General features: G+C 41.4%; 2 protein-coding genes across 6 annotated transcripts; both read left to right on the plus strand.

Annotated features, from left to right (window-relative positions):
• Positions 1 to 1,973: 1,973 nt before the first annotated feature.
• Positions 1,974 to 103,366, plus strand: TRERF1 (transcriptional regulating factor 1). Of its 3 annotated transcripts, none has more exons than XM_074897137.1 (17): positions 1,974 to 2,022; positions 31,783 to 31,838; positions 74,689 to 74,786; positions 82,829 to 84,489; positions 85,100 to 85,149; positions 85,922 to 86,072; positions 87,022 to 87,270; positions 90,666 to 91,035; positions 91,620 to 91,680; positions 92,489 to 92,628; positions 93,352 to 93,455; positions 94,642 to 94,717; positions 99,523 to 99,611; positions 100,370 to 100,483; positions 101,257 to 101,445; positions 101,975 to 102,183; positions 102,833 to 103,366. In XM_074897137.1, exons 4-17 carry the CDS (start codon positions 83,113 to 83,115, stop codon positions 103,152 to 103,154), a joined length of 3,501 nt encoding a protein of 1,166 aa, XP_074753238.1. In that variant the 5' UTR covers positions 1,974 to 2,022; positions 31,783 to 31,838; positions 74,689 to 74,786; positions 82,829 to 83,112; the 3' UTR covers positions 103,155 to 103,366. The 3 variants fall into 3 exon arrangements, with proteins under 3 accessions (XP_074753238.1, XP_074753240.1, XP_074753239.1); XM_074897139.1 differs by having other exon boundaries at positions 85,103 to 85,149; XM_074897138.1 differs by lacking the exon at positions 1,974 to 2,022 and adding an exon at positions 2,119 to 2,354.
• Positions 103,367 to 106,884: 3,518 nt separating this feature from the next.
• On the plus strand, positions 106,885 to 113,708 carry MRPS10 (mitochondrial ribosomal protein S10). 3 transcript variants are annotated; one of them, XM_074926020.1, is made up of 7 exons: positions 106,902 to 107,097; positions 109,946 to 110,004; positions 110,113 to 110,185; positions 111,358 to 111,497; positions 111,971 to 112,079; positions 113,159 to 113,248; positions 113,517 to 113,708. In XM_074926020.1, exons 1-7 carry the CDS (start codon positions 107,008 to 107,010, stop codon positions 113,601 to 113,603), a joined length of 648 nt encoding a protein of 215 aa, XP_074782121.1. In that variant the 5' UTR covers positions 106,902 to 107,007; the 3' UTR covers positions 113,604 to 113,708. The 3 variants fall into 3 exon arrangements, with proteins under 3 accessions (XP_074782136.1, XP_074782121.1, XP_074782128.1); XM_074926027.1 differs by having other exon boundaries at positions 106,945 to 107,092; XM_074926035.1 differs by lacking the exon at positions 109,946 to 110,004 and having other exon boundaries at positions 106,885 to 107,092.
• Positions 113,709 to 124,765: the final 11,057 nt, after the last annotated feature.

Genomic DNA, 124,765 nt, shown 5'->3' on the forward strand with positions numbered 1-124,765 from the left:
AGTAACACCTAGCTGATTCAACTAAGATTTGTTTGAATTGATTAGTTGGACAAGTTAGGATGCTGAGACAAACCTAGAAAGACTGTGTTAAATTCCATTGCTTATTTTCAAAGGTCATTTTGGAAATCTCAAGTAATACGGGCTATTCTGGGTTTCAGACTAGACACAAAAAACAAACAGAGGCAAGGGACATGTTGAGCTGTGGTTTTAATTCTATTTTCAACATAGTTTATATGACTTCGGACTCCATCAAGCAAACAAGCCAACCATTGAATCCAAAACTCAGCATAGATTTTGCATAGCTCAGCATGGAGAAGTTACAGTATCTGAATGGTATTTTTCACTTAAGTAAAAATAAAATTAGAAAATGACTAGCTGGCTTGGTTAAAAAAAAGAAAAAAGAATCTTTCTCTCGACATTTTAAACAACTGAGACCTTTGCGTTTAGTACAAAGGAGTTCAATAGCCAATGGGCGCACCATACTTTTTCACGCTTGCTCTAATCTACACCGTAAATCAAAACAATCTCATAAAAGGTTAAATTATTAAGAACAGTGGCCCAATGGAAGTGTCATACGACCAGGAAACCAGGATGACCATAAAAAGAAAATGAGGCTGCTGGTAACCATTATAATGTAAGGCTGAATCACAAACTCTAACTAACACCAAAGAGCTTTTTCTGTTCCAGTTATAACCCCTGAGAGTTTTGTCTGTTGTTTTTTTTTCCCCTCTCTGAAGGCAGAAGTAGGCCCTATAACCACCCCCCTTTCAGTTTCTCTCTTCCCAGCGACAGTTTCTTACAGTAACTTGTCTGTCACTGTCGGTGAGCTTAAACAGAGCACCGCATAAACTGTACGCATCGCATCTCTGTCCCCAAGATGCAAAATCCTTCCCTGCAAGGGAGCATTTTGGTGCAATCCAATGCAAATTCTGAGCTCAAGGGAGGCAGGACCGATGAGGTATTTCACCAAAACATACATGTAGAATTAAAAAAGAAAAAAACCCGATAATTTAAGACTACCAGTGGCAAAGATCAGTGACCACAGGAGCAAGTTCCTACAGGGCTCGCTGCATTAGAGAATTAACTTCCAAATTAACCCAGAGCTCAGGAGCCTCCCCGGAGCCGGCGGCGGCCCCGTCAGGTCAGGGCCCTCCCCGGTGAGAGACCGCCTTTACCGCGGGCACTTTCCTCCCCCGGCGCCCCGGGGCGGGGGGAGGCGCGGGGGGAGGCCCGGCCGCAGCCCCCACCGCCCCCGGCCCCGATCGCTCCCCCCCGGCGCCAGGGGAGACCCCCCCCTCCCCCGCGGCGGGGAGACTCACCCTCCCCCAGCCCCTCGGCGGCGGGACCCCCCCTCCCCAGCCCCAGGGCTGGCGCGGTGTCGGCCCGCGGCGCCGCTGTCACCCCCCGGCGCCGCCGCCCGGGCGAGAGCGGGAGCCGTCCCCGGCCCGACCGCCCTGCGGCATGCGGCGGCGCCGGGAGCCCGCGGCACCCCCTCGCCCGCTGAGCAGCGGCCCCGGCCCCGGCCCCGGCCCCGGCCGCGCCGCGCCGGCGGGAGCCGCTGACAGGTCGCCGGCGGTGGCCCCGGCACCTGCGCTGCGCTCGCCGCCCTGAGAGGAGGGGCTGCCGGCGAGACCGCGGCGCGGCGGAGCGGGAGGCGGCGGCGGCGCAGGGCCGGCGGCGGGCCCCCGGGGGCGGCGGGCGCCCCTCGCCCTCGCCCCGCCGCGGGGCCGGGCGGCCGCGGCCGCGGCGCCGCCGACACCTTACTTCCTGCTTCGCTACCCGGGGCCAGACCCATCGCGGCGGAGGGATCCCGCCGCCTCCCGCAGCCTCCTCCCCTTTCTGCTTCTGCTTTTCCCCCCCCGTTCCCTCTCCCCTCTCTCTTCTGCAAGAAAATTATTTGACAGCGATTTGCTGACACCGGGATTTTTTTTCTTTCTTTTTTTTTCCTTTTTTTTTTTTTTTTTTTTTTGCATCACGGACTCGGCACAGGCAGCGCGGCGGGAGGGGGAGGCCGTGCCGGAGGTAAGTGCCGGTGCCCGGAGACTCCCCCGGCGCGGGGCGGGGGGGGTGCGGCGGGCCCCCGCCCCGCTCCGCTCCATGTGCCGCCGCCGGGGTGGGTGCTGCCGCCGGGGCCGGGGCCGGGCCGGGGGGAGTATGTTTCCTGGCGGAGCGATATTTGTTTACAGGATGAGCGCCGTACTGTAAGTGAAGTAGGACCCAGCCCGGGCAGCGCTGTAATAAATTAATATCGCAATTGTTCCCTCCTCGCCGACAGCGACATAAGCCCCGCGCCCGGCCCCGCCGCTCCCCGCGCCCGGCCCCCGCGCCTGCACTTGTTGCAGACTCCACGCCAGGTAGGCGAATGCTTCGCAAGTTTCATTTTTGCAAGAGCTGGGGCTGCGCTGGAAGGAGGGGAAAAAAAAAAAAAAAAAAAAGGGGGAGAAAAAAAAAAGTTTGCAGTTCACTTTCGGTCTGCAGCGCCGAGTAGGCGAGGCCCTGCCTGCTGCCTCCTCCTCCTCAGCGCCCGCCGCTCCCCGGCGGCCGGCCGCGGGCAGGGCGGGGGGCGCCCGGGGCGGCGGGAGCGGGCTGGGGGCGGGCGCGGCGGCCGCGGGGCGCTGCCCCGTACCTGCCCGGGGGGTGGGGGGGCCGGTCCCGGGGCGCCCCGCCGTGCCGCGGAGGCGGGGAAGGCCGTCGCGGCGGGGCTTGCCGCGGAAGTTGTGCGAGCGGCGGTCCCGCGGTCCCCGTCACGGCCCCCGACACGAGTGGCCGGCCCACGCCCCCCCCGCCCCCCTTTTCCCCCGCGGTGTCGGTCGGTGTTAGCAGCGAGGCGGTGCGGGACTGGGCTCTGCAGCCCTTCCCTGCGGCCGGGGGGCACCGCTGGGTGCGAACTTATTTTGGGGAAACGTGCGTTTCTCCTTCTTTTCCGCGGGAGAGGAATGTGCGGCGGGCTGGGCGCTGGCGGGGCGCAGAGGCGCTTCCTTCTTCTGGCCCGTCAAGATATTGGGGGGTAACGAACAAGAACTCTTATCCAGGTCTTTAAATACCAGAGAGGTGATTTGCAAGTAAAATTAATTGGCAGTTAACCAGTTAATAAATGGGTAATGCCTACTCATCCTTCTGCTGACTTTACAGAGTGGTTTTCACGTCTGCCAGTCAACTAGCCAGGCTTGACTAGTCGAGGTGTAAACTTAGCGGGGTTAACACCTTCGTCCAGTAAAATCTGACCCGTACTGGCAGTCCCAGTGCATCAACACAGGTCGTGATTCAGGTAATTACTGGGGAGGTTCATGATTTTTACAGGCTTAATAGGATAGCAGCAAAATAAATACGATGACCCATAACTAAACTATTTATGGAAAACGTCGCAAAGTGCTTAACTGCTCGATTAACGTTTTAAGCAGGTAATACTGCGGGGGGTGAAGTTTTATGTCCGTGACAGCTATAATTTTACTGTAAGTAGTGGAAGAGGGGAGAGTTCACCTGGCAAGCTTGGGCCTGGGCTGGTCGGCGAGGCCACCCTGCTGCCTGTACCCGTCCTGCCTCGCACGGCCCCCCCGGGGACCTGCACCCGCCCGTGTCAGGGTGCAGGGTCACGATGAAGTGACCCGTCCTTGTGGTGTTAGTGTGTGCGTGAGCCATTCCTGCATGTGGTGTAGGCAGCAGTTTGCTGTGATTGCTCATCTACTTGGTGGTCTAGTTTGGGTGCTAAATCAGATCAGAATGGAGCCATTTCCTTAATAAGATGCATCTATCTCGAAATAACCCATTTTGCTTTGTTACCCACTGAAGTGAGGGGGTGTGATATGCCCTGGTTGGTAGGTTACCTTTTTTTTTTCCCTAAGGCTTGTCCAAGGCAGATATTAAACATCAAAATTGCTGCTTCATCAATGCTCTGTGATTGCATATGCAGCATGGAAGTTACACTATGCAGCTTTGCTTAAAACAAATAAATATGTTTGTTTAGTATTTAGATAGGTGATTTTTCATATGAAGAAAATGTGTTGTATGCATTTTTCTTCTATAACCGGTGGTCTCATATACTTTCCAAAGTATTTAAGGCTTAAATATACGCTACTCAAAAGTTTTGGCACAAATAAATGCTGCTAGGGTCTGTTCCGCTACCATTGATAAGCAGCTTGTGTTTCTGAAGTTGGGAGACTCCAACGGGGAGCTGAGCAGCGTTGTCGGCGTGGGTAGTCAAACCAATGTATCTCAAAATGCCAAAAAAGCTCAAATGCAAGTAATGCACTTCGCTGTGGAAGCTGGCCTGAGTGAAGAGTGGAGAATCGGCCTCTTGGTGAAATGGTAAGGCCAGAGCTTAATCACGCTGCTATCAACGTATGTCCTGCCATTGGCATCCCTGCTGTATTTGGATAGATTGAAAAAACCCCATATTTTACCCACTTAATTTTCTCAACCTTTATGTTATTGCTGATGACCGGTCTCTGATAATTCTCCGGTATGTGTATTTGAGACCATAAGTTGAGTTCTCCTTTCAGGTTTGTTTTGCCTTTGGGTAGTGCTCAACTACCCTAGGTAGGAAAAAGAAATACCTAGATTTTAAACTCAAAACTCTGTTACTTCTCTTCTTCTGGCCACTTTCATTCTTCCAGAAATATAGTGAGGCTTGCTGTTATAAATTGAGCTTGTAACTTGGCATCTGGCAGGGGGTATGAGAAAAGTCTAAGAGCAGCAGTCCTGTAATGTACTATAGATTTCCTAAAGCAGTAAAATAATGTTCTTTTTGTTTTTTGTCTTATTGTCTTATTGTTATTTTGCCTTATTTTATTTTTTTGTTTGTTCTGGTCAAGTGGGGAATATGTCGCTTAAAAACTTACTCAGCGAAGTGCTAAACAAGGCTCTTCTCTGCCTTTCCCAATACTATAATGGGACAGTAGTTAACTAAAGAAGAAAAGTCTTGGGATCCATAATGTCATCATGAGATTCTTTTGCTGAAGGGTGTCTCCTGTGGTGTCTCATAATAACTTGCAAGATAAGGCAGTTTAATTTAATCTTCTTTAGAAATAAGTTTGGGGGTTTTTTTAAAGCAGTGTTTGATAAATACAAATTAATCGTTGATATGGAAACAATTTGTTTCCTCACATTGCTTTTTTTTTTTTTGAGGCTGCATAGCTTCCAATGAAAAATTAGAATTATAATTTTTCTGTCCCTGAAATTAACAGATCCTTTTACCTCTCCTCCATCTGTAATATGTAGGCAGAAGCACCTTTAAGTGCATGTATTAATTCTGCCTGGCATGGCTGACATACACTTGGTTATTTATGTAAGGTGAGCAGCACCAGTGGTCACACTGACTTCCATGGCACTGCTTAGAAGAGTGCTGTGAAGTTGCTGTGCGTGTGAGTATTTGTAGGGTGAGGAGTGATGGGGCTGCACTAAAAAAAAAATGAAGGCAGCAAATATGTTTTGCTGCATATGAAGTCATAAAACCTCTTAACTTGTCCAGCTCTGAGAAACCTATTATTGTAATCAGTTGTGGGGCTGTGAGGGGAAATCAGGCCTTCTAAGATAAAGACAAAAATAGTGCATTCAAATATGCTTTAAGAAAGGCATCTCTTCCTTCAAAGAGTAGGTCTGAGCGTGATTCAAATGAAGGTAGCAACAGTTTTGTCAGTTCTGGTTTGTCCTTTAGCTCTTTGCTTGAAACTAAACAGATTTAAGAGATCTATTGAATTTGCTTTTGAGCAGCATGCATTTATGTGCCAAGTTATCTGTAGAGCTTGGGGGAATATTTCCCCTTGGGTCTGGAGGTGCTGAGGATGGACTCTTGAACCATCACATCCTTGGTGCTGCCATTGCATGTCTGTCTCTAGGTAGCACACGATCCAGCCTGGCCGGGAGGATGAAGAAGATAACGCGGGTGGTCAGTGAGTTGCATTGATGCTGGCTCTTGTTAGATGTTGGTTTCTGTGGGCAGAAGGGAGAATATTTTTGACAGTGGTTTATTTTCTCTCTTTCTGGTTTGGCCATGTTACTCCATGGTGGTGGGAGTGTGGGCTCACCTGGCCCTGCTCAAAACAGCAGCAGAAATTAAAGACATTGATTTGTGTGCGGAAAAAATGGAAAATGTGCTCAGGTTACAATCTGCTGCCGTAGAAACTAGAAGGCAAATACATCATTTATGTTACTTTCTCTCAACAGGAAAATGGTTTGAGGGACGCAGGGCATTACCCTGTAATAGGGATTTTTTTTAAAAAGTTTAAACTCTCCATATTAGAGTGGGGATGTTGCAGGGTTTTGGAGGAGGTGTGTAGCATTGGGTATATTTTGAGGTTCTGCGTGAAGTGAGTCTTGTGGTTTCAGCTTACTGTGTAACAAAGAGTAACGTGTCTCACACAAACAGCCCACCTAAGTTTTCATAGTTCACTGATGATTTGCTCTGGAAAGACCCAAAATGCTGATATGATGCAGACTCAAAAGGTAGGTAGTTGGTTTTTAAAAAAAAAAATTCTTTTTGATTTGTCTTTCTCCAATTCATATTTCAAATTTTGTCAGAATTTCACATGAATTGCTGATCTTCAGATTCCCATCCTCCAGCCAGCTGGGCTGGTGTAGGTCACTTTCCAGCATGGGGCCACAAGTGCTGAGTTTCCCTACCCCACCAATTTGAGCGTTCTAAAGCAGCCATCCTGGGCCTTATCACAAATTTTCTCCTGTCTTTTTAGTTCAGCAAGAAAATGGTTGCTGTTTTTCCCCTCCCTCCCCTCATCAACTGCTCATGCTAAGATTTTTGATAGAGCCTGCATTGTGATATGTCCTTGAAGTGCAGTGCTGCAAGGTTTTGTTTTGCTTTCTTTTTTTTTTTTCCTTCATGTTTAGACTTCATTGCATCTATAGCAAAGCAAGATTGTTGTAGATGGTCTTTTTTTTTTTTTTCATTTGTCAAAAATCTCATGTTCAGTAATGAGGAAAAGCTCACACTCGGATACTAAAACCTTCAGTTAACCCTGGAGTGTAAAGACTGTGAAAATATGGTTTGGCGAAGGATTGCCCCAGCAAAACAGGTATAAGTTAAACGTTAAATTATCAGCAGCTCTTTTTTAAAAGGTCTCTGAAGGTGAGAGGTTTTTGTTCACACTGTCTGGCTAGAACAAGACTTACCAGGGCTTTTAAAGGACAGGGTCCATTGAAGTTGCAGAATTTATATCAGATACCTTCTCTTTAAGTGAATATCAAATCCTAAATAACTTCAGCGTGGGACTGTGGGGGGAAAAAAAAAAGTACCCAACCCTGTGAAGCAAGTGGCTATTGAGATTAAAATTTTATAATGTCTGAAGTTCTCTGTCTTTAAAAAAAAAAAAAAAAAAAAAGTCATTTGACTCTTAGTTGGCCGTAAAAGATGCTGTACAGACCCATTTTTGTCTTTGTTCTCCGCTCCCCCCCACCCCTCCATTTTCATTGATGGGGAAGTTTCATTTCCTTTATTTATATATTTTTAGTATATGCGTGTTTGGGGGTGTGTGAAGGAGGATAGAAGGGAAGTCTGATCTAGTTTTTATATTTAAAAGAAAAAAAAAAGCTAATGCTGGTGTGTTTAGAAATGACCTTAAATACATCCTCCCCTTTAAACCAAAAATTGTGCTGGCAATATAGAGCATATTAGGGGATTGAGGGATTTTGCAACACTTCTGTGTGGGTAAGAGTCCCATCTGAGTTCCAGTTGTACTAGCAGAAAAGTGTTTTTCCCAGTATTGTCATGCTTCACATGCCAAATCAGAACTAGAAATCCCTTTTCCTGGAAGGATCTCTATATACACTTGAAGGGTTATGCTAATTACAGCTATATTAGTAAGGCTTTTTACTTTGTGTGTGGGGTTGTTTTTTTTTTTTTTTTCAGTTTTACACTTGACCTAAATAGTAACTTCTTTCATTTTCTTAACAGAACATACAGTACAGTCCTGACATGTATTTTGGACTGGTCTGTAGGGTAAACCTTGCTGCTCTGTGGCACAAATGCATATGGACACTCTTGCAAGGGCATGATCGTAAGTGGGTTGTTATGAAGCATGTTATTCATGTGTCCCGTGTAATTTAATTTTTAATAGTTTTTAATTCCTGTAGATTAGGAAATACTGCATTCTGAACTTGTGAAAGTTTGGAGGCACAAGATAAGATGCTATTAATACTCATTTTGATCAGACTCAAGATTATTTACTCCTTTGGACAACATAGCGGTGCATGAAGAAGGTAAATGGGGCTTCCTTGGCAAGAGTCTGTAGGTGCTGGGTGTTGGAGTAGGACTGCTGCTGGACTCATGCCGCCAGTGCTTCTTTCCTGCTGCTACCCTGCTGTCTCTTTTTCTGCTGGTGGAGTAGATGTCCTGGTGGAAGATTCTGTTTGTACCAGAAAAAAATCCCTGACTAGTAAATAGTGTCATTGTTATTTCACGATCAAATTTTCTAGTTATTTGCTCTTTTTACAATGTTAAGATTTGCATTGTTAACAGCAATACCAGTGTATTAAATAAAAAATGGATGCTGACCGGTGTTTAAGTGGTTCACATCTGCCACAAGTGTGAATACTTAGAAGACCTTGCATTGCTAGACTGAGCTTTTTTTTTCCCAAAGTGGAGACTGCCAAAGCCCTGAAATATTTATGATATTGACTTAGAGTTCTGTAAATATCTTCCCAGTTGCTTCTTTTTGGCCTGCCTCTTTTATGTTTTGTTTTGTCCTGAGCATCAAAGCTGGGCTTAACTTGCAGAGAGGTGGTGGCCTTTGAGTTGGCAACACTCTTACCTTCAGCAGGGAGAGGGCTGCTGTTGCACTCTCATTGGAAGCTGAAAGCATCACCTTTGCAATGGCTCCTAGGTCACAGTAGGACTTTAAATAGCTATGAGCTCTGTGGCCATTACCAGAGCTGTCTCTGCTGAGTGCAGGAGGCTGTAGTCACCTGAACAGCAAGTTTATGCCATGTGTAGCTCAGTGTTGAGCACAGCAGCTTTGTTCTTGCTTGTGTCCCTAACATATTGGGGGGGGAAATGGGAGGAAGCAGTTAAGAGGCTAACTTGCTGGCTTGCATTTAGTTGTTTTTTTTTGTTGTTGTTGGATTTTGAAAGCTGATATTCAGTGTTGCAAAGAAACCCCTATGTATTTTGATAAAGCAAAAGAATGGTTAATGTTAATCTACATTGAATGGCGCAGCTTTGCAGGAGCGTTGTTACTCTAGCTGTCTCTTTGGCCTGCCATGCAGTTTAAATTCAAGCAAAGGTCTCCCACGTGGTTATTTGCATGTGTCCTCCTATCTCTGTTTTGTATCTGCAATTTCAGTATGTGCTTCCAGAATTATTTTTGTTCATTTCCAATCATTCTTCAAAGTTAACTGCCGAAAACCAAGAGGCTGGTTGTGATTTTACAACAGTAGAAGGTAGACAACTTTGATCTTCTTGTTAAATGAATTTTCTTCATGTGTGGGCTGGGTGTGTAGTGTGTTGATTCAGTTTTTATTGATCAGTGTAAAAACGTGAATTCAGCATCACAGCAATGATAATAAACAAGTACTTGCAGTGATAATATAATGAGTTCCTGGCAAAAATAGGGCAGAACACCATCTTGGAGATTGATGTGCTTTAGTGGTGAGATGCTGAACGAGGATACTTTATGTAAAGGATTGAGTAAAGTTGTTTGAAGTTCTTTCTTTGGCAACACAATTGCCATGAGCAGTAGCATGCCAAGCAGGGCAGGATGGAGTCTTTTCTATAGGCATTTGAGTGTCAGAAATGGCATTCTTGCTTCTGTCTGGAAGGACTTTCACGCTCCTGATCACGCCAAGACAGATTGTAGAAGCCAGGTAACTGCGTTGTTAGAGGGTATAGCTGAACATAAGTAGTAAAGCACTAATTACCTTTCAGTCCTCACCTGTAGGAGTGCTCAGTGAACCATCCCCATTGTGGTAGGTGGACCCTGGTTGGATGCCAGGTGCCCACCAAAGCTGCTCTTATCACTCCCCCTCCTCAGCTGGACATGGGAGAGAAAAATACATAAAAAGGCTCATGGGTCGAGATAGGAAGGAGAAAAAGGAGAGATAGTCAACAATTACTGTCATGGCCAAAGTAGACTTCAGGTTGGGGAAGTCAGTTCAATTTATTACCAATCATATCAGTAGGATAATGAGGAATAAAAACATATCTTAACACACCTTCCCCTCATACCTCCCTTCTTTCCAGGCTCAACTTCACTCTTAATTTCTTTATCTCTTCCCCCCAAGAGGCTGCAGGGGGACAAAGAATGGGGGTTGCAATCAGTTCATCAGCCATCGTCTCTGCTATTCCTTCCTCTTCAGGGGGAGGACTCCTCACACTCTTCCCTTGCTCCAGTGTGGGACAGTCCTCCACGAACTTCTCCAGTGTGAGTCCTTCCCACGGGCTGCAGTTCTTCATGAACTGCTCCAGCGTGGGTCCCTCATGGGGTCACAAGTCCTGCCAGCAAACCTGCTCCATGGGGCCACAACTCCTGCCAGGATCCTGTACCAGTATGGGCCTCCCAGGAGGTCACAGCCTCCTTCGGGCACTCACCTGCTCCAGCGTGGGGTCCTCCCCGGGCTGCAGGTGGAGATCTGCTCCCCTGTTAGCCCCCATGGGCTGCACCACAGGCTGCAGGGGAATCCCTGCTCCAGCACCTGAAGCACCTCCTCCCCCTCCTCCTTCACTGACCTTGAGGTCTGCACAGTTGTTTCTCTCACATGTTCTCACTCTTCTCTCTGACTGCGGTTTTCTTTTTCCCCTTCTTAAATATATTATCCCAGAGGCACTACCACTGTCACCGATAGGCTCGGCCTTGGCCAGTAACAGGTCTGTCTTGGAGCTGGCTGATGTTAGCCCTGTTGGACATGGGGGAAGCAGAGGCTTCTAGTAGCTTCTCACAGAAGTCACCCCTGTAGCCCCCCCCCCCCCCCCCCCCCCCTTGAAACCTTGTGTTTCAATAAGCCTGCATGGCAAAGCATCAGGTACAGAGTGAGAGGAATGGAGGGAGGTTTCTAAATTAGCAGACTATTTATGTCTGGAAAAGTGAGATTCCTATTCATAACTATGTTAAACCCATATTTCTGAGTATGGTAAGGACATGTCTCCATTTAAGGTGGCAATAATTCTTCTAAGCCAAAATGTTTGCAGAAGTGCGAGCAGGCAGCTTGTCTCTCTTTTTGCATCGATGCTGTGTGTTTCCAGGACTGGAAGAGGCTTCTCAGTTGTGGTGATGAGCAGTAATTCTCTATATTTTTTTGTTAGATAAGTTTGTTTTATGCTGTTAGAGTTCAGTAAATTGGTATTTAAGCTGCATGGATCATGATGAAAAAGTATTGCTGCTGCCTGCATGTATTTGGTAAAAGTAGAAAATGAGAAGCAAAATTTTTCTGAAGTGAGGAAAAGTGGGGTTTTTTTAGGACTATGAAATTTTGACAGAGCTGGTTCATAATGAACTTTAATACTTTTAAAAAGTTGCTGCTATTATAATGAAAAAGCATGAATAAGAGAATATGCCTTGCAGGTAAAACGAAAAAAGGCTTTGCCATTTATATGCTTGAAAACCAAAGATGCATTGCAGAAGATGAATTTTACCCTTCATTTTGCTTGTAGTAAAAAATTAGTCTTTGAAGTTAAAAACAGCTTTAGATTTAAAGAAATATATGCCTGAAAAGGGAGGTGCACAGAAAAAAGACATTGGGTTAAGTGCTGTTTTGTTAATGAAAAGAACGTAAGTTAAGCCAAATGTGGCTGCCTGCATGGTAAGGTACTGCTTAACACGAGCAGGAATGATAGAATAAGGTCCTGGTAGACTTTTATTTCAACCATTTCCAACTTTCAGAAGAAATTTTAATTTGGATGTTGAATGCAAATAAATAAACGATAGACTAATACCACAGGATTACAATAACTTATGAAAGAAGTGATACTTTCATGCTGGAAGTCTGTCAGCATACGATCCCTAGGCTAAATACTTGATCGTTAGTTAAAGTAGGGGTTCATTAAAATAACATGGGCTCGTCTGGTTTTAAGTAGGCGATGGTCCAAAAGTAATAAGGTTGCCGCCCAGACGTTGTGGCAGTGGCGCATAGATTACGGCATAAAGCTGGTTGATGGAGAGGCTTCTGTTGAATGAAGTGTGCTCAGTATTGGGCCAGATTTTTCAATTTTTAGTCATCTGTAGCAACACCTGCATATATTGTAGTCAGTTGAACTACCTGTGTGACTGTTTGAAAGAAGGTGCAAGGTTGGATCTGTATATGAATGCAACTCGTTGCTGTAATTACTTTACTCTGTAATAATTGTATTCTTCTAGCTGAAGAATCGTAATTACGAAGTGGATGATAGGCTTCAATTATGTACAGAAAATCCTTACATTTAAGCCCCATACTATCCTTAGCATAAACAGCTGCCTTTTTTTTTTTTTTTCCCCAGGTAGAACTTTTACTTTCAGGTTATTTCTGGAAAATCCGTACTGCTAATTATGTAAATTGCAAGAAACGAAAAAAGAGAACACAAGAGCGGGGCATCTTATTTTAGGTGTCAGCAAATGCAAAGTCATATGTGGCCATTTCAGCTATCTATAGTATGTGACTGTGTTATTCTGCTACTGCTTTTGTTACCAGTAAACCAGATCACTTAAACTGGGCATTTCTCACAGGCTTTGTACGATCAGACTGCCAAATGTTAGAGCTGGGAAGTTTTTCCAGCAGCAGGGTCAGTTTATGCCTCCTAGAGAGTCCCTTCCTTCAGGGCTCCTTCCTTGCATGCACAGAAGTTTCTCACTGAAAGAAAATGTAGGGCTTTTTTTTTTTTTTTTTTTCCTGTTTGTTTGTTTTTATGCTTTTGTGTAGGCAAGTCTGTGTTTTCTAGGTCAATCCCGTAGAATAGTTTTTGTACCTGCACCTATTGCCTATTAAGGCAATAAGAAGCTCCCCTTGAATGAAGGGAAGGCAGATTTCAGATCTGCCTGTAGATCAGAGAGAAAGGAGAATGGAAGAAGCGGTGGTCGAGTGAATGAACAAACTTTCAAGCTGACTCAGTGATATGCATACAGTATGCGCTGTAAAGATTAGTCACCACTTACTGTAAATCTTTCTTTATGGTGCTTGGTAGGCATGTGCCTCTTATCAAGCTACAGTTAGTGAGCTTTGTAGACTGGGAATGCAGGTAAACGTTATTTCCACAGTATTTTCCCACTCAACAACAACTAGACCCATTGAGACCTGAAGACTTGTAAATGACGGAGCTAAAGGCAAAAGAAGTCTTTCAGTTATCTCATGGTGCTGCTATCTTAATCTGTGAAACTCGTAGGAAAGTGAATAAATTATGCAATAAGAGGGGTTTTTTTTATTATTTAGAAACCTGTGCTTACATGTTATTAATGCTGTTCTGCCCTGTCCTGTGCGGGTTGGTTTGATTTTTGTTTTATTTTTTTCGTTTCAAGCTGTATTTGTGTAAAATACCAATTTACATGATGGTAACAGAATACAAGTTACAGGGAAGGATATTCATCTGTTGGAAAAACTTTTTGTTTGCCAAGCAGAAACTTCAGGAAAAGTACCCTCCAGGTTGAATTTTCTCATATACGTTCTCTAGTTCTAAAATTATTTACTGGCATAATAGGTAGGCATAGCACTTAAAGCAAAGTTTGTATTAAGGAGTTACTTTGGGGGGGGTAAAAAGTGTTTGTTTTTTTTTTTTAATTAAAAAAAATATTTTGTATAAATGGTAAAATTATTTTGCAGCCTTTTCTGAGTTACCCAAATTCAGTAGGTTGGTTGTGTGGTTGGTTATTTTTTTTGTACTTTTAGACTCTTCTTTCAGTGGTTTCTTCTCTGTTTGGCCAAAGTATATTTTTTTGTTAATTTAGCAATTTAGTTGGGCATTTTCTATAATTCTTAGATACCCTTTCTCTCTGATCTTCACCTGGCTTGCTTAGTTTGTTTAATCTGTCTTTAGAAAATTGTTAATTTCAGCCATAATCGTACCATCGTACCAAAAGTCCTTTAGAGTTGTTAAGCAAACTGGGTTGGTTGGTTTTTTTTTTTTTTGGTAGTTTGTTTAAAATTACTTCCTCCAAAATAAAAAAAACCCAAACAACTTGTTGAAGAGTGAGAACCAGAATCTCCTGGCACGGTTGGGTGGGACAGCGCTGAGACTGCGTGCCTGTACAAGTGGTTTGACTCGCTGTTCTCCCAGTGATCTGATCCTGTCGTAGGCTTGGAGTCCTCTGGTGAGCAGGAATGAAGGCTGAAAGCATTATTAAGTTTTTGAGTTATCTCACAGTGTTTATTTGAAATGGAGGCCAAGCAGTTTGCATATCTCTGTATCTTGGATCTGAAAAAAAAGATTTTTTTTTTTTTTTTTTTTTTCACTAGCCTTTGTGTGGAAATGACATCACAGCTTATGTCAGCCATGCTAAATTCGGAGGTTTTTCTTCTCACTGTTGGAGAGTTAACTGAGTATTAGCTCTATGCTGTGAGTCTTCCCTTGCTGACTGTGGCACAATAACTTAATCATACAAAATTCAGGGCATTAATGATGAAGAGAACTATAGACCTGGTCTAAAGCCTTTTGAAATTGGTAGGGATATAACTTGTTGCGTTGTTGTGCGTGCAGCCAGACTGGCTGACCTAATGCCATGTTGTTCCTGGGGGCATCAGTGCAGCGTAAACAAGCAAGGGATGGCACGTTGTCTTTCGCCAGATCTATCGGTGACCAGGTCTGAAGTTTGCTATGGTGCATCATCACATGGGTATGTCTCCTAAGCTGTGCATGTTTAAACCCCCTGCCTTTCTGAGACTGAGTAGGTGTTTGAACTAAAGCTCTTAGGTTGTGCCTGAAATGTCCCATATGCAAACCTGAACTCTGTGGCAGGGAATAGAGTACCTCATCTCTACCAGAAACACCAAGGTTTTGGGGTTGACTATAAAGCTGCAGCTGTGGCAAAGTGTAACATGGAGGCATGGGGGTTTCCTGTGAGAACCTGAGGAGCTGGGGGGAGGGAAGCAGAAATCAAATTAAAGTTGACATTTTGAAAAGTTGATTGCTGCCTTTTTTAATCATAAAGCAATTTTTAAAGTAAGTCACTTTCCAGAGGAAAAATAAATACATTAAGAAGAGAAAAGGGGGAAATGTGACGTTGAATTTATGCATTTGAATGTATCAGACTTGGTACTGTGATGATAGTGGTACCAGATGTGCACAGAGACAAAGCAAAAAGATAATAAATGCCCTGACTCTACTCTTGTTAAATTTCCAACCATAATGTCCTATATGCAGAATGTTTTTATTTATGTTTACAATTTTGGGAGGTCTGAGACAGACTGGGACTGATCCCAATTACTTTAAAAAAAAAATAAATACAGCGAAACAAACCCACCCGTGACCGCAGTGGATGTGATTTCCCTTCTTGTCCCGCCTTGCGTCAGACACCCTCTGCCTTGGGAGGAAGGCGAGGAGGCCTCGGGGTGCCTTCAGCAGGAGGGTTGGCAGGAACAGCTTTGAATCGGGCTCTTGGCACATGAAAGCTATGGATACTCATCTGCATGCTTTGTATTTTGTTTTTTATGTCTCTTCTGACTGAGCTCTTCTGTAGCAGTCGAGGAGGAGGGGATGGAGGGGGAAGTGCTGAGGGGTGCCCTGGGAGGGAACGTGTCGGTGTTACCCCATGTGTGTGTATTTGAGTGGTGGGTGCTCACAGAAGCCATGGAGGTGGCCTGCTGGAAAACGCCGGTGAAATTACTTGTCCCTTTTAGAGCTTGAGAGGAGCACTTCGTTGCTGTAGTTATTTGTACAGCCATATGCTATTCTTTTTTCTTACATATGTTCTCTGATAATTGTCAGTAGCAGGTGCCTGTGAGCCGAGGCGGAGCAGTATTTAAAAATCAGACTTAATGGGGATAAAGATTCATGTGAGTTTAGTGCCAGCAAAAAGTCCAGGTTGAAACCGTTGGCCTCTGAAGGTTGTATTTCTTGCAGAGCAACAGCACAGTTCGTAGCACTGCTGGTCCTTCAGCTCCACAGTTCACCTGCAGAGAGGTGTGACCTTTGAGAAGGAGTCAGGAGTCTAGTTTTGGGTCTGTCTATCTGGCTTGGCTGAATTGAGGAAAAAGCACTGTCCCTTCTGATACGTGCACCAGCCCACAGGCACTGTGTTGGACATATGTGGTGCACCTGCTTGGTGACTTAGGGGGTGTGGGCTGGTTGGAGATGTGACATGAAATCTCTAGATTGGATCCTCCCACTGACCCCACCTTTCCCTGTATGTTTGTCGAGACCCCTGAGCTGTTCTAATACTGGTTGCTGTTGCATTGCATGCATGTGTATTGGGTCCCCGTTGTTTACTACTGTGATAATGATTGCTGATCTTGCATCTTCTTTCATCATCTGAAGAACAACCACCAAGATGAAGATGTGGGGAGACTCGTAGTCACTCTGGACTTGAAACGATGTGGCTGTGTATACTGAAAATCATTCCAGGACACTGCATGGCCAGAATCCCCCAGTAGTCCTGGTATTGCTGTCATATCATCTTCACACCCCCACAAATAGCTCTATAAATTGCCATTCCTTCTGCTTATTAGTTGGGGAACTTAGAGCTGGATGTAACAGATTTCTAGGAGACTGACAATTCAGAAGTATCTTACATTTCAGAGTGTCAGGGAAGACATAATGCCCCTAACATTCTTTTTGTGGGGGGTTTGTTAGGTGGTTTTTTTTTTTTTTTCATTTCTGGTAAAGAACTAGTAAAATATAGAGCACATATGGAAATGGCAGACGTTGTTGGGTTTTTGAATATTTTTTGTTGTCCTTGTTTCTAAAATTAAACACACAGGAGTTTGCAAGATCCTGCAAAGAATTCAAACGATATTGCACAGTCATGTGTTCAAGGAGTCTTTTTAATCTAGTCACATATATAGTGAACAGATCCAGATTTAAAAAAAAAAAAATTGCAGTAAGGAGAGATGAACCAAATGGGATAAAGACAAAAGGCTGCTAAATATCTATGATTTTATTTATTAAGTTTAAGGGTTGCTGCTGGCATTCTGTTGTGTTTCCTGTTTATTGGTTGTCCTTCATGTTCTTCCCTGTCTAAGAAAGGAACCTGTGTTATTGGCTGTTTTGCTTATCCCTTACAAAATGTTGGTAACTGAAAACTGAATCACACAACCAGAGTAGGTCCCTCTCTGTGTCAGAAAACAGTGTCTTTTGTGTGGGTGGGTTATGAATCCATTACACTTGTATCCATACACATGGGTAGTAAGCTTTAATTCTGCCACTCTGTGTTTCTGTAGTATGTTCTGAGCTGGGTTGCGGGAGGAGTAGTGATCTCACAGCTTGACCACAAATGCACTTGGTGCTGTTCACACAGGCAGAGCTGGTTACAGAATTTGGGTCAGTGGGACAGTATTCTGATGAGCTGTCTGGCACAGGACCCCATAAGACCAGCTTACTGTATTAACTTGTGCTAGCTCTCGCTATATATACCATAAAATAATAAAATATACTTTCTTGAATGTTTTTATTTCCGCATCTTCAGAACCTAGACCTTGAACTACTGCAGAATTTTGATGGCATGTCCTATACCACTTCAGAGCAAGTGCTACTCAAGTCACACACTGAAGTCAAGTTTATGCTTTTTAACTGAGAAAGATGTACAGAATGTGATATAACTTTTTTTTTAATTGTTTCTGACAATAAATTTAATAAAGAGGTCTTGAGAGAGATACGTATACACACAGAGAGTGCAGATCTGAAAAGCAATGAACACAGGCATATATGCATTATATTGCGATTGTTTTCCTTTGGGGGTTTTGTTATTGTTGTCCCTTTCACAAACTCTGAACCTGTAATTTTTCATGTGCTGTTCTTTGGCCCTTTCTGCTAGAGAGGCTCAATCTGTCATGTTAAAAAAATCAATAAAAAGTCTAGAGGTTTATTTATAAAGTAGAGCATGGAGAGAGGGTGCAAAAATTCCATTAAAATGGTAGTTTAGAGCTAGCTACATCTCTTTGGGACTAAGGTCCAATATTTTAAACTATTAAAATTGTTACAAGAGTGCTTTTAAAGTACCACAAATCACAGTAAAGCTTTCTAGTTGAAACTTGCCTTTATATAGTGCACTAGAATTCAGCTTATATGTGTTTTTGGAATGTCTGATTGCTGCCCTCAAACACCATTTTAGCATCCATTTTAGAGCTTTATTATAGTTAATAATCTTGCAGGTTTACGCTCAAGTGAAAATATGTGGATGTAAGAAGTCAATTTATTTTCCTTCAGAAGCGTGAGTGTATGTATGCCTTTGTGCAGATGCAGCTCTGAGAAGATTAATTATTTCTGAGATGTCTATAGGCCACTGATGTAATTCATCAGGATTGCCTGGCTTGGCACGTGCTACTTCGTTAGAGGAACTTACAAATTCAGATGGCTGTAGGTTATTTTATGACCTAGCAGTTTACAACAGTGACATGATGGTCATCTACTCCATCTTTCCTATGCAAAGAAATAAATGTGTCCTTCCGCTCATAAATGCGATGCTGAAGAGTTTATGGGATAATATCTGTATTAAACCTTTGAAATACCAGAAGCAGTGTACCTGAAGTGTAAGCTTTGCCTCCCCCCAGTATCTTTCTGACCTGTTTTAAATAGTTGAAGAGGATTGATCTTGAAACAAGTTACAAATACAAATGTCATTATATGGTTTTGTGTTGTATCATTTTTTATGCTGTGGTAAGGAGAATTGTTTCTAATGGAAATGCCTTTTATTGGCTTCCAGAAAAATAGTAAACTCTTATTTGGGCAAGAAATGGTCTGTTTGTTGAGGGGTTTGTTTAATGGTCTCTGATGGAAACATGTATAACTTGAAAGATGTGGAAACTGTGTGGAACTGACCCCAAAGCAGGCTTTTCCATCTCTAGGAGACAGCACAGACCGTTGGAGAGTCTGGCTCTTGGTGGAGGCCGTGGGAGCAGGCTACATAAATGAACATGAGAGAAGGCAAACGAGAAACTCCAATTCACCAAACATTTGTGTGTGATATAAATATGGGCCCTGTCACATAGTCATATCCCTTCATGCGACTGAATAACCCAGTCCATCATTCCCATATTATTCATCAATCACTTTTTCAGTTTCTTACTAATTCACAGCCTAGTTCTATCTTACTTCTTGCCATCATTGCTTGTATGTTTTCCCTTTTCCTGGCTGTGTGAAGTTGGAGTAAAGTAAAGATCCCAGAAAGCTTAAAAAAAGCAAAGCTATTAACATGGACCTTTCACTGTTAATTAACATTTGAAGTTTCAGAGAAACGGGCCTGTGTAATTACTGTGTGGTTAAAACTGTGGGAAACTCATACAAGTGCTTGGAAAGTGGAGACTTAGTTGTGTTACAGAGCTCTGAGTAGAAATGATAAAAATAAACAAGTGATGTTAATAAGGATAAAGGAGTAGAACATCAGTCAGGAAGAGGGAGTTTCCCGTGAAGCTTTATAATCTGCAGACACCAGTTCACCAGAAACCCGGGTTGTGGGTGGGTTAATCAGGTTTGGCCAAATTGTGATTGTTGCCAGCTGATGTTGGGATCCCTGCTGGGTTCTTCTGCTTAGGGCCCCTCTTTCTTCCTCCTCCTTCTCCTCCTGGGTTTGCTGTGGCTTGGGAAGGAGCAATTTGGCTCTCTCATCTCTTGGTGCTGTGCAGCATTGCTGTGCCTGGACTTAGGTAAAAAGTCAAAAGGTAGGGAGAGAAGCTGGATGGGAGATGTGGGAAGAGACAAATGAAAGAAAGAAATGTAGGCTAGTGCATTAGGCTGAGGTCTTTGGAAGGAATTGTTTAGGTCAGTGGTGTTGAGGTTGCTCAAGGTAATTTAGGAACTGTGATGTCTTTGAAGGAGATTGAGGGTCTCCTCTCCATCCTGGAGCCCTCAGAGCTGTTGTGGAAGTTACTCCCTGACTATATCTCCATTGGTGGAGCAGCTGTCTGCCAAGCTTTTAACGCTCTGTAACCAGTCTGCTGGTTTCCATTTCTCCTTCTGCTCTCAAGAGACTGGCGTCTCCTTGGCCTAGCAGAAGGCCTTTCTGCATGGTTTTCCCTGTGTTTCTCAGGGGGTCTTTCTTGCTCCTTTGTCATCCTGTGCGAGCGATGGGGAAAAGTGGTGTTTTCTTAAATATTTCCGCTAGGATATGACTGCTGGGCCCCTATGTATGGTAATGTCTGGTGCACTGCTGCTCTGGGAGTGTGCTCAGAGTGGGTCCCTCTTGGTAAGAGACGCTCCTTTGCTCACGTCCTCATCTTTCAGCAGCAAGGGCTAGATTCTGGGTTGCTGTCACTCCTCCTTTTCCTTCTGTGCCCATGTTGGTAGTGTCTCTGTTCTCAGTGATGGGACATGTGGTAGAGGATGTGGGACCCATTGGCTGCAGAGAGTCTCGGCAGCCTCTGAGGCCCAAAAACCCGCCCTCCGTAAGGTGTGGTCATGCTGGAAGGCTGGGCAGGCCTGGCAGGGCTAACCAAGTGGCCTCTGGAGGAAAACTTGATTCTTGTCTCCTTTTGCAGGTAGCGGTAAAATTTTTGTTGTTGCTGTTGAGCACTGGTGCTGTTCTTGAGGACAGCAGACTTGTAAGGTGTGCCAAGGTGGCACTGCAAACAGCCAGCACGTACTGTGTGTAACTGGTAAAATCTGTTGGTTTAGAGCTGAACTGCTCTGATTTGGCTCTGGGTCATCCCCAAGATAAAGCTGCTCAGGTTTGTCAAAGGGGGTAGTTGCTTTAGCTTCTAAAATTTCTCTGGGGAGAGTGCTACCTTTTGCTGGCTGCCTGTGGGGTGAGTCCAGTCAGACACTTAACACTTCTTTGTGCTGGGGTTGGGGCATGGACTAGCTCCTAAAGAAATAGTCTGTTTCACCTAGTGAATTTTTCCTATTATGGTGATGTCCCCCTTTCTTTATGGGGAAGTGGGGGGAAAAAAAAAAAAAAGTTTTTTCTGCGGGTTTGCCATAGGCAGGAGGTGGTGTATTTTAGGCTGCTCTGTTTTTCTATGGGTGTGGATGTTCTGATGACCCTTCTGAGATGAACAGTACCATGTAGGTGCTGGTGACTGGGAAGGACTGTACTGGTGGCCTGATTCCTTACAGGTTTGTGGTCTTATTTTTGTAACAACTTCTTGCTGAGACACTTCAGGGAATCACTGTCTAGCCATACGGGTGAAACCATGTGGTTTTGGCTTTGAGGAATTTCCCACCAAATCTGTTGGTCTTGCCCCTTCTTCGGGCGGTGCATGAACACCAGCATTGGCCCTCTGATATGCCTGGGGCCGAGTGAGAAAGCGAGTAAGAACTCTCTTGCCTCTTCTAATTTTTTTTTTTTTTTTTTTTTTTTTTGGCACAAGGGAGGAAGTGGTAGATACCAATCTTCCCCTCTCACACATCCTTCCACGCGCATCTTGCTGGTGGCCACCCAAACTGTCCCCTAGAGATGCTACTCTACCATGACTAATTTCCTGGCTTTTATTTTGAAAATGCAGCTGTCAAAGTTGCACAGATCAGCTGGGGCAAGTTCCAACCTCTTTTGTACATGAAAACCTAGAAAGCATACTTCTGGGAAAAGGTGTTGGAGATGGGTTGAGTTTTTTGGTTGTTATTTTTTCTGTGATTTGAAGAAAGGGAGGGGAGTAGTCAATGTGAGGATTTTAATTTAATTGCTGTACCTTGATTTCAAAATCAAGGCTAAGTGTGTTGGAAGTAGTAGATGCAAACTCTGCCAGGTATGAAGACTAACCAAGGCTGTAACAGTTAAAAGTGTATACAGATGATCCACCTGTGTGATGAACACTACCACATCTTTCTTCTGCTGTTTATACTGATAATTTTGTTGGTAGTATTTTGTGGACAGCACTATTTATGTGACTATGTGTGTTAGACATAACTCGGTTAAACTTCCTTGGAGAAATATTTTAACTAGCATATGTACAAGCATGTGAACTTAGCCATTTCTTTATGCATTATTTTCCTAGCTATAAAAATGTTCTAGTTAAGGAAAATACTAACTTTTCGTGGCAGGTAAGTACTAGGGAGAACTATTTTGTGTTTTGTTGTGTTGTGTGGTTTTTCTTTGGGATTTGTGTGTGTTTTAAAAAGAATGCCAACTGAATAAAAACCCTTGCTTGAAGTATTGGTGATTTGGTAATATAAGATCAGATATTTATATTACTTATTGTACGCCACTTGTTTGAAAACAAACAAATTCTAATATGCATTTCATGTATATATATGACTGCAGATGTTGTAAAATACAAAGCAGAGGAGAACAAAAGTAAGCTCTAATTGTAGTAGATGCACTGAATTAACTGAGATGCCTGGGGAAGTGAATTTAGAAAGACACGAATTGAGACAGGTCCTTCCTTTATCAGCAGTTCTAAAGTCAGTTATCAGCTGGAAGTAAATTTTTAAGACTAGTACAGTCTCAATACCTGAAAACCATTTTTACCAGGTTTTGCATTTATTGTTGGAGCTGTAAATAAATGTAGAATAATTTTACTGAGCTCCATGGAGTTTCTGCAGATCAGCATCAGCCCAACAGCTCTCTGAGTCTGGCCTCACTTCCTCCTTGGCTGGAAAAGCCAACCCAGTTCTTAAAAACTGGGAAACTGGCGGGGCATTAATCTTAGACAAGTGTGTTCTTGTGTTGTTGGCATTTTTTTTATTTTGTTTTAATTGAAAAAAAAAATCAGACAGATTGTTTCCTAGGAATGCTGGGAAAAATGGTTAACTAAGGAGTTTCCTGTTAACAGTCTTAGTCCCAGTGTTTGACTCCAAAAGAGAGAACTACAGACACCCCCTGCAGCCTCTCTGAAGTCTGCCCGAGTCTCTGCCCTCCTGCGGCCACCCCAGCCTGAGCAACCCTGAGGGGAGTCTGGAGCACAGAAAACTTAGTGGTTTGGTAAATGAAGTAAAGGGGAAAGTAAAGTTCCCACTGTTTCACTGTGGGAACCAAGAGAGAAGCAACAGGGTTGGCTGTATGTTAGTCTAAAAACAGAGTTAGGAACTTCCTCGGTTGGTATGAACCCAGCTTTTTTGCAGGGAACTGCTTTTAGATTGCCTGGCTCTTTAGCCAGGGAGTCAGTTACCTAAAGTAACTTTTTTGTTAAAACCTTGCCCCATTGTAAAATATTTGAAGTTTAAAAAAAACCACCACACCAACAACTAAACCCAAACCACCTTTTTTTTTTTTTTCTTTTTTTTTTTTTTTCCTCCCCTTCCTTCTTTAAACTGGTCTCAAAGATCTGACAGCAGACTGTGAAATGGTTGTGACACTCACTATCTCGACTCAAGCCTGTATCAAGATTGCACTCCAGGGAGTGCAATCATCCGATAAGCAGACTAGTCAAAGAGATCTTAATTGCTGCGTACTCGATTTAGATGCTTTCCGGGGCCGCCTTTTAGCAGGGTTTTGCAGGATTGGGACCATGGAATTAGCTTCTCCATACACTGAGGGTGACGCTTGGTTGAACAGAGTAAAGAAAAAAATAGCATACATGCTCATAGAGACATAGTAAATAAGAGCGCATTTCGCCTTTTATTTTAACTCCTGGCAGTGCAGGTTTTATCGAATTGCTGATAGAAGAAGCTTGGCAAGATGTGAAACAGACTTGTCCCAACTTCCTTGGATGATTCCAGTATCAAAGTGCTGCAGTGCTAGTCCTGTGATTCTTGGGTTAAGAAAAGTAAAGCAGGACAGCAGGAAGCGAGGATGTAAACTGTGTTTACTTCTCAGAGGCAGCAGGAAAATGATGACATCACTGGTTTTTTAGACTTTGAGCAATCTTAAATTTATGTATCTGTTTTCATCATACCTATTTCATGAAGAAAAATGTATACTGTAGTGGTTGATGTGGTTGTATTCTTAACTTTTTACAGTGATGGTTTATACAGACGTGGTAACTGCTTTGAAATGGTGTTTGTTTTATTACAGACCTGATTAGTTAGGAGGAAATGGGAATTACAGATTTTAATAACAAGTACTGGCAGTATTTTTTTTTTCCTCCCCTACCATTTAAATATCTTCTTCCTTTTGTTTCTTTTTATGTGAAGTCTGTGCATGTTATCCACTGAAATAGTAGTATGTAAGACAGTTGTAATTCAGCATTTTGTGTAGTAATCCATTTCAGCAAAAAAAAGGGCTGTGAAACTCTTTATTAAAAGTTTAGAAAAATATTTCTAAAAGTTCCGGCTCTTGAATCCCACTTCTTTCTTACGAAATTTTTACTTGGTGTAATTATTTTCAAGAGGTTCTGCTGCTTTCAGAAAAAAAAGGATGCTCAGTGAATATCATGGGATAATACAGAAGCCTTTGTAGGATGTGCACTGACCTACCTAAGAAACCCAAGAGAGTTAATTACAACCTTTCTTAGTCTACATGTAAATGCACTTTGCAAATGTTTTTCCAGAATGTGAACCAGTTACATTTTGGAATCTATACCTCTATGGAAAATGGACTGTAAAATAGATGCCTATTTCAGGCAATTTTTGACGAGTTCAAGATTAAAAAAAAATATTATAGCATATTAAATTATTAGGCATCTTTACTAGGGTGTAAGGAAGATTTATGCTGTAATGAAATATTGCTGAAACCCAATTTAGAACTTGACAAATCTGATTTTATAGGGCTGAATTATAAGGGACACCTCATTATTTGAGGGGAAAACTTTTTTATTGTTATTTTTGGCACCCTGGTCTCCTCTTTGGTTGGGCTGTACTCTGTAGGAGCTGCTTTGGGCAATATGTCTCAGCAGCTCTTTTTTCAAGGGAGCTGTGCAAGATGAAGTCATAATTAAGGATCACATCCTGGCAAGCCTTTCTTACCACATGTGGTCACTGATTTTAAGTTAAATGAAGTCCTCATTGCTCCTCTGGGTCAAAAATGTAGGTCTTCTTAAAAGCACAGACTTATACTTTATTTTTAGATTTTTGTTACTGATACTGTCTATCAGATACTGTCTACTGAACTTGTATATCAGATATCGTGTATACAGAATCAGTAGCTATACACCAAAATTATGTGTATGCTATACATGCATACTTTTTAAAACTAAGGAGCCTCTATTCCTCCCTTCTGCATACTGACCTCTTGATTTCCTCTTGCTTGAAACTCAAAGCATGGCCTTGAGCAGTGTATTCGGAATATGACCTGGCATTATGGCTTGCAGCAGACAAAGGGAAAATCACAATAAAAACATCATTTGCTCAATTTAGGAAGTCTACCCAAAATTTGGGGTAGAAAGTACGTCTTTGACCAACTTTTGAGATAGTTTGTGGTATTCTTATGTTGCTGTTCACAGGTTCTCAGTTGAAAAAACTGGAAACTAAGTTTGTGCATTTGACCAAACTCAAGAGCAAATTTTAGCTGGAAATAGTATTTCTTCATAGGGTAATGAGTTTCTTGTGTGCAGGGTTTCTGTTTCCCCTGCTGCCCTGGCATGCAAAGTGATTGATCTTAAGCAAATTACATACACTTGTAACTACAACCATATACGTGCACATACATGTGACAAAGGAAAACAGAAACGCATGGTTTGAGCTCCACCAGTAAATCTTTTAGGAACCTTTTGTCCTCATTCCTGGGAGAGACTTCTCCCAGTGCTGCCTGTGTGTTACCTGGCCCTGTAGCTCCACAAGCACTTTCCGGCTTGCTGTGCCTGCCACATCGGAGGAGTAAGGCGTTGCCTCATGGCTTATGTGGTCAGGTATAAGTGACAGATGGAGTGTTTACATTTAGGAGAATCTCATGTTGAATACTTAAAATGACTTGTGGGTAAGCACAGCTTTAAAAGTTTAAGAAGAGTCACGGTTTGGTGTGTTGAATGTGCAGTATGTTAATGTGCTTAGCTTCGACTATAAACCATTTGCTGAATTTTAGTGACTCTGATGTTTAGTCTTTATTCCCCCTGTTTAGACATCAGTAGCCAAGTGTTTTGCCTCTGTATGTAGCCTCAAGTTGCACTTTTTTCTGATGTAGTCATCGGATCAAATTATTTATAAAATGAGGACATCCTTTTGGACTTCATGTGTAAACAGTCTTAAATATGTGCACAGGCAGATTCTTGTGTGTTTATCCACAGTTGAAGCCCAGATACTAATAAATACTAACATTAAATAGGCTTTTTACCCCCTTCAATCTTGATTAAAGTTTTCCCTTTTAAGACTCAGATTTCTTCTCTAGATTACCTGGAGAAAAATTTTCACCTTGGCCTTGATCAAGTTCTGGTAGCAGAGACATACTGCAACTAGTGATTTGCCATGAGTTAGGGTAAACAAGTCACCTCTTTCAGGGGGGGTTCCTACTGGGCAGGTATTACTGCAATTGAAACCATGGCTGCAGTTGCTGGCATGTGCGTTTGAGGGTAGGATTTCCCATCTTCAGGCAATATGATGACTCCAGGTCTGTTAAATTTTGGAATTAATGGTGAAAGCTGGAAGCCTGCTGCCAGCCCACCAAGGTGCCATTTAAAATTTCTTCAGAGTCAGTTTGGTGTTGGACTTTGCTGCTTATTTGTAAGACATCTCAACAGTCAACAAAGTGCTCCTCTTGTAGGGATTCAGGGGGGGTGGTGGTGGGCTCTTGATCTCAAAGGTGGCTGGTGTTGTCAAGAGCCCCTGCAGTGGGGAGATGCTCTTTTCACTCTCTCTGCTGCACGCTTTTGCACATGATGTGATGAAGACCAGGGAGGTGCCCATCAGAGCAGCTGCCTTCAGCTGGAAGGGAAGATGGGAAGGCAAGAAGCAGGATGCTGTAAAACAGGGGCTGAGAAAGGTGCATATTACATAGGTTTTAAAGGTACTGATTGCTGCCAGGGCAACTTTCATTTGTCTGTTAGTTTTAGCTTTCTGGCTTTTTTTAACAAAACTTCAAATATCCTTTTAGCCAATGACAGCAAGGTTTGCAAATCAAAACCAAATCTGAGCATAGCACTGTACTTGAGTGAGCTGCACTAATCTAAGATGAGCTTCTGTTTCCTGCTTAAGAATTTCTCCCTCATGCTCTCGTTTGGCGCATGTACAGTACTGCGTGCTGACGGACACTTTTGAGGCATTAATCAGTTAAAGAAGTGTGTGTGATAGCAACTTCTCCAGGCTTGGTATTTCATGTGTTTACTGGCTACCTACTCATGGTTAGGAAGTAGGTGTTCGGAGTCCTGTGGGCTAGAGAAGAGTCCTACATTTGTGAATTAACATCCATAATGGAGTGGTCTTGTGTAGTTTTTGTGTGCTTCTATGATCAGACAAAAAATGTAATCTGCAAATAAAAGTAGTCCCCATGAGAAGTTCATGTGGTGCAAGCAGAATATTTTAGGTAGTGAATATGTTGAGCTGATACAATCCTGAGTAGTCCAGCTCTGCGGTTTACGTAAAAACAGCCCCTTAAAGATCCTGTGGTCTCATCTTCCATCAGCAATTCAATGACTGACTTTCACTTTTCTTACAGTAAGAGAATCGATAGAGAAGAGAATTTGACATCACTTCTCTCTACATTTTTCCAGACAGTTTGGCCTCCACAAATTGTACAGCCTCCCTTTTCTCTGCGTGGGAGAGTACAAACTGCTGCTGGAGGCAAGGAGGAGAGATTAACATTCATCTGTTCTCTCCCCCCTCTCTTTCCATGCCGTGGGCATGGGTGACTTATGAATGTGCTGCAGCTTTGGGGAACGTTTCTACTCGTTGCCCTGATGAGGAGACCACAGAGACACCAGTAAGGTGTGCCAGTTTCATGTTGCTTATTAAATAGACACATGAAGAAGCTGAGTGCAGTGACTCCCTAGAAGAGATCAGAGAGGAAGATGTAAGGACTGGCCTAAGCCTTAGGTTGCTCACTTGCTAAGAGATTCCTCCTCCATAGTCCATGCACATTGAAGGCTTAATGCAGAGTCTGTCTTCTCACTTGGGTCTTTCATGAAACGTGGTATGAGCTTATTTTGCAAGAGCTCTGTTTTGAGCAGAGATATTTACATCTTTGATTCTTACTCGGTGTTTTAATGTTGTGTATATAGCCAGGAATATGGGGAAATAAATGTTTTTATAAAAGCAAGTCTCTGTTGGTGTGGAAGCTAGAGTTGATATTGTATATGTGTGTACAATCATAGCAGTGCTTGGTAACACTCAAATGCAGGTTCGGGAGATGTAGTTTCACTTTGTGGCATTAGCAGGGACAAGAAAGGTCTTGCAGAGAAATGTTTCCAAATCACCCTACCACATGGTGAGCTCTCAGCTGGTATTGCCCTTTGGAATCCGTTTATCCTTCACAGGAGACAGGTACCAAGGTGGGTGTACGCCATGAGAGGGTGATGTATTTGCTTGCATCCACTTCCTTCTGCATGAGCACCAGCCTCAGGCTGACTGTGCAGAAACAGCAATTGCCTTGTTGTCCCCAGCATTTCCTGCTGCTGCCAAATTAGAGGATCTCTCTCAGTTGACAGCCAGGCCTTCTTTCTCCCCACCACCCCCCATCCTAATGGGGAGTGGTTGATAGTTACCATTTACTAATGTAGGACTGTGGAAGGTTTGTTCTCAATGAGCTTCAATCAGGAGGTCTCACTCTTCCTTCAGTTAGTAGCCCCTGCAAGGAAAGACGGCAGTGGGCCTCTTCCCATCCTTTCCAGTGCTGGCCACTGCTTAACAGGATGTGACGAGCCAGGTGCCACCGCCATGGTTACCAGGAGGTGATGGAGCTGCTGGTGTGGATGGTGGTCACAAGAATTGCAGAATCTGGGAAGTCGTACATGAACACAACCAACATTTTGCATGGCGTGGTGGAAGAGTACATGGTGAGGATTTTACCTGAGGTAGCATGCATATTGCTGACAGCAGCAGGGAATTTTTACAGAGCTGCTTGTTGAACTTCTGGAAGGATGTTGCTAACAGGCATCAAGTGTGGTGAGGTCAGTACAAGAGGAACAAAACCTCCTATTCAGATAAAAGCAGGGGAAGGGAAACACTGCCACGTGTGGGACTGGTTCAGGCTAAACTGGTCTGTGCAGTAGTTTCTGCAGCTCTTCAGAAACACTCTATGGAGTTGAGCTTCCCAGCTCAGACAGGTCTACGTTCACGTTCCAGTCAGGCTTTGGGAAAGCAGGAACAGCACCATCTGTGTCCCACTTCATTTGAAAAAGAAAATGAAAAAAACCTTGAATGCCAGCCATCTGCTGATATTGCATTGAAACTCTATCCCTGTATCTAGGGGCAGAGGAGGGAGATGGTTTCTGCAGGGAGAGGCACCATTCAGAGTGGAAGAGCTGCCTGCACCTGGGGGTGCTGCTGGACCCAGAAACCACCAGAGGAGCAGGATGGCTTGGCATCTCTGTCCAGCCACCTTCTGTAGTACCAAAACAGTCCTGCCCAGAGAGAGCAAATCTGAGTGCCATCCTGCTACAGAGTCCACAACGCTTGGTTTATGGATAATTAAGAAGAGATTTGAGCATATCTGTGAAGTTGATGCAGAGTGATGGGATGGTTAGCAGCCATTGTATTAATGGCTGAGGCAAAAAGGTAGTTGTCACTTTTTCCTTGTAGCCTGGTAATTGGGTGTAATGTTGTTTTGGAAGCAGATTAGGTTGTGGTTTTCTGCAAGTTGGCTATTAAAATAGGCCCACTATCTCGATGGGAACTAACATGAGCCCTCAGCCAGACGCAGGAAATGAGCAGACTCCTTTTTCTTTATTTCTTTTTGTCCCAGATCTCCCCCAGCAAATGTCCAGTGAGTTTTGATTTGCTTATGAAGGTGCATTTTCTGAAGTCATATCACTTTTCTGTGTTGTATTTCTGTCTTCCTCCTTCTTAGAGGAGTTGAGTGCTGCTTCTTCTGATAGCTCTGTGTGAATGTGACCACAAGTAAAGCAGTAGAGAGTTAAAAAAAAAAAAAAAATCTGTTAATTAAAATATTTACATTGGAAGCTGCAAAACATTTACCCTTCGAGTAAAACAAACTTCCCCATTGTTCTTGTATGATTGCTTCAATTTCTCTGAAAATAGCCAGGAAGAGGTTGTGCTCTGAGAAACTTTACTGGGTTGGCAGAGGAGTGGGAGGGTAGGGATACTCAAGTGGGCTCTTGGTCAGTGGCTCTATTCTGTTCAAATCTTTGTCACATAGACAAAACATCTCTTCTTCATAGAAAAAAACAAAAAAAAGTATCCAAAAAAGGAAGGAAGGTGGAAGTATGTTGTCATATTATTCTGATAAAGCCAAAAAATAAATCATCATCAGTAGAAGATAAGAAAATGGTGTTCACTGGATGAAAGTGAATTTATTTTTAGCACTTAAAGTGTACACTATTGTACCCTTAAAGGGGAAAAAGAGAAGTATTCCAGAGCAGGCAGTTTGGACCCTGGCTCCCTGGCAGCCCTCCTGCCTGGAGACCCATGTGCTGCTCGGCCTGCTTTGCTGGCAGGGAAATGGCAGCACAGCATGGTGAAGGATGTCACCTTCCCATGGTGCCGAGCACCTGTGGTTCTAAACACTGGGGTCCCTTGCCATTGGGGCCGCTCAGTGTCCAAGGAAAATGAAGCAAAGGTGCAAATTGGGGACATCGCACCACTAAAACACAAAGTTTTCTCTGCATCTAGTTTTGTACTCTAGACACAGGGATACTCTTACTAGCATCACTACAGGAAAAGTAAACACAAAAATGGTTTGCTTCAAATCCTTCCATTCCTGCCACATCTCCCCTGGATAACTGGATTGAAAAAATAAGGGTTGGTTCTTCTTACTTGTTAAAAAAATTTTTATTAGTATTCTCTCATACAGTGTGCCGTTTCACTCTTATACATTTCTGGCCTTTTCCAGCCTGACACTGGACTAATAGGCTTCTGGGTCTTGTGGGCAGGATGCTGAAAAGGCTAAAAAGGTGTGTGGAGGGGTTAGTTTAGTTTTTTAAATCCTTGATTCACATTTCTCACTTAAGGCAGATTCTTAGGCTTTTCAAAGTTGCGAGACAGGAGGTCTGTCTTCTGCCCTTGTGGCTCACGGACTGGCTAGATTGCAGGTCCCATGTCCTCTTCCTGACAGTGCCGTGGAAAAGTGTTCAAGCCTGAGTATCGTAACTGTAAATTTTATTGACAATCCCAAGGCTGCAGTTTTGTTGTTTAGGTGCTTGGTACTCTTTCCCAGGTATGCCAGACTGCGTCATGTTTACCTATATTATAGAAACAACTTCGTTGCATTGAAAGGTTGGTTTGTAAAGGTGTTAAGAAATTAAATGTACTTGTTCAGGATAGGCGTCACTTAAATTCATGCATGAGAGCTTTGTTCCATCTGTTTCTTGCATGCTTTACTGTATTTAAGAAAGGCTGCATGCTGACAGTTTCTTGGCCTGGAGATAAAAGGTGCTGCCTACCCAGGTTTGATACACTGATGGAAAATTGTCTCCACGATGTATAACACCGCTGTGATTATTTCTAGCCATTACCACTGGTCTCATTTTACAACCATTCACATTATGTAATTTGATGCTCATTTAATTTAATGAGAGGATGCTGCAGACTTATTTATGACTCGGCTGGGCAACCTGTACGCTTTGGCCACCTCTGTTATCCTTGCCGCAGGAGGAAAAGCATGCTTCTTACAGAACATGTTACAACATCTTTAATACCTTTATATCCAGGTTTCCCAGATTGCTGCAGACGGGAGGGCGATTTGCCTGGGGTGTAGATTATACTGGAATGGCAGGACAAGTTTAGCTTTTTTTTAATCTTGAACTGTTTATTAGCCTTTTGTTGTACGGTTATCAGGAGGTATTAATGGACTTTTCCTTTTGTTACAGATGGAATTTTATGACTTTCTGGATTCTGAATAGGACAAGGAGATGTGTCTGATAAGGTAAGAGAGAGGGTAAGATAAACATGTTTGTATGCAAAACAGTCTTACTGGTTAATTGTTTGGGTTGAAGACAATTGTTTGTTTCTGTGACAGAACGCTGCAAATAATTGAGATACTTATTTTTAAGTTACATGGCCCTCTGAGCCTCTAAGCAGAGACCATTGCTGTTCTGTACAACTTCTGTCCCAGTCCTTTCTCCTGATGAACTGATTTACTAAGTCTAGAAGACAAAAATGTATGGCTTTCCAAGAATGAGGGTTAGCAAGATAGGTCGTACTTATTCAGATATTTTAGAGCTTTATATGATATAAAGTAACAGATGAGGTAGAAGAGTTTTTGTTCAGTTTTGAGATACTCCCCCCCCCCCCCCGTTTGAAAGGTAAGAATATCTTTGAGCTCTTTTAACTTCTGTGCTTTAGAACTTGTTTTTCCTGTTGCAGTATTTTATAATTTAGTCTGGTTTTATTAGGACACAGTGTATATGAGTAGAAAACCTCTAGGTTTGAGTTTGAAATTAGTAATAGCTATCACTAGTGTGCTGGAGGAAGCCATAGATTTTTTTTTTAAATTTTTTTTAATAGCAGTGTTTTTAAAAGGCAGCGCTTAGATACTTTATTTTTTTCTTTCGGTTTCTGGTTCAGAGGCTTCCACTGTTAGAGGGGAGTAGATGTCTTTAAAACTCTTAGGTGTTGGGATAACCACATTCAAACAACAAACAGCCAAGTACAGCAGTAGTATTACATAGTGATTGTTGCTGTCTTTCTACCTACGACCCACCCTGCAACTACCCAGCTCTTATCACTTCAGTGTTTCTTTTTGTCTCCTCTGTTTTCCTGAGCTCTGTGCCATTTACAGGTCTCAAAAATCCCTATTGTTCTTTTTGGCCTTTGGTTGTAAAATGAGTGGAAACAGCTAAATGTATGATGTCATTGTGTGAGGACCAGGACTAAATGACTTCTTCCTTGGATTCAGAGATTTACCTCTTGTAGACAATCTTGGGGCTTTTCTGGTGGTTTTGTTTTTTGTTCATTAAAGTTTTATTTGCTAAGAAGAGTTACCCTTTGGAGGGTCGCTGCCCAAGTAAGAACAGAAAACTTTGAATGGCTCTTGGCACTGTGTGGAGTCTGCAAGAATGCTGCTTAGGTTTTTTGCAAGTGTTAGGCATTTTGTCAGTTCAAACCACCTTCTTTCATGCCACTGTTGAATTGTGTTACGAATATTTTAATGGTTTACTCTCTACCCGAAGGTGGTCTTGTATGCCTGTAGTTGGTAAAATCCAGCTCTTCAGGTGAGAGGTCTTGCAGTCTTGCAGTGCTATTATACAAAGCATCTCCTATGCATACCTCATTTGTTATGTAAACGAGCTTCTTCACTTGCACGTGTTGGAACCGGTCTACCTATGCTCCAAGAATGGATAATTAAAATTGCTTTCAGGACTTCTTAGAGCGTGTTCAGCCCGACCTGTGCTGGCATCCCCCCGCACGCAGGCGGTTCAGCTGCCATCCCATCGCACGCCTGCCACCAGCCTGGCTGCGGCTGGAAGCTGTGCAGTGCCCACCGCAGCATTGCCACCGGCTCGTCAAAAAGCAGCATAGGAAGGATAAGTGAAATGCTTGTGTTCAGGCTGCTTTGTTCTAGCACATTCAGTTGACTGAGAAGTGTATTTGTCTTGATGTCAATGCAACGTTGGGGACTTCTTTGGCATGCGTGTGGGGTTGCACTTCAGTTGTACTCATTCAGCTGCTAGTGTTTTCCTAAGACATTACTCGTCATGTATCATTATTATATAGTGTATATGTATTGTTTTATTTCAAGTACTGTTCTTTTTTTGTGAAGTGGATATTGATAAATCTGTGTGCTGTAATGTGGGCAGCTCTTGTGGCACAGCAGCTGGCTGCTCTTGTACCAGCTCTCCTGGGGCAAGCTTGCTTTCCCCTTTTCTCATAAAGCAACCACCAAGGAGGCTCTGTTTCTAGCAAGTTCTGCAGCTTGAGGCCACGACACCTTCTCTCGCCACAGCTTTATTGCCAGCCTCAGGCACGTATGTGAGCCAGATCCCTAGCAACTCTGCTTTAAAATGAGATTCTGGGAGGAAGAAGTAGCATTTTCCACTGGCTCTTGTCTTTTGCCTCCAGAAGAAAATACTCTGTCCTCGTTTTGTGTGTTACTTTCTCAGGGTTGGAATTAATCCTGAGCTGTGAATGTCTGTATCTTATTTTGCTTTCTCTGAGAGGGTTTCTTTTATGCCTTCCCCAGCAGCCTGGACTGGAGAAATGTTACTGTCACACTTGCAGTCCTCCTGTGTCACAAGAAGCAGCTGTCCTGGTCATGTTCCTTCTCAAGGCTGCAGTTGTCAGGTGTCCCTCATTCTTTCAACTACTACTATGGCATCAGTGTTGTTTGATTTATTTTATTTTTTGACCTTCTGTTCCCTTTATGCATTCCCTCTCTCCATTTACATTTGGGTTTCCATTCTTCCAGACAGGCATCTGGCTCTTGCCCCGAATGTACCCTCAGGTCCTGTCTGTGCCTCCTGTCCATGTTTTGTTTTTTGGTTTTTGTTTTTGTTTTTTTTTTTTACCTTGATTGCTTGCAGTTTTCATGGAAATTTCCTGACTGGTTCCCTGCTGTTTCTTCTTCTGGGGGAGTACTTCTGAAGCACTTGTGTGTCTTTTGCTGCCATTGCAATTAAAAGGGTTGCTATCTTTTAGTCCCATTTAAAGCAACGAGGGATAGTCCAGTCTGTGCAGGGAGTAATCTCGTTTTAATCCTAGTCATGGTGACTTCCTTGTAATGGCTGGCTTTTGGCATCCATCCTATTGATTACGTGATGGGGTCGAATAAAAACAATGAATAATAGCTCTTTTAATATGCCTGAAGCCTAACAATGAAATTATGAGGCTTGGCGAACTTGCAGCGATGTTGATAGGTGCCAGACCTCTCACCCAATATTTTCATTTCCTTCCCCATATTTCCCTGTGCCTTTATCTTGCTTCCTTCCAAGGAACCCAGGGCCCTTGTGAACTGCAAGTCAAGTTTCACGTGAGGTCTGCCCAATAGCTTGGATCATAAATATAAAATCGTTCTACAAGGCCTAATCTATTTTCAGAGGTACATTTATGAGATAAAAATTACTTTAATCGCTGAAACGGCATTGTGTCATTTTTGGAAGGAAATGACAAGGAAGTAACTGTTATCAGGCCTATTTTCACCCACCGTTAGCTTAGACTTAGCTCCAAGGTCGCTTGTCTTAACAGTTCCAGATTAGGTTGCCAATTAATATTGATTATTTGAAAAGCAGTAGGTTGATGTATATTCTGTTATTAATAGCTGTTAATGCACTTTATAATAGCAATCTGTTTTGCAGACATTTTCTGGTTGTTCTTTTTTAATGAGTCTTGGCAGTGAAAACCCTGGTTTAACACATGCAGAACTACAGTAACTAGATGAAGTATTTGTGGTTTTTTGCATTTTGGGTGTTTTTGTTGTTGTCTTTTACTGGGAGTAGCACTTGATTTTGATGAGACCAAACTGAGGCAAAGTCCAGGAATGATTTCTGTCTAAACTGGTACATTGTGGTTTCTCCTTGTGATAGTGCACATCAGTGCAGAACTCTTGCATCACTGTTAGATGAGTTTTAATAACTTGCTTTGACATTGCCAATGAATATTTTTGTCTCCACAGAAGCCATCTTAGAAAAACTTTCAAAATAAGACTGCTAATTTGAATAGAACTGTAACAAGTAATTTGAGTTCCTTTTCTTGTGATATTTAGCTGTTTTGTCACAATATGTGGAAAGTACCTGGAAAGCACAGGGAGAAACATGGGAAATCTCTCATGCATAAGGAAAAGACTAGATAACAAAGTTTGGGGTGGGGGAGAAAATATCTACGTAAATGTAGACATCAAGGTAAATGCTTTTTCCTTTTCTTTTTCTTCCAGAAAATTTGAATATTTTCACAATCTGATGTTGCAAGTTGTAAATGCTTAACACTTCTAAAAGAATAAATTACTTCAGTGCCTGAATGTGTAGATAACTGTCAGCTTCAAAGGATCAAGTGAGTTGGAAGGAATGTCTGGAGAACTCAGTATAGGCAGGTACCAGGCTGAATATAGAAAGTAGGGGAATACATTCATCTAATATAACAGAGGCCTGGTTGTAAGTTTATATATAAATTAAAACTAATCATGTTATGAAAAGTGAATTTCTGTGGTTCTGCTTTTAATGTAAAAGTGGGATACTCGCTTTCCCTTCTCCATCTCTGTCACACGGTGTTTCCCAAGCTGCTTGTTTTAAGACTTTTGCTGCTCCCATAAATCCTGAGATGGAAAATTAACCAATTTTTTTCAAACTACCCTTACAAAAAAGGCCATCTCTTGCTGTGGAATATCCTTACTGTGAGCTGGCTGGTTCTGTAAAATGTAAGTAACTTTATGCTCTTGACTAAGCAATTAAGAGAAACTGAAATCACTACTGTTAAATGCACATTAAAGCTATAGGGCTAAGATGGTAAGAGCCATTTTAGCTTTTGCTTGTGAAGTGATCTGATCTGAAGTTCCTCTCGCAGTACATAAAGCACAAGCAAGATGAGGTGTAGTTTAGTGTTGCAGTCTCTGGGATGCATGTTGCCTATCTTTTACCCCACCCCACTCAGTGAGCCAATGCAGGGTCCTAAACCTGGCAAAACTACTAGTTCTGACTTCTCCTCAGGGTTGTTTTTCTGACTCGAGTTCTCTGGGCTCCAATGGGCACACAAGCACAAGAGGAGCATCAGGGCACACCCTGGGGGTTGCAGCTGCCCCTTTGGCCTGGGTGTCTGCCAGAGCAGGTCAGCAGGTTAACATGGGCATCACTGCTGCTGCTCATCACTGAGCCTACCACCATGACTGGATGCACCATTCTCTCGTCCCTCTCTGGTGTTGGTGGTGTGACTGGAGCTCAGAGACATGGTGTGGGGAGCAGGTGACCCTCTACCTGCTGAGTGTGCAGGATACCAGTTCTGCGGCTGTGGTGTGGCCACCGATTTCAGTGCTTGAAAATAGTGCTGGCAGCCAGGAACTTCTAACTGCAGCTCTGCTAATGACTACTGTTGTGGTTTTGGGCAACTCCCTTGGTTGTCTTTGAGTCAGCTCCCCTGTCAGTAAAAAGGGGGATGATACTCCTTTGTAACTTACTGTTGAAATGATTAATTATTGTGCTTCAGATGTCAGGGGCCTGCTATGTATTGTTACCATGGGTATGGAGAGGCCTCTCAACTTTTGTTAAGAAACCCTGCCTCCAAGAACAAAACAGGTTGTGGGGGCTGTTTTGGTTTAGGTTTTTTTCCTGTTTACTTATGAAACAGATCAGATTGACTCTCAGTACTGAACTGCTAACCACCATTACTGACCATTTGAATCTTGGACCCCTCTCCTCCCCTTTTTCTTCCTCTCTGCAGCTCCCTTCTTGACTGTCCGATCTCTGTATCAGACATTTCCCAAGTGAATTCTAGACAGGGTGCCAGATAGAGTTAAAAGGGAAATTTTAGTTGAGGCTGAAGGTGAAATCCTAGCAGGGAGGCTGAGGGTTTGCCGCTGGTGTAGTGAGATAGAGAGATGTTCTGCCTTTTTCTCTGAAACCCATTCCACGTGGAGGCTGTGCAGTCTCCAGGCTCTGGCTTGGTTGCCAACCTGAGACATGCCAGTAACTTGCTGGTTTTTCTAAAAGAAAAAAAAAAAAAAGTCTAAAAATAATCTTGGGGGTAGCCCAGTGAGTGAAAAGTTGCAAAATAAGATTAAACTAAATTCAACTTAAAAAACCCTACATAATTAAATTCAAGGAAAATAAGAGGGTACCCAGACAGAGCTCTGAGAACAGCAGAAGCTTGTTTGATTGTTAATCTCCCACAGAAACTGTGCTATCTTGGTTCAGGATTGATCTCCAGCTGCAGGTGGTAACTTCCTGCTCCTTTTGAAAGAGCTGATTTGTGAAGGAGCTGGGGGCTTGCCCTGGGCCACCCATTTGGGTGGTGGGGTTGTATGGGGCAGGCAGCTGTTGATGTTCCTGCTGCGTGGGCGCCTGTCTGCAGCCCAAGAAGCAAAGCAACTCTTGTTTACTCTCTGGTTGCCTTCTTGATGCTTAGCCAGTGTGCCTTGAAGTTACAGGGGCTACTCATGACTTGTGGACTTTATAAACTCTAAGGAATGGGCTTTAGGTTTAGAAAACATGTTCTGTGAAATACATTTATAGACTTCTGTCCCCAGAATGAGCCTCTGGTACCTGTTTATTCTGTCTTACTAGTAGTGCAGATCATGAACTCTCAGTAATTTCTACAGTGAGTCCATAACTTCTGTTGTTACTTTAGAGATGCCCACTCCTGACTCTAAATGACAGAAGGAGACACATCCTGGTTGTAAATGACAGTAATTTCCCTCTGGAAGAATTTTAGGCACTTCTGGTTTGTGCTACAGAAATTATTATGTGTTTTGTTCATGACTGCAGTACTAGTATAGCAAACTTCTTTTGTTTATCTATGGAGAGATGTAATATAGTGCATCACCCAGGTGTTTTTGTTTAATACAAGTTGCTATGAGTTAAAAAGTGGAGAGGAGGATCTGGATATCGTAAGCTTTAGTGCTCAGATCTGCCATAGGATTTCTCCTTGGGAATAACTTCATGTACCTCATTTAGCCACACAAAAATGTGAGTCTCCAGCACCAATAAACATCATCAGCAGAACAGTGGATCTCAGTCTGTCTTGGAGCTCTGGGAAGAGCCTTGGATACTCTGAACTGAGGCTATGGAGCACTTTAAAGACAAACAAACTTTGATTTTAATATTCTGATAGTGCATAGGGAGCAGCCAGTGCTTCTGAAGAGATGTTTCGAGAGCCGTGCTGGTTGGAGTTACCTAAATGCAGAGGTCTGTATTTCTGAATGGATAGCATTGCTACGAAGCGAGGAAGATGTAAACACCAGAGGAATTGTATGGGGTCTTAGTCAGCTGGATAAGATAGAAAGTGGTTCTTGTGGATACTGCATTTTGCAAGTTTGCTGTCAGTGAGTTTCTGAGCATACTAAACATCGTATCAATTGACTGTAATTATGTACAGTCAGGCAGAGGAGACTAATTCTGAACTCTTCAAAACTTTTTTCCTCTGCCCAGCAGTGTCTCTTAGGGACCCAGTTGTGCCTAATGTATTCTTTATTTTCTGAGTAAATTTTGGTAGAGGCATTTAGCCATTTTGCTGGTAAGTCACTGATAACCATTATCCTCTTTGATAAGCCAAATATGCAGACTTTGAAAACTCTCAATATGTGTGTTCTGGATCTTTAGCTGTTCTTGTGTTATTTACTTTTCTGAAGTGAATAGACCAGTAATGCATGTTGACCTTGCTGTTAATGTTCTTTAGATAATACTCTCCCTCCCTGCCTTGCCTTATACAAAATAATGTTCTTATCCATCCAGAGGCTACACTTCCTTGCTTAGCTGCAGACTCGTGCAGGAAGTTTAGCGTTTAGATTGTGTCTGCCATGACCCCCAGTCTTTTTTACAGTATCATTGCTTTCCTGAATGCAATTTCCCAAAGGTAACTCAGTTCTTTTTTTTTTATTCCTAGGAGTTTGTAACTTTGTGTTATTGCTGTATTAAAACCAGCTGTTGTTCAGATAAACTGTACCAAGCAAGAAATACACTCTACCAGAAAGTAACCTGATTCGGTTTTTGCTTACCATTGCTTCAGGTTTCATATTCTGTGCAGATGACAAGAAGTGATTTCATATTTTCTTTCAGATCTCTGGTAATGGCAATGGACAGCATCACATCAGGCCCCAAAAATACCAAAGTAAAAATACGAGAGGAAGTGGGGTACATGGTGTCATTAGAGATAACACAGGATTTGGAATCCCTAAATTGAACTTCTTGTACTTTGCAGTTTGGGTTTGTGTGAACATAATTACAGCTTTGAATTCTTTCTTTTAAATACTGCATGTATGTGGGGGAGTAGTTGTTTTGTTTTTGCTAAGTAGCATTTTTCTAGAGAATTGCATTCATACCACTTGTGTTCTTTTTTTGAAGGTAAAATTTAACGTTGATACCTTTTTTGGTTTAGTTCTTGTATGAGATTAAGTACCAGACAGTTGCACATTTACCATGAACTAATAGTCAAAAGGTACAGTCTCGCAAAGATTTGACTAAAACTAAATGAATAGCTCTCGTTTTCCTGTAGGTGGGGTTTTTTTGTGTGTGTGTGTGCACTGCTTACCAATAAGGAACAGAGCAACTTTCCTCTTCTGAGATAGCTATGTTGCCAACTTTTTATACTGTTGAAGTAATTTTGTTAAACAGGAGGAAGAAAAAAAGTTCATAAATCGTCAAAAGGAATTTGTCTACAAAGTGTGCCAACAGGGTTGGGTTTGGTTTTCCTCCTCCATTTTATCAGGAGGAAAAAAAGCTTGTTGCTTTAGTACTACATTAGCGCTTTGCTTTCACATGCTGAGCCTTAACAGTATACTGCTTTCATGATTTATTGTAACAATTGACTGTGAGTATAGTATTTGAACACACCTCTTCAAGATTTAAAAAGGTCAGGACCTTTACTTCCATGGGGATGTTGTACACAGCCTCATTTTATGCATTGCACTGCTTATTTCTGAAGTGACTTGAGTAAACTGTTTAGGGCAGTGTGGGAAGCCTGGGGGGACTGGAGTAATGGTACCCTCCCACCAAAGCAGTCTTCTGATGGTTAGGGAATACTCTGGTCTGTTAGTCATAGATGTAGGTGAATTTTAATTCTAATAAATACTAGTGGTGTCACTTTGATCCTGTGCGTTGCTAGTTTGAAAACTTGAGTGTTACTCCAACGATTCTGTGCTTTTTCTTACACAAAGGGAAAGTGTACCTTTTCTGGCTCTTACACTAGTCTGTGGTACTAAAAAGACAGGCAAATGAGTAGACTTGACTGTGTCCCACTTGTCCTCTGGACTTCTTGAATTAACAATTTGGAAGAACAGATTATCTCCTGTCCTTTTCCTCTCTGCTTTCTTCTGCTGATTTGCAGCTTAAAATATCATCCCCTTTTGTAGCCTTAAGAGGCGGTGATGATGAAGTCTTCACTAGAAACTTTCTCTGAAGCTGAACTAGTTACACCATCAATGCCACTAACAAAGCTCAGTTGAATTAGAGCTTTTTGACACAGTGCTGGGTGGATATCCAGCAAGCTTTTACTGATGGAAAAACATGAAAAATGTGTTTGGGATGTACCTGTGCAGCTTGCTGTGTAACTTTTTCCTTTGATGATCTTTTGGATGGACCATGCTGTCTAGAAAACTTCCCATTTCTACCAAGAGAGGCTGTTGGAGAGCCATCAAGGGGTACCTGAGTTATCTCCCTAGCAACTGATAGATGCATGCTTCATGTGTCACTTAGAGAAACCAGCTGTTGTTCCTCAGTTCCGGTTTGAGGGTTGGAGCTAGGTGAGGGTGTGTTCTTGTTTCTCCAGTTTCCAGACATGGTGAGAGGGGATGAAAGGGATGACATGGCATGCTCTGAATACCCTAGTGAAGAGTGGATTCTTAACATGCTTTGTGGCTCTGACTACCTGAGACACAAAAGGAGGTGAAAACTGTTGTTCAGGTTAGATTTCAGCAGGTACTTAAGGGTCATCTGTAGGATAATCTGAAGTTCTGTCATTGGTTTCTCTTGAGACCTGTTATTGCATGAGGTTTGAATAAAAGTAGCAATGGCCACTGTTCAGCAAAACCATAGCTGGCAGTGGTTAACATACTTTTAATAAAACAAGAAAGAGGACTGTGTGTCCAGATATCATATTGATGGATCCTGTGCAAGAATCAAAACAAGTAATACTTTTTAAGCACTAGTGAGTCATGTACAGTTAGGAGCTTCTATGCTGTCTGTCATGCAAGACAAATTCACATTGCTTAGCCTGCCCTCTTTTCATACATGATTTTGGTTTTCACTACTGATTACATTTGAAATTATATCCTTATATTTTCAGATGTTGCCATAATATTAAAGTGTTAATCCTTTTCTGATTGCTTGTTCTCTTTTGTATATGCTTATATTTACTTCTTACTAAAGAAATACTATTATACAATTACATAAAAGCGTATATGAAGAATAAGTTGAAGGGGAGGAAAAGACTGACCTATGTTCTTTCCTCCTGTTTGAAACAGATTGAGACTTACGTGGTATTTTACTAGCAGTCTATCACTTATCCAGGGAAATTATTTTTAAAGACCAGACCCTGGGAGTATTCTTTTCATTTGGAAGGGGTTAACATCAGCTTTTTGCTTTCAACCCGTGTGTCTAATATATGGGACGCAGAAACACAGCCATACAGGTTGCTGTTGGTGAGAATGTTATTTGTCTAAGTAGTTTCCTTTGCAGGTGATCAACTTCTTCCTTAATGATTTAATTGCTTAATCTCAGGAAATCTTTGGGAAAAAAAAGATGTCTGGGAAGGTCTGCCAGAGACTTAATATAGGTGTGGTAATAGAGGAGGGAAGAGATAAGTTCTTCTGAAGTTAGTTGCGGGACAGAAAGTGCTGGAGCGAGTGTTGGCCAGAAATGCTGAAATACAAAATGAATTTGGGGAGGTGTGACACGAGTTCTGGTGTTTAGCCCATCAGCAAGTTACTTGAGCCTGAGTGTGCCTCTTGAGTTTCCACCTGTGTGAGATGAATTATAATATGTGCCTCAGAAGTACTGGGAAGGTGCTAAATTAATGCTTTCAGTGGAAGATCACAGGATGCTTTGAATAAAGCTTTACAAAGTGCACAGTGTTCTTACTATTAATACCAAATAGTTTGTGTGTATCTCTTAAATGACAAGGAAAATGAAATGTGCCAGATTTGTGAAGCTGGAGAAACATTTGCTCGTTATTTTGAAAGATCTGGAAAGTACAGATGGAGAAGGGAGGATTGAAATCTAGGTATGGAGGAAAAAATCCCATGGACTGTCAGCATGGATGTGGTTTTGAAATCCCTCATCTTGTTGCCTCGTGTCTGTAAATCAGCTTTGTAGGTGGCCGAGTGTTTCTGAGTAGGGTGAGAGGGAAGAGAGTGTTCACCAATGCAGAGTAATCAGGCAGAGGAAGCTGCTGCTCAGACTTTATTTGAAGAAAATGTGACAAACCAGGAACTGCTATAGTCCTTCTCTTAAATAGGAAACACATGCAACCACAAGACACAAGCACAGAGCTAAGTGACTGGCTGGAACCTATATTAGAAATTTGAAGTTACAAGAAATGGTCTCTCAGTCTACCTTGCTGTTTGGATCATACTTCAAAAGCTGAAAAAAAGGCCAATATGCAGCCTGCCAGCAGAATAACAGTTAGTGGCATGTCCACAGTAGGGTTGTCCTTTCACGTGATGCCTTTATTTTCTCTGCTGGGTCTCACACTGAGATGCAGGCACTCTTCCTAGTGGGGGGGGATCTTTGCCGACTGTCCGAGCTGTCCCCAGCTTCAGTGCCTCTGTCTGCCTTGCCGAGGCTTTGCTTCTCCTCTCCACAGGCTTCATCTGGGCTTACAAAAATCACCCCGTTTACTTGAAGCCAGCTCACAGAGAATGGGAAAGATTCACCTCATCTCAGATGGCTGGAGCTTCTTGCTGTATTTGAGTTATTTTAGTTGGTAACAGTGAGGTGTGAACTTCCTGTGAGCAGGTGAGAAGTGAAAGCCCTGCCTCTCCCTCGCTTGGGATACTAGCACGCTCAGAAATGAGGAAACTGCTACTCTTTAACTTTGTGATGGAGATCAAAACACAAAAGAACCCCAAACACCTCCTATTCAGAGAAGCAAGTCCTCAGCTTGTCTCTTTAGGAACAGCTATGTGATGATCGGGCCGTTCTTCTGATTGGGCAAGTTGGCTGTCATTGATTAGTTCTGACCAATGAAACATTTTATTTTTAAATGAGCTCTGGTAGATATGTTCTTAGCTAATCACTTAAATATCCTAGGGAAGGCTTTGTGGCTAGTAATTAATTCTGGTAATTAATTCTGCTGTTGAAGTAGTGTTCGACAAATGGCTGCACTGGTTTTACTTAAGCAATGCTAATGTGAGGAGATGTGTTGAAACTTCTTTGACCTTTGTTAAAAAGTTAAAGCTCTATTAAAATTTAGCCTAGGGAAAAAAAATCAACTTTAGGTCTACATCATGGTGGTTCTGTCCCCTAAATAAATCCATGTGGGCAGAGCTGCACTAGGTACTTGGGTTTGGCATCTAGACCCCTGCTTTTCAAGGGAGTCCTCTCATACAGGCTGTAACATCAGTTGACATCCAGCTCCATTGTGATGGTGGGTTCAGGCTCTTCTGCCCATGCTCCTCTTTACGCAAGTTACTTTTCCAGCATACTGTTGAAACGCTTGTGCCGTTTGTCTAAAACATAAAGTTATCTTACTCTAGCAAAGCAAAAGTAGTACAACTAAATTGGTACTTCTATCTATAAATATTAACTGCTATTTGATAATGATAGGAATTCTCCTTTTTGAGCTGAAAGCACAAGAAGCACTATGTTCTGACAAGTTGTTCTGACTTGACTTCAACCACAGTTTTTTTAATAGTCATTAAATGGTTTATTGTATATAAAAAACAAAACAAAAACATTTTTGGGTTGGAAGAATGAGTATCTGATGTGACAGTGTAGAGCAAAAGTTTATTTTGCATATACAGTTAAAATAAGTTAACTTGTTTAAACCTTATTGTAGACACAGTGCTCCTGCATTTGAAAAAGTTTCATGACTCCATATAACCATATCAACATGTTTCCATAGTTAATTTCCAGCCTACAATTGCATTATCTTTTGTCTAATGGAACATCATCATATTAAGTAAACTAATAACCATAATGTTAATGTTGCTGATGCTTTATTAGATACTACATTTAAAAAAACCCAAAACAACAAACTGCAATCCTGCATTCACTTAACCAGGATATGTTTTAACTCATGAAGCTTTTCTGTGAGGAGAAGGTGAAGGTTACATTTAAAAATACTGCATCTAGTGCTCAAAATGGACTGGTATGCCATGCTGTTGCTTGTGATGACATCAAATATACACCCAGTGGTCTTCATCACTGTTCTGCAAAGAGGAACACATTTTATACTGAGACTTCTGTTGCATTTAGGTGTGTCTGTGTGTGAAGCAAATAGAGAAATAATGGCAGTGAGTATAAATGGGCAACGAGACAATATGATTATTTGGAAAGGGAAGGGAGAAGTAACTACAAGCCTTTAGCTGGTAGAACTGAGATAACTTTATTTCAAGACCACTGATAATTATACTGAACAAAATTATTTCTTTTAAATTTGAAAATGCCACCAAAAATCAGGGATATGGCAAATAATGACATGTTCTTTGTCACACGGGGGATTAATTTCCTTTTGGTATGGTCTTGTTTGAGTAGTACGAATTTAGCACAGGCCAGTCCACTTATGTACATTATGCAGAGGGAAGGGCTTGCTACATTCTGGAGAGTAATTTACATTGGGAGGGAACTGAGGTGATGGTAAAAAGCTAACAAAATAAACTGTCCTTGCAGCGCTACTAAAAGAATGAATATGATCTTTAGATGCAAAAGCCAAACATATTCTGTAGGAATATATAGTATTTTACCAGTGTATGATGGCACAGGATCATTACTGGAATACGGAGTCCAGTCCTTACGTGCCTGCTTTAGAAAAAATATGCCTTAGAAGAAAAAAAAAAAAAAAACGGCTTTAAAGAGCTGGGAGATCAGTTACAGTTGGAAAACATGTTCTACTGTTAGAAATTTTTTTTTTTTAAAAGCCTAGCATGCTTACTTTACATGAAGTGGCTGAGTTGTATTTTGCAAATATCCATAGAGGAAAGGAAGTACAAAGCTCTTGAGTTTAGTAGGAGAAGGTGTAATGAGATTGAATAGCCGAAAGTTGAAACCAGATAAATCTGGGCTAGTTGTAACACACAAATTATTAAATAGGATAAATTACTCCCTGAAACAACTCCATTTGGATGTGATGGATTCTTGATCACTTGCTTGTGTGTTAGGACTACAGTTTTTAGCAAGGGAGACTCTTGCAGATGTATATATGTTCTGGACTTTAACAAGTAATACATCTGCATGTAGGTTTGTGGCACACCTTGGGTGAAGCTCAGACAGGTACTCACAACGGTCTGTTCTGTTTTCTGGGTCTGTTGGAGGTGGATAGAGGCCACCTAATGCTGTGAAATGATGTACCAGCTAAGTCTGATGTTTGCGCTTGTATTTATTCCCAGTACCATCTCTAGTAGGCTGGTGAGATTTTCTGTTTTCTTGTTTCTTTTCTCTTTGACAAATCTGCTGGGTTTTGATTTATGACTCAAAAGGGGGGAAGAAAAAAAATAATTCCTTCCTACCCATCCATGTGGAATGGGGCATCTGAAGTTAGATCAGGGAGAGTTTTGAGGGGCTCTTGGGTTGAGTGGTTTTTGCGTGTTTAGTTTTTTTTTTTCCAGTAATTGGGGTTTGGTGGTTTTTTGGGGTTTTTGTTTGAATTTTTTTTTTAGGAAGATGAAAGGAGTCAGACAAATGAAGTTTTGTATCCATGCAGGTATCCTGCTGGAATGAAGAACGGTACAAATAGATTAGAGAGGAAAATGAACTTATCATCAAGGTTTTTATGCAATTTTTGCTTGATCTTTTGGGAAATAGGTGAATTTGCATGGGTCATGGAAAATTAAAAGCTAACGCACTAGGGACCCTCCACCGTTAGGTAGGTTTTCCAGATGCATTCTGTATCAGTAGCAACTGGACTTATTTTTTTATGGTGACTATTTACCCATATACATACAGTTTTTCTTAATGTAATTTCAAATAGAGGCATGTTTTCCATTGCCGTGTCGAACTTCTAGCACACTTTTTGCAGTAAGTATTGATGGAGGTCACATGTTCAGTTTCTCGTCTACCTCTGGATTTGTGTCTCCGGGCCAGAGCAGAGGACACAAGGCAGAGCTGTGCAACACCTCTGCACCTGGGCAGTGGGCCCAAGTTGGCCAGTCGATTTAGTTACCAGGATGAAAATAGAATTCATGTGTCATTTAATGTCTTAAAGCCAAATGAATTGCACTTGTCCCCACAGTGGCAGTGCTTGTGTAGAAATCTCTTATCTAAATTGTGTTAGTGGAGAGACCTTTTGTGGAGAATGAAATGTGTTTTAATGAAAATTCAGTGTACTTGTGTTTGCAATATTACGGCAAAGCTTTGTTTCACTGAGTATGGGGAGCTCTGTGAGGACGGTGGGGAAAATGCCACTGTCTTCACTTCTGACACGTATTGGGCGTGAATTATTTACGGTACTTCATTGCAAATGGAGTGTTCTGTAGTATATCTGTAAATAATGAATTCTTTATGACAGGACATCTGTGTCTGTGTGGATCCTGTGTCACAGAACTGGCTTTCTAAAGACACTTTATGCTAAGAGATCTATCCCTTTTCCCAGTCTGCACTGTAATAAATTACTTTTGTATTTCTACCATATCTGTTACTCATTTTGACTCTGACTTGTGATATATAAATAGGTACATAAGTAAAAGTTTGGTGTTGTGCGTTGATATGGTGTTAATTTTATAATAAGAAGTAAATATCTTTATATGTAAGCCTTCTGATTTTTGTGCCATGTAAAATCAGGTTAGTGAAAGACTGATGTGCCGTATAAGCTTGCTGCTTCTAACTCTGCTGAAGAGTACATATTTTTGCAAGACAGTACTTTCTTTTAATTAATCAGAATTAGTTTCTGGTTATGTCAATGGTTTGTAGTGATAATGAAAATGCTAAGTGCAGTGTGTAATTCAGAATGGTCATACAAGAAATGAGGGATGATTGCCCAATATGTGACTTTGGGGCTAACCTCTTCCCTTGCTTGTCTGTGCAGTTTGAGTAGGACTCACTTGAAGGCTTGATTTGTGTAGGACCCTGCTACAGTGCATTCCTTAAGAGGACACTAGTGAAACTTCTCCAACTCTTTAGGACAGTCAGTGGCAACACTGCGTGTAAACTGTGTACCCTCTGCAAAATGTTAATAGTGCCCTTCAAGCATCCCACCTAGTTGCTTCTTGCCACAGGGTTGTGGAAGAGGCTGCTTTACCTGCCCCTGCCTGCCATCTCCTGCGTGAGCATGGAGAGTGTTTTGGTGGGGCAGGTGAAGCTGCCACCTTGGGGGACTGCAGATTCGTGACCCACCAGTGGGTGGCTGAAGGGGTCGACGTCTGTGCTGACCCGACCCGCTTGCACCACTGACCAGTGAACCAAGCCACTGAAAAGGTCCAAGTTGGAAAAGTAATCTTCTGCAAGGAAAAGGCTAGTTTGTCATCCAGCCTGTTTCAGTAGCGTCTTTTTCCATGTGGTTCATGGCTGGGTCCTGCTAGCTCGGTGAGGGGGCAGCTGACTGGGGTCAAGGCTGGGACCTCTGCAGGGCAGATAGGCTGCAGAGCCCTGGGCAGGGTGGGAGGCTGGCTGACCTAGTTGCTGGCCAGCATGGTCCAGAGGCATGTCTGGAGCAAATGCAGAGGGAGCAGCACCATTACCATTTTAGCCATGTTTGCTGAGCTGATGTGATACAGTGGTTACAGTACTACATGGATGAGAAATGTGCCAAGAAGAAAAAACACTTTAGTTTTGGTATGCTAAAAAACTCAAAAAAATGCTGTCTTTTTCCTTTTACAGAGGATGAGAAGTCTTCCATTAAATTACCTTGCGCATACCCTCCCTCATCGGTGCATGGTGTCCAGGCAGCAGTGTGCCAGTCTGGTCCCCTGCTGTCCTGCTCTCTCCCCCCATCACTGTTCTTCCCCTATTTTTTACCCCTTAATTACTGTCAGGAACTTAGTACCAGTTACCAGTTTTGCAGCTAGTAAGCCTTTTTAATTCCCTCAAAAAGAGAAAGAAGTGAATGCTGGATGCCCGCCTGCCCCTGTGCGGCTGCTGCCGTTGCCTAGCAGCTGGCGGGAGGCACGGGAGGAGTGGCTCAATCCTCCTTGAATCATCTGCTGAGAGAAAGGATAAGTCAGTTATTACTCGTTGGGTTCCTTAACATCTTCCCCCCCCCCCCCCCCCCCCCCCCCCCCCCCAGTCTCTCCTGCACACGCTCTCTTACCTGCCTCTGCTCAGCAGTTTCTCGCGAGCTGTGAAATGGAGTCTCCTGCATTCACCGACCCTCGCTGTTCACAGGCTCACACAAAATAACACAGTAACTGACACGGGCAACTGCAAGGTTTTAGTCTGCAGCATCACAAGTGTACTGCATGGATGTTTTAACATCTCTTGAAAGAGTGGGGTTGGTTAAACGCTTCAGCCGATGAGATCGTGGTTTTGCACGTTGGCCTCTTGAGTTTCTTCCATTTTTAGTTGCAGTGTGCTCGGCGCTTCTCACCACTTTTCCTCATAGGCTCTGACAGAGTATCTCTGCTCAATCTGCTGTGGTAGCTGGAGGCATCTCCCATCTTTTGGCCAAAAGTTGTGGCCTCTTCTGTTACCAGGACTGGCAGAAAAGGATGCCTGCCCCTGCCTTGGCCATGCTGGTGCAGGATGGTTGAGAGCTTGAAGGGAGGGAGAGCTGTGACCAGGGAGGCTAAGGTGTGTTGAGTTACTCTGATGCTGCCCCAGGGAGTGAAAACACCCTGAAAACACAGTGGGTAGTCAAGGATGATAGTGTCTGTTAAACTCCCACAGTGGCTTCGGTGCGTGTGAGGGATGGAGGCATGCGTCTCTGCAAGAGGGTATGTACCAAGATACCATTTCTAGAACATCAGCTTTGTTCCAGAGGGGTTTCTGCAAACTTGAGCTGGAGAAGAAAGGATTAAGAATGCTTCTAACCCCTAGAATATCCAGTTAACTAGCTCACTGCTTATCTCACCACGACTGTAAATGCCAGTGTAATGTACTGTCTCGGAGCAGGGACTGTCCTCAAAGTCGTACAGCTGTGAAGTGTCCAGTGCAGTGGGATCCTTCCTTGCTTCTTTCTCCTCTAAGGATGTTTATTTCTTCTGGGTCCCTCTGACTTCAGTGGAAGTGAATGATGCAGAGAAACTGCTGTCTGTAACAATCATAGGTCAGCCAGTTTCATGTGTCATTATACTTTTCATTTTAATGGAGATTCCTAGATAGCTGTGAACCTAGAGTCAGAGGAATAAGTGCATGATTTATATGAAGAAATATAGCAGGTAGCACTTGGATTTCCTTTTTAAAAGGCTAATTGTGTTAATTTGCTTGAGACACAATTATCTCAATGGGATTGATTTGCTTAATTAACTCGGGATGCCTGCAGGTTAAATAGTGAGTATAAATAGAAGGACAGTGGGGAATGCATCACTAATGTTTGTATTGCAGAAGGATTGACTCATATGTAAATGAAGAGCTGCAAGCCTGCCAGGCTAACCTAGTTCTGGGGTGGTTTCTAGATGCAAAAAATCTCATGCTGTCATGCATAACACAGGGCTCATACACTAAGGAATAAGTTGAAGAGGGCATACTGTAGTACTAATGGCAAAAATACCTTGCTTCTGTTATAAATACTTTGTGTGTGAACACTTCAAGGGGATGGTGTCTGAAGGATGTGGTTTATGTCGGACCACTGCAATGGCACTGCCCTGATGCAACCCAGCAGATACTTCAGTGTGTTAGCCCTCTTATGAGAAAATCAGTTCAGTTTCTTGTTCTAAACATTGCAAAGACCATTTCTGAACAGAGAGGACAACTACACTATATCTGGCATCCTTAGGCTGAAGCCTCGTAACAAAGCTTAGTATGTTCCCTTGTTCCCGGCTTCCTCTGCCTTACTGTGTGGACATAACACTCCACACATTTGTAGAGGATTAGGTATCTCAGATCTGCAACATGTGTGTATGTCCTTTACTGTTTGCAAGGGCTGTACCCAATACTTTAACACGTCCTTTGTCCTGAGGTGGACAGTTATGTTAAAGTCCCAAAGAGGAAATTCTGAACCTTTTCTGTTATTTTGGTCCTGCACTGTGAAAATTTTACATCTTGCAAATACAGAGAGAGCAGGTGAGTGTTTCTGATCTTTCCCCTACATAAAGTAAATTACTCATTGTCATGAACTATATAAACTGTAGTCTTTCTCTGAATCTTTCTGAGGTCTTCATTATAACTTGTGGCAAAACACTGTGCAAAATGAGCACTGAATTAAAATAAATAACAACGGAGCACTGCCACAGAACCAAACCAACTAAGCAAACACACATTTCCTTTTAGCAGCTTTAAGCGTATTGCTGTTTCAAAGATGCTCTTGCTTCTGCATGAGGAGAGTGTATAGGAGCAGTGTAGTCTTTCCACAATTCTTTTTTTATATTCTTGATAATTTATCCATCTCTCGTTAGTGTGGTTTCTTCAGACTTATTCATCTTTTTGTACAGAAATCTGTGTCTGTCCTGAATTATTCTTGTCCCCATTTTCTGAACATTTTACTACATCTGCTATCTCAAGAAGAGATCAGATGATAAGAGCTGAACACAGTACTGTGATGGAGAACATGCTCCTGATTTATGCTATGGAACAACAGTGTTGTTGGTCTTATCCTTTAGATAATCATGTGAATACTTTCGTCTTTAAAATGGGGAAAGAACAGAATATTTCTAAGTTGTATCTTTGCATATCTAGCAGTGTTTTCCACTTATTTGCTCAAGACTTGATTCAAATATTGAATTACTGCAGAACTGTTAAACCCAACAATCAGTTTTGAGTGCTTCACATTTTTCATTTAAATGCACTTTGCTTTGTATTGATCTGCAGTGGATTTAATTTGCCCCTTGGCCTGGCCTTGCATGGTTCATCTGGAATTCTTTCCAGTCTTCTCTGGTTTTGACCAACTGTAAATAATTTTGCCATCTGTGGATTTTAGCTGTTCAAGTTTTTGGGGGGGAGGGGAGAGGAGGTGTTGCCTTCATCTCTTTCCAGTTTGTTCAAGAATATATGAAACACTGCTATCCCAGTATAGACCTGAGGACATCTCTTCCTTGATTTTTTTTTTTCCTTATTGAAAGCTGTTTATTTTGTTCTCATGTCTTTTCTGTGTCTCTCTGCTGCTTTCTATTCTGCATAAATGCTGTTCCTAATAAACCTCCATTTTCTTAATAGCATAAAAGGATTTTGTCAAATATTGTTTGCAGGCCCAATTTCCCAGCCTTTTAAAATCCATACTTATATTGACAAGCCAAAAATACTCATGAACAGCAAAGAGAAAAGTATGAAAGTGTGTGTGTATCTGTTGGAGAAATTAGGCTTGGAAAATTGTATCCTGTCAGAAATATGTGAATTATATTTCATCAAGTCTATAGTTCTTCCACCTTCAAGACACTGTTGCTCCAGCCTTTGTTTGCATTGCTTGTTGTTATATCCTAATGCTTCATTTAGGATCAGTCTGTTTTGAGTGCAGAGAACTGTCTGTCGGACTATTTCCAGGGACAGTAATTATCCTGCCTTACTAGTTTTCTACCCGGAGAAGGATTACGGTTTGGGTTTATTGAGGGGATTTTGGTTCTCATAGCAGGTCATTCATCTTTTCCACCCTTGCATTCTGAAAAGATTCCCTTTCCATATGTGTTACTTGAAGTCAGGACATCTACATATGTTTCAAAGAGTGATTATAAAGATAATAGAGCCTTAGAAGAAATGTCATACTTCTTCCATCTTGCTGTCAGCCATGCTGTTATTCTGTTGTCAGGATAGAGACTTCAATGAACCCTTCTGGTGTTTGACACAGATGCTGTTTTGCCCTAGCTTGTAAATGTATGTTTCTCTCCTGACTCTGAAGTGGGGTTTACCAGGCTTTTGACTAGAACTAAGTTTACTGAGTAATGCCAGTTTAACTTTTTGAATAAATACTACAAAGGCAAGTGGTAGAGAGCCTTTGTAACTTGCATAATCTGTGGTTGCTAGGACGGGTTTGATTCACCGTCACCCATTCTGTTTGGATTAGTGTAAGATGGCAGTATCTGAGTATGATTTGAGATCTGTTGAAGGGAACATTACAAAGAAACTTTTCTAAAGTTTCTTTGGAGCTCAGGAGTTAAGGAGTAGCCACTTTTCTTCCCAAGACACAATTTCTGACCCAGTTATGTAGATTTCACTTAGAGGGCTTCATTGATGTAAATCAATTTTGGTTCTGCCTTAAAACCACTGTGGGAAAAGGTCTTTGTACAAGGTTTGGTTTTTGTTTATTTTTGTAATCTGTTACAGTACTGAAGTATTAAATAACTTAATACTTCAAGAGCTTATTCTTTCCAGTCTGTGGCTTTCCCTGAGAAAAAGTAACATGCCTCCCCAGAGGTGCTTTGAAAATGATGCTACGCAGATGTGCAGGGATGCGCACACATGTGCGCGCACACACCCGAACGTCACTGAGTTCAGCTTTGAAAGCCAGGGGGTGATGAGAGAGGTTAAGATTGTGGAAGGGTCATGAAGTTTGTCTGGAGACTGTCTAACACTGTGTATTTAACTTCAGAAATCACCAAGTATTTTGTAATGTATCATCTACTTTATGTGTTCAAAAGTGTGCTCGGACATATTCAAACATTTTTCCAGTGCAGGTTGTTTCTAAGTTACAGATCCCTGACACAGAAAAGATGCAGTATGCTTTTATACAAAATTATCAAGAAAGTTTCTTCCAAATTTTGCAAGATGGTTAACTAGTTCCTGGATATTATCTTGAATCAGGAAAACATATTGCTGCAATTGGTGTATTTAATGGCCTCACAGTCTTACTAAATGTAGGCTCAGAAATTTGTACAATAGATTATAGTAGATTAGCATAGGCGAGGTAAGGAAAACTGATTACAAAATATGGATTAGGCACTTCAGAGGAAGTTAAATTAAAGTGAAAATCATGATTTCTGTTGGAGGGGACCCTTACGGGACTGCAAACTGCAGCTGGATGGAGAAGCAGGTTGCATGTGCTGCAGAGACTGCTTGGGATGAGGCAGTACTGGTATGATAAATAGCAAAGGGACCTGGAGATGGACTGAGGTGTATGTTCATTCAAATCTTGGGTTTATTTTTAAAAAGTACTCTGGGATGATGTTCTGAAACTGTCAAAAACCATCAAGAATGTGAATGAAAAACTAGGGAAGACATCAGATAGAGAAAAACTGACAGAGAACAAAGATGGTCTGTAAAATGTTCAAGCAGAATGTTTTTGGGTTTCAATGTAACAAAGGCTATATGTTGCTGCTCTTGAAGTATGCCATGCAAACCCCGAGTGTCTTTTTGCTGCAGAAATGCCTTTTTTCCTCTGTGGTATTTTAGAAAGCCACATCTTTAAGTAAAATTGATTTTTACTTGCTTTTGTCTTTATTGTTGACATTGAGTTACCTGCTTATTGGATACATGCTTGTCATGCAGGCCATCTAAGATGCCACCGAAGGATGGTGTCCTTGAATGATATTTTCCATGTGGTCCTAAAAATAATATGTTCTGAAATGAAAAATGTAAAATAATATGGAGAAACACAAGTTTTAAATCTTTTTCCCCTGTTGCCCTCACTGAAGTGCAGAAAACAGTTTGACTGAAAGGCTGACTATCAAATTAAGTTTGTGCATGTTTTAAATAACTTTTCACATTGAATCTCTTGAGATTTTTATCCCTGTATCTGCAGAAATGTCAGTGAAATTTATCTTAGTCCAAGATTTTACCAGGGCGAAATCTCAAAAAATGTATGCATTTATTCTCTTCACCCTCTTTTTTCCAGTTCTATGCCAAGTTGTGCCTCTTCTCCCTTCCCTTGAGTGTCCTTTCCTAGTGCTACTTGTCCAGATGAGTTTAGGCTTGGGATACACGGGTACATCTGCTTTCATCAACCAGCTGTTACGCTCCTCTGTGTGTGTATGGATTTCTGTTTGCCATAAACGAACTTGTTTATCGTGGCTGGTTTGTAGAGACTGGAGGAGCTTCTTAGCACTACATAATATTCTGTGAGAGGGGAGGTGGTTAAAGTTAGGAATAACTAGTTCATAAAGTAGGACAAAGCTGTTTTTACAGGAAAACTTGCTCTATTTTGCATGTTTCTTTCGAGTGATGAGTGGAAAAAAAAAAAGTCATGATTTTTGCTCTTAATTCTGTGAATTCCTGTAATGTTCAGAAAAAATGTGAATAGAATTTACAAGATTACTGCAGGATTATGCAATGGTCCCATATCTGTGAGCAGTTCAGAGAGAAGAAGTCACTGCTACTTGTACTGTCACTTAAATATGATATGAGAGAGACACTTCCCTCCCCTGCTTCCTGCCTCCTTTTATGTTCTTTGCAATGTGAATATACGAACATCTATTTGAAAGTTATTTTTGTCACCTAGGCTTTCTCCTTCACATCTACCTCAGAAGCAATGCATGCATCTCAGCGGCATGTGTTTGTTTAATCTAAGGAAGAGCAAAACTCATTCAGATGACTGCAAAAGCAGGAACAATTGTTTGCTGGAGAAGATGATGGCATGCATTTGTTTATCTCACCTTTAAGGTGTTTCGTAATCACTTTTTCCCAGATCCAAAAGATAATTTCCTAGGAGATAGTCGCTAATAGATGCAAATACTGTGTGAATTATACTCGAATCAGTCACCTTGTGCTACAACAAAGGAAGAGAAAGAAAATGGATAGTGGTCCTTGTTCTGCAGTATGTTGAGGGCCCTTGACTTGCCCTGAGGCAAATAAACAAGATGGATAGATACAATAGAGTAGGAAATTTTTTTATTTTTTTTTTTCCTCAGCTTCTCAGCACTTCTGGTTTTGCATAGATGTGATGAAACTGTTGTTTTTGAGTGTTAAATAATATACATACTTATATAAGAACAAGCTCTATCCCTTTTTGGTGGGAGTGGTACTGTGTGTGAGGATTTATTTATTTATTTTTTTCCCCCAGACACACGACAGCAGCTTTAAGGGCTGCTGAGATTCTCACAAAATTTCTTCCTTATGGTGCTGTCCAGTTTGGTGGCTTGTAAGTGGTGCAGGAGGTGCAGCTCGGGCATTTGCTACGTGCTGTTCGGCTTTTGCTGCCACGGTGGTCTAACAGCACATGCGGCGCTTTGGTACGTTCAGCGGTTGTTCTGATTTAGGTGGTTCTTAGGGGTGGTTTGGTGTGGGTGGGCAGCTCTATGTGTCTGGGGGGTTTTCAGCTGGATGGGTGGCTTTGGTGTGTTTTAGTGTTAAATACAATTCCAGAGGTGGCTCTCCAGCGTAACAGTGGAAGAGTATTGAATCTTTGATGTTTGCCTTGCAGAAAGTTTTCCCTCCTCTGTGTTTCGTACCATTGCACCTGCCTCGTTGCAGCCTGCTTTGTTGTAACCTTGTCTTCGTTAGCAATGCATTGTAGCCTATCTACAAAGCAAATGACGGCTGGTCCCTAAAAAGCTGATACTGGTTAGTTATACAAAAGGTTTAACTGAACTTATTCCTGTTGCAGTTTATGATATAAACTGCAAAAGGCAGCAGTATTAATAATGGCATGAACTGAGTTATCCTTAGTTTTCTGACTGGATCAGCTGATTTCATTAGGCTCCTGACTTCATTGGGCCTCTTTGCAATCAGTAGAGACGGAGGACCTTTTCTTTAGGGCAGCTCAGCAGGAACTGAGTTTCAGTGCTCTGGGTCACCTTCTTTTCTGGAAACTTTCTTTTTCTTTTTTTTTTCTTTCCTCTTTTTTTTTTTCTTTCTATTGCCTGTATAGGAAACCTGGGGAGATGAGCCAACCAAGCTGACGGTGGTATCAGTTGCACCCACAATTGTCAAGTAGGACATCTTTGGAGGGTGATAATGAAGACATTGGTCTGAAGTCCTGTTTAAATACTTTGCCCAGTGCAAAATACTTTTTACAGCCTTGAAGGAATGCTTACTTCTTGAACAAATGTATATATACGCCTGTGTTTCTTTTCTAAATGCAGTAGGCCTTTGTGAATTGGATCTTGTGATCAGCTACTGAATCCTCACTGTTAAGAGCAAAATACAAATTGAAACTACCCATAGTCAAATGGGTTGCAGAAAGTAACACGCATCATTTACTCCTTTCAGTGAAGTGCTTGCTAGCATATGAGCATCTGTATACAGACAGATCCCTCCTGTGCTGTTAACAGCTGCTGATAGGCATTTTCTATGATATTAGAAACTGCTTCAAAACATTCTGATGAACAGAAGCCCTGAATGCTCTTGTAGGTATTTCTTTCCTAAGTGATAAGCCAGACAGAAGAGCATTTGAGAGAGCATGTGAGTGTTTGATGGAACCTCGTGAATTTGAAAAGATGGAAAATTTTCTATCTGGCACGATTTAGAAAAGTGTTGTTAAACTGGACAAAATTTATTTTGTTTTCATTTTAAAAATGAAATGAAAAATTGCTGTGGGAGTTTTTCCCCTATGATGTTACATTTTTGAGTAAGAGAGTAACTTGAACATGGCTGGTAGCTAGCTGGCTGGTGGAAGCTTCATCTGTATCAGTCTGTCCTCATAGGAGAATGTTGGGAGGAATAATGTGGTGCAAATCTGTGTGACCCCTTTTGCTGAACAAGCACATCTGCTGTTTATTACTGGAGTTGGTCATTTATGGCTGTAAACTGTAAACTGAGGGGTAGAAGGATGCTTGTGATGTAACCCCAGCCTCTGCTGCTTTATATGAGGAGTGTATGGTGCCATCTGTGGGGGGCTGCATCTTAACCCTGTTTGAATTTGGTGGTGAATTTGAGGGGTTTGCTGGTTGAAGATGCAAGGCCAGTCCTTGGTGAACCTGCCCTGGTTTCAGGGAGATGTTTCAGCTATGGTTGGGAGACCTTAATTGCATATTGCCTGTTTGTGTGTGCTAGTTTCTCCCACATAAGCATTTTCCCCCTTGTCTTCTCCACTCCCCGCATTCACCTCCCGTATGCTGCTCTAGCTGTGAGTAGTGCAAAAGGGGCTGCCTGGGCAGACCCCAGCATTGACTCTTAGGGCTCTTCTTCACTCTGTCGGAAATCAGTAAATGTGGACTTGCTGAGCAGAAAAGACAGATTTCTATCTCTAGTGGTCAATTCTTGGTTTTGAGGGTGGAGAGAATGGGCTTAACTTCATATTTTGATGGAATGTTTATTTAAATTACTATTAAAATGATCTCTTAGGAAAAGTGTTTATGTATTTATGGAAAAAAGAGCTATTTTGCGTAGTTATTTGAGGTAAAAATACTTGTCTAAGAATTTACTATTTGAGTCCTGTGGTCTTTCTGAATGCATTTGACATGATCATTACTCACTTGTACCATTTGTTTCCTGTCTCATTATCTAAGTTAGCAAACCACTCTAGGGTTACCTTTACTTTTATTTGCATTAGAAATTGTACCATGAAAAATGTTCTTCTTGGGTTGCATGCTGCTGAGCCAAGAGCCGTAAATAAAGTGGTTTCTAATTGAAATACAGGAGAGCCACAGAACCATTACAATTAATGTACCCTCTGTTTTTTCTTTTTTTTTTTTTTCTGATAATACTACTTACTCTTTTTTTTTTTTTTTTTTTTTTTTATAAAGTGAACCAGGTTTCTCTTCCTTCTAGTTAGGCTTAACTAGAAATAGTCACTTCTTACTGAACCAAGTGCTCCAGACCTCTTGTTTGTTATTTATAGCCTTTTGCAGGTGTGCCTACCTCTGCTGTTAGTGTTTCTGTATGCTCTTCTGGGTAAGTGAATGGTGCTAGGAAGAACACCTGAGGCTGCTTTTTTGTCTTTTCTGTAATTTAAAAAAAAAAAAAAATCGCGTACGGAGGAGAACACTTTTAGATAGGAATAAAGAAAAGGTATTTTGTGAGAAAGCATCCATGTGAAAATCTTCTGATCTGCAGGCAGATGTTACTGAGAAGTGGTTTGCTGTTTTTGACTGGGAGGGTGGGCACATTTTGCCACTCATGTTTTAATGGAATACTCCATCTGCTGTCTAGCCAAATCTCTTTCCGAATATGAAAGTTTTGTGCCAAATGTAACATCAAATCAAGAGAAAAGAGGTGGGGTGTTTTCTTCAATACTCCATAAATGTTAAAACCCAATGTGTCTGAGGGTGGGCAAATCCAGATCTTTATGTGTATCTGGTTCTTTGGTTGTTTCAAAACAGCAAATACATATAATTCCTGTTGGTTGTTAATTTTGAGACTCATAGGCAAGTATTCTTTTTATCTGTAAACAGCTGTTTTGGGTTTTTAGCTAACTAGTTTCATATTATCTGGCTTATTCATAAAATTCTCATCACAGATTATCTAATGTGTTGGATTCCTGCCTCTCGTGATGAATGTTATTTTTACCCTTTTTGCAAAGGCTGGTGCCATGCCACTAAATAGATGTAAATTTTTGTTTCTCCCCATGTTAGGGAGATGCAGTGGATATGTCATCCATTTTTAAGATTCAGAATTTATAATACTCTTGTGCTTTGCTCTAAACATCTGCAGTTATAATTTTAAATTTTCTGATTCTCTTTATTGACATGGTACTTTTTCGTTCAGATATGACAGTCATGAATCATTCAGCAAATTATTTGATTCACATGAATGATTTTTCATTTTTTATAAAGCACCTGAGGGGGGAGGGGGAGAACTCTTTTCTTACTACTTCATCAGATTTAGGAATAGGAGCTATAAGGATCTTTCCTTCCCTCTGCTTATTAGAAACAAAACAGATGCTGACAGCCCTGTGAAGCCAGAGCTGGCCATCTGTGGTGGCCCTTTAGGCATGGGAATGGAGTGAAAAGCCTGAATTGTGTCAAGATTTTCCATCTTGCATAAAGCCTTTCAGTTTAGGACTTTCCAAAAGACAGGAACCCGCAGGAAATAGTAACATTCTCAAGTCCAGAGCAAGTTCCTTCTGATACTAACCTGACACGTGGGAGACAGTTTGTTTGAGGATATGGCTAAAACGAAAATAGGAACGAGCCTACTGTCTTGCTAAGTATTTTATTTTTATTGAGCATCATCTTTTTGTTAAAAGCCTATAATGTGAGAAATAGAAGTGAGATCTAGATGTAGAAGATGGTGATTTAAAGTATCTGGATATGTTCAGGTAATATGAACCAGAAATGTCTTGCTGACTTGGTATCTTATACTTGGGGGCATATAAAATGTGCCAGTCTCTTGCTTGTGTGAAAGATCTATACTTTGGACAGCAGACCTGTAAAGTCATGTCCACAGAGTTATACTACCATTTTTTCCCAGGTTACATGGACTGTGTAACCCCATAAAGAAGTAAAAATAGTGATCAACCACAGAATGTAGAGTGGAGCTATATGTCGCCTACCAGTGGAGAAGTTGTGTAGAGTGTACTCACTATTCTTTGCACTTTGAAAAGGATGAAGACCAGTGAGCATTCCCAGTTCTCATCTTCCTCAACAAAATCGTCGGAAGCCTCAAATTAGGGAAGTCTAAGGTTTATCTATCTCAGGTTTTCATGTCTTAAGTAGTCCTATGTTGTTCAGAGAAAATTACTAGTGATGTATGTTTTATTGTAAGACTAGTGAATAAATCATTAGAATCTCATCTTCAGGTTTTCCTGACAGGAATGGGCATATCTATTGGAAATAAAGATATAATAATTTATGAGATGGATCTCCAGGATCGTGGTCTGTAGTTGTACCATGGTTGCTGGAGAACATTGAGAGGCATCACCAGCTGCCTCAGTACTGTCTGCTTTTAGCTGTGCACAAGTACCAGAGAGATGTTTCTCATCTTGTACAAACACAGGAAAAATTGTCTACATTCACCATCAGCTCCTGATGTATTTGTGGCCTGCATTAGGTCATGTCTGGAAGGACAGCGTGCCAAAAGGCATCTGAATGGAGGAGTAGCCTGTGGGTTGTGGCTTCTGCTCTGGTACACGAGGGAAAAGAAGAGACAACTGGAGCTGGCTAGAAGTAAGGCACATCAGACTGTCACTCCTCTGTGTTCAACAGTTGTTTGCATTGTGCAAAACCGCTGTAATAGTATCTGAGAAAAGACCTTTATCTTGTCTGAAAGATATCTGAACGATCTTTTAAACTGAAAAAGGGTATATTTACATGAGATATAAGGAAGAAATTCTTTACTGTGAGGGTGGTGAGACACTGGCACAGGTTGCCCAGAGAAGCTGTGGCTGCCCCCTCCCTGGACGTGTTCAAGGCCAGGTTGGACGGGGCTTTGAGCAACCTGGTGTAGTGGAAGGTGTCCCTGCCCATGGCAGGGGACTTGGAACTAGATGATCTTTAAGGTCCCTTCCAACCCAAACCATTCTGTGACTTTTATGATCTGTGTGTCAGTGGGCTGGCTCAAGAGAAGGTCTCTGAGGAATGATGGTGCAGACGTGCAGGGCTTCAGACAGCGTCAAAAAGTTTGATAATTCAATCATAGGTCTCCCTGTGATGGAATACGACTTTATAACCATCCGTCTTTCTAGCAAAGGCAGGAGATCTTAAAGGAATAGGACATTACAGATGGTCCGTTCAGACCATTTCAGCCTTGCAGAACTCAGTGCCTGGAATTAATGAGATGGCAACTGAAACGTTCAGTGTGCAAAGGAATTTCAGTACACTACTGTGTCTAGACCTGGGTAAAACTCATGTGTAGAAGATGGAGAGAGATGCAGCTCTTGAGATAGCTAGAGATTAGTGGAAAATATACCACCAGGACAGTATGAGACCATATAGACTTACCTGTGCCCTGCATTACCAGAGACATTAATGCAGGGGAAGATGAGTTAAAGAATGCCTTAAGGTTTTCTGTAAGATGGGCTTCCTCTAGGCTAATGTCCTTTAGAAAAACTAAAATGAAAATCAAATCTATAGCAGGGATCTCAATATTTAAAAAATAAAATTTAAAAAATTAGGCTTACTGCAACTCTTCACTTTTCAAACATAATCTTTAGACATTGATGTTGTTATATTATTTGGTACAGATCTGATACACAGACTTTTTTTTCTGTAGCTTGGATTTGCGGTCCAGGAATTCTAAGAACATGGCAGAAAACAGTACTCTCTTGATTATCTTTTGTCTCATGTAGTTACATCTTATCCAGAAGTCTTGTCTCTGAATCTTCCATAAGGACAATTTGATTTAAATAAATTTTTTTTTTTTAGGTAGGACCATTGCTTATTAAAAAAGAAAGCCTTGTTTTGCACAAGCTAAAATCACGTTACTGTTGTTCTGGCCTGATTCTTGGCATCTGAAGGAAAATAAATGTTTATACGTTAGGTATTTGGAGGCAACTCTAACTCATATGTGCAGTACCTTCATTATATATTATTCATCCTTCTTACTGTCTTTTAACTGAAGCGTGGTAATGTCTCTATTGCAAGATAAAGGAACAATTGTAAGGTTGTACATACATTGAAGAAAATTCTTTAATAATAATGTAGCCCTTACATGAGGTCTCTGCTTGAGATCATTGTCAGATGAGACTGCTATTTGAACACCTACCTTATGTTCATGCAGGTCGATGCTTTCCTCCTTTTAATGTTGTTTTGGGGGAAGGCTGTTGTGGAATGTCCCAGCGCTGTGCTGGGTTCAGCCTCTGTACGCTGCCAGCCTTGCTGTTTGTTGGTGAGTCCTGCAAACAGTGCCGTGTAGTACACACAACTGGTATGCTTTTTAAAGAGAATTCTTTAATTTTTCAGTAATATTATATCGGTTTTCAAGGAAAGTAATATTATATCAAATTTTAGCATCCATATTCAATAACAACTGTTCAGTTAGTTCAAATAATTTCTGAGATGCCTTTCTTGTGCTACTGTGACTTATATCAATGCTAAAAACGCCCCAACCAAACCACAAACACCACCAACACCACCCCTCCTCCCCAACAACCCCACCACTCTAAAGAGACAGTTTTACAGCCTGCACCTAAGTTGACCAAGAGGAAAAATGATGCTTCCTTAACATGAATTGTTGTGCCATTGGAGCCAAGCGCTGGGAAAGAAGGGCAAGGCTTAGTGTCTCTTCAAGCACTTCAGGCCATGCAGTGCTAACACCAGCCTTCATTCCAGAAGCGTGCCACCATGCTTTCTAAGTGGGATTATTTTTTGTCATGGGATGGGATCTTGGAGACATGTGCCCCTGCTCTACCTTCCCTTGTGCCTGACTATATTGAAGCTTTGGGGAGATCTTTAGCTGCTTACTCCGGGTAAGAGAGGCTGAAGCACTGCCTGCTCAGGTTTGGCTGGTATTGCATGAGTTGCTTTTGCATCTGACTTGCTTAGCGCGTTTGTGATGTCTCTGACCTTTCATTTCTGCTGCAGTTGTTTTTACCTTCTGTTTTAATTGTGTTTTTTAAATCAACTCAGAATCCCTTCTCACTCCCCTTCTACAGCCCCAAGTTATGTTTGCTGGTATTTGCGGTAATGATGGTTTTTAGAAATGGCATTATCAGTTGAATATTTTAGTCACAGTCTACAATCGGAACTAAAATTACCTGAGGTTCATGGCATTACTTTTCAGTCCTCTGGTCACGTTGCTTGTAGCCACTGTTCCTTGGGCAATTCCAAAGGATGCATCAGTGGGGAGGTTAGCATCCATCCTGCTCAAAGTTACAAATCACTTTTCCACGCAGATCTCTCAAATAGGTACTCCCAGAGAGGCTTGAATCTGCTGTAAGTGAAAAGTGAACAGAAGGGAAACCATGAATGTGTCAGTACCACCATCTTCTTTCCAGAATCCTGTGATAGATCAGATAACACTGTTCTGAGAATTGCTTGCTTACTAATTATTGAAAAAACATTACCTTTTCTTTCTGTCTGTAATTAGCATTTCAGCTTGAGTCTAGGGCTTGATGATAAATGAGCCTGTATGCCATAGGTTCAGTAAATAATGAAAAACTGAAGTCTGTGTTTGCTTACTCTCTTCCTCCATAAAACAAACAAAACTGAGCTGATCTCTAAGTAGAAATGGTGTCAGAAACAATGTGGTCTAAAGGAGGAGGTTGTTTTTATTTTTATTTCTCCATTTCCTCATCGGGTAGCTCACAGTACATGTAAACAATGCAATAAATAAATACTCTAAGTCCAATCTTAGCTAAGATAACCATGGAAAATCCTTTTATGCATTTCTAAATCAGAGGATAAAAATGCATCTCCTACAAACTGGTAGGAGAATTATAGAGTAAGTCTTTAAAAGCATGATCTGGAGCAGCCTAGATTTTCAGATAGCACACTCTGAAACTTAATATCCACATAAGACAATTGATGAAAAATGTTGATGTAAAAATATTGTGTATCCATTTGAGATAAGTCTTTTAGAGAGAGAAAGAGCAGGTTGAAAAGGTAAGTCAACCTCTATAAAGTGGTACTGAGGTTCTGTCTGCTGTGCTGGCTTGTGGAGTTTGCGACTCAGAACTTGATACGTGGGCATTTAAACAACACCATGTCTGAATGCAAGACTTGTCTGAGCACAATTTATGCTAGGCGTGTTATCTAGTTTGCTTAAAGATATGAGCTTGTTCTGAAGATGTTGGAGGTCTTTTGCAGACTGTTCGGAGAGATAATTCATAGAGGCTTCTCTAGATGACAGCAGATGGGAAATCACAGATTTTAGCAGAAGTGTGATGTCTCAAGAAGAGAAGGAGAAACTAGTGAGCAGACTGTGGAAGGTTATTCCAGAGGGGAACCTCAACAGCTCGAGTAAACAGGACTTTAGAATATGTCCACTGCTACCTCCTAGCAACCCAAACTTTTATGAGGTTCAGCTGGCACAGATCCACTTGCTTGGAGGGCGATTATGCATAATTCATGCTAGATTTAGGTCACTGTGACCTCAGACAAAATTGGCACTTGAAATGAGAGATGAGCCTTGGGCTCCCTGTTGCTGAGCCCCCAGTTCTTTCATGTTCGTGCAAAGCACCATGCCAGGCTGCCAGTTGGGTTTTGGGGAAATGTGGGCAGAGCCTTTTGGTTCTTGAATTGTATGGGACAATAGTTCAAGCTGTATCTGTGATAGAGCTGAGAATTATATGAAATGGTCAGGCATACATTGCTTTCAGTTGGAAGTCTGATGCTTGGTAAATTCCAGTAACTCTGAAGGATGACTTGGTCATCTGGTAGGTAAGGTAGAGCTATAGATGACAAGACAGTTTATTACCTTCTTGAAACTGTTTCATACTTGTAATTAATTCCCAGGAGAAGATCCTATGGTGTTGTACTGGCCTGCTGTAGAGAAGGATTCCACCCTCGTGCTTGTCAGGTGCTCTGTGGAAAGTCCTTCCTATTGTTCTACTAAGAAACAAGCTGGCAATTTTGTCAGAAATAACCTTTAGCCATTAATTTATTTAAAAGGCCATTTCCTTAAGGTGCTCTTTTGTTGCGTTTTTTTTTTTTTCCTCTCAAATGTCCACAAAATTGAATAACAAGCAAACAAACAACAACAAAACAAACAAACCATGAAAAAACAACCAAAAAAACCCAAACAAAAAAATCCCACCAAAAAAACAATACAAAAAAAATCCCATAAAAGCCCCACTGGCCAAATAATTCTCCTTGACCTACGTGGGAAGGGAGACATTACCCTAATCTGTGTTTCTCTGCTTATATTTCTCTCAGGTAAGTGTTAAGCAGGATGAACTTGCTCTTTGCAGATTGATATGTGTTTACTTTGTCACTTCCATATCAATAAAGTACTTTTGTAAGGTGTGCTGTGTGCTTTGTCATAAGTTGGCAAAATTGGAGAGAGTATTGTGCTGCTGGACCTGTGTTTAGTGTGGGCAATACCTTGGAAACGAAGTTAGAGGGGCTGGGAACACACATGTTCCAAACTTCAGGCACTCTCCGAAGAGAAATCATAGAAGCCAGTTCTCAAAGCTTCAGAGGCTGGGTATCTGTACCTGTAGAGTAATGAGGCAAAATGTTAATAGCTTAGCTAGGAGACCTTTTGGGAGCATTGTTGCTATTTTTGCAAGCATTAAATGCAAAGTCTGAGTTTGTTACAAACAATGTTGTGCTTACCCGTTCTCCCTTGCCTTCAGGCTGAAGGCACCATGGTATTAAAAAGAATCATCTTTTTACCCTTTCCTGGGCTACTTCTGGTTATGAGGATCGGCAAATAGTACCTACTCTACAGAAAAGTCTGTACAAGGGAAAAGATTTCTATAGGGATGGCTAAGAGCTTTTAATGTAATGAAGAAAATACTCGGTGGAGCTAACACTTGTGGGGAATAAATTCTTCATAGAAAGTTGAGAAAGCTGCTGACTGTCAATGTTCCTCTGAAAATGGTAAAAGTAATTGTAAAAGCTGAATGGCGTGGCATTTAATTATGTAAGGAACCAAAGGGGCTAAGAAAATAATAACCTGCTATACCAGAAAGCAATTTAAAATATAAGCTAGGGAAAATGGAATATTTCTGTCACAATAAGATGAATTCCACCACTGGCTGCATTGATTTTGTGTGTCAAGTTTTGTTCCAAACAGATCTGTAACTGGGGGGGTGGGGGTGGTAAGGGAAGGAAGGCATACTTTTGTTCCTTTGACCTCCTAAGCCAACCCATTCCCCTTCTTAGCAAGGATGGTGAGAAAGATTTGGATAAATATGTAAACAGGACTTAAGAATTTAATTAGCTCTGTTAGTCGTTCAATCTCCAGTTGTCTGATTTAATTGTCCCTTTCAAAGGGATCATTTGAAGCAGAGCTCCATATGCTCTGTGAATGTCGGTAAACTAAGCTTGTTAGTGTACAGTATGAAGGCCAAAGCTGAATTCTTGTGGGTATTCACAGCCTTTAATAAATAGCGCGGCAGTGCTGAGAAGGAATCGTTCCCTACGCCCACTCGCCCTTAAGATGTTTCCCTTCAATTCAGAAATGAATATTCAGTTGAAAAGTTATTATACATCTTGTGTCTTTCAAAATAATCTTGGCACTGCATAGGAGTCTGTCTGCAGAGGGCTGGGATGATTGTTTTTCTTTTTTTTCCCCTCCTACCTAACATGGAAGAGCTGGAGCCAAGCAGTAGCTGTTAGACTTTTAGGTTTGTCTGCTTATTTGTCTGGGGTTGGAGTTTTTTTGGCCTGGCAGTGCTGTTTCCTGAGCTGTGGAGCTCCTGCTCCATCTTCTTGGGGCAGGGATGGCACACTAGCATGGTATGAGAGGTCCAAGCGTTAGGTTGTCGGGCTCTTGACAGATGATCTTGCTGTGAAGTGTTCTCTGCCAAACTGAAACAATTGGGGCTAAAGTTCATTATGGGGAGTGCCTGCTTGAAGAAGGTTGGGGTTTTTTTGAGTAATTGGAGAATTTCATTTAGGAGAACGGCTGTTTTCCACTAATTTTGTGAAGGGAAAGAATAGTTTGAGGGTTTTTCAAGGAAGCAGGGTTGTTTATTGACGTCATTTTTGGCGATTATTTTGTTTGAACAGTTTCAGTCACCTCATAGTTTAAAGAACTGAAATTTTGCAAGAGTGTAGGCTTAGGGTATTAAGAATAACGAAAAGAAGGGCTAGCTGAAATGTGTTGCAGGAGAACTCCTTGTACTGAATGATTGGATGATAAAATGCCAGAGGAAATTGCCTTTAGATAAACGAAAGTAATGTGTGCGGGAGGAGGAGGGGGGGTCACAGTGTGCCCTGATGAGTGCTGCACCAGTGTTACTGCTCTGGAAGGAGACTCTGTGGTCGTCCTGTAAAAATGACAACGTAGTGATCGGTAAAACAAGTGTCAGTACTCATTAGTGAAGGAACAGAAAACAAAACAGAAAGCATACATGTGCCCCTGTGTAAATGTGTGGTGCTTCCCTGTCTTCAATACTGTGTGCAGCTCTGGTCCTCCCTGTCTTCCATCTCACCTCCCCCAGTCCACAAATTGTTGTAAAGAAGAAAAATCCAAAGCATGGGGTGACAAAGAGCTACCAGGAGTCCTTGGTCTGGAAAGTACTTGACATGGAAGCGATCTGCAAAAATGATGAATGTCATGAAGGAGATGGGGAGTGAGTGTGCAGTGTCCTTTGCAGGAGATGAAGATGAAATAGGTGTGTGAGAGCTGTGAAGGGGATGACGGTGGCTTTTCTGGCAGCTCTGGGGCTGTCACGTTTGTACTGCCAGCCAGGATACTATTCGACTTCAATAAGGAGAGGACAAGAAATAGTGGCAGGAAGTACATAGGTTGTGGACCTGAGGGAAGAGAGCTGAGTAGAGGCAAAGGAGAGGAGACTGGCCTAGGTACTAGAGGAGTGATGCCTGGCATGACAGAGGAGAAGAAAATGCTTCTTGGAAAAGGAGTTAGTTCTGGAGATGGGACTGGCTTAGGGAAAGAAGACTCAGGGAAGAAGCAGACAAGCACTGAAGTTGTAGGAATGGTCAGGCAAACCTCTTTTACCCAAACACACTGGCTTACAAAGTGGGGATGGAGACAGGATTGTCAGAGATTCTGCTGTTGGCAAATACCCCTCCAACTAGGATGAGCATCCTGCTATCATGCCTTCCCCCAGTGGGTGACAGCTGGTCACTGCCGTAATTTCACTTTATTCAGCTTGACTGGTCTGTGTAGAGGCTGTATTGGACTGATAGAAGAACCATTCCAACTCTTAGACAATACCATGTAATGGAGTATCTTTTTAAATGACACCACATAGATGAGATATTAAGCCAATCTCTTTCAGATTAAATGCCAGAATGAAAATATGCTTTTATAACTTCATTTTAGCCTTGTTTTACATAAATACATTTAATGAGAAAACTGTAAACTGCATTTTTCCCCTCCTGTTTAGCTTGGTGCATGTGATGGATTTGCTGTGAAGATAAATTAAACTCCTGTAGAGGGAGGCTGTGTTGGATCCCCAATTCATTTGCTGTGATTGTTTGAAGTTATGTAATGAAAGATGGAAAGAATTATGAGAGTGTATTTTCTCCTGGATGGGACAAGCTGAGCTCTGCCTGAGGGAACTAGATTATATTCTTGCCAGTGCCACAGAGCAGCTGCTTGATGTAGTCACTCAAGGCAGGCATCTCCTGGGTAGTCACTGGTTACACCTGTGGTGGTCTCTTCTAGTGTGAGCACATGTTTGCTCTGTGTGAATGGTAGGCATCTGACCAGTAGCTCAAGTCAAAACTGCTTTAAACATAATTAGCATTGTACAGCATCTGTTATCTGAACAGTTGGACCTTACATGTGAAAAACTAATATATATTGGAATTCATAATCTGTCTGTGCCATAGCATCTCATCTGTAAGATGCTCCATTTGTCTAAGAGATTTTGTCTGGAAATAAATGTTATACAATATTCCCGAAGAATTTCAAAGATGTAGAAATGAGCATATAAAAATCATTTTGCATGCATAAATAATCCTGTCCTTAGCAGAGCATTTGAATCCCTAGAGTTTTTCTAGGAAGGTGCAACCAGAAAGCTGAACATGGACCTCAGAATGGCAACACAATCGTGAATTTAATGGTTCAGAGGACTTCCAGCATGTAGGAAAAGACTCTGCTCTGATGTAGTTAAGTGAACCAAAATAATGGTACGTGATCGATGATGATAGTTCTGGTACTGTCAGCTTTTTTGTTGCTGGTTTTACCAGTTGATATTACAGTCTTTGTTGGTATTGCTTGTTTAATACATGTACTCTGTTGTTGTTCTTAAGTTTCTTACTTTAAGGTGGCTTACTTTCCTCTTTTCTGCTCCAGAAATAATTAAATACTGTTTAGTCATGACCAACCAGTTTAGGTAACAGGATGCTCTCAGTCATCCTTGTTGTATAGAAACAATGACAAATAGAGTGGAGAAAACTCTTGTGTTTCATTGTTTTAAAGTGTATTAGGTTTATTAATTTCATGGGAAGGTTATCAGCTGGATGGTTAGGTAGACAGCTGGCCACTGGGTAGGGGAAGAGAAATTCCAAATTACCTTTTTTTTTTTTTTTAAATATTCTCTCAGAATCCCATTTTAGATGCTCTGATGATGATCTATAGGAAGTCTGAGTTCCCAATTTTAACACTTCAGTTAAATTCTTAATGTCAAATGATAGAAAAGTCCATCCTGTTAAAGCGAATATAGCTATTCTAGAAGGGTATATGTCCAATATTTCACTTTACTTCAATAGAGGATATGTGTATCCTCATCTTTGATCTGTCTCGTTCTTTTAATATCTAAAATCTGCCTTGCAGCTGTAGCGTTGTCCTTGGAAGCATGTGGCCTGTGCCAGGCACGCTTGACCAGGCCATGGAGCATGTGTGTGGCCATCTTTGGCGTCACTGCTCTTCATGGTGGTTGAGTGGGTTATCTTCATTGGCCAGAATAAGGTTCTCCTCGTCATAACCTGCTGTTAGGAATCAGAGCAGTAGCAGAAGTTTGGGAAGAGGATCAGCATCTTGGAACGCAGTGTAGTCACAGTGGAGGCTGAAAGACCTCTGGAAAATAGCTCTTTATGGTGATCGGCAGCCAAGGGGAGCTGAAGTGTGTCAACAAAAATGCTGCCCCCAAGCTGCTGCCATAGCCTCATAGCACAGGTAACATAACTGGTCCTGGTGTTTGTGCCACTGCTCCTAGAGCAGCACTGTGTCTTCTTGCATCTCCTTAAATCTGCCTTGTGAAGGGTCCTGCAGGACTAATTCAGCCTTCATCTAGAAATCTTCTCTCATGTATTGCATTACTTGCAGTTATGTGAAAGCTTTGAGTTTCTGAACTGTAACGTGGCTGGAGAAAATTCTCGTTCTTTGGTGTGTTGCCTAGAGTTTTACTGCCATCCTCCATTTTATCTCTGGAAAAACACCTAGTTTAACTTTGTGTGAAGCTTTGCTGATCAATACGTTACAAGCATAGTAAAGTTCAAGAAATTGCCTCCATTACTATCTTGAGATGAGAAATTGATTTAGCTACATTCTCTCTCTGCTAATTTGTCTGTGCTTTACGTTCCCATAAAAGGTATTATGTGCTCCTTATTTTCCAGCAGTGTCATCAATCCTAATGGAGAGGAGAACAAAAATTTATATTGTGTGTATGAGATAGCTGATCTCTGATTTAGCTCTTAATTTGTAAATGTTGCTGTAGGCTTCGCTTCTCAGCGTCTCCTTACTGTGCTTCAGTTATATATACAATATCTAGGGGCTGGGCGGGGAGCGAAACTGAAGAAGGAATATAAAGGTAGATTGCTTTTTAATCTAAACCTCAAAAAATGAGATGTTGATTAAAATTTAATGAAAGGAATTAAAACCTCATTTGTGAATTTTATGTACTTTTGTAGTTTGGTCCTGCGTTAATTACACTGGGACTGTTTTCGGTATTTATTAGCCATCAGCTCACGACCTCTGGCTCCAAAATGCCCAAAGTTTTATTCTTTAACTATCATATCACATATGAGATAATAGTGGGTGGTATTGCAGTTCTGTGCATATCGGTGGGGTTGTAGCTCTGATGATGAAGGTGATATAGTGGGGAAAGCAGCTGAAACAAATGAGAAAAACAGGAAAAGCATTTTCCTGGGCATTCCCGTTGTTGCTTTTCCCAGTGTCCATCAGCCTGGCCTCTGTAGGAAGCTGCCAGTGTTGGTTTGTCTGCAGGATACTTCAGCATTTTTAAGTTTAATACTAGCATTCATTGTTCCAGAGCAGAAGGCTAAATGGAAAAGAAAGCAAAACTATATACTGTGACTTTAGTTCCTGCTCATGATATAGCAGTTATTTTTTAAAATTAAATTTAAACATCTTGGTAGGTTCTAAACAGCTGTGTTAAACTGGGAAGAAAAAAAAGAAAAACTAAACAAAAAACCGTTTTCTTTTTTGGCTCCACTGATGTTAACCTCAAGTTTTCCCTGTGTCTAAGTATTTCCTGTTACAAACACAAAGTGATGGTATTCACATGTCAGTCATCTAGAAGATGCAGTATGCCAGTTACAGACCTAAAGGTGTTAAATATATGTATAGATAACATGTATAAGGTTAGATAAACCCACATGTACTTGATGCTTTATTAAAACCTGTCTTATTTCAAGGAAGAGGCAAATTTCATGATTTGCTAAGAAAAGCTGTCAGCAGATAGGATACAATCAGGTGAACAAATGGTTTGCTTTTGAGATGTTTGTAGCGTTTCAGTTCACATTTGTAGCAAGACATGCATGCACAGGTTTTAGTTACTGGGACTCAAAGCAATAATGTTGTAAGCAAAAACTCACTTGGATGCAAGAAAATCCATGTGTCCCTGTGTGATGCTACCAACATTCACCATCAGCTGAGGTGTTCTGTCAAAGATAGACATTTTGGGCAGGTCAGGCTTTGTGAGGAGCTCTGCTGTCTCCTGTGGCATGTGTTTTGGAGTGGGTTTGTGTCTGGATTGTGCTGTGGACCTGTCTGTTTCCTGTGGGCTTGGGGGAATGTGAAGGGGGAAGCAGAGGCTGGCATTGGGCAGGGCTGCATGGGTTTGCCTTCCACAGCTTGCTGGTGGGCTTGTTCTGTGCAAGGAAATGCTGGACTTCGGGGATGGCTTCTTGCTGTATGTAGTAGAGTCACAATGCTTGGGACCTATTATCAGAGACTTCTTTAAAGAATAATTTTAAAAAGTGAATTCAGCGTGAAGGTGAGAGGAGGAAAATGCTGATCGAGGTCACTGAGGTTATCCATGCCCTTCTCCCACAAGCAGTCATTTATACAGTTTCTTGTCAGAATAACTTCCCAAAACCTTGCAGGGCTCAATGCATATAAGAGTTTCCCATTGACATCAGTGAGCTGTGAATTGCACCTTAAGCTTCCAGGCTTGTTTCATAGAATCTTAGAATAGCAGGTTGGAAGGGACCTCAAGGATCATCTGGTCCAACCTTTCTTGGCAAAAGCACGGTCTAGACAAGGTGGCCCTGCATCCTGTCCAGCTGAATTTTAAGTGTCCAGTGTTGGGGAATCCACCACTTCCCTGAGGAGATTATTCCAATGGCTGATTGTTCTCATTATGAAAAATTTTCCCCTTATGTCCAATTAGAATCTCCCCAGGTGTAACTTGTACCCATTATCCCTTGTCTTTTCCATGTGACTCCTTGTAACAAGGGAGCCTCCATCTTCTCTGTAGCCACCCTTTAAATACTGCAACATGGTGATAAAGTCTCCCCTAAGCCTTCTTTTCCAAAGGCTGAACAAACCCAATTCTCCCAGCTTTTCCTCACATAGCAGACTTCCCAGTCCTTTGATCATCCTTTGATCATCTTTGTGACCCTCCTCTGGACCCTCTCCAGCCTGTACACATCTTTTTTGGTGGGACCAAAACTGAACACAGTATTCCAGGTGGGAATATGACTCTGCTGGTGATGCCCTTGCTGGTGCAGCCCAGCATCCTGTTGGCTTTTGTTGCTGCTGCAGCACACACTCACTCCTCCACCAGGACCCCCAGGTCCCTTCCCACAGAGCTGCTCCCTAGCTGGGTACATCCCAGCCTGTCCTGTGCTCCTGGATTATGTTTTCCCAGGTGCAAGACATTAAACTTGTCCTTCTTGAACTTCATGAGGTTCTTGTTAGCCCACTCTCCCAGCCCGTCCAGGTCTTCCTGCAGGGTGGCTCTCTTCTTAAGTGTCCACTTCTCCACTCAGTTTGGTATCATTGGCAAACTTCATCGGGGTACACTTGGTCCCATCATCCAGATCACTCAATAAACAGCATTGACCCCAGCATCAATCCCCAGGGGAACCCACTTGTGACAGGTTGCCAGTTTGAAAAGGAGCAGTTTCCCACCACCCCCTGGGTGAGGCCTGTCAGCCAGTTCCCCACCCACTGGACAGATCGCTTGTCCAGACCGTAATGCATTAGTTTTCTCTGGAAGGCCATGGGGGGGGGGGCATGGTAGGAGGCCATGAAGAACCATGTCAGAGCCTTGGAGAAATCCAGATAGACAATGTCTACCGCTCATCCCACATCAACCGAGCAGGTCACTTTGTCATAGAAGGCGATCAGGTTTGTCAAGCACGATTTGCCCTTGGTGAATCCATGCTGGTTTTTCCCAATCATGTGCTTCATTTGACTTGTGATAGCCTCCAGGAGGATTTGTCCCATGGGGACAGACTTTCCCAGGGGCTGAAGTAAGACTGATGGGCCTATAACTTCCTGGATCCTCCTTTAAGCCCTTCTTGTAGATGGGGGTGGCTTTAGCCTCCCTCCACTCTTCTGGGACATGGCCTGATCTCCACAGCTTCTCAAAGATCATGGAGAGTGGCCTTACAAAAACCTCAGAAAGCTCTCTTAACACCCTCATGTGTTGAGGGCCTTTCCTAAAAGCTGTCTTGGCAGCAGCATCTACAAAAACAAATGTGTTGTTTTCATTTAAATAATTTAAGATGCCTTGTCTAGATAACTCTTCTGCACTGGGTGACAACCTGATTGTATCTCCTGCATCTTTGACTTTCATTAATCCCTCCCTTCCTGATTGCTATACCTTCTCTTGTTTGCGTGATGCTTGTCATGTAGGTTGCAAGCTCTGGCCCAGCAAATCTCTCTGTGAGAGCACCCAGCCTGTCTTTGGGTTCTGTCAAAGCAACGTAAGATGCTGTGAAATCTTCACAGTCTTTGCAGTAGAGGCACAATCTAGTTTTACTTATTACATCAACATAACCCATTCCTTATTTTGCAGCAGGTGCCAAGCTGAATAAGAAGAAAAGATGAATTTACTTGTATTTCAGTCTGTAATTTGAAGGACCATGGTATCAATCCCAGAGATTTGACAGTGAAGCAGTCTTTTGCTATTGATATGGAAAGAGGTTCTTGGTTGTTCTTTAAGGGAGTTAACAGTGCTGATAGATGTCCTCTGCAATAGTGACTTGAAGAACAGAGTAGCATAGAGATACTATATTGAATAGAAGTGAGTATTTGGTTGTGTTACGATAAGAAACTCATTCTTGCGGGTCTGCTCATGGTTTGGGGCAAGCTGGTGATAGAAGACAATCACAGCTGGAGGAAAAACTGATTTCCATTCTCTTGCTTTATGTTTAGATACGTCACTTTGAGACCACAGAATGAAAGCAGCATGAAATGTTACGACAAAGACAGCACAGCAAGATACAGGAGTCTCACAAATCCTCAAAATTCAGGTAATGTTGCACCATCATATGTCCATTTTCTATAAGGCTGTCTTGTTTAATGAGGCTCGGTGCTTTTTGATTTTTTTTCCAAAATTTGGGCTTCTGAGTCTTTGTGGCTTTATTAATGGACTTCTCAAATATGACTAGTTGTGTGTTGGCTTTGTGTCTTGTAAAACATTTTATGTACCACAGTATTACCTTAATTAAAAAAAAAAAAAAAAAAAGAAAAAAGAAAAGTATCTATGGTGGTCAGTTCTGCATAGCCATTGGATTTTACTTGGCTCCATTGCTAGGTACCAACATGATGTATTTTAGAGGGATTGACTTTTCAGAGGCTTCTGCAGCTGCATTTTTGAAAACTGCCTGCTTTGGGGGAGACATTGGGCTCAAAATAGCTGTTCCTTCCCTACTGAAAGCCTAGCCATATGCTATTTTCCACATACTACTACTTTTGCCTGTTTTTTTTAATTGTTTATCTGTCTCAGGATATTTCCTTCTTGCCTGTTTTTGCAAATCCTAGCATATGTTCTCTGACTGTTTCACAGCATTTACAGTTACAGAAAAAGGCAATCACATTACAAGCTTCAGAGCGTAAACACTGTAGAGGTCAGGAAGAAACTGGTTAAGTGCATTATACGGATGCTCACCTTATACTAAAATTATATGCTTGTCACGGCTGTAGTCACAACAATAGCTGATAGATTGATGTTTGAGTGGAAAGTCATAAAGATTTCCTCTCCTCCCCCAAATCAACAGCAGTGACCAGAGGTGGTAACGTGGTCACATATGATAAAGGGACAAAGTCTAACCTCTCTGTCCTAATATCTTCATGCTGTGGTCTTGTCATACCTGCAGAACTAGGATCTTTCTGGGTAAAAACAAGTCACTCAGTTCAGTAATAGAAGTAAACAAAAATATGAAATTGAGGGCAATTTTGATAATAGGACGTGTTTATTTTCCAGGAAGCATTTGAGAGTATTGCCCTTGATGTAGGACTCAGCAGAAGGTACTACAATTTATTTTATCTAAGCAGTCAGTAAACTCAGATTGACTGAAGAGATTTCAAATCAGGTTTCACAGACAACTTCAGCCTTGATCAAATATGCAGTAATGTACTGGTGAATATTTTAAAAATCATTGTGTTTATCACAGGTGATCAGCCCCTTTAATGCTGTCTTCTGCACACTTAGTCGTGGAATAGGCAATTCAAGTGCCCTTCTGGCCTTTGTCAAGGTTTGCGTTTTATTTTTATTTTAAATGAGTATTGTGAGGAGATCACATCATTTTACATTTGCCGTTTCTGTGAAGTAATGTGATACCTGCTTCAGTTGCAGTTCTCTGAACCCTTCAAAGTACCTCGAAACTGTAACACCAATTCACTGACAGCAAAGATAATTAGATTTGCTGAAGCAACCTTCTTCATTTCTTAGGGACTCATGGAACTGTATCTCCCTTAAACTAAATTGAGTTAATGGCTTTATTTAAAAATCAGCCTCCTCTTCTTGAATACACAGAATTTTATTAGTTTTGGGGAAAAAAGTTTTCATTAAATTACCAGTGCCTCAGAATGCGTTTTCTACTTATAACTTAGATCAAAAGAAGAGGAAAATGTTTCTGCTTGTTTGCCTTCCTTTCTCCTCCCCCCTTTTCTAGAGACTTTCCTGAGATGATCAACTGTTGGTTTTGCTGTTGGTTTTTTTGTTGCCATTTTTTTAAAACTTCATTGAAGTAGAGAAATTGCTTGATTTCCCTCCCAATGCCATCATTGCTCTCCCCTCCCCCAAGTCCAATGTGTTCCTTATTAAACTGAATTAGGACATTCTAGTCTCTCTTAAGAGTGGAAATGGGAACAGTTTAAATGAGCAGCCACATGAGACTCAGCAGCCTTTCCAACTGCACTGCAGAAGGAGCTCAGCTGCAAAAGGAATGATAATTTTTGAAGGATTTGTGCAACTGTTGAAGAATTACTGGCATTAATATTAAAAAGCAGCTAATCTGTTTTTCCCCGTCTGTTTTAAGAGTGTATAGCTTTCTTACTATGCTTGCTATAAAATCAGCGTACTAAATATTTTGCTTCCTTCCCATCCTCTTTTCACTTTTGCAATGATTTGATTTGCTTATGTTCTCATATACTGAAGTGGGGTTTTTGTTGTGATTTTGCTGAGTAATGCCAGCCTTGGGGTTTGTTTGTATGCGGACATGGGCTCAGATTTGAGATCTCTGCCATTCAAAGAAAGCCAAAATTGAAGTGGAGTAGAAAACATACAAGCAGTTGTATCCAGGATTGGGATGAAAATGTTTTCGGCCCTATAAGCATTTGTCCTTGAGTAATAAAATATTCTGTATAAAATTATTGTTGGTCCTTGAAATCCATATTGCTATGTTGGTGTCTGTTCTAACCAAAATAGCCATGATCCTGATACCTTTTCACCCTTGTTTTCAGTCTCTGTCTCTCTTTATTGCTATATCAGATGTCTTCAAGGTTTCTACAGATAATTTAGGAAAAAAAATAAAGGTAGATCTTTGAATTATCTTCTCACCACTCTTTCCCCTTCTGTCTAGTTCACGCATCCACTGTGCTTGGCGTTAGAAATTATTCATTCTGTTTCAGTGCTGTGTTGCTTTTTTTCACATGCTTATTTCCTGTGCCAAAAAAACTGGAGCTGGGTCTTGAACTGTGGCTACACAAAGAGTTAGAGGCAAACCTAGTATCTAAGCAGCCTGTAAGAGTACAGAGGTCTCTGAAATATGCCACTCTTCCTCTCCCAATTCTGTGCTTTTCAGCCATCCAGCAGTACCGCAGTCGTCACATCTGAAGATGTCGAGGTAGTGCCAGCTTTGCTCCTGAGAGCTGGGTTTGAGTAATGCAGGTGCGTCTGTTCTTAGGTAGGGCGCTCTTGGTTTTTAAAGCTGCTCTTCTCTGTGGGTTCTTGGTGGTGCTTGTACGTTGGTAGTGCCCAGCTGAAAATCATGCCTGTCTGTGCTATCGCTTAAAGACCGGGTTATAGTCAGCCCATGTAGCAGGGACTGCTGGTGGCATCAGTGTTAGCAGAATGGAGGCTATCAGGGAAGGAACTGCTGTATATTCCTGTGTCTGTCCTACAAGAAATCAGAGAGCAAGATGATGTGAATGATAGCTGTCTTGATTTAGGAATAGCTTAGCAGAAGATCTCACAGTTCTGAATAACAAAACAGGCCAATACAAACATTCTCATAAAAAAAACCACTAAAAATTGAATAGGATAAATCCTGGTTTGTTGCTATTGAAGCTAAGGGGGGGAGGGTTTGAAAGGAAGGAAGGGAACAGAGAACTTCTGGATTTCATCTTACCCACAGTTAAAAAAGAAGCTTATATTCTAATAGCAAAAGACAGCCACTTGAGAAAGCTCTGTCTCAGCCTATGCGACTGAAGGACGGTAAGGCACGACTGAAATGTGTCTGCAGTGTTAGGAGAACACAGCAATGACACATTTCTGTAAGCAGGCATGCCTTGAGTTAAGTGTTATAAAAAACAGTTTAGACTGCTAAGGGTGGTGGTTAAACTTGCTTTAACTGACGTGTTGCTGTCCTAGAGGGAGAAACATGAGGAGGGATGGTGCCCCAGCAAATGAGCATCTGCTGATACTGTTGCTTATGAGTAGCTGCAAGTGCTCTGACCTGCAGAAGCTGGTTGAACGTGGAGGGTTTTTTTGCATCTGGCATCATATCCAGTAATCTTTTTTCAGGCTGACTAGTAACTAATCTACAAAAGCAAGTAGATTTTTGTGTAAAGTGACAGCTGAAAATCTTTAAATAAGTTGGAAAAACCATAGGATCCAATTCCCTTTTGATACCCAGCTATGCAACCTACTGAGACGGCTTAGATCAGTGCTGTAATAACTTTATGGCTTTTTAATGAGTGTGCTTCCTTCAGCATCTGCTCTCCTACAGTCTTTTGTCATCCCTCTCCATTAACTCAGTTCTGAAACTGGCACTGGCTGGCATTCAGTCCTGGTTTTGCAGCCCACACCCACCCCAACTTTTATGCACCAACTTATTTGGAGTGGATATCTTGCTCTGAAATTCATGTGGATTTAGACAGTTTGATAGCATGACTGTGGCTTGATCTGTGGTTTACTAGCGTTGAAAAATTCTGCATGTTTTAGCTTCTGTGGTGTGTGATGGAGCTGGGAGTGGGTTTTTTATGTTGGAACTACCATCTCCATTATATTTCACTGCTTGTCTCTCTGAGTTCTTCTGACTCTCCAGTGATATAGTTTATGAAGGAGGAAAATCAGATCACCTTTATTGAAGACTGATAATGCTGGAATATTCTTCCATTTCATGTTTACCAGAATTAAGTTACGGCTTGCTTCCAGGAGAGACTACTGCTTATATTGCCTTACAGTTGCTTGTGTTTGAAGACATAGACAGTTGGAGTGTGTTAAAGGCATTTCAGCCAGCTTGGCATGTCCCTGGCTTTCAGTGTAGAGAAGGGACCTGTGCAAGTTGCAGGGGACCACACTGAAATGATGAGAGAAGAGTTGGAGCAAAACCTTTTCTCTGTTGAAATCAATTGAACTCCCATTAGAGTCTAGATTCCATCCATAAACTTAAGTAGGGTATTTCTCTTTCTAGGCAGTATACAGAAATATTTCTGTCCTCTTGCATTTGTTTTCATGTTTCTTTGTAATGATTGCATAATTGGGATATATCTGTAATGTCAGAAATGTAATAGGTTAAGTAGCATAAATGACTGTTGGGAAAAAAAAGCAGCACAGAACTGCAGAACCATTGTTGCTTTAAAACTCCTGCTGCTTTTAGTTTGATTTAACCATTTAGTAGTTAGAGTTGTGATAAATTGCAGTGATGGGTGTTTAAGCAGAATTGCTAAACAAAAAGGAGAAAAAAGCACCCTTTTCTTTCTATCATTGGAAGAAATAGAAGTCACTCAGTACGTTGCCAATGGCTTCTTAGTTGGCTGGAGATTAACTCTGGTGTCCCTAAAGCCTTAATGATGTTGTGTACAGCACTGAAATACTCTGTTAGATTTTAATCCGACGAGAAATGTATACTGTTAGCATTTTGTTAAAGCTGATAGCAAATGCTCAGTATATACAGCATCAAGCCCTTGAATTTAAACCTGTTCAAGTACTAAAAGAAAATCTGGTATCTAAGGGACTGGTTTATTACTGATCATGCTTTTATCAGTGTGCCTGTCTGGTTTTTTTCTGTGTTACCTGAAGGTAGAATAACAATGCTGTTTAAACATTTGCACTTTTCTCCCTCCAGATCAGTGATGCTTTCTGGAAAGAATGTTTTCATCTTTCTTTTTGCTTTTTCTTTTTCGTTGGCGGGGGGGGGGAGGGTGGAATGGGTGCTTGAAAACAATGCAAACTTTTTCAAATGTGATTCTCAGTGACTGAACTTTCCAGTCCTTTTGTGATTTGATTGGTATTTTAATATAATATTCCATTATAATCTTTTCAGATTTTTACAAATATTTCTGTGTAACTGTGGTGATAACTCTGTAATCTACCTAACAGCAGTATGCCCCAACTCCCAAACTGGAGTTGTGTTAGGGATGCTGGAGCTGCTGGAGATGAAATTTCTGTGAATTGCTTTTGGTTTTGTGTTTTTTTTTTTTTTTTCCTTCTGAGAGGGGAAGAGAGGTTTGTGCTAATGTCTCGGATATAAAACCTTCTTGACTCTTTTCCAGTACCTTGAGAACTATGAGAGGTAACCCCTAGGTGAAAGGGTGCAGTAAGTGGAATTTGGTGCATGTCCAAGGGCTGACATTTTCTCTGGTGACCACAAAACTAGCTGTGGCTGCTGGTACAGACAGTACCATCTGCCACCATGGTGCTTCTGCTTGTGAGAAGCATAGGGAGTCAGGGGCCTGGCTGGTTGCTTGATTCATTTTTATACTGAAATAATGGGTTTTGCTGCCTTAAGAATAAGTGCTCTTACTGTCCTGACTCCTGAAATTCTTGTGGTCTTTTAATTGTCTTCTGGAGATATTTATTCACTGGTTTGTATTACTGGTTTTTGTCATCCTTTGACTAATACTTGTCACTTCAAACTTTAAAAAGAAGGGCCAAAACCAAGGAACGTTGTAAATGTTGTAAATAGGTGAAATGGGACATACCTCCTATACAAAAGGTGTGTTGACAGATACAATAGTGCCCTGTTTTCATAGGAAGATGTGTTGAGAGCATGTCAGCTGAACTTTCTTAACTTGGCAAGCATAAGAAGAGATATATATTCCTGTGTAGGATCCCCCTCTTCCTCTAAAAGGTGATGGCCTTTCAGTGTGAAATATCACACAGTGTTTATTTTTATGCCCTTTGAATGTTTTGTGGAGGCTTTGTTTAGTTTCCCTCATAATTTTTAATAGGAAGGCTTTGAAGTTGGATTGTAGCTGAAAAGTCTTGTTGGCAGCCCAACAATTCATTGTTGACTCCTATCTTTTTTTAATTGTGCAGCTATAAAAATCTGGAAGGGAGGGTGTTCAGAGAAACTATGAAGCAATGTATATTTCTGGAAAAGGGAAATAAACTTGCGATTATTCTTAGCCATTATTTGTCACGTGAAAATGTTACATGCTAATGGCTGCAGATGGTTTACACAAAAACTGTACACACTGAAAGCCCTCTTCATTGGGAGCTATGGTTTTCTGTCATACATTATGCTAGAACGGAAAAGGGTTTTTTTCTGCCTGCAGCTATGTATTATCCTTATTTGCTGTTGCTAGCACAGACCTCGTTAATATGCATCTGGCAATGGTTAAAATTTTCTCCATCAGTGACTTCACATTTATCCATCTAGATCAAGGATTCTCTTAAGTTTAAAAGGTAAGGACGTCAGCATGCAGGAGTCTTTGGTGGAAAGCATTACATTTAGAAAGGCAGATGTGAAGCAGGCAGAGTTAAGGCTGTGGTCTAATATCTTTGTGCTCTTGTTAAAGTTCAGAATCGACTTTTATGTTAAAATGTATTTATATGTGTGTAGGCATACTGCTCCTCTATGCATATGTGTGATTGTAGACAGTGATTGCTTCATTCTGTTGAACAGTAAAACAACCCTATAATATGCCTGTGTATTTTGTTTTATTCATTGAAAACAGTGAAGACATCTGTAAAGTGTTACTTTGAATTACAGTTCATACAGTAAAAATGATAAAAGGTTGCATTCAGTATAAATTAGTCCGTTAAAATAATGCAAAGTGAACCAGGAAGGGTGAGAGACTGAACACAAATTGGAGTTCAGCACTCCTGATGTGAGTGATCAGAAAAGATTTCCACGGACTGGCTTGATCTTAGCATTTATTAGATTACACATTGATGTAGCAAGCAAATCTACATGCACAGATGCAGTTGGGTAACTGTGCTTGTAATTTTAATTTTTTTTTTTTTTTTTAATTTGTCATAGCAATGAGCATTAGTATTGTGTCTTATTCTTCAATGAGGCTCTATTTTCATACCACCAGTGGACACCTTTGGTAGATACCCTGGAAGTTGTGAGAAGCTGTGGAAGGCTCTGTGCAAATCCCAGATTGCAGTTAACTTTTCTGTATATTCTTTTAGATGCTGATATCAAAGTATGATCAGCTTTGTTCAAAGCTGTGGTTTTCTTTTACCTGCCTTTTCAGGCCTTTGTGGAGGCAGCTGTGGTGTCCACAGTACTTTATTTTGTGTTATTAAATGGGTGTGTTGCTTCTGACAAGAAGGCTGTAGCACTGGGAAAGTGACTTGGATTGATAGTCAACTGTCTGGCTAAAACTATTCATGAGAGAACAATATGTGGCCAGCTAAAACTGCTTGAATGTTCGTACACAGTTTTGAAGAATAAGCCTTTATTGGTTTGGCAGAATGATTTTTATCAGAGCACTAGAGATGAGGGCAGGATAATGGGATGAGCTGAAGTAATCTAACTGCTCTGGAATAGCCCAGCTGGTACAATTTTGCATCTGATTATGTATTTCAAACTAGGAGATTTTACAGTTTCCTTTGAGGTAGTTAACAGTTTATGCAGAGAGCCAGCACTTACCTTGTCTTTCTCTCACTCTGCAGGTGCCTGGCACGCTGAACCTGTTGATCTGTGTAGAATTTGTGCTGTGGTCCATTTATTGAAGATGTGAAGCAACATCGAGTCTGAGATTGGAATTGCTGACAGACTGGAGGAGATCTTAGTCCTTGTGATGCACATGGACATGCTGAATTATAAGTAATTCTAGCTTCGTTCCCTCCCTCCCCCTCCCCTTCCCCCCTCCCCCCCCTTCCCCTCAGCTATCTCAGGGTTCATAGAGATTTCAATGGTTTGTGTGCCTGTAAGTTTGGAACAGAAGTGACCAAAAATGGGGGACCAGCAATTGTATAAAACTAACCATACTGCCAACAGCAATGAGAACTTATACTACCAACAACACCAAATGAACTCCCTTCCATCTCTAAATCATAGCTATGGGACATCTGTTATGGATGCTGCCCAGGCATCCCCTCTCTCCCCCCAGTTTCCCCAAGATTCAAGAGACAGTATAGCTTTGCCTGTAGGTTCAAAAAGTCTTGGGTCAATGGATACATCTAGACAAACCAGCTGGACACATTCTGGCTCAGGAAACCACATCCCAGTGAGGAACAATTTGAATAATCAAAGCGCAATGTGGAGCCCCCTCGGGCAAGGGGAGTCCCATGATGGATACCAATATTCTTACTCTCAACCCAGTGAAAATCGATCACAAAAAATTACCAGTGGGGTCCTGCATAAATTGGACTCCTTTACACAAGTATTTGCTAACCAAAATCTGAGAATTCAAGTCAACAACATGGCTCAGGTTTTGCACACCGAGTCTTCAATGGTGGATAATTCTGGTGATAGTGCACTCAGGCAGCTGCTATCCCAGAAGCCAGCAGTTGAGCAACAGCCTGTAACTTCCAGTGTACAAAGATACCAACCACTGCCACAGCAAACGCACCAGAATTTTGCAAGCACACAGCAAAAGCAACAAATGCAAGTCATGCAGCACCAACAGTTGTACTATGATTACCAGCAGCATTTATCGCAAATGCAGATGCATTCTGCGTTTCAGCAAGGACAGACGCACGTTCAGCAAATGCAGTCCCAGCAGCTCTTACCACAACAGATGCAGCACTTGCAGCAGACTCAATACTACGCTCAGCCACAGCAGGGACATCAGCGGCTCGCGATACAGGAGATCCAGCAGCAACAGCCAACTCGGCAGCAGCAGCAGCGGCAGTGTCCAATGCAAATAGCTCAGTATTACCAAACGCAACCTGTCATGCAGCAGTTACAGCAACAGCAGCAACAGATGCAATTGCCACTTCCTCCATATCACAGGGAACCCGATCCAAAGACTATGCATGAACCACATCAGTACTCTCAGGATCCAAGTCATCCTGTGCAGCTTATCCAGTTGGGAGCAGTGCCTCAATATTGCTACCAAGATCCCCATGAACAGTACAGGCACTTGTACCCGCAGAGTTTGCTGCAGCAGCAGCAAGATCAGCAGAAGCAATACCCGAGTGAGGGCAGGGCACCATCTCTGAACTCCCATGTTGGCCTCACTCCACCAGAGACTGCGGAGGATCCTGCACGGCAGGAGATTAATTCTGCAGGTAATGCTGTCCCTCATCGAACACTTTTGCCGCCCTCGGGAGTTCATCTGAACAACAAAAGTTCTCAGCAAGACTCTCCCAGCGCTGCGTGGCCTCAGGTAGGTAATTTTAGGTCTGTGCTCAGGCAGATTTGTGTTGCAGAAGAGTAGTGAGGTGTGGAAACAAAACAGTTGCAGGAGAGCCAGAAGATTAGGATGTGAGCAGTGGGTGTCGCTGGGATGTTTTGGGGACCTGTGCTAACAGAATTCTGTCTACATCACTGGGCTGGCTTTGGGCCAGGCTGGCGGCAGCACAGAGCTACTGCTGCTGCAGGGCTGCTGCTTCCCTCACGAGAGGCCTTGGCAAGTTCTGCCTCAGTTTCTGGTGAGGAGGCATTTGGTTACAACAAAGTGCGTTTGCTAATTTTTCACCTGAGGGCTCGGTTGCTCAGGAGGAGTTAGTGAACTCCCTGTTTCCGAAAGTAATACTTCTGGGTCAGAGCAAAGGCTTCAAACAGCATGTATGTGTGAGGAAACTTGCACTAGTTGTGCTCACAGATGGCACTGATTTGGTAGATACATGTAAAGCTCTCAACTCAAAGGCTTTTAATATTAGTAAAATCATATGCAAAATGCAAGCATAATGCTGTGAAGACCTTAATTTATGCGTTATTATTTCCTGAAAAATTATTTTCTCTTTTTTCCCCTCTTTTCCCCTCTCCTTTGATAGCAGGTGCAACTGTCAGATAGCAGACTGCAGCCACTGTCCCCAGAACAAAGGTATTTTTAAAAGATTTTTTTTATTTTTTATTTTTTCCCCTTTAATTTGTCTTTAAATTAAAAATTTAAACATGGGAAATACAAAGGAGTGCTGCAGTTCAGAGGGAGGGGAATGCGTTTTGGGTAGGTAATAGTTGTTGCTCTTCCAGAAACATATTTAGTTTTGTGCTTTGTGAATTTAAGTTAGTGTGATTTTTCACCCTCCCTCACCACCAACAAAGAAATGCTTTGTCTTTCAAAAAAAGAAAAAGAAAACCACAAAAAAAGGCAAAAGCAGGAGAGCAGTGTGCTCTAGGTGTTGCCTTTGCAAGAGAGTGGACGATGTGTGGTTTGGATTTGTATCTTTTGGCAACAAGGATTTTCTGTTTTTCTTAAGGTCTCACCTCTGAAGGGCTGAGGTGTCCTCCAGCAGGTTGTCTACCATAAGTAGGGGCATTGTGTCCAAGTACTTGCTAACTGCTATCATGAGTGGGGAAATACAGGTCTGTCTATAGATCTTGCTGTTCTCAGCCTTTTCCATACCACGGGTCATGTTTTGATGAGTGTGTCCTACTCAAAACTTTCCTTCCCCCCATCTTGGGAGCAGTTATCTAGGTTATTGCCCACATATTCCACAGCACTCACCCCATGCCTATTTGTGGCTTCATAACCATCTAGCTGTAAAATTTTATTGACTTCCTTGACTAAAAAGCTTCCTCTGCAACAAGGGGAACATGCCAAACTAATGTCTCTTCTTCTGTTCCATGCTAAAAAAAAATGAAAATAAAAATAGTGGGCAGAACAGAGAAACACTTCCTGAGAGAGCTGATGCGAAGAACAAGCTAATGTGTTCAATATGCTTGAAGGAGTTTAAGAGTTTGCCTGCTCTAAATGGTCACATGAGGTCACATGGAGGAGTGAGAGCATCTCCTAACTTCAAACAGGTAGCAGTTAATTTTTCTTCAGTATTTGGCTCTCTCCTTTCCATGTTGATGTTTGCTTGCTTTGCCATGCTTTGCTTTGCTGTCAAAACTTGTTCATCTCAGCGCTGTTTTGTTATGTCATACCCCCTGTAAATAGAAACGCACATAGTTCTACTGGTTCGTAGACCAGAAGTCTTGCTTTAAAATCAGAGGCAGTGGTGGAGGACAGAACAGCATTTGTCCCTCTCTGTACGTTACAATAACACCCTACCAAGTTGTGTCAGGAGTGTATAAATTTTTTCCCCCTCATGTTTGTTTATTATATTAGAAATATCAGGAACATCAAGTCTTCCTTATTTTCATTTGGACTACTTGGATGACTAAGGGTTGTTTATTGGAAGCCTTCCCAGGCTTTAATTGAAGGAGCAGGATTGTTGAATCTTTGACAGCTTTCTTCCCAAGTGTTTTATTTCTATAGGTATCAACAAATACTAAACCAAAAATGTGGGTTTGAATTGTTCTGCATAAAAATAACTTGCCCCGTCAGTCAGTCTTTCTCTGTCCTGATATTTGAGAATTTCTGGCCTAATGAGGAATATCACAGAAAGGCAAAGAGCTAACAAAATTGTACCATCTGTGTCTTCTTTTTTTAGGTGGGTGATGGAGAATTCTGTCTTTATAGTGACAAAAAGAGCACGTGTTTATCTCCCCCCCCCCTTTCCCCCCACCCTCCACAAGTTATCTTACGAAGATGCTTAATGTGGTTACTTATCACTGAGGCCGAATCCTATGTAGGAGTCATAAGTAATCTGCCAACTTTGTTCAAGGCAAATAGAGTCCAGGAAGCAACGCTGTTGTGTTTTGTAACCCTGGCCACTTCTTTTCAGCCACGGTGCATACGTTGCCTAGTGTATCAATCCAGAAGTAGTCCTCCCTCACTTGGGCTGAAAGCCTTTAATTGTCTGTACAGGATGAAGGAGAGAAACCACCACAGCAGCCGCTGCCTAAAGAGGTGGATAGCCTCGCACCCATCGTCATGCCAGTGTCTGTCCCTGTAAAGCTTCTGTCACCTGAGCCCAGCACGCAGCCCTCTGCCAGCACTGCCACAGTCAAAGACAAGCCTGCCAACTCTGTGTCAGATGATGAGATGCCCGTTCTCGTGAAGATGACTTACTCTCCACCGTGCAGTCCAAAAGTGGCCAACCCCTGCTCATCCTCTGTGAGTGCTGCCTTTCTTGCAACTAACTGTGCTGTGCTTGTTAAATCCCTTTGCTTATAGTGCTACTACTTTCTAAAATGTCCATATTTTAGAATATTTTCTGGAATCTTAATGATGCCTAATAAACAAAAAAGGCCTGTAGCATCACAGCATTTCTTCCTTAGTCAACTGAAAACATGAATTTTCCCTTTGCTGGGGAATCAAGACCTCAGTTGAAAATAAATAATTTGAAATTGGAATGTGATATTCTTTTATCCCACTAGAACAAAGGGATTTAGTATCTTTTTACTGTTTTTGTTTTTCCTTTTCAGGCTGCTTTGTTTTTATGTTATTGCTTAAATTCAGCAGTTTTATTTCTTCCTGTTTTTCAAAGTCAGATATATGTGCTTCTCATTTCAGCTGAAGATAGGAGGACACTGTGCAGTGCTTACAGTGTGTGCTCTAAGCCACTATGAAGCTTGCCGACTGAGAGTTTTGCAATGAAGTCATTTTTCCCTTTTTATCTGCATGCATCAGATCTAAGGGTTAATCACTGAGAATTCTGATGTAGGAAAAATAGCTTAGTGCTTTTATTTCACTCATAAAACTGAAATTGTCAGGCATGAGGAATTGAATGCTTGAGTGAGATGTGAGAATGCTCTTTATTGTTTTCCTAGAAGAGTCCTGGAGCAAGCAGTATTTATTTCATGTTCCAGTGTAGGAATAGATGCTGCTTGTTCCTTCAAATCCATGCTTGCAGAGTACGCCATGATAAGAGATTACTGGGGAGTGCACGTGTATATGGTATTATCTGTATAATGCAGAGAAATACTCTTGTGATTTTTATTTTTTTTTCCCTTCTCCTCCCAAAGCTGATGGCCAAACAAGAGGACAGCATTATACCATTGTGGGTGGCTCCTTATGATATTTTTGTGTTTATCACACCCCCCCACCCCAACCCTTCACTCAGACATATGCACTAATTTTAAATATATATAAAATCTTTTACTCTTTTCCTTTCAGACAGAGGTTTTACACATAAACTTCTCCTTTACTGTGAAAGCCAGGATCTCACAATACTTAGCTTCTAACTCAGCAGTACAATTTTTCTTTTCTATTTCTAGTTTCTTGAGAGAAAAGGGACAGTCTTTTCTCAATCCTTGAGCTCTGAGTGGGAGATCTTCTCTAGAGACACCAGAGTAGGTGGCTTGGGCTTGTGTATTTCTGCAACGTATGTAAAGTGACTGTGATTAAATCTGCCAGCGTTTGGCTAAATGCACATTCATTCACTCAAAATTATGCTTGCACTCTTTGTTATTGCTCAAGCAAACTAAACTTGCGCAGTTTCCTCTCTGGATCCTATCTTTTATATAAGCAGCAGCATTGGAAACGCTCAGAGATCGGAAGATCTACAGTTCCCTTTTCTGTGAAGAGATTGTCCCACTAGAGACTTTCAATACTAAAGAACTGGAACTGTTGCATTTATTTATATTGTGCTATGAGCTGTCCAGAGCAGCTCCCACAAAGCTCATGGAACCAGTAAAATCAAACAGCAGAAGGAAACTAAGTATTCAGCCAGGCTACAGGATGGTGAGCTGAAACTAGCAGTCAAGTGAGGTCCATTAGGATCTACCCAGAGCGGATCTGTCATGGTGTGGCAGCAGGGCCCACAAGGATGCATTGAAACTTGGATAATGGGGAGTCAGTTCCTGGAGCTTCAGAAAAGTATTAGGGTGATTCTGCATTGAGAGCCCATGGACATCTTTTAATATTCAGTGTGATCTTTTTTGAAAGTAATGTTGGTATAACCACACTGAGGCTAAGGTATACTGTAGGTGAAGCAGCATAGGAGATGGAGGCATATAGGACTTTTAAGATGTTGCCTTCGTTGGTTAGTTTACTTTAAACTAGTGAGAAAGGACTACCAGCTCCTTCACATTCAAAGACCAGAACAAAATGAGCCCTTAGTCAAGGACTTGGAACTTCTGGGGTTTTTTAGGTTTTGGGGTGGGGTTTTTTGTTTTTTTCTCTCTTGAGTTTAGGCTTTTTTCCCCGTTCTCCTTTTGAACACTAAATGTTCACCATTGTGATGGACTATATCTGTGGTTACAGGTAACCGTCACTCTTCTGAATGTCCATTATGAACAAAGTTATCTGTGAAGCTGCTTTTTTTTCTTTTTTTTTCTGCAAAAGAAAAACTCGTCCAAAACTCAGTTTTTTTGGAGAGAAAAACGTCAACAGCTGTTGGAGAGGATACAGCCATGATCTAACAGAGGACAGGACCTTTGTAATCAAAAACATTTCCACAAGCTGGAACATATTAACATAAGGGATAAAGGGTGACAGTGCTAATGCTTCTTTAACATGATTTTTATTGGGCGAATGTGATTCTCAAGAACCACCCATGGTGTAAAGCTGTATGGTGTCTAAACATACATTGTAGTAATTTACTTTATGTAGTAGTAAAATTTACCAGATGAGGCAGACATTCTGGAGTAACCCTATCTGTCAGAACTTTTCTTCCGCTTTCCAAGTTTATCCTAAAGATGATCTATAATCTGAACACCTGAAAGCAGTATATTTAATACTGTGTTCACTTACCAGCTTCTGTGTGTTCTTAAAGCACAACCTGAGAACCTGTTTCTTCCCACCTCACCCCCACCCCCCAGAAATCCAGATTCCAGCTTTGCATGAATTCTGTGCAATTCTAGGCATGTTACAGTGTGTGAATTTCCCAAATGGTCATCTACTACTTTTTTTTTTTTTTTTTTCCCCTCCAAGGAAAGAGGAGAGAGTTAAGTTCAAGATTTGTTGCAGCTGGACTGTACTCAAGCTGATGGGAATGTAGTGATAAGAGGCAAAGAATTTGAATTTATTACATTTTTCTTCCTTTCCTGCTTCTGAGTACTGCAGTAATTTAACTGAGCTCATGAGTCCTTCCTAGTCAAACAAAATAAATGCATTGGAAAACATCTCACATAAAGTTTATAATAAACTGTGATGGGGTAATGAAGTAACTCCCAACAGCCTGTATGTGTTCAGTGCAAATAGAAGTGCCCAGTGTGTTCATGTGGAGCTGGAGAAGGGTGTGGGGAGGCTCATGGCCTGGGAGAGCCATTCCCTGCACCTTCAAAAGCTGGCAGCAGCCTCTCCATGCCTGTGCCTGTGGCTCAGCCCTACCTTGACCCAGAGGGCTTCCTGAGGGAGGTGAGGATAATTTGTCCTGGTTTTTCTCACTCCCCTGAGGTTTCTGTGTAGCACTAGATACTGTACTGACCAGGCTTATTATGGTGGTATCTGAATAACTGCCTAGTGGTAACAGCTTTTCTGTGGCTGTTGCCCTAAGCTGTAGGAGACTGTGTGCAAACCACATTTAAGCATCCCTAAACATTAAAGTTGTGCATGTTTTCATTTAGGAAATTAACAAAAAACCTCATCAAAGTGCTGTAAAATTGGAGGAAAACTTCAAGCCATTGCAGGACAAGAAGAAGTATCGGCACAGACCCGAACCTCTCTTCATACCTCCTCCTTCCTTCAACTTCAGCATGTCCCACTCTGGTGCCACTCTGTACCAGAGTCAGCTTCGCTCTCCCCGTGTCCTCGGAGATCATCTGCTAGACCGGACGCATGAGCTCCCCCCTTACACTCCGCCACCGATGCTTAGTCCAGTTCGGCAAGGGTCTGGTCTCTTCAGCAGTGTTATCACATCATCTCATAGCACCTCGCACGCTCAGCTGCCACTTACTCCACTGACACCTACTCCACGGGTGCTCCTGTGTCGGTCTAGTAAGTATTACATTGACAGAGTGGCAGTACGTAGTAAATACTGCTGTCCTCTCATTGATGAATTTTGTGTGCTCACATGCATGGCTAGTTCTGCTGCCTCACAAGAAAAGTCCATCTTTGTCAGGGTTTTTGCTGTGGATTTTGTAGAGGTGGTGTTAAAGCATGAAGTGAATAGAGGAGCCTAACTAGCAAGTAAGGCTGTGACCTTTCAATGTCGTCTGCCTCAAGGATCACCATGCCTCTTGTTACATCTGGGCCTTCTGAAGTGCAGGGAAAAGACCTGATTTGAGACATGGGGTTCATTTTAAGTATCTGTTGTTCAGTGCTTCACAAGACAACGTGACTAATCATAGATGATCAGGGCAGTAGAAACCTCTGCAAGGTAGAACATTTTTGTTACCTATAACAATTTAGACTGTTTCTGTCTAAGTATTGATGAAGGGTAATTTTCACTTAATAGACTTGGAGTAATGTAGATGTTAATAGGGAGATGGCAATGCAGCCTGGGAGGTGGAGCATCAGCAGTGATATATGGTTGTTGCCAAAATACCCTTTTTAAACTCAAACTTCAATCTCTGTTTCAGATAGTATTGATGGAAGTGTCATTCCAGTGACACCCGGGCCTGGAGAACAGACTGTTGAACCGTAAGAAAAACACTGTTTTTGTCACTGCTTTCATAGACTAGCTCCAGCCTAGAGCATGTGGTCTGAAGTGCTTCATACTGGGCAGATAGTGTTCAGCTGCCTGAAATCATGTTGAACTGGATGCGTTTAAGGTTGCTCTGCGTGGTGGCTGAGGACATTGGGAGCAGAATGGCTCTAGGAGATGTTATGGCTCAAAAATACTAGGAGAGGCTTGGTGAGAGCCACTGAAGATGAATCAAGAGTTTGTGATGGCTGGGAAGAGGGCTGTGAGGAAAACGTATGCTGATCCAGTACTTTTGTTTTTACGTGTGTGTGTGTGTGTATATATATATATACACATATATATATATATATATACACACACATACAAAAACTGTGGAGCTTTGGGGAGGTGTTACCTGATAGGTTCCAGACTGCAAACAGGGTTGTCCCTCAGCAGTAACATCTCTTTCTGCTCTCTGCTGAAGAGTGCCTTTCTTTATAGAATAGAAACTTACTGTTTCTGGCATCTAGCCTCTTTGCTAGTTAGCACACATACAGGCTAGCTTGGCCTCTCCATAAGGTATGATGTCTCGATATAGTTTAAATTGTGTATTGAAATTTTTGTTTCGTCCCAAGAGGTTGGTTCTCTCTAATATTCAAGACACTTATCCCACTGAGAGCAAAGCGTTGCGTAAAGCAATCTGACACAATTTCCTGCCGCTCCAGTGTAATAAAAGTTTTGCTGGAAACAAGCATTGAACCCTAATGTGACTTCTGTTTTTTCTGCATATTGTGTAGTTGAATACTTATCTATTTGTCTTCATAGACGAATCAATATCGGGTCCAGGTTTCAGGCTGATATTCCTGAGCTGCAGGACAGAATGCTAATGGAGAAGGATGTACACAAGGCTACTTTGGTTTGGAAACCATGGCCAGAACTGGAGAACAAAGTCTTCCAACAAAGAGGTGCAATGACTTGCTGTTTTAGAATTTCATACATCAGCCTGTGCCTGTTAAAGAATTTCACATTGATTTCTTATGTGTATACTCTACAAAACATTCAAGAGAGTATTAGTTACTGAGAACGCAGAGCAAGAGACCAGAACTGCATATTACAGGTTCAAAGTAACAACATTATATAGTGGTACTTCAAGTGAAGTCTGGGTGAACTGCTTTCTGGCAGCCGAGGGGTAAAGATGTGAAGTGGTTTTGCTGGGAAGTGGGTTTTTGGGGGGGGATACTGAACTGCCTGGTAAGGTCAGAGGTCACAGATGAGAGGCAGCTGATGGTTCCTGGGCCTGTCCTGTGACCATAACTGAGAGGAAATGTGATGGGCTCAGTGGCTTCCACCAGTCCTGAGCAGAGTTTGTTCCTGCTTCCAGCACGGTTCATTTCTGTTTCTCTGTGTTGGTTGGAGCCTTCTTGGCACAGCAACATCAGGCTTGTGCAAGCCACTGCCTCACAGCCAGATTTCTGCCTTTGGCTCTGCAGTAGCCTGTCCCATACCAAGGATGTGCTCTGCAAATCCCAGCACATCCCCTTTTTTGGTGAGTGATCCTAAAACCAGGAGGTGAGGTGCTGGGGAGGGAGAGTATGAAAGCTACTGCCCCAAACTACAGTGTCTTTGAGTGGCATTACAGAATCCTTGGCTCTGGATGTTTGACTGACAGGATAACTTGTTTCTGACAGTGGAAGACCTTTTAAACATGAGCTGTTCCAGTGTGTTACCTGGTGGAGGAACTAACTCAGAATATGCTTTGCACTCTCTCTTTGAAGCGAAAGGAGATATTATGGTAAGATAAGAAACTGAAAAGGGAGATATGATCCTCTTCTGCAGATAAATTAGCATGCTTTATTAAATGGATTTAGATATGGTTATATAAAAAAGAGATTTCTGATTGATTTGCGGTGATGCTTTAAACATCCTGTAACATTTTTTGGGAATGACTTTTCCCTTTCATTCTTTAATAAATTTAAATTTCAAAGCAGTGCCTCTCTGAAGGCTTACTGTATATTTCATATAGATAAGATTACTTACTTTATAGCCTTGGGGCTTTGAATGTCTCCCAGTGCTTGCTCCAGCCCTGATATTTCACAAGCTTTATATTTGGTCACAGAAAACTTAGCCCTCTTCTAGCCCTTATAAAAACCCTTTTTTGTAGCAGCAGTCACATCCACTTACTTGCTCAGAACTGTGAGGTAATTGCACACAGTTCTCATATAAATAATGCATTTCAAATATTTGCATTAGTTTAGTGATGAGAATGCTATGAAATAGGGCAAAATGTCCATTTTGCCCAGTGTTAGGGAAAGACAAGGCCCCGCACCAGTTCCTGGAAAGCCAATTTAAAACAAAACGTGACAGAACACAGGGCTGGAATGAATCTCACAGGGTTGTCTAATACAGTGTGTTTTAGCTTGTGTCCCAGTTTCCTTAGGCTCTGTTAGCTGTATCTGAGGGGTCTGAGACATGTGACGAAACTTACTGTCAGGATGCGAAATTTTCTATACGGGGGGGTTCTGCATTGTCAGGGGGAAAATTTTAGGGATCCACAAATCATCTGTCTCCCTGATCCAAAGGAGGATTAACTATACTTGCTGTCATTCCTGACAGATGTTGACCTAAACAGATATTTTAAAAGACTTCACACTATAAATATTAATGCTGTCAAACCAACCATTAAATATTAGTATTAATTAACACTATCAAATCAAACACTATAAACATATTTGTATGTGGCAAGCAGAAGGGAGGGAAGAGCTGGAAGTTGCTAAGTAATAGCCACATTTGTGCTAATTAAAGCAGGACAGGTGTGCATTAGGTACAGTGTTAATGGGCCTTGGAGTAATTTGATGTGATTTCCTATGACAGAAAAGAAAAAAGAGAGCAAATTAATTCATATCCTTGTACCAAATAGTCTCCTAAATGCAGTAGCTGACTGCATTTGCTAATTCTGTTTTTCGTGCTTTTTCATTTAGGTTGCTCTTGAGAAGCTGCTGTTGAGAAAGCCAGTGAGATTGAAGTGTCATCCTTTGGCAAATTACCACTACGCGGGTAGGTTTCCTTGTGATCTCTTATCTGTTGGTATCTAGAGTCCAAGGCTGGCATCCCAGGCTGGAGCGTGGGATCGCGCTGCACTCTCTGCTGTCTGTTGCAGGGATGGCAGCATCTAATAGAGGTGATGTGCCGAGTGGTACTTCCAGAGACTTTTGTTACAAGTTTGGCAGTTTTTTGCCAGACTGACAATGTACAGAAACTTTGCATCCATGTTGCTGTGCAGGGTTCTACGGATTCAAAACTGCCTTGAGTAATTTTTTTCCTCTCTTAAACGAAAATTTAATTTGTCGATCTCCTTTTAAAACTGCTGCTATCGTAGATTATAATTTACTAGCAGTAAGGTCTTAATTTTCTGGTATGTAAATGTCTGTCATCATGCATTCCTTTTCTGAGGTGATGGTGCGTGATAAATAAATATGATAATCATAAGCATCCTTCCAAAGAAGTAGTGTTGTAACTCTCACTAGTGTCTTAGTACTGAATGCAGAGCCTCTCTTTGCATGGATCTAGCCAAAAAGAAACAGGTCTGGGATGATGACTTCATTAACGAACACAGCAAGAACTCATTTTGGTGAGGAAGCAGAAGTGCCCTGTGAAATAGGAAGGTGGTTTTAAGCCATTAGACAAGTTATGTCACCTAAGCATAGGTAGCAAATGTCTCTTCTCTGCAGCCCTCGATGTTATTGCTTAATTCATCGTAGTGGCTAACAACTGCTTGAACACACAGAATGGGGTTTTACGTAAGAGATTCAAGACTCTATTACTAGTTTAGGCTCAACAGGAAACAAGCCAAGAATCTTCTGGTGGTCAGTCAGTCACAGTGTCTGGGGTCATCTACTCATTTCCAGTTACAGTCCTTGTGCGATGTAAGTACTAGAAGCGAGCTACTTCCTGGCTGTAGCAGTTCACTGGAAATACTCCCAAGTAACAGGGACTCTTTTGTAAGCAACTCCTTAACCCCTTGGCCTGAGAACAAGAACAGAAACATGTTTGATGGCAGCTGATAACAAGAGTGAATAAATGTGAAGATCAGGTTTTGAGTCTTGTCTGGTGGAGATGCTTAGTGCCGTTGATAACAGCTCTGTTGCAGTCCGAAGGGTGGACATGGGGGTGGATGGAGAAGGAGGATGTTGGCCAGGAACTTTGACCGGGGTCTCTTGTCTGAAGAGAAGACACTAGATCATATGTGTGAGACAGTGCAGGGCAGGAGAGCTGGAAGATGATCCCAGCAGCCTCATCCTCAGTGAACGATCTAATTAGCAGAGCAGATAAGAAATTTCTGCCTGTGTGGCAGAGGAGGAGGAACAGTCTTTACTGAAGCAACTTCACAGTAATTTCAGAAAGTGTTTTATTGTGATGCAGGGAGGAGCCAGGAGAGACTGTTTTGTTTAGTCCTTCATGTTAGATGACACTGTTTCTTGTTAACTAACACTGAGACCTGTGGGCATCAGTGTATCCCTATTTCTTAAGCAGGAAAGGAAGTTTGATTCTGCTTATCACAGCATGAAACTAAAGCTCACCAGTCTGGATTTAAGTACCATGAAATAACAAGACAAAGCATTATTTACTGATGCTCTTGAATGCAACGTGTGATTGCAACTTATATTGGCAGCCATGCTCTAGCACCATGCAGCAGCTCTTGAGTAATAGCTTATTTGTGGTTGATAATCAGCCACTTGAGGCATATGGAAATGTCTCACAATCTAGTGCACAAATAGCTTAATACAACTTCAAATGGCGTTTGTTTGGGTTAACCCTCTGAGCTTTCTGCTCCACACTCAGAAATCACAGCTTTCAGGCACCGCCACATTTAAAGGTGGAATAGACTGAAACAGAGCATGGCACTGGCTCATGAGAATTAACTGATACCACAGACAATAAATATCTAAACTCATCTGTAGCATTGCCTTTGAATGAAGGCACAAGCAAATAGCTCATGTTTGAAATCTGTTGGCTTGTGAGGGAAGCAAGTTGTAAAACTTGAGGCTTTTCTGTTGTGTGCCAAGAGAGCTGGGCATGCTGACCCAGGGCTGCTTGGAACAACAACCTAATATTTCTGTCCCAGTACTTTGCCATCTGTCAGAATGGTGTTTTAGGGAAAAGAGGGGGAACACATAGCTAATACAAGAGGAGCGCTGTTGGAAACACTTGAATTGTTTTCATTTGAACAGTGGAATTTCTGAGGTCTGAAGTTCTGCTGCAGTGAGAATTGTAAGAGAGAGGGTCTCCAAAATAATGTGATTTGGGCAGTCTGGAAACTTCTTGTATGGACTCCCATAGGTGTGGATCAGACCCAGCATAGGCATTGTGTAATGGATTTGAGCCACTCACTGCTCAGGGGGGGCTCCCTGGGTGTAGGTGTAGCCCCCTTGAAACCCACAGGTTGGGCCCAAAGCCCCCACATTTGTAGAAGATATTTATTGTCAGTTAATCAGTGCATAAATAATATGGCAGGTAAAACAATGTAGAATAAATGTCTAAATGTAAAGATCAGCTTTAAAATTGTATCCGTATTCCAAAGTCCAAAATTCCTTCTTGCTGCATTGCAGATCTCTCTCTATACACGTTCTCTATATCTCCCTCAAGCTAACAAGAGCAAAAGCGGTTTCCCAGCAACCAGAGTTAAAAACAGCTTTTCTTCTGTTTCTTTTCCTACACAGGATTTATTCTATTAATTAGGTTACTTTCAATTAACCCGCATAATCTTACAAGGGTCTCTGCTAATACCACAGCTATTGGGGAAACTCTGTAAGGCCTGAATCCTCCGTAGGTGTACAATAAAATTACTTCATGGAAGTGAGTCTATATTTTTTTCATTCCAGGAGGGTGGGGTGGAGGCAGGAGAGCATGACTAGAGAGGTTTGTCAAAAACTAAAATCTCTTCTTTGGTGTTGTCATGCTTTTTAAAGTTATATTTTGGCCCCTGGACTGAATCAGTTCATTTACCCCTGCCCAAAGGGAAGCTAAATGCAAATGACTGGCAAGTTGTGTAAGAAGGGAATGACGCTGGTTCAGGGTGGGAACGATGGCAAGGCAGTGTGTCAGCAAAAAGATCTTTGGGTGATAACAGAATAAATAAAACTCGTGGCTTGAAGCCAGTGCCTTTCTCTGATGCTTAAGAGAGCTTTAGTGTAAATCTCTGTGGAAATAACTAAAGCATGCTTATATCAAGCACTGGAAAAGCCTGCAGAAAACAGGCTGCAGAAAAGTTAATTTTGTGGTTTTCAGCACATGAAGGAGCAGTGAGATACCTGCTCTAAGCTCGTGAGCCTGGGAGTTGACACTGAAAAGCAAAACACTTGCAGTTAATAAAAAGATCTATATATTTTTTTATAGACGTAAGTAACCTGTAGAGTTCAATACCATGCATGGTGCCAAACCCAAGTTAATTGAATTCAGTGCAGAGGCAAGCATTTCTATGAAGAATGGTAACATTGACAGGAAAATTAGGGGTTTCTTTCGATAAAAGTTTTAGATATTTCAGAAACTCTCAGACAGACTGAAGGAGAATCTTCTTATAATGTAAGTCATTTCAAAGGCATCTGCTTTATGGCTTCTTGCATATCCTTCCTTTAATGTATGTAATGCTGCCCACTCTTACGAACAGAACGCTGCTTTGATGCAGTAGAGCAATCCTCTGTTCCTTCTGTTTGACTAATACTGAGGAAGCACAAATTCAATTTAAATGTTGATTTTACATTTTCATGGCCAGTTAGGGTGGTGAAGCAAACACAGAATAACAATATTTGAAAGTTTTATATACAGCTTCCATTAAATGACCAGAAAGCACTTTGTGCTCACTGCACATTGCTACAATCTCTACTTGTGACCTCTGTCACAGAGGACTTGTGTGTCTTACCTCAAGCCATACAAGTGAAGACCTGCAAAAGGACCTTATAGGAGTTGTCTGGAGAACAAAATTATGAACTTCTGTGTACTTGAATGTAAAATGGCATATATGGGAATAAGCAATACAATACTGTTACTTCTCAATTAGAACAAGACCTTGGGATTATAATGCTAGTTCTGTGAAAGCATCAGCTCTGTATTTTACGACAGCTAAAAAAAACCAAGTCAAATGTGGATAGTGAACATGGTGATGCCACTGTGTGAGTCTGTGAATTGCTTATATGTTGACCACTGTGTGCATTTCTGGTCCCTTCATCCCTATAGGAATGTTTTAGTATTGGAAAATGTTCAGAGAGGGACACCAGTAATGACCAAAGGTGTGGGAGTGACAAAAAGGACATTGAATCCTGAATAGCATGGAGATGATGGTCGAGATTGGATTCACTTTCTCTTCCACTTGAAGAACAAAGGGTCATCCAGGGAAGCTACTGTGAGCCAGGAAACAAAGAAAAGGAGGTGGCTCTTCATTCAGAGGGCCTACTGATCTGTGAAAACTCCTTAGCAGAGCATGTTTTGTGTGCAAGAAGTTTTAACTGGTTGGAAGGAAGAGTTGGTCAGCACTCACAAGGATAGTTACTAAATAAGCAAATTGCAACAGATTCAGGAAATCCCCTGTGCTGAAAGTGGTCAGAGGTTAGGAAAAATTAGGGAGAGGCATTGAATTTGCTTGCCCTGATCACAGGCAGTTTCTTGGGCAACTGCCTGTGACCATTGCTGGAGACTGAATACTGGTTAGATGGACTTGAGGTCTGAGTCAGTACAGCCATACTTGTATTTGGGTAGCAGCAATCGCTAGCATGTGCTTGAGGTTTCCCTTTTTTTGTTTCAGATACTACAGTAACATAAAGGTAGTCGGTTTTTAGCATTTATAATGAATTTATTCTTTTTTTAAGGGTCTGACAAATGGACACATCAAGAAAGGAGGCTGTTCAAAGAGGCACTGTCCACCTACAGCAAGGATTTCATATTTGTACAGAAAATGGTAAAGTTATTTCTGTTCTGTTAATCGCTTTTTCTCCATTTCCCCATCATCTTCCCTCCATGCCAGACCAGCTTATTGCAGGTATAGAGCCAGCAGTGGTTACAAGAACACCGATAGGAGTGGTAATAAATAAAATCGGTTCCTCTTGGTATTATAATATGTAGAACTTTTCACACCTGGAATCTAAGTCATGTCATTCCATGTGTGGTACAAGTATGGTACTCTGCTATCCTCTAGGTGTTCTCTGGCAGTTTGTTAAAAGGTACCTGAGTCACTAGCATTGAGTCTTGCGCCAGAAAGTGTTGAAACCTGTTAATAAAGACAGAACATGTTTGGGCCTAATTTTCATGTTTTGCTGCAAAGCAGAAAGGACAAGGTGTATACATCTCAGGGCAGAATACCTTAGCTCAAATGTTGAAAAACATCTGGGTTTATGGGAACCAAGTCTTAATTCCTAGATCTCTTGGTGGTATCGTACCTTGAGCTACAAAAGTATTTTCTCAGTCATTTTCTGACTAGACTCTAGAGAGTCCCAGAGAATTGTACTGAAGCTGATATAGTCAACACAGATTTGACTAAAACACAGTAACTAAAAAACCTCAATTTTACAAAAGTATTCCCGTTGTAGTCAAACTGTCTTTCTTTTCCTCCATTTGAATGTTTGAGAAATAAAGCCTGCCTCTTGGAATGTGTTAAAATTATGTTGAATGAAAGCAAAAAATTGATATTGGACTATTTCTGCAATTACTTAACTACAGGTTAAGTCTAAGACGGTTGCACAATGTGTGGAATACTACTATACCTGGAAGAAAATCTTGCGTTTGGGACGGAAACACAGAACACGTTTAGAGAAAAAAAGAGAGGAATGCCTGGTAAGTCTAAAAGAATATGAGAAAGTTTAACACTTGATAATTTTTATTTTTGTCCTGTTTTGAGGAGGAGGTTGAACTAGATGACATAGGTCTCTTCCAGCCAAAATCATTCCTTAACTAAACTATATTCTGGAGGAGCATTCTGTGACATCAGCTACACCAAGATTTTTGTGTTCCTGGATTGTAATGGAATAAAAGTGTTTTGACTAGTGCGTTGTCTAAGTCTAACCATAGTCTGGCTTTTGCTACTAATGAAGCAGGTAAATGTCTGACAATTATGCCTGTGCCTGTGTGTTCCTAAAGGCTGCTCTAGTAGTACAAATACCATTTACACAGACTGGCAATGCAGTTCTTGGTGTGCAAGGTCTGTATTACCAGTAGTCTGAGTAGTCTTAGGACATGTGGGCATTTTTTGTTTGTTTGTTTGTTCGGGTTTTTTTAAATAAGTCGTTTCATTTGACTGTGAATAGAGTGTACATTGCTATTCTAACAGCTGAGGAAGAGTATTGCACCTTGCCATCTGTAGATTCTTGGAGCCACAGCTCTGCAATACAGAGGGGGGGTTGTTTTGAGCTCTGCAGTGAAGCTTTAGCTTTTTTATTAAGGCATAGTAGTTCCAGCAAGACCCAGAAGTTCATTCAGGATGGGGGAAAAATACTGAAACCTGGAAGCAGACTTGACTAAGCGGCACGCTGTTCCAGTACCGTCTATGTCCTACTATCCAGTACTGTCTTTGACCATATTTCTAGTATTTCTTAAATGTTCTATTTCAGACAAGTGGAGAAGAGGAAGTGTTAGAAGAAGATGAGGAGATTGAAGAAGACAGAAAGGAAGAAAGGGAAATGCAGAAGTCTCCTGACCCACCAACTATCCCCCTTGTTGGACCTATAGATCTGCCTGCTCTTCAGAGTCTTTCACTTTCTTCGTCCTCCTTCATCTGTGAAATGCCAAACTGTGGCGCTGTATGTGTGTGTTTGGTATCTTTAATAGCAAGGGGGGGGGTTGTATGCTAGTGAGTCGTGATTTTGGAAGTCAGGGTTTTAGGCTATTCCTGGCTTGTGATATCTCCTAGATATCTAGTGATATCTGCTAGATATCTTTGGACAAATTACTTTCCTTGCCACCTCTCAAAGGTGAGGTTTTGTTGCCACCTCACAAAACACAGGCAATATGCTGATCTATATGTAAAACCGAATTCTGAAATGTATCAATTAGAAATACTATATGGTAACAGCTTTGGTTACCTTTTTGTTATACAACTATAGTAACAGGCTAGCTCACAGGTTTGGTTTATTATGACTAAGTTTCTTTGACGCTAATGGGATATAACTGAGAGCAAGCAGCATTTGACCAGGTAGACTGTGCATATTAGACATGTACAGTTGTTCTGTTGTAAAACACATTCGGCATACTTCTTTCTGCAATTTCTGTTCCCAGTGCAGTATTTTTTGGTTCTTACTTTTTTCCTTCCCTGCACCCCATTCCCATCAGGTATTCAGTTCCCGACAAGCGCTAAACGGCCATGCTCGCATTCATGGAGGTACGAATCAGGTGACAAAAACACGATGCACCATTCCAGGCACTAAGCAGAAATCTGGTACGCAGAGCGGATACTGCTCCATCAAGAGTTCACCTGCCCACAGCACAACAAGCGGCGAAACAGACCCAACAACAATTTTTCCTTGTAAGGAGTGTGGCAAGTAAGTGAATATGACTGCAATATTGCATCACACCCGTCTGTTTGTATTCCAGATTAATAGAGTTGTGACAAACTCTTAATTTGCTCTGATGGTCTCAGAAGAAGTTTCACTTTAGATGACATGTCCTCCTACCAGGACCTTCAGAGATTGGTTTGCATGATGTTTTGGATGTTTCCCCTGCAGTATTTATTCCAGTTTTCCCGAATCCATTTACCTGCTAGAATCCCTACATCTGACAGTCCAGCTTCCTGCTTCATCACAGACTTGCATGTGACAGTTGGCAACTTCCTCTGTTTCTGTGCTTGAGTTTGTCCATCCTAACATGGGATTCCTTCACCTTTTCCCTGTTGTGCAAGGTTGTAGTGAAACTAAGTACAGGAGAATTAGGATGCGCAGAGATACTGAAGCAACTGTGGGAGCTACAAAATACCTCTGGCAGAGTCTGAGTAGGCCATTTTGATACTGTCAGGATGTATAAATCTGTTAGTCTGTCCCTGAAATTCTCACTGTGGCATTGCAGACTTCACTGACTTCTATTTCAGGACAAGGAAGCAAATGTACTGATAGGTTGTTGAGTCTTTTTTGGCTCACTTCATCAAAAGCAATGCATTTTTATCTGATTTTTTTTTTTTTCCCCTTTAAAATTTAGGGTATTTTTCAAAATCAAAAGCCGCAATGCTCATATGAAGACTCACAGACAACAAGAAGAACAGCAAAGGCAGAAGGCTCAGAAAGCTGCTGTGGCAGCAGAAATGGCAGCCACTATTGCGAGAACTACTGGGCCAGTTGGACATAGTTTGATCCCTCTGGATCACATGAGTTTGGTTAAACATGTTGAAAATGTTGGTGACATTGATGAGGATGTTGTTCAGGAGCTGGGTGATGTCATGGAAGAGAATGAAGTCATGGATGCTGACCTTTTATTGGATGATGAAGATGCAGATTTACTGCAGGATGATGCTGAGTTGTAAATAAAGTTGTTTGATAAAGACAGCTACTGAGCGCACCCTGAATGGATCAGTCAGGAAACCTGGACTGCTCGTTTATTCCCCACTGATTGTAAGCTACCTGTTTAAAATGATAATTCTTCTATCCAGGTCTAGAAAAAGAAAGAAATCTGCTTTTTTCCCTTTTTTTAATTAATTTGTGTTTTGGGGGAAAAAATAAATAATTGGTACAAATATTCTTATAAGGTGTTTTTATCTGAGCTCATTTTGCTGATAACTTCCAAGGCTACTAATTACAGAAGTTCATGGTTCTGCTATCACTTCCCTCCAGATGATCCTGGTAGGATCTTTAGTCTTTAACTCTTCCAAGTTTCATTTTAGCCTAATTACAAGAATGATCTTCACACACTTCTGATGGAACTTTTTTTTTTTTTGCCTGTACTGGATCACTTCCAGCATCTTCTAGAGACTGAATGTCATCTCTGTCAAGGAGATGATTACGTTCTTTGTCTTTGTGCTGTCATTTTAAGGGAGGTGGAGGAAAAAAAAATCTGATTTAACTGTGAAATAGTTACAGGAGTGACTGTATCATCTGTAGTATTGCAGTACATTTTCAGTTCTGTCTTGCCTTAATGCATACATGTTGGGCAGTTTGTAAAAGCATTGGTTACACTGTACGTTTTAGAGCTTCCATTTTAGCGAGGTTTTGATCTGCTGATTTTTAAATGACCTAATTCAAGGGTTGAAGAAAGGAGATGATTGTACTGTAGTTCACATCATCTGATGGGAACACTGAATCAGGAACACCACCTTGGTAATCAGATTGCACTGGAAATATATTTTGCTGTGACAATAAATCACACTGTTGAATAGCCATCTCAGTGTTTTTAGGAGAGTGTATGCTTGAGCAATGCAGGAGCTTGCTCTCCCACCAGGCAAATACAGGGAGATGTTCTTGCCCGTGGAACAGAGACTGAGGGAGTATATGCCTTCAGCACATGTTAGTTATTACTTGTAGGCGTGAAATGTTATTCTGGTGCCGTTTTCAGTCCTCCTCATTACATCAAATTCAAATGTTATTTATTCAGTAAAACGTACTCCAAAGGTGAGTTGACATTGCTGTTAAATTACTGTTTCTCCTCCTTTAGGTTCAGATCTACATGCTGGATGTCTAACACCATTTATATAAAATTAGATTTGGTTCTCTCAATAAACAGGATCTCAAAAGAATTGACGAATTAAAGAATTAAGGATGACTTGGCATTAGGTTGAGTGGAGCTTTAATTACAGAATATGAATACTGATTTTAGAGCTTTCACAGGTAGCAGCACTGGTTTTCTTGTGAATTTTGCACAGTAGAAGAGTATTGCTAACTTTATAAAGTATTTTATAAGACTGATTTTAGATCTTCCAGATTTCAGAGTTGTTGGAGATTTTTTAATGGGTTGGGTTTTATTTTAGTGGGGGTTTTTTGTCATGTTCCTAACATCTTAAGCAGAATCTGAGAGATAGTGGATCTTACCTTCTACTGTCTTCCTTGATAACTATGCAAAATGAGGGTAAATCATGGCACTTTTGTACTGGAGTACTGGACCACACAAGTTCTAAACCAGTGGGACTCATCGGCAGAGAGGTGCCTTCTCTGTCAAAGCCACGTATGTGAAGCCAAATGACCTGAACTTTTTACTTAAGGTCAAATGTTCTGATACTAAAGAACAACCCTTCAGGAGAATGGAAATTCCTTCTCAGTTTCCTATTAGTGAAGTTCCTGTGTATGTGTCTTGTTTTAGTGTTTTTTGAGGTTGTTCCAAAGGTTTTCTTAGTTGATTTTGACTAGTGGGTGGAATTTCACTCCCTCTTGCCTACATAAGGGATGATGTTCTCAATTACTGTACCTGTGAGTTTCAGGAGATCAGGCAGCAGCCACCTTTACTTTTCTTTCCCAGACTGCCAGTTGGGAGACTCCTCAGCAGTTCTTGTCCATGCTGTGACATGTTACTTTTACAGGGGCCACATAAGCCAGGTTCTGAAGACTGGGTGTTTAGCTGTATGCAGCCAGCTAGATCCACTGATGATGCTTGTGCAAGTGGTTTGCAAAGTGGAGGCTTTTGTAAGCGGTAACTTGTGTTGGATTTTAGGAGCCAGTGTTATAAACAACCTGGCAGAGTCTAGTCTCTCTTTCACACTGGATCATTTTGAACTTTTAAGGATCTTTGGGAAGGGCTACTACACTGGTAAATGGAAACATGTTTTCAGATTCCCTTGTTAATGGTGGGGAAAAAAATTGAGTGTTTAAGCGAGGTGATAATTGAAGTCAGAGTGCTGCTGGAAGGATGGAGTGAAAGATAGTGGAAACGTGTGGGCTTGATTCTGAAGAGCAGCTCTGTGTTAAAGAATCTACAGTGGAACTTTTCTAGCAACAACTGGACAGGTATCTGTGCTAAACTTTAGTATATATGAATATATATACACATACATATATATGCCTGGTTCTGTAATGTAAATGGGGTGCTGTTTTATTGTACAGCCAAGAAGATAACAGAACAACCATAACCAAAGAAGTTATTCATAAAGGAAAAAAAGAAATGCACATTTCTTAAGCAGGACACGATTAAGGCCTCGAACATCGACTTCATTATTAAGTGTTGCATTGGCTAATGTTAAACAGATGCTGTTCTGCCTATTTGTACATAAGTCGGACATAGTTTTATTTCAGAAAACTTGTTTTTTTGCTGATGGTTGATGGAAAACTGTTCACTGTTGAACTTAGTCTTCTTTGATAAAACATGTACATATAGAAAACATATTTTGAGAAAAATCTTATTTTCAATATTTAACTGTTATTTTATTAGAAGATGGTTGTAAATATTTTAGGTGCTTTAGTGTAAAAAACAGACTGTAATTTTAGGTGGCAGAGGAAGTAACAAAATAAAAAAATATACATTTGATATAGCTTGTGATCTATGCTGGTTTCAGGTTCCTGCTGTTAGCATTTGACTTGCACGCAGCTTAATTTAAGGTTACTGCCTACCTGGATGTGTGTATTAAGATGGCTTAGTGCATGAATTAGTACTTGTTTACACACACCCCCCTTAAATGTTTGGTACTGATCAGAACCGGTGTTGTGACGTTAACTGCCATGTAGATGTGTAAGAAGAAAGGGGTTTATATGACACTTCCAGACATTTTTATACTTCGGTAAAATATAGTTGGCTGGGTTTTGCTAATAGGCTTGTATACCTTTTTTTTTAAAAAAAAAAAAAAAATAGTATTTTTAAGGGGGAGAAGGTTGAAAACTAGGTTCACGTGTAATTATTTTTCAAAGGATTTTTGAATGGTTCCAGGCAAAAGAAGAAATATTCCATGTAATCATCTCTATACATTTGGGGGTGGAACAGGAGTATTCTTGGCAAGAACGAGTTGTGGTAAAAAGCCTTCTCGGAAAGGGGGAGAAAGCTCAAGAAACCTCCTTTACCTCACCTTCAGCAACCAAAAAAAAAAAAAAGTCACCTGCTCTGCCTCGGGGTCGCCAAAATTAAACAGTTCTCGCTTCCTTCCCTCCGGCAGTGGAGAAAACGGGACGGAGAGGCGTGTGTGAGGGCAAAGGGGGGCAAGCATTGTCGGCAAACGGTCTGGGCATCCTTCGCTGAGACAACGCTCGGGGGAGGCGGGGACGGGGGTGGGGAGACGAGTTGGGAGCTCGTATGGCGCCGTCCGGCGCCATACGAGCTCCCAACTCGTCTCCCCACCCCCGATCGCGGCCCTACCCGAGCGTTCCGCAGTGCCGCCGCCTCACCGCGGGTGCTCTCTCCGCCATGGCGGCGAGGGCGCTCTTCCGTCGCCTGAGTCTTCGGGGGAGAAGGGGGGGATATGGCGGATGAGGCCGCTCTTCTCCTTCCGGGCCGGCGGGTTGGGGCGGAGACAAGATGGCGGCCGGGTGGCTGTGGCGGCGGCTCTGTCAGGTGGGGTGTGTGGCGGGAGAAGGGATGGGTGAGCCCCGTTCTCCTCCTTCTCTTCTTTTTTTCGTTCCTTCGGCGTCTTCACGCCTGAGGGGAGAAGGAAAAGACAGCTGGAGCAGTTCAGCCGCACGCCTGAGGGCCGATGCTCGGCGCTGTGTAAACCCCGGCATCGCGTTCCCGGTGCGAGCTGTTCTGGAGCCGGCCCGCCCTCCTCGGTGGGCTCCCGCGGGCGGGGGAGATCGCAGGTGGCTTCCTTCTGGCTTCGGGGAAGGTTGGGGTTTCGCAGCTGTGTCTCTGCCCGTCGACATCGGCGTAGCGGACCCTCCAAACTGTCCTGCAGTCCTGTTACTGCGGCTGTAACTCTGGGCGTAGGGGATGATGGATAAATGGAAAATGGATTTGGTGGTCGTGCCCTAAGCCTGTTTCAAATCTTGAAGTTATAACTAAAAAAATTAGCAAAACTTTTTACACTACCGATGTTTTCTGCTGGTTTTGACTTTTAAAGAGCGATTGTTTTCTCTCAAGTTGAGAAAATTCGATGGTGGGGGTTTCCTATTCATTTTCTGAAGCTTTAAACGGTTCTTCTGTGTATGTGCTGTGTTCTGGACTTGCTTACCTTTCAGGTATCCATCTCCTGAGTACTTCGGAGTCTCTCATCCAAACAAAATGAAGGCTATTTTGCATTAGAAAAGGGATAATTTTGGTTTGTACAAGGCCTTGGTTTACACAGGAAATTGAATTCTGTTGTGTTGCAGTCTGAGTGTCTTTTTCTACCTTCTATGCTGGCCAGAGTGCATCAAGTACATTTAAATCAGAGAACGAAGGAAGCTGTTAAAATATACTTTACTGCCTCTTGAATGCTGTCTTTACTACCTGCGGTACTCAGCGGATCTTTTTGTCTAAATTTGCAGAAAGCACCTTTTTTTTTACAAAAAATTCCTGACATACCTGCATAATTAGTAACAAAAGGAGAAAGCATGTGGTGGGAATAATATGCACAACCATAGACTATTGTAAAGGCTGCAGAGCTTAGTATGTGTTATAGAACTCCACTGTTGCGTGGTTTTGTTTTATTCATCTTTATTACATGAAGACTGAAATTTCTTTATCCAAAACCACATAACACAATATGCTGTGATCATACATGTATTTGCATACAAATAATATGTATTACAAGGTCAAGTAGTTAGAAGTAAAATAATGCATAGCAGACACTGCATCCTCACAAAAACCCCAAACCAGATACAGCTTTTAGTTACAATTCCAGTCTTACATTTGTCATCTGGGGTCAGATTCTTTGCCATGTGCTTGCACGCACCGTTTAAGCGCTGCACTGAATACAGTCTTTTACGCTCATGAGCCTGTCTGCTCCCTGATGCATGTCAGGTGATGGTGTTAGTGTGCTTCATATTGGCATTGAATGAAAGGGAGGCAGTATTCTGACTTCAGAGATAGAGAACTGAGGTGCAAAGAAAAAGGTAATTTTATCAGATGCATTTTTTTAAATTTTTGGTATTAAGGCTCAGGTAGTTCCCAACATGAACTTTGAAACATTATGAATGGTCATCAACTATAGTAGCAAATATTCAGTGCTCCTAGTTGCTTACTGTGTCATGTACTTAATGTAACTCTGCTGCTCCTCCTTAAACGCCGGGATTTGAAAGGCTTGCCTAAGGGGAGACATTCAGCTGTGCTCTCCAGTCAGTTTTGTAAACCGGAAACTCTCCTGCCTTTTCCTGCAGTCATCTTCCTTACTGGATGCAAAAGTTGTAGGATAAATAGCGAATGAGGCAGAATTACTAAAGAAAACAGCTTCATTCACTGCTGATCTGTAATTAATATGTAAAGGTTAGGAACCTGAGAGCATCATATGGTTAGTTGTGCATATTCACAAGCAACTAAATTAAGATTACCTGGGAAGTGTAAATTCTGGCAGTTTTCAGATGTTTTGATTATACAGTCACCTACATAACTGGTATGTGGGGTATCTGTCATCTGTCTTAAAGCTATAACTCCAGCACTTGTTAAATAAGAGCATTCAGCTGCAGCCCTGAGCTTTTCTTAAGTGAGAGTTCTGGCTTCTTTTTTTTTTTTGCTCTCCTCAAGTAGTCTATAACTTTGCCAAATTGAGAATTAGTGAAAGGAAGGTAGAAGCCACATAATGTTCAGAAGGCAGCAGTTACTCAAATATGAAAGACAGTAATGCTACACCTTAATTAAGAGTTGTATTCCCTTTTTAACACAGGAAAACCATGTTATGTTTTAAATACAGTCCATTTACTTGTTAAAAGTATTTATATTTAAATGTTCAAAAGAACAAGTGTTCAAAATCATAAGGAACTGGTTGCTGAAAAAACAGAAAATTTTCAGTCAAATTCAGAAGTTGAATTTTTGTATTTATAGGATACTGTTTACAATTACTTTTACAACAGCAAGTCCTACTTAAGCTTATCAGTTCAAAACTGATATATGTCGTACTGTGAAAGTAAAACTAAAGAGAAAATATTATATACAGAAATGGTATCTGACACCAAACAAAATACATACTTCTGCTAAAAAATGCTTTGTGGTTGCTATTCAGATGCCTCATTAGTAACAATTGCATACTGTTACATTGTTCCCTTAAGATGTTTCTTTTTTTAAGTGCTGTTGTATACTAAAATATATTTCTGTGCATCTCTTTTCCTGGGTTTTCCAATAGAGCAAACTTTGTAGTTTGGCAGATCAATACCTAGGAATGTGTTACGTTCTGGTGTGCAAAAAAAAAAAAAAAAAAGTAACCTGTAATAAACGTGTATTAACTGGCTACTTTCCAGTTTGGGGAAAAACAACCCATAACCTATTTGTTTTATATAGGGATCAGCTTTTTCTGTCAATTATGCAAGCAGAATTCTGCAAAAGCAGTGTTTTTTTCTGTAAGTATAAAAGGCCCTCCTTCTTTCCACTTCTCCTCCACACTCCCTAAAAAAAAAAATCCAACTTTAACAACTTATTTTATGCTTTCTCCATTACCACATTTCTAGAAACACTGACTTGATGGGAGCACGGCTGGCTGGATCCCATGTTGATACACAGGGGCCTAAGACTAATCCTTTGGTAAGTGTTTATAGAATGGTAGTTTATATATTGTCTTATTAATAAAGAGGGTGTACAGAAAAACTTGAATTCGTTTGTTGCAGCTTTTTAAAATTCTGTCTTAATGATGTCAAATTTGCTATAGAGAAAGAATTACTTTAGAATATTGGTATTTGAGATTTTTTTTTTTTGGCAAGATTTCTATTGTTCATAGTTGCCTCTTAATCGCTTTCTTCCTTCTCTATGCAACTGTAACTCTATGAAATACCATCTTTTTGGCTACATTCAGTTCAGTGCCTGCACCAGCTTAAGGCCTTTGTCTCTGGCTTGGAAACTGGGAGCCCAGGGCTGATGGAGGTGGGGAGTTCATGTAGGCATGTAGTGGGTATATTGCATTTAGATTCTGAATGCCTTCATTTTGACTAGGACTTCAAGAGCATGTGAGGAACACACGCTCAATCTGTACAATACATGCAAGCAAGCCAAAATCTTACAGGCAGTATTACATCTACAGTGCAGACACAGCCTTCCTGCCCGACAGTCTGGTGCATGCTGGACCTACTGTGCTAAACTGCCCAGGAGTAAACCTGTGCTTCCTGGACACATCAAGGCTTTTCAGATGATCAGTGAGCCCAGGCCATCAGAAATTGAAGCTCAAACTGGAAGTCACAAAGTTGTAAATGAACGCTGTAAACTTGCATCTGGTCAAAGATAAAGGACAGTATGCCTGGGGAGCCTGCGATGTTTAAATTAGCCTTATAACTGACATAGTAAAGAGAGAATTCTGGTTACTGTCCATATCCAAGTGAAGTCTGAGAATTCATGTATTCTCACACTGTTATTTAAAATACAAATACTGCTGCTCCAGACTTGCTTTAACAATGAGTTTTATTCTTGCCTTTTCTGTTGTCCTCCTTATATTTATCCCGCATTCACTTTCCTTTTCCCATCAAAAAGTTTTACTGAAATCTTCAGAAGTTAGGTATCTCTTCACACTTCTGCTTTCCCTGATAAGTGAGAACTGTCAAACAAGGTAATACTGTCAGCCTCATGCAGATAAACTAAAATAAGCAGCTAACAGTGTGTGGGTTTTTCCTCTCTTACAAATGGGGTGCACAGGCTAAGAAAATATGCAGTGCATGCATTAAGGAGAACATGGAGGGGTAACACTTGATCTTTCTTTAAAAATGCAGGTATCTATTTCAGATGAGCCAGAAACACTGTACAAGAGGGTGTCCCTTCTAGTTAAAGGCCACGATAAAGCTGTGTTGGACAGCTATGAATATTTTGCAGTGCTTGCAGCTGAAGAACTTGGCATCTCTGTTGAAAAAGTGTAAGTAACTGATATGTAGAGTGATGTGGTGTCAGACACTTTTTAGGTCATCTACTGTAATTCCAGTTCAAGGCTTAGAAGTATTTTCTCTTTTTTGGAAGAAACAGGTGTAATCTGGGATTTTTTCTCAGATTATTAATCTAATGCTTCTTAGATGGCAGCACAGTGATGAGAAAGCAGCAGCAGTTCTACACTTAGTGCTGCCATAGTAAAAGTGCATTTTAACTACACGAAGGATATTGACAGTCTCTGAGTACGCTTGTCAATGCTCTAGCTTCACTGAACTAATGCTCGTTAATACCTGAGTATGAACCATGCCCGTGTGGGTTAATAATAAACTGTACCAGTGTTTAATACTTCCTTGTATGTCTTCTAAACGTCAAATAAGAATGGGGATTTCAGCATACTCTTTCAGATAACTTGTATTACCATGCTTTATATAAAACGAAATTTTCTTTTTGTGTTTTGTTCAGATATAAACCTCCAAAGACAATAGAACGATTGACACTTTTAAAATCTGTACACATTTACAAGAAGCACAGAGTTCAGTATGAAATGAGAACACATTACATGTGTTTGGAGGTAAGAAAGCCATAAAAAGAACAGTTACGTTCTAGCTGTGCAATTCAAAGACGTTAATAGATGTTAGTTCAGGAATGAACACAAACTTCCTGTTTACTAGGGCTGGGAAGGAGAGTGCAGAGAATCACAGAAAACAGATGAGCTAGGTACATCAAATGTGCCACAAGTTATGTACAGCCTACATCATTTTTGAATTAAAAGGCTGGTTTTGACCATCACCTTAACAGCTGTTAAAAAATAAGGTAGAATTGAGGGCTATCTTTTATATATGTTATGCTCTTGGTTTCCAAGAATCAGTGGGATAGAAGCTTTCTCAGGAAGGGAGGACGATACAGCTTAGTCATTGTCATTACCAGTCACTAAGGGTTCTGTTCTTTGTGAGCTTGTCTGATGTTTTTGAACACACATACTTTTGCCCTATGTAACATCATGTGGCAAACTAAAACTGCGTGGGGGAAATACAAGAAAGGAAGTGTATACAGACCACTAGCTCTTGGCTGATGACATAGACTTCTGTATGGTTTAGAGCTGTGGTTAACTTTCTTATAAGAAAGGTTTACTGCCAGCATTTTGTTGCTCCTGGCTGTCTTACTGTGTATTTGCACAGTGCTTAGCAAAATGGGACTTTAAGTCCACAGATAACAGTGCAGTACCAATGGCTGCCCACAGACCATAAGCACTGTTTTTGCCATCCAGGAGAAAGTATGATAGAAAACCAAATTTCAATAGAATTTTGGAATTGCAGGATTTATAACAAGGTTGAACTTGGAGAGTATATAAAAGCTTGCATTACCTAGAATTAATTTCATCTGATACCTGCAGTGTTAAGATCCACCACTTCCATTATAATCCATGCATGTGATCATAGGCAGTAAGTGCAGTTCTGTGGAGTGAAATACTTTATACTTGCATGAGAGTTGCGTACAGCTCAGCTGTCCAGTGTTACGGAAGCTGCCTTCCTGTAGAATGTTTGGTCCCACAGCAAGACCTAGGGAAGTTAGGGCAAATTCATTTTTTCTGTATTCTGTTTGAAGTATTATTAATAGTAGTTCATTAAAATAACATTTTTTCTGTTTTAGTTAAAATACCTAACAAGCAGTACTGCTGCAGTTTACTTGGAGTATGTTCAACGAAACTTACCTGAAGGGGTTGCCATGGAAGTTAAAAAGGTAAGTTTCCATCTCATGTTATTAACTGTCATGAGACTAAGTCCTGATACTAGTACCAATAACTACAAAAGTCTTTTAAGTCAGCAGAGGAGGTGTGTGTAGATTGGAAGGAACGTTTTCTGACGTACTAAACGGTAAAGAGGCTGTATTGCTTGAAAACGCCACTAGGTGGCATTTTTAATCTGATAAATCTCTCAGACTAAAGAAAGCAAGGTAGTTAGCTGCTAACTAGTTGGTATAATAAATGGTTGCTTTGCTTTCCTTTTAGACTAAGATAGAGAAGATACCTGAACACATTCGAGAACCAGTTTGGGATACACTACCTCACGCAGAAGAAACTGAAGTCAAGTCATAAACTCACCAGGTACTTGGCCCTGTTAGTGCTGAAGAGTTGGTTGCTCCTATCAACTTAATTTACTGAGACAGTTGATTGTTAAATAAAAGTTCTCTTATAAAGTAATTCTATAAACTCTTGTTTCATTGAATTATTCTTGATCATAACTCCAGTACATGCAGAGTGAAGAGCTATAAATTGACGAAGTTTGACTGTACTCTCTGATCAAGAAGTGTGGTCATCTATAATAAGTTTATAGAAAGGTTAAGTTTTTTTCTATATATATATATATATATATAAAATTCTTAATCTCCTCTTGATACTAAGTGGCTTCTGAATTCTGAAAGACTTGCAAAATCCCCTTCACGTCTCTGTCATGGTTAATGTTATGGATGCCAGATTGTTACATGTTTTTTGCTGTAGCTCCTTTAATGTAACTGAATGCCAAGTGTACATACAGCTTGCATATTAACTTGTAATAAGTCAAAACCCACAATCTTAGAGGACACTGAAGCACATTGGAGACTTTTCTGGGCTCTTACAGTTCCAGCAGCCTCATTTTGAGTCTTAGTAACTTCCTGCTAACAGAAGAACACAGTGATCACAGTACAAATCCGAGACTTCCACAGGCTTAGATCTCTAAATGAAGTGCTTGCAGAACCATATTGCAAAGCAAATGCATACTCGAAAGTACCATTGTGGATAGTAAAAATAAGTCATTAAGTGGTTTAGTTCACTATAGGGAAAGGCATGGCCTTTTTCTCAACTGGCTGGGTTGGTTATTGTGTAAACCCGGTCTAGATGGATACTACTTACACTTAAGAGGAGAAAAACAGTACAGATCGCAAAAGAGTGCTCAATTGCTTTGAAGGTCAGTTCACCGTGAATCAAAGGAGATAATGCTAGGTGCAGAGCTATTATCGACTTTGCCTTCAGACTGCATTAAGCACTTCTACCTTTCCTAGGTTAGCAGGAGGGACACAGCTGCAGGAATCTGCTTCAGTATTAAGAGAGTGGCTTTGATTTGACTGCTATTAAAAGAATTTACAGAAGGAATAGCCAACTGGGTCACAGGACAAGACAACCAGAGAGGCTGGAATATACTTACCAAGAGCACTCAAAGCTTTATAAAATTACAGAAGAAGAAAAAGCCCATTATTACTATCAGACAGTAATGGATAATCTCAGTGGGAAGTAGCTGAAAGACAAGAAAGCAAGCTTCTGCTTGAAGATTGTATGCATTTTCTGGTTGTAGAGAGGCCCGAAGCTGTTTTAGGAGAGGTATTTCAAGACAGTCACTTGTGATAGCAAGGAAGCTGCCTGTGCATCTTCTACAGTATGCCTGAAAAACCAGGAATTTAGTCAAAGCCCTTATGGGCCTGGTTCTCCCTTCCAGGTGTTTGCTCAATTTCAAGCTATTCTTCCTTTCTCTCATTCCTAGTATTTAGTCATAATAGCATTTCTTAAAGTCATGCCAGACACCGACGTGAAGGAAGAAATTGAGTTGACCTGGTTAAATCTGGTGCTTCAGAGGAACAGCCGCTTTCAAGTCTGTATTACATTTTCTTCAAATTTGCCATGCTTTAGTTTTGCATAAGCTGCCTGCCAAGTATAGAAATGTGACTGTGCTCAGTACTAAGTCTGTCCACATTTAGGTTTGATGCATGTTAAGACTAAGAGGTTGTATTTTATTGTCTTTGGTGTTATACTCTCAGCTTGCGGTTTTTGACTAAATGGTTTTTCAGTTGGCTCAGTTTTATTAATTATCAGACCTAAATAGGAACGAAATAACTCTGGAGACAGCTGCAGGAAGTATTAACCCATGTAAGCAACCCTCTGGCAGAAGGAATACTTGATCTTGGGAAAGGTATATTTATTAGAAAATTTCTTGCTTCCAGCCTCACTGTGTTGAGGAAAGCCAGTGTACATTTAAAGTGACCTCTGAACGTTAACGCTGTTGACAGAGCCATAGCTAACAGCCATCACAGATCATCTCCACCCAAAAAAAGCAGAATGACCTGTGCAGATTCTGACTGTTACAGACCAGTATTTACTAGCACTACTACCTACTAACCTCAGTAGGCCACACTTCTTGTCTGTGTTTTTCCCTTTATGAAACTTCCTCCCTTTTAAGACTGTGATCTGCTTCCTCTACCTTCCCCTTCATGTTTAGGGGTTTCCTAAGGCCTAACAATGTCTTTCTCTCTAGCTGCGCATTTGCATAACGCTGTAACTGCAATACACTGATCATCTTTTTCCATCCCCTAATGTGGCTTCTGACTTTCACAGCATGTTCCTGTCATCACTTATAAAACTTTAGATAAGCTATTTTCATTCTTTTTTTCCTCTCCCATTCTTTTACCACATTTCTACAGTTTTGCTTTCTGCCGCTTTTCTCAGCAAGTGGCAACAGCAACACTCCAGTCATGGCTTTAGGTCTTAAGTCATCTTTCTACCTACTGACCATCTCGTGTCATTTTCAGTCAGACAATTTTTAGTTGAATTTTAGAGGAAGTTAATAAAAATGCCATGCTTCATAAAATTTATAGACATCAGTATTTGAGCATGCTGCATTGTGTTCTTATGAGTAAAACAGCCAAAGCTTAAATTATACCTGTCTCAAGTTCCCGCTTCTGCATTCATACAGCAAAATAGCCAGAATTACCAATTTCACGCCCTGAAACAAAGGCAACATATGCCATGCAGTTGTGCTCTGTGCAACACAGCAAAGTGTTCTCCTTTCCTAGAACTACAGTTTGAATCTGAGAGTCAAACCACTGTCAGTATCACTGTATCTGTAAACTAGCACTTTGCCCTTAAGGAGGGAGGGAGAGGTTTTCAGGCATGGAACTGAACTAAATCTGTAGGATCAGTTCAGTATCACTGCTTTTTTTTATGAAGGAAAGCTGGATGAAAAGACTTGACAGCACGCAGTAGCAAAGCTTGACTTTCAATATCTAGTAGCCTGCAGTCTCACCCTGTAATCCGGACACAGATTCTTAATACTGCTGCTCTCGCCCCTGGCTGATACTTCATTAGTCCCATCTAGCAAACAAGCTTAACCCAAGCCAGTCATTCAGAGGAGATTTTAAAATGTTTGGTTAAGCTAATGCTCTGTCTTTCTAAATGGAGTTTTACTATATATGAACTTAAGCAACAGTAAACCTTCAATCTAATTACCTTTGCTTTCCCTCCCACCAGTTCAGGTTTCCCGGTAATCTGTGGGTGGCATTCAAGGACAGACACCTCTAGTCTGAAATCCAGCCAGGCTCCTTCCACCCTTTTGCGTGCAGCTGTGTTCAGTTCCAGCCTGCTAGTACACTCTCACTGAGCACTTTAGAACATCTGCAGTAGAAAAGAACGGAACGTACTCAAGAACACAGGCAGATCAATGAGCAAATCTTTGGTAAAGTTTTCCCATATTTAAAGGCTAAGGCAAACAACTCAAACTATTTGCATTAACAGAAAGAAAGTGGTGCTTTACTGATACTTTCCCGAGGGTCATAGAAAATAGATGCCATGTAAAGCTGTTACAGAAACCCAGAGTGGTAGCAAATACTAAGAAAAGTATCTTGAAAGCAGTTGCCAGATATGACCGTGAATCTTCTTTATTTCACTAGTAGTTAGACTGTGTTAATCTAAATAAGAGCTGTGCTCAATATTGGCACTGAAGATAAGACAAGTTTTTGAGTCCATTCAATCTTTAAAATCCTTGGTCACTGCCATAAGCTGGAGGTGGGTTTTCTTCCACAAATACTTTGTGACTAACAGCTGCCAGCCTACTTTAGGTGTCAAAAAATATACAGACCAATATATCATGTAAATAATATAGAACAGCTGTTTAAAATTTTCAGGTTTGTAGAATAAGCTAAAACTAAAACCAGAGTATTCACTTACATTAATTTTCTTTGAGCCATTTAACCAGTTAAAAATTGTCAGGAAGGCTCTGCTCAGAGGCAGTTGTGGAAGAATCCTGTTACTTCTGGATTAAAGATATTTTAAAAACAGTCTAAATCACCCTGCATTTCCAAGATACCCAGGGTTCATTTGCCATATGACTGTATCTTTTGGTACAAAACCAATTAATGAACAGTAACTTCCACATCATTTAGTAAGGTATTTAAAGATGCAGTCCGAATTTATTCTCAGCATTTCATTGAAGTGCTCTAGAGCATGTATTTCCCTTTCTTATACATGCCATGCGTCACCACTCAGGCCTGGAATATTACTTCAGATTTGGTTTCTACAGTAGGTCTTAATCATACCACTACCACAACTTCATTGTCATGTCAGCTTGAATATGACTGTACAGCAAGCTTCTAGCTTTAGAAGCCTTTCCTGCCAGTTTCTGTGTTTCATGTACCAGGAAATTAATTACTATCTATCTGTTATTCCAGGGAACACTGGAAATACAGCAAGTCCAAGGGAAGGTCCTTTACCCAGGAAATTGTGACATGAGAAGGTTATGCTCTTTTTGTAGTACAAAATTGCTTCAAGTCTGCTATTGTCTTAGGTCAAACTGCACTAAAACAGGTAGTCTACTATTTTTCCCTTCAAATTAGAAATTTTGGAATAGAACCTCACATGCCGATCATGGCTTTTCCTAGCAAGCGCCATTAGGAAAGGCCACCCTTCCTCTAGTTTCCATGTTTTTGCAGCTGCAAAATAGCACAACTGGCTTTTAAAAACACCTTTCCTATCATAAAAGTTGGGGATATTTCTTGCTCCCATTTAAACATTTCATCCTCAGGTTTCCCTCTGACTAGTTTGCTGTCGTCTTCCCAAGTTCAGGGTTGTTTTTTTTTTTCCACAAAAAAACCAGTATTCGCCCTTGTCCGTTTGTGTGGTGAAAAGTGGAAGTTACTTTCTGACAGTCATTCATAAGCTAACCACGATAAATCCCTGTGTGACAGCATATCAGTGCACCAGGGGAGGGGTGCACCCCTGTATGCCCATATATACTCAGTACCTCAACCCACTTTCTTTAAGATACAGGAATCGGAGAGGTGTTTCATTTACAATAAGAACATGGAAAAAAACCTTTTAATACAAGCAACTTATTTGCTCAGGTAGGTGCACACAGCACAGGTGAAGTTTCTCTTCAACATTTTTCTTCATGCTTTTGCACAGAGGACAGCATTATGGGATTTGTGGTTCTGCATCCCTCTGAAAAAGAAATTACTGTCTCACTGCTCAATCTGAAATTCCTAGTTCTCTTTACAGAAAGTACCTTTCTTTGGAAATGCTATTTATTGAATTATAAGAAACATGATTGATAAAAAGGACATGTTTTCTTCTTTGTACTTAAATAAAATGCCACTTGATAGTATCAAAAAGCACTCAATCAGTGTATCACATCTGCTGATGCAAGGTCTTTCGTACATCAGCACGTTATTATCGCTTAGCTTTCATTCCCTCATGCCTTGTAAATATTAACTCTTGCTTCAGTATTAGAATGTTTCTAGTTCAAAATAACAGGGCTTTTGTTACTGAAAATATTCACAGGCTTTTTTCTTAATCCATTAGAGTACAAAAGTTTCACCTTTTGCTCAGAGAAAGTTAAAACACCTACATTATGGAGACGTCATAACTGAGTAAAACCAGCAGGACTCCAACCATGCACAGAACAGCAGATACCCAGAATTGATTAGAGCTGCTTTAGCCTATGGTGGTCGTACTGCTAAGAGGTTAAAAGAGCAGGAGGTTTAGTTTGCCATCAGAAATCAAATTCAGTGACAAAACTTCAAGACCAAAACAATCATACTGTATTGTCCAAGACAGAACATTAAAAAATACAGATAAATTCAGCACCTACTTGGGAGAAAAAATTCTAGTGTATTAAACAGGATCAGTTTTCAACTGACCAATTCCCTTAACATTTGCACCCACCCAAAAGCAGAGAAAATCATAATGCAGATTTCTTTCCTCTTTTCTCTAGCATCTCATTGAAATCTATACCTTTACTTTCAAACGCTTAATAACCTATCCTAATGCAGGGTATCAAGGGTTGGAAAACATGGCCTTATATACTCTCTCCAAACCATTTTCAACAAATTGGGCATGGATGTACTGCAGAACTAGTTTGGAACATAGAAAAAAATGTATCTGTTTTTCTGGGTATCCACAGAAGTTTTAGGGCTATGTCTTCGCCCTCTTCTTCCATGTTCAGTTTTCCATTTCTGGCATACAAGCTGGAATGCACAGGTCTGCCAAGCTGTCAGTTAAGCTATCTACTGTATTCTGTATGCTTCTACATAAATGTGTGGGTTTGGGGTTTTTTAAGCTAATGTTGCTGTAGACAACACATGGATTCAGGCAGCTTATGTGGTTAGTGTGCCTTGGATCTTTCTAAAATGCTTCCTCCTTGCCCCAAACCAGACTAAAATTTTAAGAGACATTGTATTTCAGATGCTATCTTATTCTCCATGTTCCATACTTTTTTCAGTGTGTAAGCTTGATAGTTCTTTAAAGAATACTAAGCTCATTGTAGTGTTTTTACATTAACAATACATTACAGTAATGGAGGTGTGAGCAATTACAGCATCAGTAAACATACCAGCCATTTTATTGTCAAAAGAATTGCACCTTGGTTTTCAACACCATCACTGAAATACAGCTCATGCTGGGAGGGACAAAAAAAGCAGTGGCAAAGCAGTTTCTAAACTTAGTTTCCATCAGCTAAATAAGAATATTAGGCTAAATATGGCTATTTGAGAACAGATGTTTAATAAAAAAGCACCCAGCAGTTCTGTTCTTAGCTAAATTAGTTTTGCGTAAGAATAAACAAGCAACTTGCATACTAGGTAAAAAAAAATCTGCATGAATAACTTTTTGTTGATCATTATGCTAGAGAGAGAGAAAAGTTTTAAAAATCTGTGTCGCCTTAAATATGGCCATGCTCTGCTCTTTCAGTAACTCAGCATACCACCTCCAATTAGCTTCAAAATGTGATTTCAGAACGTTACCCTTTAGAAGATAATAGCATCATTCTTTCACCAAAAAAGTCATGCTGCATCCTGAAAGTCCTGCTGCTGAACTGGCCAGCTGCACTGGCCAACTCCAGAGGCACCTGTGTTCTTGTGCAGAGAACTTTCCCTTTTTTTTTAAAGTAGCAAGCTTGGGGTTTTTTGTATTTTATATTTTGAAACAGCAGCTGCCAAACACTATATTTGGTCATAGTTCTGCCTTTTTTTTTTTTCTACTGCTATTTATTTTCTTGTTATTATCTGCATTTATGCAAACAGCACATCAAGGCAACATCAAGGTACTTGTCTTTGTGTTGGTGCCAGCTGTTAATCAGGAAAGGAGTTACGTATAGAAAGAGGCAGCAGAGAAGATTAAGCAAGGACAGACTGAGGTGAAGGAAGAAATGAACTCTTTTACATTGCTTTAAGCCAGTTAAGCATCTTTCTTTTTATTATATGCTACAAAACAGCATGTAGTAAAGTTATAAGCTGTGTGCCTCAGTCCATGGTGTAACTTAAATCACTTAAGTAACTTACAGCAAAATGATTTAAAGTTTAGTTTTCCATTTGTGCATTTGGAAAAGAGTGTGATCAATACATTTATTCCAATTAAAGACATACACTGAAATGAAAATGGCATCTCATAAGGGAAAAGGCAAAAGCAGAAGTAGAAAAGCAGGGATGAAGAAAAGCACAGAAGTGAGTTGCTGCACTGATGAGACATAAGAATGAAGCTAGCAACAAGAAATCTGTAATGATTAGCAGAGTTCTCTAAAATGAAGGAAGTGGCTTTCATAAACCATGTGTCCCTGGAACATGTTAAGCAGATTGAAGTGCTGAAGAGACACAGGTAGCAGCAGCAGACTTCTGCTGATGGGGCTTAATCATGGCTGCTGACAGAATTAGGTCAGCAGAAGAGATTACAAATAATTCTAGGTTTTTCTTGGTTTTCTTTCCAACATTATTGCTGGAATCAAAGATGCTGCTGCATAGGAAATCTGTAAAGAACATTGCTGGTGATATGTTATCGTGCTAGCAACTAGAAGCGCCAGTGTAAGTTCTGTGATTTCATTTCTTCAGAAATGCAGGTTCAGCTAGAAAATTGGTTTAAAATTTTTAAGTCGAGGGAGTGATTAGCAAATGCACTTCATTTAGACCAGAGTTGTGAAAAAGCTGTGGAAAGAGCCTCCAGGGAACCAGGTCCATCATGCCCCGCTGCGCTTGCCTGTCCCCCCTGCTTGTTCAGGCTGTGAAGCCCTGGGCCGCCCGGGCACCATTACCCACAGAGATGAGGGCCCCTTTGCCTGCTGACCTGCTGCTCCCACCTGCCAGGGTGACCTCGGGAGTGCCAGGTGGGCTCTGTGTGCACCCCCAAACCCCCGCTGCGAGGAAAGGGGCACGGCCCCGAAGGGTGCTGGTGCCTGATGGCCAAGCTGCCTGCCTGCGTTAGGTGCAGTTTGACAAGAGGGACAGGAGTCATGGCTGTGGGCCTGGGCCGCCAACCTGAGGCAGCTCTGCCAGTGCCCCTGGCTGGCGTTCTTTCCACACCGCTCCCGCTCTGGGGGAGAACGCTGCCTTAACACGGGCCCAGCTGTATGAGCCTGCATCACGGCGCTGCCCGAGCCTGCCGGGTTTGTTACCGAGCCCCTGTGTTAGCGCACCTGCAGCTGTCTAATGTGGGGGACACGCTTCAACACAGATCGTAGATGCTGATCTGTAGCTGTTACTCATATGGCCTCAACAAAAAGAAAGGACTTTCATTATATCTCCTCCGCCGGACTGCCTTGGGAAAAATGTGTTGCATCTGGCCTGTAAGTTGGAATCATTAAAAAATGCTTTTTTTGTTGATGCTACATGTTCTCTGAGGAAGAGAGACCTAATTTAAGAAAAGTATTATCATACCACACTGGGTGGTTATCAAGGTCAGTGCTGCTTTACTGCCTGTGCCTCACCATAGGGAAGCCAAGATGTTAATCTTCTGGGGAACGCATCTCCTAAGATACGTTTGTGAGTGGCAGCACAATGTTTTAAGTAGTTCACAAATAGTTTAGTCCTAAACTCCAGATGTTACCTAATCAGGATCCTTCTCACACAAGGTGTGGGGAGGAGGGAGTTGAACAGAAAGGGGGCAGCAGTCCCAGGAGTATAATCGGTTTCAAGGGTTAAATTGAAGTCAGGATTAAGAAAAATGGAGTAACAGTAGATACTATGCTACAGGCCCAAATCTTGTAAACTGGTAGAAAAATATCCCTGTTATTACCAAAAGAAGCGTGAATAAATCATCACAGAAGCAAGTGCTGGCATTCAGAGCATCACAAAACAAGAGTAATGGATTTTTAATTCATAAGGCAACACTAAAAAGCAGAACAAAACTCAGGTAAGTAGTGTGAAATACTATCATAGCCAGAATTTCTGAAAGTGTGCAAACACCACTTAAATCCAAGCTTTATCCTTACTACTGCTACTGCCCCCCTTTTTGTGTTTGTTCTAACATACACAGGCTTCCCACCATTCACTACCTCAGCACCTGTGCCCAAGTCGGTCCCCAAAAAGCTCCCAAGCCCTCATGGTTCAGCTCTTAACAGAGACTTCTGCTCTTCCTGCTGTCTCCCAATGCCAAATTGTAGAAGTCAATAAGAAACAATTACTGCAATGTGCAGATAAACCTCCTTTTTCACACTTCTGACAGAGGTAGGATTGATTTGCAATATTTTTCCTTTTACAGAGCATGGCTGCCAACTCCACAAAAAACCTCTGGTAGTTAGAAATAGTTTATTTTGGTCAGTGTTGTTACACAATGTGTTGGCTTTGCCAGAGCCTGCTAAGGAAGTTTCTACTGCTGGGTCACAGCTGACCACTGCTCAGGTGTATCTGCCAGGGGGATACTCAGTAACTCGGGCAGTAGAATGATTTGGATTAAGACAACTTCCTCCACACCAGAAGGGTTTATCTGTGAAGTCAGTCAACTTTACTGGTTTTATGGAACAGCGGACAGTGGTATTAACAACCGGTAGGAGTAACTCCTGGAAGCTTCTGTGGAACTGAAGTGCAGTTAACATGCTTACTTGCTTCAGTCAAATCCACAGATGCCCTCAAGTCAACATAGACTACCTTAGAAGCTACCATCACCAGCTGCTAAACTATTTTTCCCCAGAGTATTCCATGTCTCCATCCTATTTGGAATTACCTTGCTTTCTCTTAGTTCTGGTGCTCGTCTCCAGGAGATAAACTGCAATCTATTCTGCGTACTTTACAGAGGGAAAGCAGCAGTAGACTCTGGAGTCCTGCACTTACACCCTCGTGTATCTATAACCCTCCTTACTAAAGATCAGAGGAGTTTCTGCTAGGTCACCCAGAAACATGAGGATAGAAAAAATATAAAGAACTTTAAAGAAAAAATTGAGTTTTAGTTTCTTGTTTGGCATAATGTAAGGTGATTTCTGAGGAATTGTATCTCTCTGTATACACTAAAGTATTAAACTGCACCCTTACAGCAGCGTTCAGTGAGATTCAGCAGGAATGTGTTAGAAGGTCCAGAATTTAGTGTGATTTCATTTGGAGCTTTTGATTCTACCTTTCAGATTAAAGCAATCTGAACATGAAGGACTTCTGCTGGGTCTCTTCATCATCCTCCTCCAGCTATATTGTAGAGGTTTTCCAAGAAAACGTGTAGCTTTTAGCAAAGCACTGCAGATCATAGGTCAGTTCAGGAAGCTGCTGCAGCTCAAGTAGTGTCTACACAAATATGCCACTTACAGCGTTCCCCTTTGTATGCAGAGGAACGGTCCCTTAGGTGGCTTAAAATTGCATTTAGATCGTTACCGCTTCTTTATCTAAACAGATTAGAAGCAACGTTGCATTAATCTATAATGCTGCAAGAATTGAAAAATTGTTCATCGTATGAATAAAGCTCAGAGTTTATTCTTAATGACCGTTTCCAGAGCTGAAATCACAAAGGCCTCGTGCTTGCCTGATCACATCCCAAATGTCTGCTATTAACACACACTAGCTTCACGTTGCAGTGAATGCAGAGAGAAGTATCAGATCTTTACAACCTCTCCTACCCACCCCAATTAGAGCCTGTACTTCCCTAGCCCCCCGCACCCCGGCCGGGGCTGCGGTCACCGCTCCTTTGGCTTGTGGGGACTCCCGGGCGGGAGCGCCGCCAGCAGCCAGCGCGAAGTTCGAGGCTACGGTGGGCGTTTTCGGGACGTTGTT

The sequence above is a fragment of the Athene noctua genome, chromosome 1 (genome assembly GCF_965140245.1).
Source record: "Athene noctua chromosome 1, bAthNoc1.hap1.1, whole genome shotgun sequence".
In the NCBI taxonomy this organism is placed as follows: Eukaryota; Metazoa; Chordata; class Aves; order Strigiformes; family Strigidae; genus Athene; species Athene noctua.

Bases quoted from the DNA above. Each gene is read 5' to 3' on its own strand.
- TRERF1 (XM_074897137.1), top strand. From the start codon at position 83,113: ATGGGGGACCAGCAATTGTATAAAACTAACCATACTGCCAACAGCAAT. The intron at 84,490-85,099 runs GTAGGTAATTTT...CTCCTTTGATAG, and splicing joins CCAGCGCTGCGTGGCCTCAG to CAGGTGCAACTGTCAGATAG. The intron at 100,484-101,256 runs GTAAGTCTAAAA...GTTCTATTTCAG, and splicing joins AAAAAAGAGAGGAATGCCTG to ACAAGTGGAGAAGAGGAAGT.
- MRPS10 (XM_074926020.1), top strand. From the start codon at position 107,008: ATGAGGCCGCTCTTCTCCTTCCGGGCCGGCGGGTTGGGGCGGAGACAA. The intron at 111,498-111,970 runs GTAAGTAACTGA...TGTTTTGTTCAG, and splicing joins GGCATCTCTGTTGAAAAAGT to ATATAAACCTCCAAAGACAA. The intron at 113,249-113,516 runs GTAAGTTTCCAT...CTTTCCTTTTAG, and splicing joins TTGCCATGGAAGTTAAAAAG to ACTAAGATAGAGAAGATACC.